Here is a 135,605-nt window from a genome sequence, read left to right on the forward strand (position 1 = left end):
AATACGTGTCACACGTCAGAGGTTTATATACAGCTGCTGAGCATACAGTACCACATAGCTACACCCTTATAACGGGACAGTATTATACAGGATAGGGTTAGATACTAAGCTCAAGAAACTGTCAGAGTTAGATACACAGCTCAGCAGACAGTATCACACGGGATAGGATTAGATACACAGCTCAGCAGACAGTATCACACGGGATAGGATTAGATACACAGCTCAGCAGACAGTATCACACGGGATAGGATTAGATACACAGCTCAGCAGACAGTATCACACAGGATAGGATTAGATACACAGCTCAGCAGACAGTATCACACGGGATAGGATTAGATACACAGCTCAGCAGACAGTATCACACGGGATAGGATTAGATACACAGCTCAGCAGACAGTAGCACACGGGATAGGATTAGATACACAGCTCAGCAGACAGTATCACACAGAATAGGATTAGATACACAGCTCAGCAGACAGTATCACACGGTATAGGATTAGATACACAACTCATCAGACTGTATCACACAGAATAGGATTAGATACACAGCTCAGCAGACAGTATCACAGAGGAAAGGATTAGATACACAGATCAGCAAACAGTATCACACAGGAGAGGATTAGATACACAGCTCAGCAGACAGTATCACACAGGAGAGGATTAGATACACAGCTCGGCAGAAAGTATCACACAGGATGGGATTAGATACACACCTCGGCAGTCAGTATCACGCAGAATAGGATTAGATACACAGCTCAGCAGACAGTATCACACGGGATAGGATTAGATACACAGCTCAGCAGACAGTATCACACAGGGTAGGATTAGATACACAGCTCAGCAGACAGTATCACACAGGATAGGATTAGATAGATAGCTCAGCAGACAGTATCACACAGAATAGGATTAGATACACAGCTCAGCAGACAGTATCACACGGGATAGGATTAGATACACAACTCATCAGACTGTATCACGCAGGATTGGATTAGATACATGGCTCTGCAGATAGTATCACACAGAATAGGATTAGACACACAGCTCAGCAGACAGTATCACAGAGGAAAGGATTAGATACACAGATCAGCAAACAGTGTCACACGGAATAGGATTAGATACACAGCTCGGCAGAAAGTATCACACAGGATGGGATTATATACACACCTCGGCAGTCAGTATCACGCAGAATAGGATTAGATACACAGCTCAGCAGACAGTATCACGCAGAATAGGATTAGATACACAGCTCGGCAGATAGAGTGATGGCTGAGGTGTAGGGGATGTATAGAGAGAGCTGAGGGTGCATGTTCCCAGTAGGGATTGGTGGGGTCGCAGCACCCGCTATGTTATACTGACACTTTCCCTGTACGCAGATAAAGAGCAGACGTGGTGATTCTCCTAATTATTGATAAAATGATGGGAGATGCGGGTGGGGTCCGCAGGAGACAGGGGGACACTGGTGATTGCTGCCTCCATCATCATCTTAATGTAGTGATTCCTGAAGCCGTGGATATAAATAGCCCCCAGTGTCCCATAGGAGGAGATTACTGAACCTCATCATGACTTAATGCTGCGCGGTGACGTGACCCGCGCTTGTCATAGGGTCATCATGAAGGTAAATGGGATTAGGACGGAGATCAGGAGCTTTACTGTATATGAGAGCCATCAGCCATACGGGATCAAGCAGTTTACATCCATTACTGTAATAGGAGCCGAACACCCCCCTCCCCCCAACAGTGATCTAAGATGTGATTAATACAGCTGCATGTATGTGTGTGTCTTACTGTATTATGAGTGTATGCATGTATGTGAGTATTACTGTATGTACGAGTGTATTCATGTATGTATGTGTGTGTATTACTGTATGTACGAGTGTATGCATGTATGTATGTGTGTGTCTTACTGTATTATGAGTGTATGCATGTATGTGTGTGTATTACTGTGTGAGTGTATGCATGTATGTGTGTATTACTGTATGAGTGTATGCACGTATGTTCGAGTATTGGTGTATGTATGAGTCTATGTATGTATGTGTATTACTGTATGTATAAGTACATGCATGTATGTATGTGTGTGTATTACTGTATGTATGAGTGTATGCAGGTAGAGCTGTCACTTTAAAATAGCTCTGTGCACAGTAAGTCCAGGGCTGTCTGGGACTGCAGGAAGATACTTGGAGTCATCTCTGGTGATGGCCTGAGGGCCCACAGAAAGGGCTCTGAGTGCCACCTCTGGCACCAGTTCCATAGGTTAGCCATCACTGGTCTATGAGGATGAGGAGGTGACACAAGAGCTTACAGTCTATGAAGATGAGGAGGTGACACAAGAGCTTACAGTCTATGAGGATGAGCGGGTGACACAAGAGCTTACAGTCTATGAGGATGAGCGGGTGACACAAGAGCTTACAGTCTATGAGGATGAGGGGGTGACACAAGAGCTTACAGTCTATGAGGATGAGGGGGTGACACAAGAGCTTACAGTCTACGAGGATGAGGGGGTGACACAAGAGCTTACAGTCTATGAGGATGAGGGGTGTGACACAAGAGCTTACAGTCTATGAGGATGAGGGGTGACACAAGAGCTTACAGTCTATGAGGATGAGAAGGTGACACAAGAGCTTACAGTCTATGAGGATGAGAAGGTGACACAAGAGCTTACAGTCTATGAGGATGAGGGGTGACACAAGAGCTTACAGTCTATGAGGATGAGGGGGTGACACAAGAGCTTACAGTCTATGAGGATGAGGGGGACACAAGAGCTTACAGTCTATGAGGATGATGGGGTGACACAAGAGCTTACAGTCTATGAGGATGAGGGGGTGACACAAGAGCTTACATTCTATGAGGATGAGGGGTGACACAAGAGCTTACAGTCTATGAGGATGAGGGGGTGACACAAGAGCTTACAGTCCATGAGCACAAGAGGTATAAGAGCTTGTATAATGGTCCAGCCATTTTTTATAAGGGGATGGAATAAAACAATTTAATAATTTAAAAAGCTGCTGCTTGAACCAGCCATCAGCCGCCATCTTATATACTAAGTCCATAGTCCATGGAACTGCAGAGAAGCATTTTCCTGATAACAGACAGGAGGAGTACCCAGAATTGGTTTATAAAGAGTTAAAAATGCATGCAGTTATTGCGTTTGATAGACCTGCCTAAATAAATGAGTTTTAAGAGAACGTTTGAAACATTGGGGGTTGGGTATTAGTGTAGACCGAGATAGGGTATTCCAGAGAATTGGTGCAGCTCTAGAGAAGTACTGGATAGTATAAATACAATATAAATTTCGGCCATTCTTTTCCAGTGCTTTATTCCTCTCAATGGAGGAGGTACACTACTGAGCATGTACATAAAGTGCAGCCCCATTTATCTCAACTAAGAGCCTGAAACGGGTGCACAACCTCCATCTGATCAGCCACATGGGGTCTGTGAAGTCTTAGGCTGCGGTCTGCACCCTAGTTAAAGTCGGGATAAGGACACAGAGTAGAGTGGCCCCAGGAGCAGAAGAGGACCTAAGAGAGGTAAGTTCTTGTCAGCGTTGTACTGTTCCCAGGTCCTCTTGTCCTTTCCTGGCACAGCTCTGCTCTGGGTCCTAACACCAGCACGTACAACCAGCGCAGGACATGGAGGAGAGAAGAAGCTGCAGTGTGGAGCCGGGAGCCAGGAAAGGAGAGGACTGACTTATTTATGTCTGCTCTGGGGTCTCCATTATTATTATTATCTGCTCTGGGGTCTCCACCATTGTTGTCTGCTCTCAATGCAAGGTGTTTGTAAAGGTGCAGAGTAACTGCCCCATGTAAGAGCAGCTCTAGGCAAGGAGATACATGAGGCGACTTGGCTGCTGGGTAATATAATAATAATAATGAGAGGATTTTCCTTACCCTGCCCTCTACGGATAAGGGTAGGACAATATGCTTGGCCTTTGTTCACACTGTTCTTGAGGTGACAATTTTTTTTTGCCTTTTTGCTTCTCATTTTTAAAAATAAATGAAAAATCTTGGCTTATGGGCGGTGACATAAAAGCTCAGCGCGAGTTCATTAGTGTGAGAAGCCGAATGAATAATGGAGAGCCCCCCGCAGAGCCCCCATACTGACCTGTTACAGAACAATGGCCCTGCCCCTCACTAATAAGCGCAGCAGCCTTGGAATAACACGGTGCAAAACATTAGACAACCCTGAAGGATAATAGAGTCCTGGGCCCAGTGGAGATACAGGGAGTGATACAGCCAGTACAAGGGAGGGGGGATACAGCCAGGACAAGGGAGGGGGGATACAGCCAGTACAAGGGAGGGGGGATACAGCCAGGACAAGGGAGGAGGGATACAGCCAGGACAAGGGAGGGGGGATACAGCCAGTACAAGGGAGGGGGGATACAGCCAGGACAAGGGAGGGGGGATACAGCCTGGACAAGGGAGGGGGGATACAGCCTGGACAAGGGAGGGGGGTACAGCCTGGACAAGGGAGAGATACAGCCTGGACAAGGGAGGGGGGATACAGCCTGGACAAGGGAGGGGGGATACAGCCAGTACAAGGGAGGGGGGATACAGCCAGGACAAGTGAGGGGGGTACAGCCTGGACAAGGGAGGGGGGATACAGCCAGTACAAGGGAGGGGGGATACAGCCTGGACAAGGGAGGGGAGATACAGCCAGTACAAGGGAGGGGGGATACAGCCTGGACAAGTGAGGGGGGTACAGCCTGGACAAGGGAGGGGGGATACAGCCTGGACAAGGGAGGGGGGATACAGCCTGGCAAGGGAGGGGGGATACAGCCAGGACAAGGGAGGGGGGAAACAGCCAGGACAAGAGAGGGGGGATACAGCCAGGACAAGGGAGGGGGGATACAGCCAGGACAAGGGAGGGGGGATACAGCCTGGACAAGGGAGGGGGATACAGCCTGGACAAGGGAGAGATACAGCGAGGACAAGGGAGGGGGGATACAGCCAGGACAAGGGAGGGGGGATACAGCCTGGACAAGGGAGGGGGGATACAGCCTGGACAAGGGAGGGGGGTACAGCCTGGACAAGGGAGAGATACAGCCTGGACAAGGGAGGGGGGATACAGCCTGGACAAGGGAGGGGGGATACAGCCAGTACAAGGGAGGGGGGATACAGCCAGGACAAGTGAGGGGGGTACAGCCTGGACAAGGGAGGGGGGATACAGCCAGTACAAGGGAGGGGGGATACAGCCTGGACAAGTGAGGGGGGTACAGCCTGGACAAGGGAGGGGGGATACAGCCTGGACAAGGGAGGGGGGATACAGCCTGGCAAGGGAGGGGGGATACAGCCAGGACAAGGGAGGGGGGAAACAGCCAGGACAAGAGAGGGGGGATACAGCCAGGACAAGGGAGGGGGGATACAGCCAGGACAAGGGAGGGGGGATACAGCCAGGACAAGGGAGGGGGGATACAGCCTGGACAAGGGAGGGGGATACAGCCTGGACAAGGGAGAGATACAGCGAGGACAAGGGAGAGATACAGCGAGGACAAGGGAGGGGGGATACAGCCAGTACAAGGGAGGGGGGATACAGCCAAGACAAGGGAGGGGGGGATACAGCCAGGACAAGGGAGGGGATACAGCCAGGTCAAGGGAGGGGATACAGCCAGGTCAAGGGAGGGGGGATACAGCCAGGACAAGGGAGGGGGGATACAGCCAGGACAAGGGAGGGGGGATACAGCCTGGACAAGGGAGGGGGATACAGCCTGGACAAGGGAGGGGGGATACAGCCTGGACAAGGGAGAGATACAGCGAGGACAAGGGAGGGGGGATACAGCCAGTACAAGGGAGGGGGGATACAGCCAGGACAAGGGAGGGGGGATACAGCCTGGACAAGGGAGGGGGGGATACAGCCTGGACAAGGGAGGGGGGATACAGCCAGGACAAGGGAGGGGGGATACAGCCTGGACAAGGGAGGGGGGATAGAGCCAGGACAAGGGAGGGGGGATAGAGCCAGGACAAGGGAGGGGGGATAGAGCCAGGACAAGGGAGGGGGGATACAGCCAGGACAAGGGAGGGGGATACAGCCAGGACAAGGGAGGGGATAGAGCCAGGTCAAGGGAGGGGGGATACAGCCAGGACAAGAGAGGGGGGATACAGCCAGGACAAGGGAGGGGATAGAGCCAGGTCAAGGGAGGGGGGATACAGCCAGGACAAGGGAGGGGGGGGATACAGCCAGGACAAGGGAGGGGGGATACAGCCAGGACAAGGGAGGGGGTACCGCCAGGACAAGGGAGGGGATACAGCCAGGTCAAGGGAGGGGGGATACAGCCAGGACAAGGGAGGGGGTACCGCCAGGACAAGGGAGAGGATACAGCCAGGACAAGGGAGGGGATACAGCCAGGACAAGGGAGGGGGGATACAGCCAGGACAAGGGAGGGGATACAGCCAGGTCAAGGGAGGGGGGATACAGCCTGGACAAGGGAGGGGGGATAGAGCCAGGACAAGGGAGGGGGGATAGAGCCAGGACAAGGGAGGGGGGATAGAGCCAGGACAAGGGAGGGGGGATACAGCCAGGACAAGGGAGGGGGGATACAGCCAGGACAAGGGAGGGGATACAGCCAGGTCAAGGGAGGGGGGGATACAGCCAGGACAAGGGAGGGGAGATACAGCCAGGACAAGGGAGGGGAGATACAGCCAGGACAAGGGAGGGAATAGAGCCAGGACAAGGGAGGGGATACAGCCAGGACAAGGGAGGGGGTACCGCCAGGACAAGGGAGGGGGGATACAGCCAGGACAAGGGAGGGGGGATACAGCCAGGACAAGGGAGGGGGGATACAGCCAGGACAAGGGAGGGGGGATACAGCCAGGACAAGGGAGGGGATAGAGCCAGGTCAAGGGAGGAGATACAGCCAGGACAAGGGAGGGGGGATACAGCCAGGTCAAGGGAGGGGGGATACAGCCTGGACAAGGGAGGGGGGATACAGCCAGGACAAGGGAGGGGGGATACAGCCAGGACAAGGGAGGGGGGATACAGCCAGGACAAAGGAGGGGGGATACAGCCTGGACAAGGGAGGGGGGATACAGCCAGGACAAGGGGAGGGGGGGATACAGCCAAGACAAGGGGAGGGGGGATACAGCCAGGACAAGGGGAGGGGGGGATACAGCCAGGACAAGGGGAGGGGGGGATACAGCCAAGACAAGGGGAGGGGGGATACAGCCAGGACAAGGGAGGGGGGATACAGCCAAGACAAGGGGAGGGGGGGATACCGCCAGGACAAGGGAGGGGGGATACAGCCAAGACAAGGGGAGGGGGGATACAGCCAAGACAAGGGGAGGGGGGATACAGCCAAGACAAGGGGAGGGGGGATACAGCCAGGACAAGGGAGGGGGGATACAGCCAGGACAAGGGGAGGGGGGATACAGCCAAGACAAGGGGAGGGGGGATACAGCCAGGACAAGGAAGGGGGGATAAAGCCTGGACAAGGGGAGGGGGGATACAGCCAGGACAAGGGGAGGGGGGATACAGCCAGGACAAGGGGAGGGGGGATACAGCCAGGACAAGGGGAGGGGGGATACAGCCAGGACAAGGAAGGGGGATAAAGCCTGGACAAGGGGAGGGGGGATACAGCCAAGACAAGGGGAGGGGGGATACAGCCAGGACAAGGAGAGGGGGGATACAGCCAGGACAAGGGGAGGGGGGATACAGCCAGGACAAGGGAGGGGGGATACAGCCAGGACAAGGGAGGGGATACAGCATTGATTTTCCTCTGTACATGTATGCTGCGATGTTACCACTCCACCCAAGGGATGAGGTGACTGGTCGGGAGTTTGCTCCTCTCATTTCTGTAATATTATTTTTGGGGGTTTATCTGCACTACTGATGTTCATGGTTCTATTATGTTCTCCCCTGAGGAGGAGGTTTGCTGTTTGTACGTTGTTATGTTTTTAAAAAAAAATTGAAAATAAAGTCTAAAGGAAATGTTTAACAGAAGATCTGTGACAATGTTACATTTTGTACATCCTCATCCTCAGAACACAACGTAGCAATGAATAAGCGCCATGCTGGAGGCTGCTCCATCCATTAGGATAAATCAGACTCCATGCTGTGAGCGTGACACCCGGGATCAACACATCTGATCAGCATCAATACAGAGGACAGCAACCAACATACCGCCAAGTAACCAGTGATACCCGTACACTACATATCACATCAGTGATCTCATGTGTAGCCCAAACAACATCAACAGTACTGCTAGAAGAGACTCTGCCCTCCCTGCACCGCCGTGCTAGATATATTTTTGTACATAGGGGGCAGTATTATAGTAGTTATATCCTTGTACATAGGGGGCAGTATTATAGTAGTTATATCCTTGTACATAGGGGGCAGTATTATAGTAGTTATATTCTTGTACATAGGGAGTAGTATTATAGTAGTTATATTCTTGTACATAGGGGGCAGTATTATAGTAGTTATATTCCTGTACATAGGGGGCAGTATTATAGTAGTTATATTCTTGTACATAGGGGGCAGTATTATAGTAGTTATATTCTTGTACATAGGGGGCAGTATTATAGTAGTTATATTCTTGTACATAGGGAGCAGTATTATAGTAGTTATATTCCTGTACATAGAGGGCAGTATTATAGTAGTTATATTCTTGTACATAGGGGACAGTATTATAGTAGTTATATTCTTGTACATAGGGGCAGTATTATAGTAGTTATATTCTTGTACATAGGGGGCAGTATTATAGTAGTTATATTCTTGTACATAGGGGACAGTATTATAGTAGTTATATTCTTGTACATAGGGGGCAGTATTATAGTAGTTATATTCCTGTACATAGGGGGCAGTGTTATAGTAGTTATATTCCTGTACATAGGGGGCAGTATTATAGTAGTTATATTCCTGTACATAGGGGGGTAGTATTATAGTAGTTATATTCTTGTACATAGGGGGCAGTATTATAGTAGTTATATTCTTGTACATAGGGGGCAGTATTATAGTAGTTATATTCCTGTACATAGGGGGCAGTATTATAGTAGTTATATTCCTGTACATAGGGGGCAGTATTATAGTAGTTATATTCCTGTACATAGGGGGCAGTATTATAGTAGTAATATTCTTGTACATAGGGAGCAGTATTATAGTAGTTATATTCCTGTACATAGGGGGGTAGTATTATAGTAGTTATATTCTTGTACATAGGGGGCAGTATTATAGTAGTTATTTTCTTGTACATAGGGGGGTAGTATTATAGTAGTTATATTCTTGTACATAGGGGGGTAGTATTATAGTAGTTATATTCTTGTACATAGGGGGCAGTATTATAGTAGTTATATTCCTGTACATAGGGGGGTAGTATTATAGTAGTTATATTCTTGTACATAGGGGGCAGTATTATAGTAGTTATATTCTTGTACATAGGGGGCAGTATTATAGTAGTTATATTCTTGTACACAGGGGGCAGTATTATAGTAGTTATATTCTTGTACATAGGGGGCAGTATTATAGTGGTTATTTTTTTGTACATAGGGGGCAGTATTATAGTAGTTATATTCTTTTACATAGGGGGCAGTATTATAGTAGTTATATTCTTGTACATAGGGGGCAGTATTATAGTAGTTATATTCTTGTACATAGGGGGCAGTATTATAGTAGTTATATTCTTGTACATAGGGGCAGTATTATAGTAGTTATATTCTTGTACATAGGGGCAGTATTATAGTAGTTATATTCTTGTACATAGGGGGCAGTATTATAGTAGTTATATTCTTGTACATAGGGGGCAGTATTATAGTAGTTATATTCTTGTACATAGGGGGCAGTATTATAGTAGTTATATTTGCACCTGGTGTAGTAGTCCAGTTACCAATAAGTATAGTCCCATCTGATCTATTTATTTTAGTGGTATATTGGAGGATTTGTTTCTGCTGCAGTATTTCTCTATTTATTACATAGATAATACTGCATGTGATGGATGTTTTGGAGCCTTGTGTATGCAGGATGTGGATATTACATTGCATTGTGTCCTGGAGCTGGGGGAAGCCATGCACTAGTAAAGAGGATGATGATTCCAATGAGACTTTCCGGTGTCTGGTAAGTATCCCCCTCCCTCCTCAGGCTCTGCCCCTCCACCCCCTCCCTCTCTCCAGCTGCCTGCGTCATTGCCCCCAGCAGGTGACGTTGCAGACGGGGAGGGAGCTGTCCACAGTACATAGTGCTGAAACTGCAGCCGCAGGAACTGGCAGCACCGTGCCTAATGCTAAGCCCAGCTCTGCCACCCAGAGTCCCTGCTTCCCAAGCCTCATACTGGAATATCAGCACTCCCATCATCCTGGAGAAGACTCGCCCCTGCCTATGGTGAGATCACAAGACTGAGCCCTTCCGCAAGAATTCTTCCTCGTCAATCCCAGGGAGGTAGCAACAGCAGCAGCGGAGTCTTCAGCAAATTACACCTCAGCATCAGCAGAGCTGGGCAGCCCTGGCACCACAGCGAGGGAGCGCCCTGGACATGGTGGCATGCCATGCCAACACAAGAGCGCACAATCAGCAGGGATGATCCTGAGCTGGATGGGGGCATCCTGTTCCCTGGCATTGAGGTGGGGTAGTGGCACAGTCTATGCAGTATGATTGCCCGCTATTAGGAATGGATGAGACACATTAGAATTTTCTTCCCCTTCTTCTACAACCTCTTGTTTTCTAGCAGACCTTAGGGTGGTGCAAGCAGATGTCCTCCAGTCTAGAAAACTGTTAAGCAATTTCCCCATTTTTGGTTCAAAGCAGATTCCAGGATGTTACAGAAACCCCTTTTATTCCTCGTTTGGATACGAAGTGAAAGTTGATGAAGTTGCTTTTTGATAATTGATAATTTTTTAAGTTTTTCTGTCTACTTTTTACAATTCTCCATGGGATTAGGGCTTTTGGTTAAGAAGTCATCACCTTTTTCTAGCACCCCACATTTTCTACCAGCGCCCCCTATTGTTAGACCGCCCCCCTCTTCCAGGAAGGGAAGCACAATCCGGTGAGCACAATCCTACAAGGTAACATCAGAGCACACTTCAGGCCTCTGACCTGGGTCTGGCACTTTTCCCCCTTATATTTGGAGTGAAAAGCCTGCACATGTTCTTGAGAACCGTCCTGCTTTTATGGTGCTGTGGATTATTGGGTCCAAGACAGATGTTGCGCCATCAGGGTCTCCTCAAGTGCCGATGCCGCATGCTTTTCAATGACTTGAAGGTCTTATTACTCCGGCGCCCTCCGCAGACGCATAGTTTGCCCATGAACAGTACAGAATGTGAGGTGGGCGCCGGAGGTGGCCTGGCGGCCAACAACAACACATTGACAGCATTGGGGCGATCCTGGAGGGTGCCTGCGGGTGGGACAACTCCTGCAGAAGAGGACTGGTGTTATCCAGCTATGGCCCCTGGACTCCAGCACCAGCCCATGTCCATGGTCAGCAGCACCTCCTCAGATGAGTTCTGCAAAGCAAAGGCGGAGGATAGATTCTCTCTGGGCAGCCTGGATAGTGGCATGAGGACCCCTCTATGCAGGATCTGCTTCCAAGGACCTGAACAGGTAAGTCCTTATTTGATGTGCACTCTGCTTGTTGTCCTTAACCTGGTTCCAAATCTCAACCTCAAGTGGTTTTAGGAAGCAAATCTGTGTAGATAAACCTTTGGCTGTTGTATTTGATATTAGATATACTGGACGCCCACTGGTACCAGATCCTGAATGAGTACGTGTTACCTTGTCTGACACTATGATGACCACAATTTTGGTTTAACTCAAGAGGAAAACTGAAAGGTCGGAATAGTTTGCAATTTTTTGGAACACAAAAAAAGTTTGTTATTGGTCTAGTTGGACTCTAGTTGTGTATGAAAGGTTAGTAGTAAAGAATATTAAGGGATATATTTCCCTGTTGAATTGTGGTAGATTCATCTGATGAGGTCAGGGATCGGACCTTTGCCCTTGTCCCTCTATTTCCGATGTGACCTCCGGGGACACGGTTTAACTTGAGTTGTTCTCCATTTGCTCCATTGCCCACATTCACCTGTTATTGACTTCCCTCCTCCACTAGAACCACAACAAGAGGCATTGGACCCAAGAGTCATTCCACCCTATTTGGGAAAAGGGTCTGACTAGTTCGCTAAAAACATCCTATCTAGTAGTGAGAACCACCCTCAGAATTGGTGTTATTGTCCCTGGCCAGTTCACTATAAATAAAGCTATATAGTTGCACAACGTATTGCATCAATTCCTTACAGTCCTTCTCTGCTTGCCCTCAGTGACTGGAACATCCTTGTTTACAATCCAAAATCTGTCCTGACCCAGTTCTGCTGCTTACACCAGGGTCCTACAACCGTGTGGACAGAAGCGGTTCCATTCACTGACATGACAGTGATATTATTGAATGAGTTGCTGAAATCCTGAATGTATTAGAACATTATATAACAGAGAAATACATTTTAACAACACTGACACATTTATTTAATAGATCTACACCTACTAATATTTCCCGTGTTTCCGCTGTATATTATTTCTCCTTTCTGTCAGTAAATACACACATTTCTATTCCCATATGGCACATTCTAAAAACCTTTCCTATTGGTTACAATGTATCATTGCAGACAATAACCATGAGCTCACATTTCCACAATAGCTTTAAAAATTCCTCATGTGAACATCATTCTGTAAGTTAATTGGGTTTGTCCTAGGCTTCTTTGTTATCTCTAATCCATATGATATGGGATAACAAAGCTTATGGGTGTGGGTTCAACCAATGATCAGGAGACTGAGGGTCCCATCTATCCCATGGAAAGGGAATAATGGGTCATTTTTGGACAACCCCTTTATGTGCTCTTTAAAGCATTTTTGGTTAAAAACAAGGGCATTGGAAGCTAAAAGAAGAGCAGATCCTACCAGACGGGGCCCGCGCACCAGTATGTCCCTCATCTTTGGGGTAGATTTCCTTAAAAAGGGAACATGTCACCAGGGACCTCATTTTCACTTAAAACTACTAAGGTTACAGAAGCCCATGACACCTGCAGTGCAAAAATGCCTCTCTGGCTTTTATAGGCATTTGCATTTCAATATAAATGTGCGTAATAATTTGCCTTGCACCATGACAGAATCCTCTGTGTAGTCCCAGGGGTTGGGCTTTGGTTTGGATGCATTTAAAAAAATCAACATGTGACTTGTCTGTGTTACTCATTGCTCAGCCCCCACCTTTGTGCTCCTGTACAGCCCCTCCCTCCTGCAACTTCTCGGAGGCCACAGCCTGGTGAGCTGACATCAATGGGAGGAGCTGTACAGGAGCACAAAGGTGGGGGCTGAGAGCTGAGGAGTCTGCAGCACAGACAAGTCACATGTTGTTTTTTGAAATGCATCCACACCAAAGCCCTACCCCAGGGACTACACAGAGGTAAGTTATAACAATTATATTGTACTGCAAATGCTTAGAAAAGAAAGAAAGGCAGATATGCAATGCAGGTGTAATGGACTTCTGTAACCTGTCCTTAGTGAAAACGAGGTCCCTGGTGTCAGGTTCCCTTTACAGTCAGTATTTTTACACCTCTTCTATGTTCTGGACTGGCTCCTACCCCTATTACTCCTCGCTCCATGTCAACAGCCCCTGGACACTACACAGGCTTGTGTACTCCTCTACTGCTGTACATTCTGCAGAGGAGGGCAAAGTAGACAATTGGAGACAGGATTCCTCCACAACCAACCGGTTCATTCCCCTCCATGGACCTTCTGTCTGCCATAGCAAAACACCACCACTCTGCTCTCCTCCTTCTTGCCTTTGACACTGTTGACCATTCAGTCCTGCTGCAGACACTATGTTCCCTTAGCCGGCTCTCCCCTTATACCTCTACAACTGGATGTTCGTGTCTATCACTATCACACCTCTTCTTCTAGAACCCCCCAGAACCCCCACCCCCCACAATAAAACATTGGATATGGATTTCAATACCACTCCTATGCAGATGAAATGCAGATCTATATTTCTGGTCCAGATATATCCTCTTTTCTAGGATTCCAGAGTGTCTACATCCTGGAATTCTATATTCTATCCTATATCCAGCCATATCCTCCTCTTCCCTTCCTGTTTTCTATTAACACTAATAAAATCAAACTAATTTTTCCTCCACCTAACATTTCCCTCCCACCAGACCTCACCGTCACAATTCATGGCTCCAGACTCTCCCCGGTCCCAGTATTCCACTGCCTCTCCTCTCTGCTGCCGACTCCTCTCTGTTGCCCGGCTCATCCCTCTGTCTCCTGGCTTCTCCTCTCTTCTGCCCGGCTCATCCCTCTGTCTCCTGGCTTCTCCTCTGCCTCTCCTCTCTGCTGCCCGGCTCATCCCTCTGTCTCCTGGCTTATCCTCTGCCTCTCCTCTCTGGTGCCCGGCTCATCCCTCTGTCTCCTGGCTTCTCCTCTGCTTCTCCTCTCTGCTGCCGACTCCTCTCTCTGTCTCCTGGCTTCTCCTCTGCCTCTCCTCTCTTTTGCCCGGCTCATCTCTCTGTCTCCTGGCTTCTCCTCTGCCTCTCCTCTCTTTTGCCCGGCTCATCCCTCTGTCTCCTGGCTTCTCCTCTGCCTCTCCTCTCTTCTGCCCGGCTCATCCCTCTGTCTCCTGGCTTTTCCTCTGATTCTCCTCTCTGCTGCCCGGCTCATCCCTCTGTCTCCTGGCTTCTCCTCTGCCTCTCCTCTCTGCTGCCCGGCTCATCCCTCTGTCTCCTGGCTTCTCCTCTGCCTCTCCTCTTTGCTGCCCGGCTCATCCCTCTGTCTCCTGGCTTCTCCTCTGCTTCTCCTCTCTGCTGCCCAGCTCATTCCTCTGCCTCCTGGCTTCTCCTCTGCCGCTCCTCTCTGCTGCCCGGCTCATCCCTCTGCCTCCTGGCTTCTCCTCTGCTTCTCCTCTCTGCTGTCTGGCTCATCTATATGTCTCCTGGCTTCTCCTCTGCCTCTCCTCTCTGCTGCCCGGCTCATCCCTCTGTCTCCTGGCTTCTCCTCTGCCTCTCCTCTCTGCTGCCCGGCTCATCCCTCTGTCTCCTGGCTTCTCCTCTGCTTCTCCTCTCTGCTGCCCGGCTCATCCCTCTGTCTCCTGGCTTCTCCTCTGCTTCTCCTCTCTGCTGCCCGGCTCATCCCTCTGTCTCCTGGCTTCTCCTCTGCTTCTCCTCTCTGCTGCCCGGCTCATCCCTCTGTCTCCTGGCTTCTCCTCTGCCTCTCCTCTCTGCTGCCCGGCTCATCCCTCTGTCTCCTGGCTTCTCCTCTGCCTCTCCTCTCTGCTGCCCGGCTCATCCCTCTATCTCCTGGCTTCTCCTCTGCCTCTCCTCTCTGCTGCCCGGCTCATCCCTCTGTCTCCTGGCTTCTCCTCTGCCTCTCCTCTCTGCTGCCCGGCTCATCCCTCTGTCTCCTGGCTTCTCCTCTGCTTCTCCTCTCTGCTGCCCGGCTCATCCCTCTGTCTCCTGGCTTCTCCTCTGCCTCTCCTCTCTGCTGCCCGGCTCATCCCTCTGTCTCCTGGCTTCTCCTCTGCCTCTCCTCTCTGCTGCCCGGCTCATCCCTCTGTCTCCTGGCTTCTCCTCTGCCTCTCCTCTCTGCTGCCCGGCTCATCCCTCTGTCTCCTGCCTTCTCCTCTGCTTCTCCTCTCTGCTGCCCGGCTCATCCCTCTGTCTCCTGGCTTCTCCTCTGCCTCTCCTCTCTGCTGCCCGGCTCATCCCTCTGTCTCCTGGCTTCTCCTCTGCTTCTCCTCTCTGCTGCCCGGCTCATCCCTCTGTCTCCTGGCTTCTCCTCTGCCTCTCCTCTCTGCTGCCCGGCTCATCCCTCTGTCTCCTGGCTTCTCCTCTGCCTCTCCTCTCTGCTGCCCGGCTCATCTATATGTCTCCTGGCTTCTCCTCTGCCTCTCCTCTCTGCTGCCCGGCTCACTCCTCTGCCTCTCTGCCAGTCTTTCCACTGGTTACCCATTGTACAAAAATTCTATTTAAAATACTAACCATGACCTTTAAAGCCATCTATAACCTGTCCCCTCCATACACCTCTGCCGTAATCAGCCAATACCGGCCCACATATAATCTCAGTTCCTTACAGGACCTTCAGCTTCTCCCTTTTACCATCCACTCCTCTCACAACCATCTTCAGGACATCTTCTGCGCTTCCCCCATAAGTATAATGTATGTGAACCCCTTACTGAATAGACAGCACCTCCTACAGACAGTATAGATATTTGCACAACTATTTGAAACTAGTAAGATTTTTTTTTTCATACTGTGGTGTAGGACTTCCCCATGTTAGAGAGGATTGTCTGCACTGATACATTGTAACAACCCGCTGACTTGTTGGACCAGGTCAGGGAACATTTTTTGCCTCTTTTGCAACTATAGAAAGTTTCATTTACTGACAGAAAATGGAAATGTAAAAGAAACTACTTGGGACATAGCGACATGCGGTGGCTGACTTTCAATCTCAGTGATTTGCAGCCCTTCGGCCGCTCTATTATCTGGTAACCTAATAAATCTGTGCAATATAGGAAAAGATTGTACAGAAAGAAGAGCCATGATGCATCTCCATGTGGCTATACCCTTCAAGGGCTTGTCCAAAGTTTTATTGTTACCCCCCTAACAATCTAATCAATGGTGGTCTGATTGCTGGGACCCCCACCAGTCATTCCTTCTAATTGATGGATCCATTCAATATCAGTTATCACTTATCCTCAGAGATAACAATCTGATCGGTGAGGGTCTGACTGATCCTGTTTCCACTAAAGGATACAGCGGCAGCTCTCCAGCGCTCTCTTCCATCATCTATAGGAGAGAGGCTCTTAGCTATTAGACGGAGCCGCGGTGCTGGCAAAGTACACATGTGGCTGCTACAAATAGTAGATGTTGGGGGGAGCTGAAGGTCGGACCCTCACACAATCTGATACTGATGACCTGATTGATGAGTAGACAACTGTCAACAACCTAATCCTGGAGACACCACTTTCTTATTTTCCCTCTATCCAGATTCTGTGCTGCTAGGGAAGTGGTAAGTGAGACGACCCACCTGGAAATCTTCTCCTATGTTATAGAATAACACCTTCTAGATGGGGTGTCAAAGGAGTGTGAACGCACTTGTCATGCAGCCCCCCCTCCCCCACGGTCTATCGAATTTTATAGCAGTGTCCTATAGGATGAAAGCCTCATATTCTGATCCTGGGACATGATCATTACATAGTACAGGACTCATGAAGCAACTGCTTAATGCAGGACATACTAGGAAAGCTAAGGATGGAATCTTAGAATGGAACAATCAGTTATGGACACTATGGGGGTCCGAATCGCTATTTTTCGTCGGGTTTCCCAAAAATTGCCATTTTGCGCCGTATTGCCCCTGTTTTTATGTGCACGTGATCGGATTGTGGTGCATCGGCGCCGGCATGCATGCGACGGAAATTCGGAAAAAAAACGCTGAATTTATCCTAGGTCCACACCTCCACATCCCCCGGTAAATATCACAGCCAAGACCGGCGCACAGTGAGTTTGTCTCTGCATTTCAGCCTTTCCAGCACAGAGGATTTATTTGCACTTTTGTGCTCTCATCATTATATACCCTCGGGCTGGACTGTCTGACAGCTATTTTGCTTACATCTTTTTCACTCACAGACGCATGCTCGGCGTTTACTTTCATTGTTTTGGTGGGATGGTTTTGTGAGGCCTAGGTCTGGTTTAACCCGACATTATCAGGTGCCGGGCACCAGTGGATTTTGTATATATGGGTGCACTAGGGTGCATTCCCTTTTAAATGATTTTATGATAGTCTTGTCTTGTTGATGTTTGTCCTTTGTCCAAATAATTTCAATAAAGTATTCTTTGTTCATTAGCTACTCTACACATGTTGTTTGCGCTTTTTCTAAAAAACGCTGAATTAACGCTGCACCCAGGATAGGAAGGCAAACTCCGGCAGACTTCCAGCGACACCTGGTGGACATCAACACCTGGTGAATCGCCGGAAGACCCGAATGCTTGACGGAGAACGCACCGCTGGACCGGGTAAGTAAATCTGCCCCTATGGGGCTCATTTACTAAGGGTCCGTCAGACGCATTTTCGTCCGGTTTACAGACGATTTCAGTTTTGCATCAAATTGCTCCGGGATTTTGGTGCACGCAATCGGATTCTGGCTTATCGGCGCCGGCTTGCACACGACAGAAATCGCGGGCGTGGCCGTCGGGCAACCCGTCGGATTCGGACAACACGCAAGATTTAACATTTAGAATTTTGTTGCAAGACACGCACTTACAAGCACCGGGAAGAAGAAGGTGAACTCTGGTGAACCTCGGAGCTGAAGCAACGGATGCAGGAACTCGGACGCACGATCTTAGTGAATTCGGCAGACCCAAATCCGGACAACGCACCACGGGATCGCGACAGGACCGGGTAAGTAAATCTGTCCCTATGACAGTTCTGCCTGGTTGGTTCTTGTTGTCCGACGCTATGAATTCTAGAACTACTTACAATATCTGCTCTGATGTGTCGATAAGAAATAAAGCGTCCGAAATAAATAAGTGAAGACCTGTGCAAGCCATCGGAATAAATATTTCATGGCATGTAGATCGCGGGCAGCAGAGACTCCAGAAGATTTCATGGTTTTGTTAATAACCTCTGAGCTGCTGCAAATTGAGAGGAGCTGAGAGACATCCTGACGGCGGCGGTGTAACTACAAGTCCCATCATGGCCACACTGCTGACCACTGGAGGAGGATGTATGGTTCCACAAATCCTACAGAACTTTTTCATTAAAACAAAGCATTGTATTATGCTCAGAATCTTATAGGATGAACTGGAGAGATGTGTAAGCAGACTTTTGTGTATGTTGTTAGTATCGGCAGGACTGTGATATATGGACTTATTTTCCAGGATTGTAGCTTCTCCAGCTGCAATGATGGTGTGTCCTCACACTTCTGTGCACTCTGCAGCCGGAGTTAGGTATGGTCCCTGAAAAGATGTGTGATCATATTTTTGTGTATCTTGTTGTAGCAGCAGGCCAGGGTCTGGAGCAGGCAGGGCGGCTATGGAGAAGGCAAAGGTCTGTTGAAGGTGAGTTGCTTGCACAGGCAAGGGTCTGGAGCAGGTGAAGGTCTAGAGAAGGAGAGAGTATGGAGTAGAGGAGGACCTGGTGAGGTGCTGAATCAGGGGAAGGTCTTGAGCAGGCGGGGGTTTGGACCAGCGAGCGTCTGGAACAGAGAAGGGTCTGTAGCAGGTGGGAGTATGGAGCAGGTGAGGGTCTTGGAGCAGGTGAGTGTCTTGGAGCAGGTGAGGGTCTTGGAGCAGGAGAGGGTCTGGAGCAGGAGAGGGTCTGGAGCAGGAGAGGGTCTGGAGCAGGAGAGGGTCTGAAGCAGGTGAGGGTCTGGAGCAGGTGAGGGTCTGGAGCAGGTGAGGGTCTGGAGCAGGTGAGGGTCTGGAGCAGGTGAGGGTCTTGAGCAGGTGAGGGTCTGGAGCAGGTGAGAGTATGGAGCAGGTGAGGGTCTCGAGCAGGTGAGGGTCTTGAGCAGGTGAGGGTCTTGAGCAGGTGAGGGTCTTGAGCAGGTGGGGGTCTGGAGCAGGTAAGAGGCTGGAGCAGGAGAGGACCTTGAGCAGGAGAGGGTCTGGAGCAGGAGAGGGTCTGGAGCAGGAGAGGGTCTTGAGCAGGTGAGGGTCTGGAGCAGGTGAGGGTCTGGAGCAGGTTAGGGTCCGGAGCAGGATAGGGTCTTGAGCAGGTGAGGGTCTGGATCATGTGAGAGTGTGGAGCAGGTAAGAGTTTGGAGCAGAAGAGGGCCTGGAGCAGGAGAGGGCCTGGAGCAGGAGAGGGCCTGGAGCAGGAGAGGGCCTGGAGCAGGAGAGGGCCTGGAGCAGGAGAGGGTCTGGAGCAGGAGAGGGTCTGGAGCAGATGAGGGTCTGCATGCTGCAGCCATGTTCTCTATGCTACAGTGCAGCATGCCGTGTATTAAGATGACTCACTCAGAACAGCAGCAATTAAATTGCCATCGCCGAGGAACATTCGGAGAAATCGGGAATGTGGAAATATCGCTCCGCGCTTTACAGAATAAACGTCTTTTAATAATTAAAGGAAATGATGAAACATAATTAAATTATTTATATTGTAATCAAAATACTAACAATCGAGCTGCGTCTTCACAGGTTCACACTCTTGTGTTGTTGTCGGGGATCCATTCATATGGCTGTTACATTACCGGCCTATAGGGCTGGGGGTCTCATGATCCCCTACTACTAGCCCCTATTATATCAAATGTCATGATGGCAGCATGGGGCGGAGAGCCAGGCCTCGAATGGTGGCTGCCATTACATCACAGGCAGTTCTAATCTATCAATCACCGCACTCCAAAATGCAGAACTGTTCTGTTTACAGGAACATATGAGGGCTTGTTTTTTTGCAGGACGAACTGCACTTCCTAATGGCACTACTTAATATTCCATGCAATGTTCTGGGAAGCCCCAAACCCTCTCCAACAACCAAACACTGTACATGTACATTGCTTAGAGTTAAGAGGAGGAAAGAAGCGGAAAAAAAAGGAGGGTAAAAAAAAGGAAGAAAGATGAAAGCCGGAAGGAAGGAATTGAAAAGTGAACGGTAAAAAAGGAGGAAAAGGAAGAAGAGAGGAAAGGAAACAGAAGTACATGGAAGGATTAAAATAGGGAAAGAATTTGAGAAAAAAATAGGAAAAGAATTTGAGAAAAAAAGCAAGGGAGATGAAAGGATGATAAAAACAGGGAAAGATGGAGTAAAGGTAAGAAAATAGGTAAATTCTACCTAGCCAGTCCATGACACAGGGATTGCAGGGCCCGCACCAAGCTCCCACCGACCTGCATCCGCACCAAGCTCCCACCCTGCATCTGCACCACACTCCCGCCCAACCTGTGCATGCACCACTAACTTCCACCCGACCTGTGCCCACACCACCTGTGCCCATGCCAAGCTCCTGTCTGACCTGCTCCAGCACCAAGCTCCCGCCTGACGTGTATCCGCACCAAGCTTCCACCTCACCTGCATCTCCACCAAGCTCCCGCCCCACGTGCATCTTCACCGGGCTCTTGCCCCACCTGCATCCACACTAAGCTCCCGCCCGACCTAAATCTCCACCAAGCTCCCACCTGATCTGCATCCGCACCAACCCCAGACCGACCTGCAGCCAGCGAAGCTCCCCCCCTGTGACCGCATCAGCTCCTGCCCGACCAGCATCCGCAATAAGCTTCCGCCCCAGTTGCATCCACAACAAGCTCCCGCCCCAGTTGCATCCACAACAAGCTCCCGCCCCACCTGCATCCGCACCAAACTCCAGTAAACACAATAATCAGAGCTGTGTGTTATAATGAGTCGCGCACCTCTGTGTCCATGGTCAGATTTCAGATCACTAGTAGTAAACATAGAAGCTTCCATAGAATGACAGAAAGCAGAGATCTTGAAAATTGTGGAGAATTAAAACAGAAAATATATTGGAAAATTGTATAATGCCCCTTCCCCCTTCCCAGCCGTAACACTCCCAAAGTGAAGCTGGCGGGGATGGGGAGATTTATGTGGCATAATGAATCTCCTCCATTGTGCTGGAGGATTGTGCTACATTGTTACTTTATTATGATTATTATTCTACTGTTACTACTATTGTACTAGTGTTACTATTTCACTTTTGGATACTATAAATATAGGAATATAAGTTACCTTCCCGGCCCTGCCCCATTAGATGTTCCTTTACAGGGGTGCAAAGGTGGTGGTCACACCCTAGAAGCCTTTGGGGAATACTGCATCTCAGTACGGCCCAAACCAAATGTTTTTCTTTATTTACTTGCTGACTTTTTACAAAATTTCTTACTTATTTTTGGGTGCACAAGTTGCATAAGTATAACTGTACATAGGTTGTGGTCCTTGCTGGTCTTGTGAATGGTGACAGTGACAGCGTCTCTCTGTTTACTACGGCTCAGTGTGACAACAAGTGATGACCCAGGATGCATTGCTGTGTGCTGTCTCCGCCAGGACCCTGTAATCCATTTAATTCTCCCTATTTATATCTATTCCAACGCCTGCCCTCTGCACCGACGAGATATCAGCCTGTTCAATAGCTGCGCCGCTCTGCTCTGTGTCGCTCTCTATCCTCTTTTGGATCCCAAACACGGCTATGATAGCTTCTCCTAATCTCCTTTTCTTCTGGGCTAAACATGTCCACAGCGTCTAATCCCTCCTCATAGCGTCCGCTGCTCTCCAAGAGGTAATTCTCCTGTTATAAGCAGCAGCAAGCCCTCCCCCGGGACTCACAGGGTTCAGTGCATTGATGGAGTCATTGGGAATACAGTCACTGGGGGTTACTCCTTGGGGCAGTTCTATGTCTGTTTTTGGAGCTTTGCTGCCCATCACATTCATTACAGTGTGGCCCTTTAATAAATGCTCTTAGGCTCTAATTGCAGTCTAGGTTTTTTTTTTCAATAACTCCCAGCACATCCACCAGCAGGGACTGGAGTGACTAGGTGACATTAGGTGTAATATTCCCAGGTCATGAATCTGGCTGTGCATGGCACTGCCGTACCACTAGTTCTCTGTTTATGACAGATTAATGAAGTGGTGGAAATATTCCTGTGCGACTTTTTAGCAGTTAAAAGTCCCTAAAAACTATGCAGCGCTCATATATACTGGATAGGAGTAGTAGTACTGTGCTGTGTCCATATATACAGGATAAGAGTAGTAGTACTGTGCTGTGTCCATATATACAGGATAAGAGTAGTAGTACTGTGCTGTGCTCATATATACAGGATAGGAGTAGTAGTACTGTGCTGTGCCCATATATACAGGATAGGAGTAGTAGTACTGTGCTGTGCCCATATATACTGGATAGGAGTAGTAGTGCCGTGGTGTGCTCATATATACAGGATAGGAGTAGTAGTACTGTGCTGTGTCCATATATACAGGATAAGAGTAGTAGTACTGTGCTGTGTCCATATATACAGGATAAGAGTAGTAGTACTGTGCTGTGCTCATATATACAGGATAGGAGTAGTAGTACTGTGCTGTGCCCATATATACAGGATTGGAGTAGTAGTACTGTGCTGTGCTCATATATACAGGACAGGAGTAGTAGTACTGTGCTGTGCCCATATATACAGGATAAGAGTAGTAGTACTGTGCTGTGCTCATATATACAGGACAGGAGTAGTAGTACTGTGCTGTGCCCATATATACAGGATAGAAGTAGTAGTACTGTGTTGTGCCCATATATACAGGATAGGAGTAGTAGTACTGTACTGTGCTCCTATATACAGGACAGGAGTAGTAGTACTGTGCTGTGTCCATATATATACAGGATAGGAGTAGTAGTACTGTGCTGTGCTCATATATACAGGATAGGAGGAGTAGTACTGTGCAGTGCCCATATATACAGGATAGGAGTGGTAGTACTGTGCTGTACCCATATATACAGGATAGGAGTAGTAGTACTGTGCTGTGCTCATATATACAGGATATGAGTAGTAGTACTTTGCTGTACCCATTGTAGGAGATTAGCTCCGGGGATCGTCGTCTCCTAAGCAGACGACCAGCACACACAGGGAATTCACACAATGTGAGTAAGGTTAAGACTGGCCTCAGCCAGCTTTATTTGGCAGTACACAAACTCAAAACATAAAAATAATACCTAAGCCTCTCCGGCACTAACTACACATCGAGGTTCCCTACCTCACCAGGTGCTGGCCTACTGCCAGCCACCCCAAAAACACAGTGACAGTTTACTGCCACCGCTCCACAGGCCTTTGCCGTAGCCTGTCTCTTCCACAGGGTGGAGACCAGTGTGAAGTCTGCCCCATGTATTAGTGCAGCCCCTCCAGCTGAAAACTAATCAACTTAATTAGACAGACCCAACTTTTCCAGGTCTGTCTTCTACTCAGCTTTTCATAAGGCAAAATGCACATTTTATGCCCAAAAGCTTCTCTAGTGGCAGCCACCCTGCCACACCATATATACAGGATAGGAGTAGTAGTACTGGGCTGTACCCATAGATACAGGATAGGAGTAGTAGTACTGGGCTGTACCCATATATAAAGGATAGGAGTAGTAGTACTGTGCTATGCCCATATATACAGGATAGGAGTAGTAGTACTGTGCTGTGCCCATATATACAGGATAGGAGCAGTAGTACTGTGCTGTGCTCATATATACAGATTAGGAGTAGTAGTACTGTGCTGTGCACATATATACAGGATAGGAGTAGTAGTACTGTGCTGTGCTCATATATACAGATTAGGAGTAGTAGTACTGTGCTGTGCTCATATATACAGATTAGGAGTAGTAGTACTGTGCTGTGCTCATATATACATAATAGGAGTAGTAGTACTGTGCTGTACCCATATATACAGGATAGGAGTAGTAGTACTGGGCCGTGCTCATATATACAGGATAGGAGTAGTAGTATTGTGCTGTGCCCATATATACAGGATAGGAGCAGTAGTACTGTGCTGTGCTCATATATACAGATTAGGAGTAGTAGTACTGTGCTGTGCACATATATACAGGATAGGAGTAGTAGTACTGTGCTGTGCTCATATATACAGATTAGGAGTAGTAGTACTGTGCTGTGCTCATATATACAGATTAGGAGTAGTAGTACTGTGCTGTGCTCATATATACATAATAGGAGTAGTAGTACTGTGCTGTACCCATATATACAGGATAGGAGTAGTAGTACTGTGTTGTGTCCATATATACATGATAGGGGTAGTAGTACTGTGCTGTGCCCATGTATACAGGATAGGAGTAGTAGTACTGTGCTATGCCCATATACAGGATAGGAGTAGTAGTAATGTGCTTTGCCCATATACAGGATAGGAGTAGTAGTACTGTGCTGTGCCCATATACAGGATAGAAGTAGTAGTACTGTGCTGTGCCCATACATACAGGATATGAGTAGTAGTACTGTGTTGTGTCCATATATACATGATAGTGGTAGTAGTACTGTGCTGTGCCCATGTATACAGGATAGGAGTAGTAGTACTGTGCTGTGCCCATATACAGAATAGGAGTAGTAGTAATGTGCTTTGCCCATATACAGGATAGGAGTAGTAGTACTGTGCTGTGCCCATATATACAGGATAGGAGTAGTAGTACTGTGCTCATATATACAGGATAGGAGTAGTAGTACTGTGCTGTGCCCATATATACAGGATAGGAGTAGTAGTACTGTGCTCATATATACAGGATAGGAGTAGTAGTACTGTGCTGTGCCCATATATACAGGATAGGAGTAGTAGTACTGTGCTGTGCCCATATATACAGGATAGGAGTAGTAGTACTGTGCTGTGCCCATATATACAGGATAGGAGTAGTAGTAATGTGCTATTAGTGCAGTAGTAGTAGTACTAGCAATCAGAGATCTTGTAATGGTGAGAAGTGAAGATATTCTGGTAGCTGAAGAAGTGACAAGTGCTGGTGTTGTGGACGTGGCTGCCCTCCTGATGCTGTCGCATTATCTTCGGCTTTCTCCCCTGGAGAAGGTGCAAGCGTCTGCTTTCCAGCCAGATAATCTGCACTAATGAATCATCCGTAATCTGAGGTCACACACAGTGCAGGGATTCTAGTCTGAGGTCTAAAACATCTGGATCCAGGGCAGTGGCAGTGGCTACCAGAAGTGAGCGGAGGTGAGTGCAGGGACCCCCAGGAACATATCTGCTACAGGGTCCCCATCTACTATCTGCACATTTAGCAACCAGGCTGCAGGGAATTTTGGGCACTGCCACATATGGCTACACCTCTAAGAATGAGCTAAAATCTGCTGCTCTACAATCCGCATGAGAAAGAAAGGGGATTGCACCTGACAGTATTAGTTTAGGGACATTGGGGCTCATTTACTAAGGGTCCGAATTGCGCATTTTCGTCGGGTTTCCCGAATATTTCCGATTTGCGCCGAATTTTGGCATATGCGATCGGATTGTGGCGCATCAGCGTCGGCTTTCACACGACGAGGGGCGTGGCCGTCGGAAAACCCAACGGATTCGGAAAAACTGTGGAATTTTAAAAAATATTGTTTCGCAAGATCAGCACTCACATACACCGGGACGAAGAAGGTGAACTCTGGCGGACTTCAGCGCAGCAGAGACACCTGCTGAATCCCGGCAGACCCGAATCCTTGACGGAGAACGCGCGTGGGATCGCGAATGGACCAGGTAAGTAAATGAGCCCCATTGTCTAATTGATCGAGACTTCTCTGCAGGGAGATCACCAGGTAGCTACCTCTTGGTCCTCGTGCAGTTGATGGTCATCCAAAAGATGTCAGGCAGAGCGTTTTTCTTGTATACTTTTTGTATAGGAAGTGTCCATGGGGTGTGTAGTTATTGTACGTGGAGTGTCCATGGGTTGTGTAGTTATTGTATAGGGAGCGTTCATGGGGTGCGTAGTTATTATATAGGGAGCGTTCATGGGGTGCGTAGTTATTGTATAGGGAGTGTCCATGGGGTGTGTAGTTATTATATAGGGAGTGTCCATGGGGTGTGTAGTTATTATATAGGGAGTGTTCATGGGGTGCATAGTTATTGTATGTGGAGTGTCCATGGGTTGTGGAGTTATTGTATAGGGAGCGTTCATGGGGTGCGTAGTTATTGTATGTGGAGTGTCCATGGGGTGCGTAGTTATTGTATGTGGAGTGTCCATGGGTTGTGGAGTTATTGTATGTGGAGTGTTCATGGGGTGTGTAGATATTATATGTGGAGTGTCCATGGGGTGCATAGTTATTGTATAGGGAATGTTCATGGGGTGTGTAGATATTATATAGGGAGTGTTCATGGTGTGTGTAGTTATTGTATGTGGAGTGTTCATGGTGTGTGTAGTTATTGTATGTGGAGTGTTCATGGGGTGTGTAGTTATTATATGTGGAGTGTCCATGTGGTGTGTAGTTATTGTATGTGGAGTGTTCATGGTGTGTGTAGTTATTGTATGTGGAGTGTTCATGGTGTGTGTAGTTATTGTATGTGGAGTGTTCATGGTGTGTGTAGTTATTGTATGTGGAGTGTTCATGGGGTGTGTAGATATTGTATGTGGAGTGTCCATGGGAGTGTGTAGTTATTATATAGGGAGTGTCCATGGTGTGTGTAGTTATTGTATGTGGAGTGTCCATGGGAGTGTGTAGTTATTATATAGGGAGTGTCCATGGTGTGTGTAGTTATTGTATGTGGAGTGTCCATGGGGTGTGTAGTTATTGTATGTGGAGTGTTCATGGGGTGCGTAGTTATTGTATGTGGAGTGTCTGTGTTCCTATTTATTACACCAGACCAACTTTGCGGTGTCACATAAGGAAGTAGTTGTGTGTAGTGCCTGTACATGCAGGATGAGAGTTCTGTGCATTGTCCTTATATGTAGGACGAGTCCTGTACTGTGCCACTTAATGCTGGTTGTAGTTCTGTGTTCATATATGTAGGATAACATAAGTAAAAGAGTAGTAGTCATTTGCTGTGTGCATATATGCAGGATAAAAGAAACAACACAGCGGAGGGCTGAAAACTATTTTAGTGTCAATATCAAACTTTGTGAGTGGTTTTGCCGGCTGCTGAAAACGCCCTTATTTTAATCTCCTACTGCCCCGGGGTGTTTAGTAAGTGTATACACAAAGTGAGTGTATGAGTGCACATGGTGACGTGTAAGGAGTGGGAATTTAGTGATGTGAGTGTGTACTAAGTGTGTAGTGTAATATAACTGCAGCGCAAAACTAAACAAAGGCAGAAACATCAACCTAAGAAGACGCCACCAGCGACAATATACCGTAAAAAAGCAAAAGACAAAGGGTCTAAGTTCGTGTGTCGTATAAAGTCCACACATCCAAAAATACATGAACTAAAGGACAAAAGAGAAGAAGATGTGTATATGAAACAAACGATAACTTTATTAGATTATACAATGATTAAAAACATCTAAAAAAGCAATAAAAGCTAAACATACTACAAAAAATCCTGCTCTCAGGGTGTAGTATACATATATATCTATATAGACGGTGATATGCTTGTTCGGCTCCAGAAACAACATATCTGTGTTGGTCAATATTATCCCATATAGTGGTGGTGGAGCGAAGGAAGCGTTAATACCAAATAGTTATACAACAGTAATAATACAATACAGATATGATATTACCGTCATGTGAAGGGTCAAAATAACCCAATTGAGAGACAGGAAGAGGAACCCCACGCGTTCCGCCTGATAAACAGGCTTCCCCAGGGGATCTGCCAAGGCGAAGAACACGTTGCTAATTGCATAGAACTAAACACCATGGGGCACATTTACTTACCCGCTCCAGTTGCGATCCCGCGGCGCGTTTTCTGACGAGGATTTGGGTCTGCCGGGATTCACTAAGGTCGTGCACAAGATATCGAGCACTGTTGTTGCTGCGCTGTGGTCCGTCGGAGTTCACTTTCTTCTTCCCGGTGCATGTGAGTGCTTGATCTTGCGACACAAATTGCTTTTTAAATTCCACAGTTTTTCCGAATCCGTCGGGTTGTCTGAAGGCCACGCCCCACGATTTCTGTCGCGTGAAAGCCGGCACCGATCGCCAAAATCCCGGGGCAATTTGCCGCAAATCGGAAATATTCGGGAAACCCGACGAAAGTGCGTCCGACGGACCCTTAGTAAATGAGCCCCCTTGTGTTTTTAAATGAATTAATAAGGAACTAAATATTTTGGCAGTTTGGGATTCCCCTTGTATCTGGTGTACATCATTACTCACTGGGTGTATTTCCCTGGGAAGTAGTTGTGTTTGCAGGTGAGAGGCTCCTGTAGTTTTGCGGTGGAGATCAGCTGCACAGTCAGGAGACGCCGCTTATCCCTCTTAGCTCAGTCGTACAGCACAGAACACTCCTCCCCGGGAGGCCCAGGACATTGTGATAATTAAAGCTCGGGGGTTATTTTCCTTCTCAGTGTTTTGTCTTGTTCCAGCATTTCAGAGATTTTCGCGAGAGTTATAAGAGCAGAGCGTGTGCCGGGCCTCTCAATATGAGACATAAAAAATTTATCAGCGTCGCCTTAAAACCCTCTACCATCAGCAGAATGTGCTAAAAGGAGGTGACTGACGCTTCCCGGAAAGTCCATGGAAAAGAGAACCCAACACTAGGACACTTTCCCTTTAAATGTCCAAACTGCACCATCTATGATACCATGATGGTCAGTACTAACTAACGGCAAGGAGCCCATATGACACCCTAACCCCTATATCCAGAATTCCATGGCATTAGAGCTCTACTGTGTTCTCCATTTAGTTTGGCAAAGGTTGGTAAAGTAAAGGGGACTCCTCAGGCCTAAATCGCCAGCACACATTGCCCGAGATGTGTTCTGTACGAGTCTCTCCACAGAAGAAGAACCAAAAAAACCATGGCTGAGCCTATGCTTACAGACTCTAGGCCTCAGCCTCTGGAAAGTTCTGGGGAGCTAGTCAATAAGGCAGCCTGCATAAACATCAGGGGATAATAACAATAACACAATTAGAATACATAATTAATGCACAGTTGGTGCTGTGGAATTACTAGGGAACAAGCTTGGAAAAAATGGGTTAAACTCCTTAGAAAGATTGGATTTGTGGGTTATCAGTATGGTGATTCGTCAAGATGTCATTGCAACATCCGCCACCGGGGCCTAGCCTTTTCTTTGGGCCTGGAGGCAGCCGGGGCCCAGAATACCGGAGTGCCTGGGGGTTGCAGCGTTGGGCGCGTTGATGTCACGGTGCTTGGTATGGGGACCGGAGGGCTGTCCTACAGCCTGGCAGGTCCACAGCAGGTGGTGTGTGCAAGATATATGGAGGGAGAGGCTGTGGTACTGGATCTCCCTGGAGCAACCCCTGAGTGTCTGTAAGATATGCCCCTGGGTAATGGACGGGGAGCCCGTGGCGCTGACAGCCGTATCCAGGAATCAGACGGAGGCAACGTTGTGCAAAATAACTCATGGTTCTTTATTGAACAACAGCAGGCAACTGCCAAATGATCTCACAGCAGAACTGGTACTGGAGTGGTCATGGAGAGTGATCCTCAGGAATTGGTTCACCAGCCTGGTCGTAGATCCAGGCTGGGATGGAGCTGTGTCCAGTTGTGGAAGCTGCAGTTTTCAGTGTTCTGACTCTGGTCCTAGGATTAGCTAAATGTCATCACTGATGGTGGACTGACACTGTCTCTCTTCACTCTATCTCTGTGTACTGGAATCAGACAAAGGGTGATGGTACACGTGGCATTTTTAACACGTTTTTGGCCCTTTTTAAGCAGTCCGTTAAAAAATGCATCCGTTTTTTGACACGTTTGACCAATTATCTTAATTCAAACTGGTCTAAAAACGCATTGCTTAAAACGGATGGACTGCTTAAAAATGGGCCAAAAACGCATTCAAAATGCCAGGTGTGCCATCACCCTAAAACCTCAGAGGATCTGCTCTCTAGGGAGAGCTGGTGGTAAAAGACCTTTGGTCTAAGGAGCTAGCCCCTCCCTGTCCAGGGGTTTTATTCTCCTGGTCATGTGGTAGCACCTCTCCAATCACACTCCAGTGTACATGATGAAACACAATTGGCTGATAACTCACACCCAAATTAACCATTGCCTTTCCGAGCAGAATCTACAGTTGTTAATTACCCGAGTCTTCCTGCATTCCCCCTTAATGAGTTGATCAGACTCACTAGATGGGTCCTAACAGGTAGAGGGCCTTATTCGCAACTGTCCCCTTGCCTATACATTGTCAGGGGTGTTGCACCTTGTTACTGTAATTATTTAGTACTGTATGTTGGTTTTACCACATCAAGACATGGCACTTTTTTTTAGGACAATAGCAAACTGTTTTGCGGTATTAATTAGGTACGGTATATATACATTTCTGAGCGTTTTGTTGGCTACTTTATACTGGTATTTGGCCATACAGTATTATTTCAGTACTATAATATGGTATTATTTGTGCACTGTATTATTATTGTACTGTTCCGCACTGTTCTTACCCTAATTTCCAAAAAATATTGGGGCAGATTTACTTACCCGGTCCATTCGTGATCCAGCGGCGCGTTCTCTGTGAAGGATTCGGGTCTTCCAGCGATTCACTAAGGTAGTGTGCCCGATGTCCACTAGGTGTCGCTGCTGCGCTGAAGTCCGTCGGAGTTCACCAAGCTATCCTGGGTGCAGGTAAGCGCGTGTCAAGCGACACTTTTTTTTTAAAAAATACAGCGGGTTTTCCGAATCCGTCTGGTTTTCTTACGGCCACGCCCCCGATTTCCGTCGCGTGCATGTAGGCGCAGATGCGCCACAATCCGATCGCGTGCCCCAAAAACCTGGGGCAATTCAAGGAAAATCGGCGCAAAACGGTGAAATTCGGGTAACCCAACGGAAAAACGTGATTCAGGCCCTCAGTAAATGACCCCCATTGTGTCTCAGATCCTCCCCAGATACAATTTACCTGGACCGTTGCAAATGTAACAAACTCTCAGCGGTGGTTTGTATCAAGTCTATAGAAATTTCTAGCCTCTGCAAGTCTGATTCACTGACAGCAAGCAGAGAGATGTTGATAGTTTATTAGAAAGTTTTAGAAACTTTTTCTTCTGCTCCTGTGAAGTGAAGGACAGACGTCGCAGCCCCAAATCCGGAGAATGAATGTGTAATTACCAGAGAGCGTCTTCTCCACGTGGAGACATCACCATCTGCCGCCGCCTGTTCCTGAGCCATTTGCTCTGCTGATAGCGGAATAACACGTAAACAGTTCTCTAACCTCAAGGGGCTGTGGATCTCGGGTTATGTATGTCCTTTAAGAGTCCAATCGGGAGCTGCTGATGCATGGTGTCTGAAAGGGACAGTGCAGGGCATCTTCATTGTTATACATTAAATGCAATCTATTGTTCTCTGTTATCAGTTTTTTCAGGGGTATCCTACAGGGATATGCATGTGTTTTGCTTCTATGCGTTACTGTAGCATCTGTAATTGATACTTCCATTGTTACAGAATTGTCCCCAGTATTTGTTGAAGGAATATATAGACCCCCAGTCCTCCACAGCTCTGTACATGACCCCTCTATGACTCCCTTTGTATCCTGCAGGGGGAGCTGCTGAGTCCATGCCGCTGTGATGGGTCAGTACGTTGCACGCATCAGCCCTGTCTGATCAAGTGGATAAGTGAGCGCGGGTCCTGGAGCTGTGAGCTGTGTTATTACAAGTACCACGTCATCGCCATAAATACAAAGAACCCACTTCAGGTAAAGGTAAGTGATCCTGACCCAAAGACCGGAGATGTCATTCATTGTTGTCTCAGTGCTGGAGGCTGGAGACTGGCTGCTATCTTGTCTCCCATACACTGCAAATGGAGAGCGGAAGGAAATGTCACATCAGCAGGATCCTATAGGACATTATATATGGGACTGGCCTGTATGATGGGATAAAGCACTTGGGGTGAGATAGAAACATATTTTTATCTCCAGCAGCCTCTGTCTGCACCTGTCTCTCTCCTATGATTAGCAGAATCCTATAGGACATTATAGGGAAGCACCGGGGGCGTAACTACAGCAGTAGCAGCCACAATGGGGCCCGCAGTGTCAGGGGGTCCCATCATCAGACCTGACACACTAAAGAATGGAGGATGTATATATAACATATATGTGATGTATATATGCTGTATGTGGTGTATGTGTATTATGTGTGTATATATTCTGTACCTGTGATATGTATATACTGTACATGGTGTATGGTGTGTGTATATATGCTGTATCTGTGTTGTGCATATGCTGTGTATGGTGTATGTGTACATACACTGTGTACATATAAGCTGTATGTGTGTGTATATGCTCTGTATGTGTGTGCGCATGATCAAATAAATGTGTGAATGTAACTTGCATGTGTGACTATAAGTGGGATGGGGGCCCCATTCAGATGTCTTCTATGGGGCCCTGCCTCTCCTAGTTACAGCCCCCGAAATACTGACCCCCGAAATGTGATTAAACCACTTAGGGAAAGATAGAAACTTATGATTATCTCCAGCCGCCTCTGTCCATAGAACCATCAGCAGGATCATTTAGGACATTATAGAGAAGACCTATACTGGTGAAAATAAAGCACTTGGGGTGAGATAGAAGCCCTCCTCTGCCTCTGATCTGTGTCTCGGTGCATGATCACTCCTCTCCCTCCTCTCTCCATACACTTTCATGTAATCTTACACCTCGGTGAGCTCACTCTCAGCTCTGATAAGACGGATTCAGCAGAGTTTGAGTAGGAGGAAGAGCAGGAATGGAGCTGGATGTGTTTTTGTTTCCTGATTCTGGTGTTTTCTCTGCTCTTCAGCCGCGTCTCCTTCTCTTTCCAGTGGCAAGCCATCTCCCTGACGGTCATTGAGAAGGTGCAGATAGCAGCGGCCATCCTGGGCTCCCTCTTCCTCATCGCCAGCATCTCCTGGCTCATCTGGTCAACGTTCAGTCCCTCAGCAAAGTGGCAGCGTCAGGACCTGCTCTTCCAGATCTGCTACGGGATGTACGGCTTCATGGACATTGTGTGTATAGGTGAGCAGCACCAGCGGCCCCCAAACACATTGGGGGTCATTTACTAAGGGCCCGATTCGCATTTTCCCGACGTGTTACCCGAATATTTCCAATTTGCGCCGATTGTACCTGAATTGCCCCGGGATTTTGGCGCACGCGATCGGATTGTGGCGCATCGGCGCTGGCATGCACGCGACGAAAATCAGGGGGCGTGGCCGAACGAAAACCCGACGGATTCGGAAAAACCGCCGCATTTAAGAAAAAAATGTGTTGCGAAAATTACACTTACCTTCACCAGGTAAAGGCCGGTGAATTTCAGGGCATTCCGGCGCGCCTCCGGGGAACTTCAGCGCAGCAGCACCACCTGGTGGACGGCGGAGGAACTCCCTTAGTGAATCCCGGCCGGACCCGAATCCACCGCAGAGAACGAGCCGCTGGATCGCGAACGGACCGGGTAAGTAAATCTGCCCCATTATACTTTAGACACATTGGGGCAGATTTACTTACCCGGTCCATTCGCGATCCAGCATCGTGTTCTCTGCGCTGGATTTGGGTCCGGCCGGGATTCACTAAGGCAGTTCCTCCACCGTCCACCAGGTGGCGCTGCTGCGCTGAAGTACCCCGGAACGCACTGGAATGCACCGAGCCGGGCTGAGTTAAGGTAAGTGCAATTTTCGCAACACATTTTTTTTTAAATGCGGCGGTTTTTCCAAATCCTGTTTTCGTTTGGCCACGCCCCCGATTTCCGTCGCGTGCATGCCGGCGCCGATGTGCCACAATCTGATCGCGTGCGGCAAAATCCCGGGGCAATTCAGGGAAAATCAGTGCAAATCGAAAATATTCGGGTAACACGTCGGAAAACCCGAATCGGGCCCTTAGTAAATGACCCACATTGGGGCTTATTTACTAAGGGTAATGGATCACACTTTTGTCAGACTGTTTGCTGTTTTCGGGATTTGTGCAGCTTTGACAGGTATTTAACAGGTGTCTGCACTGGGGTTGTGTCGCACGCAATCGGATTGTGACGAGGCTGCGCTGGTTTTCATGCAACACAAATCGGGGGGAGGGGGAGGACAGTCCGACTGATTCGGACTGAGCGCAGGGTCTAAAGGGGTTTTCCCATTTCAGCAAATTAATGTTATTGTATGCATTATAAAAAGTTATAAAATTTTCCAATATACCGTATATACTCGAGTATAAGCCGACCAGAGTATAAGCCGAGGTATCTAATTTTACCACCAAAAACTGGGAAAACCTATTGACTCGAGTATAAGCCGAGGGTGGGAAATGCATTGGTCACAGACCACCCCCCCAGTATATAGCCAGCAAACCCCCTGTAGTAGACAGCCAGCCCAGCCTGCCCCCAGTAGTATACAGCTTGCCCCCAGTAGTATACAGCCTGCCCCCAGTAGTATACAGCTTGCCCCCAGTAGTATACAGCACTGCCCCCAGTAGTATACAGCCTGCCCCCAGTAGTATACAGCACAGCCCCCAGTAGTATACAGCACTGCCCCCAGTAGTATACAGCACAGCCCCCAGTAGTGTACAGCCTGCCCCCAGTAGTATACAGCACAGCCCCCAGTAGTGTACAGCACTGCCCCCAGTAGTATACAGCCTGCCCCCAGTAGTATACAGCACAGCCCCCAGTAGTATACAGCACAGCCCCCAGTAGTGTACAGCACAGCCCCCAGTAGTATACAGCACAGCCCCCAGTAGTATACAGCACAGCCCCCAGTAGTATACAGCCTGCCCCCAGTAGTATACAGCACAGCCCCCAGTAGTATACAGCCAGTCCCCAGTAGTATACAGCACAGCCCCCAGTAGTATACAGCACAGCCCCCAGTAGTATACAGCACAGCCCCCAGTAGTGTACAGCCCTGCCCCCAGTAGTATACAGCCTGCCCCCAGTAGTATACAGCACAGCCCCCAGTAGTATACAGCACTGCCCCAGTAGTATACAGCACAGCCCCCAGTAGTATACAGCCTGCCCCCAGTAGTATACAGCACAGCCCCCAGTAGTATACAGCACTGCCCCAGTAGTATACAGCCTGCCCCCAGTAGTATACAGCCTGCCCCCAGTAGTATACAGCACAGCCCCCAGTAGTGTACAGCACAGCCCCCAGTAGTATACAGCACAGCCCCCAGTAGTATACAGCACAGCCCCCAGTAGTATACAGCACAGCCCCCAGTAGTATACAGCACAGCCCCCAGTAGTGTACAGCACAGCCCCCAGTAGTATACAGCACAGCCCCCAGTAGTATACAGCACAGCCCCCAGTAGTATACAGCACAGCCCCCAGTAGTATACAGCACAGCCCACAGTAGTATACAGCACAGCCCCCAGTAGTATACAGCACTGCCCCAGTAGTATACAGCCTGCCCCCAGTAGTATACAGCCTGCCCCCAGTAGTATACAGCACAGCCCCCAGTAGTGTACAGCACAGCCCCCAGTAGTATACAGCACAGCCCCCAGTAGTATACAGCACAGCCCCCAGCATTAAAAGAAAAAAAGGGTGAGTATATAAGTTTATTATTTTTTAAGTATTTTTTACTGTTATAGAATAGATTGACTCGTGTATAAGCCGAGGGGAAGATTTTCAGCACATTTTTTGTGCTGAAAAACTCGGCTTATACACGAGTATATACGGTACTTTCTGTATCAATTCCTCACGGTTTTCTAGATCTCTGCTTGCTGTCATTATATAGAAAACTTCTATGTTAATTTGAGTGGACAGAAATGTGACCATGGTCACACAGGTGCACAGCTCGCTAGTATCACAGAGAGTAATCAGAGCCGTGTGATATAACGAGCAGTGCACCTGTGTGACCATGGTCAGATTTCTGTCCACTCAAAGTAAGGCCGCGGTCACACGATCCGCTAGGCGTCCGTTCCTAATGCGATGCTAACGCACAGGGGAGGGTCCTCTGCCCGAACGCACATGCGTTACCAGGGAAACGCATGTGATCGGCTTATCAATCGCATGCGTTTCCCTGGTAACACATGTGCGTTCGGCCTGAGGACCGCCCCCTGTGCGCTAGTGTCGCGTTAGGAACGGACGCCTAGCGGATCGTGTGACCGCGGCTAGGGTTACATTGTATTTCCACTACATCTAAAACGCAATGTAACCTCAGCATGTGATCACGGCTGAAGCCAGTGGAATGCGGCAAAAACGCAACGCACAATGCGATGCAACGGATTGCGGGAATGCGCCCTGAGGCTTCTATAGAATGACAGCAAGCAGAGATCTAGAAAACCGTGAGGAATTGATACAGAAAGTATATTGGAAGTTTGTATAACTTTTTATAATACATACAATAACATTAAAGGGAAAACCCCTTTAACTAAAGTGTCGCAAAACAATGCACTTACATACACCAGGAAAAAGACGGTGAACTCCAGCGCAAGATCTTGTGTGACTCGGGTTTCTTAAAGAGGTTGCCCCAGAGCGTTCCTAGTCCATTGACTATGGGAGCGCTGCACCCAGCTACATCCATCAGTCCCATAGAGAGGAAACAGAGAGGCAGGGAGCATGCTTTACCTGCTGCTCCATTCAGGTGAGGGAACAGAACCCTGTTTTCCAGGGGATAGGGGATAACATTAATTCTTAGACCAGATTGAACACGGTTAGAAAAACGTATCTGCTTCCTTCCAGAAATTGCGCCACACCTGTGCCTGGGCTGTGTTTAGTATTACAAGTCAGTTCAGTTGCAGTCAATGTGGCATAGTCACCATTACTCACATACATGAAGTGCCCCAGGTACGGGCAAAGTCACATTACTTCTATCACATGAGGTGCCCCAGGTATGGGCATAGTCACATGACTCGTATACAGGAGGTGCCCCAGGTACGGGCATAGTCACATGACTCGTATACAGGAGGTGCCCCAGGTACGGGCATAGTCACATTACTTCTATCACATGAGGTGCCCCAGGTACGGGCAAAGTCACATGACTCGTATACAGGAGGTGCCCCAGGTACGGGCATAGTCACATGATTCGTATACAGGAGGTGCCCCAGGTACGGGCATAGTCACATGACTCGTATACAGGAGGTGCCCCAGGTACGGGCATAGTCACATGACTCGTATACAGGAGGTGCCCCAGGTATTGGCATAGTCACATGATTCACAGACAGGAGGTGCCCCAGGTGCGGGCATAGTCACATGACTCGTATACAGGAGGTGCCCCAGGTACGGGCATAGTTACATGACTCGTATACAGGAGGTGCCCCAGGTACGGGCATAGTCACATGACTCGTATACAGGAGGTGCCCCAGGTACGGGCATAGTCACATGACTCTTATACAGGAGGTGCCCCAGGTACGGGCATAGTCACATGACTCGTATACAGGAGGTGCCCCAGGTACGGGCATAGTCACATGACTCGTATACAGGAGGTGCCCCAGGTACGGGCATAGTCACATGACTCTTATACAGGAGGTGCCCCAGGTACGGGCAAAGTCACATGACTCGTATACAGGAGGTGCCCCAGGTACGGGCATAGTCACATGACTCGTATACAGGAGGTGCCCCAGGTACGGGCATAGTCACATGACTCGTATACAGGAGGTGCCCCAGGTACGGGCATAGTCACATGACTCTTATACAGGAGGTGCCCCAGGTACGGGCATAGTCACATGACTCTTATACAGGAGGTGCCCCAGGTACGGGCATAGTCACATGACTCTTATACAGGAGGTGCCCCAGGTACGGGCATAGTCACATGACTCGTATACAGGAGGTGCCCCAGGTACGGGCATAGTCACATGACTCGTATACAGGAGGTGCCCCAGGTACGGGCATAGTCACATGACTCGTATACAGGAGGTGCCCCAGGTACGGGCATAGTCACATGACTCTTATACAGGAGGTGCCCCAGGTACGGGCATAGTCACATGACTCGTATACAGGAGGTGCCCCAGGTACGGGCATAGTCACATGACTCTTATACAGGAGGTGCCCCAGGTACGGGCATAGTCACATGACTCGTATACAGGAGGTGCCCCAGGTATGGGCATAGTCACATGACTCGTATACAGGAGGTGCCCCAGGTATGGGCATAGTCACATGACTCGTATACAGGAGGTGCCCCAGGTATGGGCATAGTCACATGACTCACATACAGGAGGTGCCCCAGGTATGGGCATAGTCACATGACTCGTATACAGGAGGTGCCCCAGGTATGGGCATAGTTAAATGACTACAGGAGGAGTCCGCATAGCCACATGACTCATGGGCCAAGTAGTTAGCCTCAGCGCCCTCGCCCTGCTTTGTCCAGATGTTTTTGCTGTAATTATTTCAGCGTCTGACGAGTCGCTGCCATCAGTGGTTGCCATGCTACCATTGTTCCTGGTCTGCGGTGTCTAGACAGAGCGCAGCGCCTGTGCCAGGCCAGGGACTCGTCAGCGCTTTGTTAATGAGTTTTTAATGATCAGCAGTAAAGCTCCATCCATCGCACTCGCCTCACGCTCAATGCCCAACCATGAAATGATCATAAAACCAACTCTGCTACAGGTGTCCTGCAGGAGTCACTGCTCCCGAAGCTGGTGAGAGTCATGTGTGACATGTGTGCATACTGTGCTCTCATTACAGGTACAATGTACCCCCTCATCACATCATGTGTCATCACAGAAGGACCCTGTAGGTACTGGATACCTAGTGAGGTCACCATCACCAGGAGGTACTGGATAACTAGTGAGGTCACCATCACCTGGAGGTACTGGATACCTAGTGAGGTCACCATCACCTGGAGGTACTGGATACCTAGTGAGGTCATCATCACCTGGAGGTACTGGATACCTAGTGAGGTCACCATCACCTGGAGGTACTGGATACCTAGTGAGGTCACCATCACCTGGAGGTACTGGATACCTAGTGAGGTCACCATCACCTGGAGGTACTGGATACCTAGTGAGGTCACCATCACCTGGAGGTACTGGATACCTAGTGAGGTCACCATCACCTGGAGGTACTGGATAACTAGTGAGGTCACCATCACCTGGAGGTACTGGATACCTAGTGAGGTCACCATCACCTGGAGGTACTGGATACCTAGTGAGGTCACCATCACCTGGAGGTACTGGATACCTAGTGAGGTCACCATCACCTGGAGGTACTGGATAACTAGTGAGGTCACCATCACCTGGAGGTACTGGATAACTAGTGAGGTCACCATCACCTGGAGGTACTGGATACCTAGTGAGGTCACCATCACCTGGAGGTACTGGATACCTAGTGAGGTCACCATCACCTGGAGGTACTGGATAACTAGTGAGGTCACCATCACCTGGAGGTACTGGATAACTAGTGAGGTCACCATCACCTGGAGGTACTGGATACCTAGTGAGATCTTCATCACCTGGAGGTACTGGATACCTAGTGAGGTCACCATCACCTGGAGGTACTGGATATCTAATGAGATCTTCATCACCTGGAGGTACTGGATACCTAGTGAGATCATCATCACCTGGAGGTACTGGATACCTAGTGAGATCATCATCACCTGGAGGTACTGGATACCTAGTGAGATCATCATCACCTGGAGGTACTGGATACCTAGTGAGGTCACCAACACCTGGAGGTACTGGATACCTAGTGAGGTCACCAACACCTGGAGGTACTGGATACCTAGTGAGATCATCATCACCTGGAGGTACTGGATACCTAGTGAGATCATCATCACCTGGAGGTACTGGATACCTAGTGAGATCTTCATCACCTGGATGTACTGGATACCTAGTGAGGTCATCATCACCTGGAGCCACTGGATACCTAGTGAGATCTTCATCACCTGGAGGTACTGGATACCTAGTGAGATCTTCATCACCTGGAGGTACTGGATACCTAGTGAGATCTTCATCACCTGGAGGTACTGGATACCTAGTGAGATCTTCATCACCTGGAGGTACTGGATACCTAGTGAGATCTTCATCACCTGGAGGTACTGGATACCTAGTGAGGTCAACATCATCTGGAGGTACTGGATACCTAGTGAGATCTTCATCACCTGCAGGTACTGGATACCTAGTGAGATCTTCATCACCTGGAGGTACTGGATACCTAGTGAGATCTTCATCACCTGGTGGTACTGGATACCTAGTGAGATCTTCATCACCTGCAGGTACTGGATACCTAGTGAGATCTTCATCACCTGGAGATACTGGATACCTAGTTAGATCTTCATTACCTGGAGATACTGGATACCTAGTGAGATCTTCATCACCTGGAGGTACTGGATACCTAGTGAGGTCATTATCATCTGGAGGTACTGGATACCTAGTGAGATCTTCATCACCTGGAGGTACTGGATACCTAGTGAGATCTTCATCACCTGGAGATATTGGATACCTAGTTAGATCTTCATTACCTGGAGATACTGGATACCTAGTGAGATCTTCATCACCTGGAGGTACTGGATACCTAGTGAGGTCATTATCATCTGCAGGTACTGGATACCTAGTGAGATCTTCATCACCTGGAGGTACTGGATACCTAGCGAGGTCATCATCACCTAGAGATACTGGATACCTAGTTAGATCTTCATTACCCGGAGACACTGGATACCTAGTGAGATCTTCATCACCTGGAGGTACTGGATACCTAGTGAGGTCATTATCATCTGGAGGTACTGGATACCTAGTGAGATCTTCATCACCTGGAGGTACTGGATACCTAGTGAGGTCATCATCACCTGGAGATACTGGATACCTAGTGAGATCTTCATCACCTGGAGGTACTGGATACCTAGTGAGGTCAACATCATCTGGAGGTACTGGATACCTAGTGAGGTCATCATCACCTGGAGATACTGGATACCTAGTTAGATCTTCATCACCTGGAGGTATTGAATACCTAGTGAGATCTTCATCACCTGGAGGTATTGAATACCTAGTGAGATCTTCATCACCTGCAGGTACTGGATACCTAGTGAGATCTTGATCACCTGGAGCTACTGGATACCTAGTGAGATCTTGATCACCTGGCGGTACTGGATACCTAGTGAGATCATCATCACTTGGAGATACTGGATACCTAGTGAGGTCATCATCACTTGGAGATACTGGATACCTAGTGAGGTCATCATCACCTGGAGATAGTGGATACCTAGTGAGATCTTCATCACCTGGAGGTACTGGATACCTAGTGAGATCTTGATCACCTGGAGCTACTGGATACCTAGTGAGATCTTCATCACCTGGAGATACTGGATACCTAGTGAGATCTTCATCACCTGGAGCTACTGGATACCTAGTGAGATTTTCATCACCTGGAGGTACTGGATACCTAGTGAGATCTTGATCACCTGGAGGTACTGGATACCTAGTGAGATCTTGATCACCTGGAGCTACTGGATACCTAGTGAGGTCATCATCACCTGGAGATACTGGATACCTAGTTAGATCTTCATTACCTGGAGATACTGGATACCTAGTGAGATCTTCATCACCTGGAGGTACTGGATACCTAGTGAGATCTTCATCACCTGGAGGTACTGGATACCTGGTGAAGTCTCCATCACCAAAAGGTACTAGATACCTGGTGAAGTCTCCATCACCTAAAAGTACTGGATACCTAGTGAGATCTTCATCACCTTGAGGTACTGGATACCTAGTGAGGTCATCATCACCTGGAGGTACTGGATACCTAGTGAGGTCATCATCACCTGGAGATACTGGATACCTAGTGAGGTCATCATCACCTGGAGCCACTGGATACCTAGTGAGATCATCATCACCTGGAGGTACTGGATACCTAGTGAGATCTTCATCACCTGGAGGTACTGGATACCTAGTGAGATCTTCATCACCTGGAGGTACTGGATACCTAGTGAGGTCACCATCACCTGGAGGTACTGGATATCTAGTGAGATCTTCATCACCTGGAGGTACTGGATACCTAGTGAGATCATCATCACCTGGAGGTACTGGATACCTAGTGAGATCATCATCACCTGGAGGTACTGGATACCTAGTGAGATCTTCATCACCTGGAGGTACTGGATACCCAGTGAGATCTTCATCACCTGCAGGTACTGGATACCTAGTGAGGTCATCATCACCTGGAGATAGTGGATACCTAGTGAGATCTTCATCACCTGGAGGTACTGGATACCTGGTGAAGTCTCCATCACCAAAAGGTACTAGATACCTGGTGAAGTCTCCATCACCTAAAAGTACTGGATACCTAGTGAGATCTTCATCACCTTGAGGTACTGGATACCTAGTGAGGTCATCATCACCTGGAGGTACTGGATACCTAGTGAGGTCATCATCACCTGGAGATACTGGATACCTAGTGAGGTCATCATCACCTGGAGCCACTGGATACCTAGTGAGATCATCATCACCTGGAGGTACTGGATACCTAGTGAGATCTTCATCACCTGGAGGTACTGGATACCTAGTGAGATCTTCATCACCTGGAGGTACTGGATACCTAGTGAGGTCAACATCATCTGGAGGTACTGGATACCTAGTGAGATCTTCATCACCTGCAGGTACTGGATACCTAGTGAGATCTTCATCACCTGGAGGTACTGGATACCTAGTGAGGTCATCATCACCTGGAGATAGTGGATACCTAGTGAGATCTTCATCACCTGGAGGTACTGGATACCTAGTGAGATCTTGATCACCTGGAGCTACTGGATACCTAGTGAGATCTTCATCACCTGGAGATACTGGATACCTAGTGAGATCTTCATCACCTGGAGCTACTGGATACCTAGTTAGATCTTCATTACCTGGAGATACTGGATACCTAGTGAGATCTTCATCACCTGGAGGTACTGGATACCTAGTGAGATCTTCATCACCTGGAGGTACTGGATACCTAGTGAGATCTTCATCACCTGGAGGTACTGGATTCCTGGTGAAGTCTCCATCACCAAAAGGTACTAGATACCTGGTGAAGTCTCCATCACCTAAAAGTACTGGATACCTAGTGAGATCTTCATCACCTTGAGGTACTGGATACCTAGTGAGGTCATCATCACCTGGAGATACTGGATACCTAGTGAGGTCATCATCACCTGGAGATACTGGATACCTAGTGAGGTCATCATCACCTGGAGCCACTGGATACCTAGTGAGATCATCATCACCTGGAGGTACCGGACACCTAGTGAAATCTTCATCACCTGGAGGTACCGGATACCTGGTGAAGTCTCCATCACCTAAAAGTACTGGATACCTGGTGAGGTCATCATCACCTGGAGATACTGGATACTTAGTGAGGTCATCATCACCTGGAGATACTGGATACCTAGTGAGGTCATCATCACCTGGAGATACTGGATACCTAGTGAGGTCATCATCACCTGGAGGTACTGGATACCTAGTGAGGTCATCATCACCTGGAGGTACTGGATACTTAGTGAGATCATCATCACCTGGAGTTACTGGATACCTGGTGAGATCTTCATCACCTGGAGGTACTGGATACCTGGTGAGATCATCATCACCTGGAGGTACTGGATACCTAGTGAGATCTTCATCACCTGGAGCTACTGTATACCTAGTTAGATCTTCATTACCTGGAGATACTGGATACCTAGTGAGATCTTCATCACCTGGAGGTACTGGATACCTAGTGAGATCTTCATCACCTGGAGATACTGGATACCTAGTGAGGTCATCATCACCTGGAGCCACTGGATACCTAGTGAGATCATCATCACCTGGAGGTACCGGACACCTAGTGAAATCTTCATCACCTGGAGGTACCGGATACCTGGTGAAGTCTCCATCACCTAAAAGTACTGGATACCTGGTGAGGTCATCATCACCTGGAGATACTGGATACTTAGTGAGGTCATCATCACCTGGAGATACTGGATACCTAGTGAGGTCATCATCACCTGGAGATACTGGATACCTAGTGAGGTCATCATCACCTGGAGGTACTGGATACCTAGTGAGGTCATCATCACCTGGAGGTACTGGATACTTAGTGAGATCATCATCACCTGGAGTTACTGGATACCTAGTGAGATCTTCATCACCTGGAGGTACTGGATACCTAGTGAGATCTTCATCACCTGGAGCTACTGTATACCTAGTTAGATCTTCATTACCTGGAGATACTGGATACCTAGTGAGATCTTCATCACCTGGAGGTACTGGATACCTAGTGAGATCTTCATCACCTGGAGGTACTGGATACCTAGTGAGATCTTCATCACCTGGAGGTACTGGATACCTGGTGAAGTCTCCATCACCAAAAGGTACTAGATACCTGGTGAAGTCTCCATCACCTAAAAGTACTGGATACCTAGTGAGATCTTCATCACCTTGAGGTACTGGATACCTAGTGAGGTCATCATCACCTGGAGATACTGGATACCTAGTGAGGTCATCATCACCTGGAGATACTGGATACCTAGTGAGGTCATCATCACCTGGAGCCACTGGATACCTAGTGAGATCATCATCACCTGGAGGTACCGGACACCTAGTGAAATCTTCATCACCTGGAGGTACCGGATACCTGGTGAAGTCTCCATCACCTAAAAGTACTGGATACCTGGTGAGGTCATCATCACCTGGAGATACTGGATACTTAGTGAGGTCATCATCACCTGGAGATACTGGATACCTAGTGAGGTCATCATCACCTGGAGATACTGGATACCTAGTGAGGTCATCATCACCTGGAGATACTGGATACCTAGTGAGATCTTCATCACCTGGAGGTACTGGATACCTAGTGAGATCATCATCACCTGGATGTTCTGGATACTTGGTGAGGTCACCATCACCTGAATCTTCTGGACACCTAGTGAGGTCACTATCACCTGGTTGTACTTGATACCTTGTGAGGTCACCATCACCCAGATGTTCTGGATACCTAGTGAGATCATCATCACCTGGATGTACTGGATACCTAGTGAGGTCAGCATCACCCAGATGATCTGGATGCCTATTGAGGTCTCCATCAACTGGTCGCACTGGATTCCTAGTAAGGTCACCATCACCTGGATGTACCGGATACCTATCGAGGTCACCATCATCTGCATGTAGTGGATAAAATGGAGGTCACCATCATCTGGATGTACTGGATTCCTAGTGAGGTCACCACCATCTGGATGTTCTGGATACCTATTGAGGTCACCATCAACTGGTCACACTGGATTCCAAGTGAGGTCACCATCATCTGGATGTACCAGATACCTATCGAGGTCACCATCATCTGCATGTAGTGGATAAAATGGAGGTGACCTTCATCTGGATGTTCTGGATATCTAGTAAGGTCACCATCACCTGGATGTTCTGGATATCTAGTGAGGTCACCATCACCTGGATGAACTAGATACCTGGTGGCTGACTGTGATCCCCTCCCCTTCCTCACTGACCTGACTACACAGCTACACAGAGTCAGGAAGCAGACTACAGAACTGTTAACCCTTTCCCTTCCTCCCTGATTTAACTACTGAACATTATAAAGATGGCAGCTTTATAAGGGGCAATAATAATTGGACCAGACAACAACAGTAGGGGTGCAGGACCGAGAAGGGAGACACATAAACACAGATCAGGAGGGAGAAGCACAGATCCATCAGTGTTTCTGTGTCTCCCTTCTCGGTCCTGCACGCCTACTATTGTTGTCTGGTCCCATTATTATAAAGCTGCCGTCTTTCTAATGATAAAATTCTAAATGATAAAATGGTCTCAATGTTCAGTTTCCCCGACGACCCTCAGACCGTCCTCCCTGGACTGAAATGCGTCGTCTTACGTTCTCCGCTTTGCGTCCTGCTTCCCTTTCTCTGAGAAGATGTAGAGCGGAATAGTTCACATTCGTCACCACGTGCCCCGAGCTGTAATAATTTCTCTTCCGAAAATAGGCAGCGGCTACGGAGCGGCGCTATTCTGGCTGCCACTCGGAAGCCCCTGCAGCCGCTTAATGTCTTCACTAGTAAATGAGACAGAAAGTGTCATAAAAATCCTCACAAATCTTATGAATCTGCTTTGTATTTTACGTCATCCCATCTGCATGAGAAAGGAGACAGCAGGAGGCGCAGCCATTACTCATCCGAATGATGCCCCCCCATCCATCGGAATTTAATGATGCCGCGTTTCGGGTTGGCGAGGAGGTTTCTTTATGCCAGGGGGGAGATGCTGCCATCTTCACGTTAACGGGACGTGACAATGAACGAGGTCTTTGCACCAATCAGAGGCCGACGCGTTTTATGGGGGATTTTTTTAAGGATTTTATAGCAGGTTGTGGGGGATTAATAGACGCCACGCGCTGACATTACATCAGACACAGTTACCATGCAAATGAATAAGCGATCGCCAGGTTGTAATGTTCACTGCCGGGTGGCGTCCAGGCTCGTCATGCGCTATGGCCGCCACTACCACTCTCATTATGTAGATTGCAGTCTTCCCCAGGCCCGGCCTCGCCATCCCCTGATCCCGACAGATGGTAACAACAATTATTTACTGGAGGCTGATCATGGGCAGGAGGAAATGCGGAATACCGGAGACTGTATCACACATGATGGCTTAGATACAACAGCTGATAAGACAGTATCTAACATGGTTTGCTGAGATACGACGCAGAACACTATATCACGAATGGTAGGCTTAGATACAACAGCCGAACAGACTGTATCACATGTAGTAGGCTTCTGATGCGACAGTATCTCACATAATATGCTGAGATACAAACCACATATATTAGGCTTAGATGTAACAGCCAGATAGACTGTATCACACATGATAAACTTAGATACAACAGCTGAGAAGACAGTATCTCACATGATATCCTGAGATACAATCCAGGACAGGCTTAGATACACCAGCGGAGCAGACAATCCCACAGGACAGGCTTAGATACACCAGCGGAGCAGACAATCCCACAGGACAGGCTTAGATACACCAGCGGAGCAGACAATCCAACTGGACAGGCTTAGATACATGTTGTATAAATACCGTAATTAATTGTTGTCACTGATCACCCCCATCATTTCTGGGGGACCGTGTGGAGGATGTAGATACACTGCACTTTCTTATCTTTCTACATTCTGGAACATTTCCTGTTGTCTCCCATATAGCGGCGCAGTTGTCCTGATACGTCCCCATGAGTCACCTGCAGTCTCCAAAGAAGACCCCCCTTCACCTGATTACACTGCAACAGCTTCCAGACATACACATAGTGACGGCTCTGGGCAGCGCCTCTTATGGGGATCTCCTGTATATAATGATATATGTACAGCCGGTATAACCTGGGGATCTCCTGTATATAATGATATATGTACAGCTGGTATAACCTGGAGATCTCCTGTATATAATGACATATGTACAACTGGTATAACCTGGGGATCTCCTGTATATAATGATATATGTACAGCTGGTATAACCTGGGGATCTCCTGTATATAATGATATATGTACAGCCGGTATAACCTGGGGATCTCCTGTATATAATGATATATGTACAGCCGGTATAACCTGGGGATCTCCTGTATATAATGATATATGTACAGCTGGTATAACCTGGGGATCTCCTGTATATAATGATATATGTACAGCCGGTATAACCTGGGGATCTCCTGTATATAATGATATATGTACAGCCGGTATAACCTGGGGATCTCCTGTATATAATGATATATGTACAGCCGGTATAACCTGGGGATCTCCTGTATATAATGATACATGTACAGCCGGTATAACCTGGGGATCTCCTGTATATAATGATATATGTACAGCCGGTATAACCTGGGGATCTCCTGTATATAATGATATATGTACAGCCGGTATAACCTGGGGATCTCCTGTATATAATGATACATGTACAGCCGGTATAACCTGGGGATCTCCTGTATATAATGATATATGTACTGCAGGTATAACCTGGGGATCTCCTGTATATAATGATATATGTACAGCTGGTATAACCTGGGGATCTCCTGTATATAATGATATATGTACAGCCGGTATAACCTGGGGATCTCCTGTATATAATGATATATGTACAGCCGGTATAACCTGGGGATCTCCTGTATATAATGATATATGTACAGCTGGTATAACCTGGGGATCTCCTGTATATAATGATATATGTATAGCTGGTATAACCTGGGGATCTCCTGTATATAATGATATATGTACAGCTGGTATAACCTGGGGATCTCCTGTATATAATGATATATGTACAGCTGGTATAACCTGGGGATCTCCTGTATATAATGATATATGTACTGCAGGTATAACCTGGGGATCTCCTGTATATAATGATATATGTACAGCTGGTATAACCTGGGCATCTCCTGTATATAATGATATATGTACAGCCAGTATAACCTGGGGATCTCCTGTATATAATGATATATGTACAGCTGGTATAACCTGGGGATCTCCTGTATATAATAATATATGTACAGCCGGTATAACCTGGGGATCTCCTGTATATAATGATATATGTACAGCCGGTATAACCTGGGGATCTCCTGTATATAATGATATATGTACAGCCGGTATAACCTGGGGATCTCCTGTATATAATGATATATGTACAGCCGGTATAACCTGGGGATCTCCTGTATATAATGATATATGTACAGCTGGTATAACCTGGGGATCTCCTGTATATAATGATATATGTACTGCAGGTATAACCTGGGGATCTCCTGTATATAATGATATATGTACAGCTGGTATAACCTGGGCATCTCCTGTATATAATGATATATGTACAGCCGGTATAACCTGGGGATCTCCTGTATATAATGATATATGTACAGCTGGTATAACCTGGGGATCTCCTGTATATAATAATATATGTACAGCCGGTATAACCTGGGGATCTCCTGTATATAATGATATATGTACAGCCGGTATAACCTGGGGATCTCCTGTATATAATGATATATGTACAGCTGGTATAACCTGGGGATCTCCTGTATATAATGATATATGTACAGCCGGTATAACCTGGGGATCTCCTGTATATAATGATATATGTACAGCCGGTATAACCTGGGGATCTCCTGTATATAATGATATATGTACAGCCGGTATAACCTGGGGATCTCCTGTATATAATGATATATGTACAGCCGGTGTAACCTGGGGATCTCCTGTATATAATGATATATGTACAGCCGGTATAACCTGGGGATCTCCTGTATATAATGATATATGTACAGCCGGTATAACCTGGGGATCTCCTGTATATAATGATATATGTATAGCCGGTGTAACTTGGGGATCTCCTGTATATAATGATATATGTACAGCCGGTATAACCTGGGGATCTCCTGTATATAATGATATATGTACAGCCGGTATAACCTGGGGATCTCCTGTATATAATAATATATGTACAGCCGGTATAACCTGGGGATCTCCTGTATATAATGATATATGTACAGCTGGTATAACCTGAGGATCTCCTGTATATAATGATATATGTACAGCTGGTATAACCTGGGGATCTCCTGTATATAATGATATATGTACAGCCGGTATAACCTGGGGATCTCCTGTATATAATGATATATGTACAGCTGGTATAACCTGGGGATCTCCTGTATATAAGGATACATGTACAGCTGGTATAACCTGAGGATCTCCTGTATACAATGATATATGTACAGCCGGTATAACCTGGGGATCTGCTGTATATAATGATATATGTACAGCTGGTATAACCTGGGGATCTCCTGTATATAATGATATATGTACAGCCGGTATAACCTGGGGCTCTCCTGTATATAATGATATCTGTACAGCCGGTATAACCTGGGGATCTCCTGTATATAATGATATATGTACAGCCGGTATAACCTGGGGATCTCCTGTATATAATGATATATGTACAGCCGGTATAACCTGGGGATCTCCTGTATATAATGATATATGTATAGCCGGTGTAACTTGGGGATCTCCTGTATATAATGATATATGTACAGCCGGTATAACCTGGGGATCTCCTGTATATAATGATATATGTACAGCCGGTATAACCTGGGGATCTCCTGTATATAATGATATATGTACAGCTGGTATAACCTGGGGATCTCCTGTATATAATGATATATGTACAGCTGGTATAACCTGAGGATCTCCTGTATACAATGATATATGTACAGCCGGTATAACCTGGGGATCTGCTGTATATAATGATATATGTACAGCTGGTATAACCTGGGGATCTCCTGTATATAATGATATATGTACAGCCGGTATAACCTGGGGCTCTCCTGTATATAATGATATCTGTACAGCCGGTATAACCTGGGGATCTCCTGTATATAATGATATATGTACAGCCGGTATAACCTGGAGATCTCCTGTATATAATGATATATGTACAGCTGGTATAACCTGGGGATCTCCTGTATATAATTATATATGTACAGCCGGTATAACCTGGAGATCTCCTGTATATAATGATATATGTACAGCCGGTATAACCTGGGGATCTCCTGTGTATAATGATATATGTACAGCCGGTATAACCTGGGGATCTCCTGTATATAATGATATATGTACAGCTGGTATAACCTGGGGATCTGCTGTATATAATGATATATGTACAGCTGGTATAACCTGGGGATCTCCTGTATATGATGATATATGTACAGCTGGTATAACCGGGGGATCTCCTGTGTATAATGATATATGTACAGCTGGTATAACCTGGGGATCTCCTGTATATAGTGATATATGTACAGCTGGTATAACTTGGGGATCTCCTGTATATAATGATATATGTACAGCCGGTATAACCTAGGGATCTCCTGTATATAATGATATATATACTGCTGGTATAACCTGGGGATCTCCTGTATATAATGATATGTACAGCCGGTATAACCTGGGGATCTCCTGTATATAATGATATATGTACAGCCGGTATAACCTGGGGATCTCCTGTATATAATGATATATGTACAGCCGGTATAACCTGGGGATCTCCTGTATATAGTGATATATGTACAGCTGGTATAACCTGGGGATCTCCTGTATATAATGATATATGTACAGCCGGTGTAACCTGGGGATCTCCTGTGTATAATGATATATGTACAGCTGGTAAAACCTGGGGATCTCCTGTATATAATGATATATGTACAGCTGGTATAACCTGGGGATCTCCTGTATATAGTGATATATGTAGAGCTAGTATAACCTGGGGATCTCCTGTATATAATGATATATGTACAGCCGGTATAACCTGGGGATCTCCTGTATATAATGATATATATACAGCTGGTATAACCTGGGGATCTCCTGTATATAATGATATATATACAGCCGGTATAACCTGGGGATCTCCTGTATATAATGATATATGTACAGCCGGTATAACCTGGGGATCTCCTGTATATAATGATATATGTATAGCCGGTGTAACTTGGGGATCTCCTGTATATAATGATATATGTACAGCCGGTATAACCTGGGGATCTCCTGTATATAATGATATATGTACAGCCGGTATAACCTGGGGATCTCCTGTATATAATGATATATGTACAGCTGGTATAACCTGGGGATCTCCTGTATATAATGATATATGTACAGCTGGTATAACCTGAGGATCTCCTGTATACAATGATATATGTACAGCCGGTATAACCTGGGGATCTGCTGTATATAATGATATATGTACAGCTGGTATAACCTGGGGATCTCCTGTATATAATGATATATATACAGCCGGTATAACCTGGGGATCTCCTGTATATAATGATATATGTACAGCCGGTATAACCTGGGGATCTCCTGTATATAATGATATATGTATAGCCGGTGTAACTTGGGGATCTCCTGTATATAATGATATATGTACAGCCGGTATAACCTGGGGATCTCCTGTATATAATGATATATGTACAGCCGGTATAACCTGGGGCTCTCCTGTATATAATGATATCTGTACAGCCGGTATAACCTGGGGATCTCCTGTATATAATGATATATGTACAGCCGGTATAACCTGGAGATCTCCTGTATATAATGATATATGTACAGCTGGTATAACCTGGGGATCTCCTGTATATAATTATATATGTACAGCCGGTATAACCTGGAGATCTCCTGTATATAATGATATATGTACAGCCGGTATAACCTGGGGATCTCCTGTGTATAATGATATATGTACAGCCGGTATAACCTGGGGATCTCCTGTATATAATGATATATGTACAGCTGGTATAACCTGGGGATCTCCTGTATATAATGATATATGTACAGCTGGTATAACCTGGGGATCTCCTGTATATAATGATATATGTACAGCCGGTATAACCTGGAGATCTCCTGTATATAATGATATATGTACAGCCGGTATAACCTGGGGATCTCCTGTATATAATGATATATGTACAGCCGGTATAACCTGGAGATCTCCTGTATATAATGATATATGTACAGCCGGTATAACCTGGGGATCTCCTGTATATAATGATATATGTACAGCCGGTATAACCTGGGGATCTTCTGTATATAATCATATATGTACAGCTGGTATAACCTGGGGATCTCCTGTATATAATGATATATGTACAGCTGGTATAACCTGGGGATCTCCTGTATATAATAATATATATGTACAGCCGGTATAACCTGGGGATCTCCTGTATATAATGATATATGTACAGCCGGTATAACCTGGAGATCTCCTGTATATAATGATATATGTACAGCCGGTATAACCTGGGGATCTCCTGTATATAATGATATATGTACAGCTGGTATAACCTGGGGATCTTCTGTATATAATCATATATGTACAGCTGGTATAACCTGGGGATCTCCTGTATATAATGATATATGTACAGCCGGTATAACCTGGGGATCTCCTGTATATAATGATATATGTACAGCCGGTATAACCTGGGGATCTTCTGTATATAATGATATATGTACAGCTGGTATAACCTGGGGATCTCCTGTATATAATGATATATGTACAGCTGGTATAACCTGGGGATCTCCTGTATATAATGATATATGTACAGCCGGTATAACCTGGGGATCTCCTGTATATAATGATATATGTACAGCTGGTATAACCTGGGGATCTCCTGTATATAATGATATATGTACAGCCGGTATAACCTGGGGATCTCCTGTATATAATGATATATGTACAGCCGGTATAACCTGGGGATCTCCTGTATATAATGATATATGTACAGCCGGTATAACCTGGGGATCTCCTGTATATAATGATATATGTACAGCCGGTATAACCTGGGGATCTCCTGTATATAATGATATATGTACAGCCGGTATAACCTGGGGATCTCCTGTATATAATGATATATGTACAGCCGGTATAACCTGGGGATCTCCTGTATATAATGATATATGTACAGCTGGTATAACCTGGGGATCTCCTGTATATAATGATGTATGTACAGCTGGTATAACCTGGGGATCTCCTGTATATAATGATATATGTACAGCCGGTATAACCTGGGGATCTCCTGTATATAATGATATATGTACAGCTGGTATAACCTAGGGATCTCCTGTATATAATGATGTATGTACAGCTGGTATAACCTGGGGATCTCCTGTATATAATGATATATGTACAGCTGGTATAACCTCGGGATCTCCTGTATATAATGATATATGTACAGCTGGTATAACCTCGGGATCTCCTGTATATAATGATATATGTACAGCAGGTATAACCTCGGGATCTCCTGTATATAATGATATATGTACAGCCGGTATAACCTGGGGATCTCATGTATATAATGATATATGTACAGCCGGTATAACCTGGGGATCTCCTGTATATAATGATATATGTACAGCTGGTATAACCTGGGGATCTCCTGTATATAATGATATATGTACAGCCGGTATAACCTGGGGATCTCCTGTATATAATGATATATGTACAGCTGGTATAACCTGGGGATCTCCTGTATATAATGATATATGTACAGCCGGTATAACCTGGGGATCTCCTGTATATAATGATATATGTACAGCCGGTATAACCTGGGGATCTCCTGTATATAATGATATATGTACAGCCGGTATAACCTGGGGATCTCCTATACATAATGATATATGTACAGCCGGTATAACCTGGGGATCTCCTGTATATAATGATATATGTACAGCCGGTATAACCTGGGGATCTCCTGTATATAATGATATATGTACAGCCGGTATAACCTGGGGATTTCCTGTATATAATGATATATGTACAGCCGGTATAACCTGGGGATCTCCTGTATATAATGATATATGTACAGCCGGTATAACCTGGGGATCTCCTGTATATAATGATATATGTACAGCCGGTATAACCTGGGGATCTCCTGTATATAATGATATATGTACAGCCGGTATAACCTGGGGATCTCCTGTATATAATGATATATGTACAGCTGGTATAACCTGGGGATCTCCTGTATATAATGATATATGTACAGCATGTATAACCTGGGGATCTCCTGTATATAATGATATATGTACAGCCGGTATAACCTGGGGATCTCCTGTATATAATGATATATGTACAGCTGGTATAACCTGGGGATCTCCTGTATATAATGATATATGTACAGCCGGTATAACCTGGGGATCTCCTGTATATAATGATATATGTACAGCCGGTATAACCTGGGGATCTCCTGTATATAATGATATATGTACAGCTGGTATAACCTGGGGATCTCCTGTATATAATGATATATGTACAGCTGGTATAACCTGGGGATCTCCTGTATATAATGATATATGTACAGCTGGTATAACCTGGGGATCCCCTGTATATAGTGATATATGTACAGCTGGTATAACCTGGGGATCTCCTGTATATAATGATATATGTACAGCTGGTATAACCTGGGGATCTCCTGTATATAATGATATATGTACAGCTGGTATAACCTGGGGATCTCCTGTATATAATGATATATGTACAGCCGGTATAACCTGGGGATCTCCTGTATATAATGATATATGTACAGCCGGTATAACCTGGGGATCTCCTGTATATAATGATATATGTACAGCCGGTATAACCTGGGGATCTCCTGTATATAATGATATATGTACAGCCGGTATAACCTGGGGATCTGCTGTATATAATGATATATGTACAGCCGGTATAACCTGGGGATCTCCTGTATATAATGATATATGTACAGCCGGTATAACCTGGGGATCTCCTGTATATAATGATATATGTACAGCCGGTATAACCTGGGGATCTCCTGTATATAATGATATATGTACAGCCGGTATAACCTGGGGATCTCCTGTATATAATGATATATGTACAGCCGGTATAACCTGGGGATCTCCTGTATATAATGATATATGTACAGCCGGTATAACCTGGGGATCTCCTGTATATAATGATATATGTACAGCCGGTATCACCTGGGGATCTCCTGTATATAATGATATATGTACAGCCGGTATCACCTGGGGATCTCCTGTATATAATGATATATGTACAGCCGGTATCACCTGGGGATCTCCTGTATATAATGATATATGTACAGCCGGTATAACCTGGGGATCTCCTGTATATAATGATATATGTACAGCTGGTATAATCTGGGGATCTCCTGTATATAATGATATATGTACAGCCGGTATAACCTGGGGATCTCCTGTATATAATGATATATGTACAGCAGGTATAACCTGGGGATCTCCTGTATATAATGATATATGTACAGCTGGTATAACCTGGGGATCTCCTGTATATAATGATATATGTACAGCCGGTATAACCTGGGGATCTCCTGTATATAATGATATATGTACAGCCGGTATAGGTTATACATCTCCCTCTGTATACTTGCCATTCACATGCAGAGCATCGCTCCCAGACATTCTGCAGGATCACATCCTGTCCTGCTGCTCTGTGCACAGGGTGAGGGCAGGATGCCAGGACACAAGTCACACTGGTCTCATAAAAGAGCCGCCTCCTGCATGGACTTCAAAGCTGAAGATCGTTCTCCAGCTGCTCAGTGTCTGTGTCCTGCGCCGGATCAAGTGATGCGACTCAAGTTGGCGATGCGACAGATGTTGATAGCTCAATAACAGAGAATCAATGAGGTGGAGGGGTATCTGAGCCCAGGAGCTGGAGCTCAGCAGCAGAACAAAGATCCAGAACCCTCCACTTATATTACATCTTCCATTAAATCCTTACTACAAACAAACAAAAATAAAAGGACTGCAGCCACGTCCAGGGGAGATTGCCTATTGTCACAGTTTAGAAGAACATCGAGAGCTCCCCCTTGTGGAGGCAACAGGTGGCAGAGTTACATCCTGTGGATCTTTTATTTTATATATAAAAATGAAAAACATTACAACAATAAACATAAATCAAGCCATAACTTCTGGCAAAATAAACCAAAATAATAATAATAACGAAACAATAATATAAACTAAAAGAGACTTACGAAAATCTCCTGGCCCAGCCACACACACACCACACAGTCAGCATTATAAAACAAAACCTTCACACAGTCCCACCACACAATTTTTTTTTAGTTATTTATTAGGAGAAAAAAAAATTAATTAACTAAACAATACACAGCGAAAAAGACATAAACAGGAAAAAAAAAACAACAACAAAAAACCATTAAATATAACTAACTAAATCCCACGCCCATCACCCTCCCACCCAGACACTGGACTAACATCCAAAGTTTGTGTTATATAGTCCAGACCAGTGCCCAGGATCGTACAGTCCAAGTCCCGTCCACCCCCTCCCAACCTAACACCCTAACACCAAAACCCCAAAACCAACCAACCTATATACACAAATACTATAAAAATCTATATAAAACAATTGACTATAACACACATCAAATCCCTAAACAAATCAATACCACATAAAGCCCAGGTCCGGCGCCAGCAGCCCCTACATCACTACATGCCCAGAACACAAAACAAAAATCTACTGTGCAGCATCAGCCCAACACCAGGAGAGGAGATGACAGACTAAGGGACACTAAAGGAGAACCCCCTCCAAAGCAGAGAGGCCCTCCCCGTGCCCAGCCTCTCATACTCCAGAGAGCGCACCTTCACCAGGTCACCCAGAATGTTCCTAACCACCTCATCCACCGGGAGGATTTTACGCTGCGTCGACACTAAACACCGTGCGTTCCACGTGTGGTACCTGACCACTAGACTGACTAGGAATAACGTGCAGCGGTCCCGGCCACCCAGGCCTCTGAATGCTCCATAGGCCCACTCCGCATAGGAGAGACCGGCCAACCCGGGCCAATGGATGGAAGCGCCCACCCGGTTGTACACCTCTGTGTTAAAGGGGCACTGAAGCAGGAAGTGGTCCATGCTCTCCAGCAGGCCACCGCACTCCTCCCGGGGACAACCCCTTTCCTCAGAGCTCCTACACTTCAGATTGTCCCTCACACACAGCTTTCCATGGAAGCAGCGCCAAGTCACGTCCCAAAACTTCAAGGGGATCCTGATGGAATTCAATAAACTCAAACCCACCCCCAGATCCTGACTTGGGCAATCCCTGAGGGCCAGAGGCCTCTGGAAACAGGAGCCTTTTGTTGAGGAGTTTCCTTGACATGGACCTGATCTCCCACATTCCCAGACCCCACCGGCGAATCACCTTAGCGTAAGCCGGAAGATGCCCATGCGGTGTGCGGAGATCCTTCACTTGTCCTCCTGTCTCCCATTCCTGGAAGAAAGGCCTAAACCATCTCCTGCAGGAGTATACCCACGGAGGAGCCCTCTCTTTCCAGAGGTTGGCGATATTGATCTTAAGAAAGGTATTCACTAGGAACACCACAGGGTTGACCATACACAACCCTCCTTGTCTCCTCGTGCGGTAAGTAACCTCCCTCTTAATTAGGTTCAGCCTATTCCCCCATAACAGCTGGAAGAACAGACTGTAGACCCGAGTCCAGAGGGGTTCTGGCAAGATGCATACGCTACCAGGGCGAGCCCTTCAATCGCCCGGCTGACTTCCTCTTCACTGATCATCTCTGTCAAAACATCAAGAGAGGGGTCTACTCCTGGCTCAGGGACAGTTTCAGCCAGGAAAGCCGACATCACATCCCGATCTAGATCCTTCCTGCCCAAGAGGTGTGAGTAGAAGGATCTGACGACCTCCAGAATCCCTGATCTGGACCTTTTCAGGGACCCCGTACTGTCAACCAGTCCTGTGACAACTTTACCACTCACTTTTAGTTACTGTAAGGGACGGGCGAGCGGTATTTTCCGTAATCCCTCTCAAAAACCAAAGATGCGTGTCTATCGTACTGACACCTCTTCAGCAAAGACTTCACTCTGGAGATGTCCTCACGACTACCTCCAGTCGAGACGAGATGCTCGAGTTTCCTCCTCAGGCCCTGATACAGGCGGTACCTGTTGTCTTACCTCTGTTTCATCTAGGAGAGACAAATTGAGCTTCCAATAGCCTCTTCCCATCCGGGGGGTCTCTGTAAAATTCAAAGAAAGCTAAATTAGACAGTGGTCGGAGAACTCCACCTCAACAACAGAAACTGGTAAAGAAATGGCTTCCTCCTTTAAATAAAACCTGTCTATTCTAGACCTGCAGCTACCCCTATAATAGGTGAACCCCGCGTGGCCTGGGGTGTGCCGGATGTGGACATCCACCAGGCGAGCCTCACTAGCTATGCTATTAAGAGCGACGCTATCATAAGTCAGCTTGTCTCTGGAACCTCCCCTATCCTGGGACCTCGTGACAGCATTGAAGTCCCCTCCAAAGACCACCTGCCGACTTGTAAAAAGGTAGGGCTTGATCCTCATAAAGAGACACTTCCTGTCCCACTTGGACTGGGGACCATAGATGTTAATTAGTCGAAGTTCTTGTCCCTTCATGAGGACATCCAGGATCAGGCACCTCCCCATTTCTAACTCAATAACTCGTCGGCATTCTACCGGTGCGGTAAAAAGGACCGCCACTCCGCTATACGGCTCGGCCGCAAGAGACCAATAGGAAGGCCCGTGTCTCCATTCCCTCTTAGCTTTAAACACGGCCGCCAAATCTGGCAGCCTGGTCTCCTGCAAAAATAAAATGTCGGCTTCAACGCGGCCGAGAAAATCAAAGGCCGCAAATCTAGCCGCATCAGACTTAATGCTGGCGACATTAATGGACGCCAGTGTCAACGGAGTGGGTGCCGCCATCATGAGTGATTGAGTTAGACGGCTTTTTTCTTACTATTTCCCTTCCCCCGACTCTCCTCTGAGGATGATCCCCTTTCTCTTTTCCCTTTAGAATTGGGGCAACTTCTTTTCAAAGAAATCGAGGTGTCCATGTTATTACTGGCCCCCAAGGTCCCACCCGGACCACCCTCTCCTTCGTCCTTGTCTCCTGACTCTGAGTCAGTCTCCCACTATGAGGACTTGTCCGACGAAGGATGAATATATCCCGATATCCTGCATGTGTCACTTGCCCGCTGAGGTCCGCCGGAGTTCGCCCTCTTCTTCCGGTGCATGTAAGTGCTTTGTCTTGTGACACAATTTGAATTTTAAATCCCACGTTTAGTCCGAATCAGTCGGGTTGTCTGACGGCCACGCCCCCGATTAGTGTCGCGCGACAGCCGTCGGATATTACAATAGTGCGGTCCCCAGACCCTTAGTGAATGAGCCCCATTGTGTTGGTGTTCTGTAGGGGAATTTGGGCATTATAAGGAGGACACAGCTCAGATCCAGGGTCTGGATCTCTCAGTTGCAGCACCAGAACTTGTATGTATGTGCACAGCAGCGATTGTGAGCTCCTGTGACCAGGGGCTGGTGTCAGTGCTGCCTCCTCACAGCAGAGATGGGACCTGATTCCTTCACATCATGTTATCTCCACCATCATCTGCTGTGTCACGTCCCCTCATCAGGCTCCTCACACAGCCAGGAGGCACCGTGGTCCTGACATAACCAGAGACTCCACCATAGATCTAATAGAGGACACAATGCTGGAGGCCAAGGGGAGAAGACAGGAAGAAGCTATAGATGAGATCAATGGATAGAGATAGACAGATGCTATATATGAGATAGATGGATCTCTGATACTCCCCATGTCTTATCTCAGGATATAAGATTCTCCTGTGATATTTGCATTGTGTGACCCCGGGAAATGTTTGTTGTGGAATTTCTGAATTTATAGGAACGTACATTTATTTTCTAAGCTGAGGAGGAGCTCGGCTCATACATCTCATCTCCTCTGTACTTACCTCCAGTCCTGAGGGGTTATGCACCTACTATCACTCCTTCTACCTTCACGCCTATAGTTATACCCTTCTTATCACCAGAAATACTTAGACTGGGGACATGATACACCCAATATCTGTAAGGATGACCAGATTATCATAAGAGGGAAGAGATCCCCACATTCTGATTAGGAGCCTAATACAGTGTAATCAGAGAGTCCAGGAAGATGTTCTGATGCCTCACAGCGACAACCCAATGTGAAATCATACTAAATAGGGGCAGTATTATAGTAGCTATATTCTTGTACATAGGGGGCAGTATTATAGTAGTTATATTCCTGTACATAGGGGGCAGTATTATAGTAGTTATATTCTTGTACATAGGGGGCAGTATTATAGTAGTTATATTCTTGTACATAGGGGGTAGTATTATAGTAGTTATATTCTTGTACATAGGGGGCAGTATTATAGTAGTTATATTCTTGTACATAGGGAGCAGTATTATAGTAGTTATATTCTTGTACATAGGGAGCAGTATTATAGTAGTTATATTCCTGTACATAGGGGGCAGTATTATAGTAGCTATATTCTTGTACATAGGGAGCAGTATTATAGTAGTTATATTCCTGTACATAGGGGGCAGTATTATAGTAGTTATATTCTTGTACATAGGGGGCAGTAATATAGTAGTTATATTCTTGTACATAGGGGGCAGTAATATAGTAGTTATATTCTTGTACATAGGGGGCAGTAATATAGTAGTTATATTCCTGTACATAGGGGGCAGTATTATAGTAGTTATATTCTTGTACATAGGGGGCAGTATTATAGTAGTTATATTCCTGTACATAGGGGGCAGTATTATAGTAGTTATATTCCTGTACATAGGGGGGCAGTATTATAGTAGTTATATTCTTGTACATAGGGGGCAGTATTATAGTAGTTATATTCTTGTACATAGGGGGCAGTATTATAGTAGTTATATTCTTGTACATAGGGAGCAGTATTATAGTAGTGATATTCTTGTACATAGGGGGCAATATTATAGTAGTTATATTCTTGTACATAGGGGGCAGTATTATAGTAGTTATATTCTTGTACATAGGGGGCAGTATTTTAGTAGTTATATTCTTGTACATAGGGGGCAGTATTATAGTAGTTATATTCTTGTACATAGGGGGCAGTATTATAGTAGTTATATTCCTGTACATAGGGAGCAGTATTATAGTAGTTATATTCTTGTACATAGGGGGCAGTATTATAGTAGTTATATTCTTGTACATAGGGGGCAGTATTATAGTAGTTATATTCTTGTACATAGGTGGCAGTATTATAGTAGTTATATTCTTGTACATAGGGGTCAGTATTATAGTAGTTATATTCTTGTACATAGGGGGCAGTATTATAGTAGTTATATTCTTGTACATAGGGGGCAGTATTATAGTAGTTATATTCTTGTACATAGGTGGCAGTATTATAGTAGTTATATTCTTGTACATAGGGGTCAGTATTATAGTAGTTATATTCTTGTACATAGGGGGCAGTAGTATATAGGTATTAATTTGTACATAGGGGGCAGTATTATAGTAGTTATATTCTTGTACATATGGGGCAGTATTATAGTAGTTATATTCCTGTACATAGAGGGCTGTATTATAGTAGTTATAGTCTTGTACATAGGAGGCAGTATTATAGTAGTTATATTCTTGTACACAGGGGGCAGTATTATAGTAGTTATATTCCTGTACATAGGGGGCAGTATTATAGTAGTTATATTCTTGTACATAGGGGGCAGTATTATAGTAGTTATATTCTTGTACATAGGGGCAGTATTATAGTAGTTATATTCTTGTACATAGGGGACAGTATTATCGTAGTTATATTCCTGTACATTGGGGCAGTATTATAGTAGTTATATTCCTGTACATAGGGGGCAGTATTATAGTAGTTATATTTGTGTACATAGGGGGCAGTATTATAGTAGTTATATTCCTGTACATAGGGGCAGTATTATAGTAGTTATATTCTTGTACATAGGGGGCAGTATTATAGTAGTTATATTTGTGTACATAGGGGGCAGTATTATAGTAGTTATATTCTTGTACATAGGAGGCAGTATTATAGTAGTTATATTCTTGTACACAGGGGGCAGTATTATAGTAGTTATATTCCTGTACATAGGGGGCAGTATTATAGTAGTTATATTCTTGTACATAGGGGGCAGTATTATAGTAGTTATATTCTTGTACATAGGGGGCAGTATTATAGTAGTTATATTCTTGTACATAGGGGGCAGTATAATAGTAGTTATATACTTGTACATAGGGGGCAGTATTATAGTAGTTATATTCTTGTACATATGGGGCAGTATTATAGTAGTTATATTCTTGTACATAGGGGGCAGTATTTTAGTAGTTATATTCTTGTACATAGGGGGCAGTATTATAGTAGTTATATTTGTGTACATAGGGGGCAGTATTATAGTAGTTATATTCCTGTACATAGGGGCAGTATTATAGTAGTTATATTCTTGTACATAGGGGGCAGTATTATAGTAGTTATATTTGTGTACATAGGGGGCAGTATTATAGTAGTTATATTCTTGTACATAGGAGGCAGTATTATAGTAGTTATATTCTTGTACACAGGGGGCAGTATTATAGTAGTTATATTCCTGTACATAGGGGGCAGTATTATAGTAGTTATATTCTTGTACATAGGGGGCAGTATTATAGTAGTTATATTCTTGTACATAGGGGGCAGTATTATAGTAGTTATATTCTTGTACATAGGGGGCAGTATAATAGTAGTTATATACTTGTACATAGGGGGCAGTATTATAGTAGTTATATTCTTGTACATAGGGGGCAGTATTATAGTAGTTATATTCTTGTACATAGGGGGCAGTATTTTAGTAGTTATATTCTTGTACATAGGGGGCAGTATTATAGTAGTTATATTCTTGTACATAGGGGGCAGTATTATAGTAGTTATATTCCTGTACATAGGGAGCAGTATTATAGTAGTTATATTCTTGTACATAGGGGGCAGTATTATAGTAGTTATATTCTTGTACATAGGGGGCAGTATTATAGTAGTTATATTCTTGTACATAGGTGGCAGTATTATAGTAGTTATATTCTTGTACATAGGGGTCAGTATTATAGTAGTTATATTCTTGTACATAGGGGGCAGTATTATAGTAGTTATATTCTTGTACATAGGGGGCAGTATTATAGTAGTTATATTCTTGTACATAGGTGGCAGTATTATAGTAGTTATATTCTTGTACATAGGGGTCAGTATTATAGTAGTTATATTCTTGTACATAGGGGGCAGTAGTATATAGGTATTAATTTGTACATAGGGGGCAGTATTATAGTAGTTATATTCTTGTACATATGGGGCAGTATTATAGTAGTTATATTCCTGTACATAGAGGGCTGTATTATAGTAGTTATAGTCTTGTACATAGGGGCAGTATTATAGTAGTTATATTCTTGTACATAGGGGCAGTATTATAGTAGTTATATTCTTGTACATAGGGGCAGTATTATAGTAGTTATATTCTTGTACATAGGGGACAGTATTATCGTAGTTATATTCCTGTACATTGGGGCAGTATTATAGTAGTTATATTCCTGTACATAGGGGGCAGTATTATAGTAGTTATATTTGTGTACATAGGGGGCAGTATTATAGTAGTTATATTCCTGTACATAGGGGCAGTATTATAGTAGTTATATTCTTGTACATAGGGGGCAGTATTATAGTAGTTATATTTGTGTACATAGGGGGCAGTATTATAGTAGTTATATTCTTGTACATAGGAGGCAGTATTATAGTAGTTATATTCTTGTACACAGGGGGCAGTATTATAGTAGTTATATTCCTGTACATAGGGGGCAGTATTATAGTAGTTATATTCTTGTACATAGGGGGCAGTATTATAGTAGTTATATTCTTGTACATAGGGGGCAGTATTATAGTAGTTATATTCTTGTACATAGGGGGCAGTATTATAGTAGTTATATACTTGTACATAGGGGGCAGTATTATAGTAGTTATATTCTTGTACATATGGGGCAGTATTATAGTGGTTATATTCCTGTACATAGGGGGCAGTATTATATATTTATGACCATATTTCTGCTTTATTCCAGGACTAATCATACATGAGGGTCCCTCCGTGTATCGGATATTTAAGCGGTGGCAGGCTGTGAACCAACAATGGAAAGTTCTAAACTATGACAAGTCTAAAGATCTGGAAGACCAGAAATTAGGAAGTAGCCAACGCACAAACCAGCGCACTTCATCGCAGACTAATAACTCCACCACTACCACGTCGGGCACAGCCAATAATTCGGGCCCCGGGGACAGCGGGGGGCATGGGGGGGCCACGTCTGACCATCACTGTGCTTACACCTTATTCCACATCCTCAGTCATCTCAGACCACACGAACAGCGGAGCCACACGAGTAGTAGCAGAGAGTTTGTCATGAGAGTGACCACCGTCTGAGGCGACCCGCAGGCCTTATCTGGGAGGTTTGTGCCTTGTCTTGAAGTATCAGCTCCTCAGTGAACCCTTCTCGGAGGCAGAAGGTGTCAGAGGTCACGGAGCTGATGTGCCGGTCCAGTATGGTCCGCGGTTTATCCGGAAGTGCAATATAGAACCTTGTTCTGATTACAGACCTAGTATCGTGACTATTGCACCCATCTGATCTGGAGAAATCCATGCGGGACGCCCCATGCAGCGTCCACCATCCATCACGTCCTGTCTGCGGCTGAGACGACCCACTGTTACGAAGTCTCTGCTCGGTTCTAAGCAGAATTACAGCTAAAGCACAAAGTTGTTTTCTGTTACATGGTTTTTTTTATATGAATAGACTGTAAGATTCTGTCTATTTCCATGTGCAGCTCAGAATCAATGTGCTGCAGGGAAAGCCACAACTATTCTGTGTTTTTATGTTTTCATTGGAAAGACTTATATATAAATTTGGGTTCTTTTTGCCACTTTAACTATTTACCCCTTATTCCTTATCCTAACTATTGGGTGCACAATTTACTACCCCCAGAATGATGCTAAAGCAAAATACTTAAGATTTCATTATATTGGGTTAAAGGGAACCTGTCAGCAGGTGTGACTATACAGACTACTCGCAGTGTTATGTTTTGTCCCTAGTAAGATTTGCAATCAGTCCTCTGTGCATGTTACTAGTAGCAGCAGGACTGTAATATATGGATTTCTATTGCAGTGTTGTAGTTTCTCCGAGTGCACTGGGGGTGTGTCCTCACACTGCTGGGCTCTGTGCTCCCTTCAGGCAGTGTTATGTATTGTCCCTTGAGACATGTCTAATCCGACCTCTATGTATGTTGTAAGTAGCAGCAAAATTCTGATATAAGGATTTATATCCAAGATTGCACTGGGGTAGTGTCCTCACACTGCTGTGTTCTGTGCTCTCTGCAGGCAGTCTTTGGCACTGTTCCTGGAGAGATGTGGAATGAGACCTTTGTGTTTTGTTAGTAGCAGCAGGACTGTGAAATATGGATTTACATTCCAGGATTATAGCTTATCCAATTGCACTGGGGGTGCATCTTCACACTGCTGTGTTCTGTGCTCTCTGTAGGCAATGTTTGGCATTGTCCCTGGAGATATGTGTAATGAGGCTTTTGTGTTTGTTGTTAGTAGCAGCAGAACTGTGATATATGGATTTACATTCCAGGATTATAGCTTATCCAATTGCACTGGGGGGAAGGTGTCCTCACACTGCTGTGCTCTGTTCTCTCTGTATTGAACCACTTCTCAGCTCCTTCCCTCTTCTATGAGTAAAAGCTGTAGCCGGATTCTAATATTACAGTCGTCATTCAAACCAGACTATAGGACTGTGAAAATCCAAAGCTCAGGGCGCCAAAGACACAACCCCAGAGCACTTGGAGAAGCTGCAATCCTGGAATATAAATCCATATATCACAGTCCTGCTGCTACTAACCACAAACACAAAGGTCTGATTACACATCTCTGAAGGGACAATACACTGGGTGCAGAGAGCACAGGGCACAGCAGTGTGAGAACACCCCTTTTTTCCAGTGCTCTTGGAGAAGCTGCAATCCGGGAATATAAATCCATATATCACAGTCCTGCTGCTACTAACCACAAACACAAAGGTCTGATTACACATCTTATCAGGGGCATTACATAACGCTGGCTGCAGTCTGCATGGGCACACCTGCTGACAGGTTCCCTTTAAATGGCCTCTTTGACTTCATTATTAGAGACTTTTCAGTTTACTTCTCTTAATTTCCCTATTTTTGAAATTTTTGGTCCGTTATCTTGAGAATTTGCGATCAGAGGCAATAATTATGTAAATCTCTTTTTATTATTTCCCTGATTTCTCCATTATTTATAGAATCTGTCTTCATACCTGTAAGAGTTTGTGAACCTCCTGCCCCGTCCTCCGTACAGGTTGCCTCTCAGCGTCAGGCTGCAGCAGGTAAAGCCCGTACAATCCTGTGCATCCACATGTATGTGTCCTGCCTGTTCCTCCTCCTGTCTCCTGGTCGTCGGAGGTGACAGATAATTCTTCATCCTCTTCTGTTCTTGTAATAAACAAGTATTTCTAGAACAATCCATCTCCCTACAATCTGATAGAAAGGCGGAAGAATCAATCCCTGTTCTGGAAGGAAATGGAATGTTGGCAGAATTTAGGAGTTTGTCACCCAAAATCAATGTATCCTTTTGTTTCTACCAAAAGTTTCTATTTTAAAGAGAGATAATTAACCCCCGGCATCCCATTACTAGAGCCGATGACTCTGATGTGTAATGTAAGATACAACATACATCTCAGTGACAGGAATTGGTGATTTTTATCCTTCTTCTCCCCTTTATGTATAGAAGTGACGCTCAGTGTCAGGCTGCAGCGGGTAAAGCCCTAACAATTATGTATGAGAATGGATTTCCTTCAGTTCTAGAACAGATTAATACATCATCTCCATTCAGTTCATTATTATAGTAACTGATGGCCGCCCACACATCACAGCATTGACTCAACCGTAGTCTGATGTCACTTGTAGGTCGTCCACATGGCGAAAGCATCAATGTCATAATTCACCACATCCATGACATCAGCACAATCACAAGAACTGATGATGTCATACTTAATAGCATCCATGACATCTGCACAATCACAAGAACTGATGATGTCATACTTAATAGCATCCATGACATCAGCACAATCACAAAAACTGATGATGTCATACTTCACAGCATCCATGACATCAGCACAATCACAAGAACTGATGATGTCATACTTCACAGCATCCATGACATCAGCACAATCACAAGAACTGATGATGTCATACTTCACAGCATCCATGACATCAGCACAATCACTAGAACTGATGATGTCATACTTCACAGCATCCATGACATCAGCACAATCACAAGAACTGATGATGTCATACTTCACCGCATCCACAAGATCCGCACAATCACTAGAACTGATGATGTCATACTTAATAGCATCCATGACATCAGCACAATCACTAGAACTGATGATGTCATACTTCACTGCATCCATGACATCTGCACAATCACAAGAACTGATGATGTCATACTTCACAGCATCCATGACATCAGCACAATCACAAGAACTGATGATGTCATACTTCACCGCATCCATGACATCAGCACAATCTCTAGAGCACAAAATGAACTGGATCATCAATAGTTATGAAGAGAGCGCACCCCTCTCCCTCCCCCCTGTATAAAGTCATTGGGGGAAGAGATAAGAACCGATTCACTTTATATAAGAGGCGGAGTAAAATTCTGGTATCCACCCCCTTAAATGGACGCACATTGTTCATACATCAGAGCACAATGGCCCAGATTTATCACCTCGTGCACTCTGTGCCATGTGCAGTGTCCTCCCCCCAGATTACTGAATACTGGCGCAGGGTCTTGGATCTGCTCCCCCTGCACTGCTCCAGAAGTGTGCACGGTCCGAATCAGCACCTTTAGGTGATATCTTTTCTGTCTTGTCGGACACAGAGCAGCCGTGACACAAAACTGGCGCAGACACTTAATAAATACATAAACAAGATCCAAAGAGGTTCTGTACAGCGCAAAGTCACCAGAAAACTGGCGCAGACACTTAATAAATACATAAACAAGATCCAAAGAGGTTCTGTACAGCGCAAAGTCACCAGAAAACTGGCGCAGACACTTAATAAATACAGGTACCATGATCTTTCCAGTACAAAGTCAGACAGAAAACTGTACAAACTGCTTGTACAGGTATTTAAGAAGTGTCTGATACACATTTGTGGCTCGGCTGCACTATTCTTCATACCACACATATTTCTGCAGAATTGTCGGACAGATTTGTGTCACACGCCCCATGTTAAAAGGGCACCAAAAAAGTGGTGCCCTCTGTTGGGGCAGGTCAGGGGGCACCAGATTCATGAAGAAAGTGCACAAGAAATCCTGAATCCCCCTCCCCTTCATATTACACAGGTAACTGCACATAGTACACACTGAACATAGTACACACTGCACATAGTACACATTGCACATAGTACACACTACACATAGTACACAGGACACTGCACATAGTACACACTGCACATAGTACACACTGCACATAGTACACACTGCACATAGTACACATTGCACATAGTACACACTACACATAGTACACAGGACACTGCACATAGTACACACTGCACATAGTACACACTGCACATAGTACACCCTGCACACAGTACACACTGCACATAGTACACATTGCACATAGTACACACTGCACACAGTACACACTGCCCATAGTACACCCTGCACATGGTACACCCCCTGCACATAGTACACCCTGCACATAGTATACACTACACACTGCACACAGTACACACTGCACACAGTACACACTGCACATAGTACACACTGCACACAGTACACACTGCACATAGTACAAACTACATAGGACACAGCACATAGAACACACCCTGCTCAAAGTACACACTGCACATAGTACACAGGACACTGCACAAAGTACACACTGCACATAGTACACACTGCACATAGTACACACTGCACACAGTACACACTGCACATAGTACACCCTGCACACAGTACACACTGCACACAGTACACACTGCACACAGTACACACTGCACATAGTACAAACTACACAGGACACAGCACATAGAACACACCCTGCTCAAAGTACACACTGCACATAGTACACACTGCACATAGTACACCCTGCACACAGTACACCCTGCACACAGTACACACTGCACATAGTACAAACTACACAGGACACAGCACATAGAACACAGGACACTGCACAAAGTACACACTGCACATAGTACACACTGCACTTAGTACACACACTGCACATAGTACACCCCCTTCACACAGTACACACTGCACTGCGCATACTACACACTGCACACAGTACACACCCTGTACATAGTACACACCCTGCACATAGTACACACCCTGCACACTACAAAGGCACTGCCTATGTGCTAGTCTCCTCCAATGAGGAATGGACACATTCCAGGAGCCCCTTGATCCCTCCACCCCCCCTGCGCCCCCTTATGTGATGACCTGTTACACATGGAAGGCCTAAGCTACAACGATATCGAAAATAAATTTACAGAAATCTTGTAGTGCAGGGTCAGCCGTTTAGTGCATCGAGATGCGACCTGCCAAAATTTTACTGCCATGAAAAATTTGCACCAATGTTGACAAAATTGCAAACAAATCCTTCAAATATTTGAAAAAAGTTTTTTATTTTTACTGTTATGAGGTTTTTTTTGGTTTATTCCGGACAATAAGAAATCTCCTGCTGCCCGGGTCCAATAAAAACATCCTTAAAAACTCTACATTTTGGAAAGTTCATTGATGTACATTCTGGTCCATGTTGTCATGTTCTGTTTTGTTGGGCGCAGGTTGAACATACTGGGGCTCATTTACTAAGGGTCCGAATCGTCGGGTTTCCCGACGTTTTCCGATTTCCCCTGAATTGCCCGGGATTTTGACGCACGCGATCGGATTGTGGCGCATCGGCACCGGCTTTCACGCGGCAGAAATCAGGGGCATGGCCGTCAGATAACCCGTAGGATTCGGAAAAAACACGGAATTTAAAAAAGAATTTGTGTCGCAAGATCAGCACTTACATGCACCGAGGAGAAGCAGGTGAACTCCGGCGGACCTCAGCGCAGCAGCGACACCTGCTGGATATCGGGCGCATGATCTTAGTGAATCCCGGCAGAACCCGAATCCACGTCGGAGAACGTCCTTTTCTAGACCTTTTCTAGACCAAATGGCGTTTAAACCACAGCTCTAGAACAGCAAACTGCATCTTCTAGATAGCTGGTCTTCAGGCAACGTCCAGTCAAGCTGAGGGTTCTCGTTTCACAACAGCTGAAGATTGTTAAATATGATTGATTCTAGAATGATTCAAGACGTTCTAGATTCAATCGTCTCCTGGAGTATGAAACCATTTCTCATCCTCATGCCTATTCCAGTTCTGCTTTAGAACATCCTTTCTGGAGAGACTGTCACATCGCTGTCCATATCTTCTGGACTTGGTGTCTTCCGATGGTTCCTGGATATGACCTGTAAATTTCCATCTGCTGAGAAAGTAATAAATGAAATCCACATCTCTCCAGAACATCTTCATAGAGACGTTGCCCAACATCCAGAAAACATCATGATGGAGGTAGGTGGCCAGATGGCAAATGGACCTCAGACTCGTAGAAGTTTCGTCCTGTCTCCACCAGATGGATGATGTCAATTATCATGTTCATACTTTCGTATCTCTCAGGCAGTGGTGACAATCCAGAACCGGATGTTCATAATATTCTGGATTTGTAGCTAATAAGGAGAGAGATGAGAGAGATGTGGGACACTAGGGCCCGCAGCAGCTCTAGGACCCATAGCAGCACTAGGACCCATAGCAGCACTAGGACCCATAGCAGCACTAGGGCCAGCAGCAGCAATAGGACCCGCAGCAGCAATAGGACCCGCAGCAGCACTAGGACCCGCAGCAGCACTAGGACCCATAGCAGCACTAGGGCCAGCAGCAGCAATAGGACCCATAGCAGCACTAGGACCCATAGCAGCACTAGGGCCAGCAGCAGCAATAGGACCCGCAGCAGCAATAGGACCCGCAGCAGCACTAGGACCCGCAGCAGCACTAGGACCCATAGCAGCACTAGGACCCGCAGCAGCACTAGGACCCATAGCAGCACTAGGGCCAGCAGCAGCAATAGGACCCATAGCAGCACTAGGACCCATAGCAGTACTAGGGCCAGCAGCAGCAATAGGACCCGCAGCAGCAATAGGACCCGCAGCAGCACTAGGACCCGCAGCAGCACTAGGACCCATAGCAGCACTAGGGCCAGCAGCAGCAATAGGACCCATAGCAGCACTAGGGCCAGCAGCAGCAATAGGACCCGCAGCAGCAATAGGACCCGCAGCAGCACTAGGACCCGCAGCAGCACTAGGACCCATAGCAGCACTAGGGCCAGCAGCAGCAATAGGACCCATAGCAGCACTAGGACCCATAGCAGCACTAGGGCCAGCAGCAGCAATAGGACCCATAGCAGCACTAGGACCCATAGCAGCACTAGGGCCAGCAGCAGCAATAGGACCCGCAGCAGCAATAGGACCTGCAGCAGCTCTAGGACCCATAGCAGCACTAGGACCTCCACAGCCAAAATTTGCTCTGCGGATACAAGAACTCTCCCTGACCCCATCCCCCGCTGCTTAAAGGAAAAAAGGAGCCAAGTGTTTCCAGCAACAACTTATTAATAGAAACCTCCACATGAAAGAGAAAACTCCAAAATTTACATAAAACACATAGAATCTTCTCAGAGAGCAAAAAAGTCGAACAATAAATTGCAAAGATAAATCAATGAAAAAGGTTTATGTCCCAACTCCTTAAATTAACAACTATCTCAAAAGGACATTAAAATTCATAAATTTTATTAAGGTATTTTAAAAAAGTGGAGCTGCCTACAATCATATTGTTATATAGGGCCACATAAACTGGACAAACATACACTTATTGTAGTGTACCCTCCAACACATTAAACATTCCTGTATGCTAGATGGTTGAGCTGCATTGTACAGTTATGCATCACTCAACCCACTCGCCAGTGTGATACTGAGTGTTGGAGGCGATTCATCTACAATAATAAATGGTGCTAGACCCGCGTACTCGGCATAAGCTCAGTTCGCATATGAGGGTCTGCACCTATTCTGACCATACGTCAATTGATGCCTGACGCGTTTCCCCGCTATGTATATTGAGATAGCGGTTCATCAGAGGACTATTACGATGGTGATCCCCTATCCTGCATCTGTCTTAACTAGCCTTCGGCATTGATATCAGCTTGCTAGCTAACTTAAAGTACAGTGGGATCGGTCACGCTAGTATGGTGACATACGCCGGCGTTTGTTTGGCCGCGCGTGATGCCGGCGTCCCGGGCTATTTGAAGATTAAGCACCGCCCACCAAGAGGAGGGAGGAGGGGGCGGTTCCCAGGGTGCTTGACGTCACCGGACACTCCCCACAACAATCGATGGGATCCTCCGCACGTCACAGATCGGGGACCCAATCAGGGACCACAGGGTTCGAACGTGGGGGTACCCATACCGATCCCAGGGAGCGTGACAACCAATGCATTCCTACAGGTAAAGTATCCTACCACCTCCTCATGAATTCGCTACATCGCGATAAAGTTTCTTGAGGTACTTGATCGCGGTCCCTAATGAACCCTCAACATATACTGCATTTGTGGGTTGGATGAAACGGAGGTGTAAACATAATGAGGGGAAATGTACAGAGGTAAACAGAGTCACATACAAATCACAAAGGTCCCAGAGGTATGTCACTGGTAGGAGGTAATCAGATGTCAGAATATTATTTACAACATTTGACGAGAATTGAATGAGCAAAGTGTTTATTTACATACAGTGTTTGCAATCATTAGATTACAAAGTCCTTTGATTACATAGAGTGAACAGGAACCCCCATATAACTTAATGACAAAGTTGATGGTGTAATACCCGGACCTGCTTGGTCACAACTTGTCATCAGGCAAAACATGTATGAGTAAATATTGGGGGATTATGGTCCTCTATGTCTAAATGAAACAGGCATAGGCGATATGTTCATTAAGCCCATCCGGTTGGACTGTCCCGAGGTCGAAGATCCATCTCGATTCCCGTTGGGATAACTTCCTTTCAAAGTCTCCCCCTCTGGGTGAGGGCTCCACCACCTCAATGATCTGAAACCGCAGGATTTTATGGTTTCCTTCATGACATTCCCAGATATGTCTCGAGACGGACGTATCTCTCTTATTCTTGACATCGTTAATGTGCTCCCTAAACCTCCTTCTCGCTTCACGGGTTGTTTGCCCAACATACTGGATCTGGCACAGACACGTGAGTAGATACACCACTCCTTTCGTTGTACAGTTGGAGAACTGTTTCATATAGAAAGTCCTCCCTGTTCTAGTACTCTGAAAGGTGTTACCGGTGCGGATATACTGACATGACTTGCATCCACTGCACCGAAACGTCCCTTTGGGCTTATCTGGGAGCCAGGTGCTTAGTCCTGTCAGGGGTTTTAAATGGCTCTGAACCACACTATCCCCTATATTCTGACCCCTTCTATATGTGATAGAGGGGAACGTGTCAATGGTGTCAGCGATGTCCTTGTCCATCCTCAGGATGTTCCAATTGTTGCGTAGAATCCTTTTCACTTCATCCTGGCATCCATCATATGTCCCTATGATCCTCATTTTCTGTTGTCCAACATCAGATCTCTTCTTGGGGACCAGTAGTTCGTGTCTCCTCTGGTTCAGGGCGTAATGATGGGCTTGTCTCAGGACATCAGATGGATAGCCCTGGAGGAAACGTTTCTGGAGGTCCCTTGAGGCTTCGAGATATTGATTCATGGCAGAGCAGTTCCTGCGAACCCTCAAATATTGGCCTTTTGGGATTCCTCTCTTGAGGGGTGTCGGATGCCAGCTCTGCCACCTCAAAAGGCTATTAGAAGCTGTAGGCTTCCTGAATAGTTGGGTCTCCAGATTCCCAGAGTCTTTAAGTAGAATCTTGATGTCCAGAAATGCTATCTCTTTGGGGTTAATCTCGTATGTGAAAAAAAGACCCAGATCGTTTATGTTCAAATGGGCCACAAACTCAACAAAGAGATCCACCGGTCCATTCCATAGAATAAGGACATCATCAATGAACCTCAGCCATAAAATTACGGCCGAGGTCCACTTGTCCATCTCCTCCTGGAAAACAACTTCTCTCTCCCACCAGCCCAGGTAGAGGTTTGCAAATGTGGGAGCACATGGGCTCCCCATTGCAACCCCCCTGAGCTGGTGGAAGAATTTCCCCTCAAAGAGGAAATAGTTCCTCGTCAATACAAAGTCGAGAAGTCTCATAACGAATTCGTTATGGGACTTAAAATGTAGTCCTCTGGTTTTAAGGAAGTCATGTACAGCATTGCATCCCTTATGATGGGGGATAGAGCTGTAGAGGGCTTCCACGTCCAGACTGGCCAGAAATGATCCAGATGGAAGCGTGAGATCCTCAATCTTCCTGAGAACATCCATAGTATCCCTCACATAGGAAGGGAGGGATACTACAAACGGACGCAACACTGTGTCAAGGTACACACTGGCATTCTGTGTCAGGCTGTTGATGCCTGAGACAATAGGCCTCCCTTTTAGGGGAGAAGTCCCCTTATGTACCTTGGGGAGGGAGTAGAAGGTGGCCGTGCTGGATTTTTGTGAACACATGAAGTCAAACTCATTCTTCGATATGAGTCTTTCACTCAGTGCCTGATTAAGGATGGATGTAAGTTCCTGTCTAAACACATCTGTTGGATTGACTGACAGTTTTCTATAGCATTGTTGGTCACTCAGGATCTTCATACACATGTCCACATATTGATCTCTATCCAGCACGACCACATTCCCCCCTTTATCTGATGGCTTAATCACAATTGCCGATTCATTTTTGAGCTGAGTGAGCGCCTCTTGTTCATCCCTCGTAAGGTTGTATCGAGGGGAGGATGGATTAATCAGATTTTTAAGTTGGTAAGTAACCACTTCCAAAAATACGTCAATGGGTGAACAATCTCCTACAGGGGCTGATTTTATTGATTTGGGTTTATGTTCAGTAAAGGGACCCTCACCCGGGGTTCTTTCAGACTCTTGTAACAGGGCTGTCAGATTATCAAAATCTGGTATGTCCGCTTCATCTAATCCCAGTTCCTCGCATCTCTTTTTGTCATAGAGTTTGAAAAACTTTTTCCATTTCAAACGACGACAGAACAGGTTAATATCTTTGACCCATTCAAATGCATCATATCTTGGAACTGGGACAAATGACAGTCCCTTCATTAGAACCTTTTCCTCAAATTGTGATAGTTCCCTTTTGGATAGATTTATAATGTGCATATCTGTGGTTGGGGGGTCCGGATTACCGGTTGGATCCCTATATCCTAGGTTTTTTGCTGGTCCTTTTTTCCTCGTAAGAGGTATTCCGTGATTTGGGGACCCTGGGATAAAAAACCTTCCCTCTCAGAGGTCGCTCCTGGAGGGTTTGTGTTCCCCCTACCACCCCTACCACCTCTTCCTCTTCTAGTTCCTCTACCTCTAGATGCTTTGGGACTTTTTGACTGTCTTCTCTTCTCCTTTGGGTCCCGAGATTGTGAACCCTCAGAGTCAGATTGATCGTATTCAGAGGAAGATTGACCCGTTTCTGTCCCTCCCTGAGCAGGGCCCAGAACAAAAAGACTAAAATCATCACCCGAGTCTCACTAAAATGAGAAATCTACCTAATTATATAAGGAGAACTACAATCTGTACTGATCCTGAGTCACATCCAGTATTATACTCCAGAGCTGCACTCACTATTCAGGTACAATGCATAACACTGGCTGCAGAGAGCACAGAGCACAGCAGTGTGAGGTCTGATTACATATCTCTCTAGGGACAGTATATAACACTGGTTGCAGGGAGCACAGAGCACAGCAGTGTAAGGTCTGATTACACATCACTCCAGGTACAGTATATAACACTGGCTGCAGAGAGCACAGAGCACAGCAGTGTGAGGTCTGATTACACATCTATCCTGGGACAATACATAACACTGGCTGCAGAGAGCACAGCAGTGTGAGGTCTGATTACACATCTCTCCAGGGACAATACATAACACTGGCTGCAGAGAGCACAGAGCACAGCAGTGTGAGGTCTGATTACACATCTCTCCAGGGACAATACATAAGACTGGTTGCAGAGAGCACAGAGCACAGCAGTGTGAGGTCTGATTACACATCTCTCCAGGGACAATAGGTAACACTGGCTGCAGAGAGCACAGAGCGCAGAAGTGTGAGGTCTGATCACACATCTCTCCGGGGACAATACATAAGACTGGCTGCAGAGAGCACAGAGCACAGCAGTGTGAGGTCTGATTACACATCTCTCCAAGGACAATACATACCACTGGCTGCATAGAGCACAGAGCACAGCAGTGCGAGGTCTGATAACATATCGCTCAAGGGACAACACATAACACTGGCTTCAGAAAACACAAAGCACAGCAGTGTGAGGACACACCCTCAGTGTCCTTGGAGAAGCTACAATCAAGGAATATAAAGCCATATATCACAGTCCTGCTTCTACTAACAACATTCACAAAGGTCTGGTTAAACATCTCCCCAGGAACAATACATAACGCTGGGAAGTCCGTATGGTCACACCTGCTGACAGGTTCCCTTTTAGTACATGAGATGCCATAAGATCCTGAGATTTGTGGTTTTACTCTGGTGATAATGAGGATGAATGTGGAGAAGGCAGTGACAGACGCGTCGGGTCGATGGAATAAACAGCCATTGCGGCCGAGGTAAAGCTCTTTGTCAATTACCGTGTTAATAAGTTCCTGGAAACGCTGGAGCGAGCGGCGGGAGAAGATCTACCGGATTGTTTGCTCCTTAATGGGGACGGGGCCATTACAATGAAAGTGGAGAACATCAGCGCCTGTGATGTATGTGCACGAGGGGTTAATGCAGTCAGGATGTGACAGTAACGAGCGTCAGGTCATCAGCATTAAAAATGAGTCATTAATCGCTAATGAACTCGTTTACTATAATCCTGAACCCCTCCCTCACAAGTCACCGAGAATACACAGGGATACAGGGAACACGCGGATATCAGGAGTCTATAGACCCCCCCATAGGATGACCATGTAGCTGCATCACTGCCGGATCGGGGAGATCAAAGGTCGTCAGGAAAGTCTCCATTAAGGGATGAGTAGTGCCAAAGCCAATCAGAGTCACGGATCGTACAGATCAGTCTACAGACATTGCTTACAGTCTCACGTAACTCTGTGCAGACCAGGGAGGCAGTGTCTTCTATAGCAGAGAGAACCTCCTGCCCACGTCTGTCCATGAAGCTCCAGTGTCATATATGTATGTATGTATAGGGGGCAGGAGACGCCCAGGAGATGGAAAATCACAAGCCTCTCGCACAACGCTGACATCTCCTACCATGTCTGGCAGTCTCAGTATCATAAATCCTCTCCCCTCTCTCTACACTGAGATTTATGATACTCCATGCGTCACTGCTGGGATTGTATTCGGCAGGTGATGAGCGGCGCCGGGTTTTCTCCACAGCTTAGAATTAACACCAAAAAGTCCAATCTTCATCTCATCAGAGCAGAGAATCTTATTCCTCATAGTCTGGATGTGTTTTGCACTGTATGCGGCTTTCATATGTCTTAAACCGAGGAGAAGCTTCCAGACTCTGCCATAAAGCCCTGACTACAGGAGGCTGCAGTGATAGGTGACTCCCATCTCCCTTCTTCATCTCTGGGGCTCAGCCACAGTGATCCCAGGGTCGTCTTTACTTCTCACCAAGGCTTTTCTCCCACCATTGCTTGGTTTGGCTGGACGGCTGGTCCAGGAAGAGTTGCGGTTGTCCCAATCTTCTTCCATGTAAGGATTATGGAGGCCACTGTGCTCTTAGGAACCTTGAGTCCTGCAGAAATTATTTTGTATCTTTGGCCAGATCTGTGCCTTACCACAATTCTGTGTCTCAGCTCATTGGGCAGTTCCTTAGACCTCATGATTCTCATGTGCTCTGACCTGCACTGTGAGGTCTTATATAGACTTGTGTGCGCCTTTCCTAATCAGGTCCAATCAGTTTAATTAAATACAACTGGACTCCAATGACGGAGTAGAACCAACTCAAGGAGGATCAGAAGGAAATTGACAACATGTGAGTTCTATATAAGTGTCACAGCAAAGGGTCTCAATACTTATAATCATGTGATATTTCAGTTTTCCTTGTTTAATAAATTAGCAAAAATATCTACATTTTTGTATTTTTCTGTGGAGCTGGGGTCAGAGGGCACATTAATGAGCATTAATGAAATTACCAATGAAACAAAAAGTAAAACATTTTATGGGGTCTGAATACTTTCCGCACCCTTTGTGAGCCATCATGGTAGTAGAGACATGAGCCGATGTATCTAAGCTGCAGTGTTAGATCTCTTGTAGATACACTTGTATATATATATATGTATTTTGGATAACTTTGAGCCTATTCCCCTGTAGAGCAGCAGTGAGGGATTACGGTGAGACTTGTAGGTTCTGGGATCCATCCTATAATCAGACAAGTTTCTTCTATGGGGACTGGAGGCTATAGAACGTATATACCTTGTCCTGGTCTCCTGTATACTGGGTGGGGGAGGGACATAACGACTCGTTACATTGTGTCACCTCTCACTTCCACGTGACACATGATTTACTTGTCCAGTTAATTACTATTGAGCTGATCACAGACACTCAGAGGACGAGGATGTAATAAATGATGGAGATTTGTAACATAATAAACTTCAGTCAGAGGAGAGGACGATGGACTGATGGATCCTCTGCCCTTAAGGTTAATTGTATGTAAAATGACTGTACAAGGACCTGGAATTAGAAGCCTCGGGGGCCTCTATGTTACTGTTCTGGTGACTTCTGATCAATAAGCCCCATTATTGCTGCCGAGGGGGAATCCAGGGATAACAATGTGTAACACAAGGTCTTCACTGTCTGAGCCATTTACTGTCCAAATACAACTACAAAATAATGGCATGCAGGACAATCCCGCCACATAGTGCACCTCACCTGAGCCTTATTATATAGGATGTGGGGGGCTACTCAAATGGGGGGCAGACACCTTGTAGGCCACCAGGAGGCACCTTCTCTATCGCCTCCCGTTACCCCTCTGCAAACCTCACATAGTCCTGACATTCAGAATACAGACATGGCTGCAGAGCATCACTCCTGGTGGCCTCTAACTCTTTACCTACAAACCCTAGATCCTAGAGTCCTGCATGCTAAAAGGATCCCGAACAATGATGGGTGGAGCCCCCAAGATGTGCTACAATGTGGTGGCTGTATATACAGTATGTAGTAATCTTCTGAGCTCCCCCTAGTGGTGGCTGTATATACAGTATGTAGTAATCTCCTGAGCTCCTCCTAGTGGTGGCTGTATATACAGTATGTAGTAACCTCCTGAGCTCCCCCTAGTGGTGGTTGTTTATACAGTAAGTAGTAATCTCCTGAGCTCCCCCTAGTGGTGGCTATGTATACAGTATGTAGTAATCTCCTGAGCTCCCACTAGTGGTGGTTGTATATACAGTATGTAGTAATCTCATGAGCTCCCCTAGTGGTGATTGTATATACAGTATGTAGTAATCTCCTGAGCTCCCCATAGTGGTGGCTGTATATACAGTACATAGTAATCTCCTGAGCTCCCCCTAGTGGTGGCTGTATATACAGTATATACAGTAGTGATCTCCTGAGCTCCCCCTAGTGGTGACTGTGTATACAGTATGTAGTAATCTCCTGAGCTCCCTCTAGTGGTGGCTGTATATACAGTATGTAGTAATCTCCTGAGCTCCCCCTAGTGGTGATTGTATATACAGTATGTAGTAATCTCCTGAGCTCCCCATAGTGGTGGCTGTATATACAGTACATAGTAATCTCCTGAGCTCCCCCTAGTGGTGACTGTATATACAGTATGTAGTAATCTCCTGAGCTCCGCATAGTGGTGGCTGTATATACAGTATGTAGTAATCTCCTGATCTCCCCCTAGTGGTAATGTATATACAGTATGTAGTAATCTCCTGAGCTCCCCCTAGTGGTGACTGTGTATACAGTATGTAGTAATCTCCTGAGCTCCCTCTAGTGGTGGCTGTATATACAGTATGTAGTAATCTCCTGCGCTCCCCCTAGTGGTGACTGTGTATACAGTATGTAGTAATCTCCTGAGCTCCCTCTAGTGGTAGCTGTATATACAGTATGTAGTGATCTCCTGAGCTCCCCCTAGTGGTGGCTGTATATACAGTACATAGTAATCTCCTGAGCTCCCCCTAGTGGTGGCTGTATATACAGTATGTAGTGATCTCCTGAGCTCCCCCTAGTGGTGACTGTGTATACAGTATGTAGTAATCTCCTGAGCTCCCTCTAGTGGTGGCTGTATATACAGTACATAGTAATCTCCTGAGCTCCCCCTAGTGGTGGCTGTATATACAGTATGTAGTGATCTCCTGAGCTCCCCCTAGTGGTGGCTGTATATACAGTACATAGTAATCTCCTGAGCTCCCCCTAGTGGTGGCTGTATATACAGTATGTAGTGATCTCCTGAGCTCCCCCTAGTGGTGACTGTGTATACAGTATGTAGTAATCTCCTGAGCTCCCTCTAGTGGTGGCTGTATATACAGTATGTAGTAATCTCCTGAGCTCCCCCTAGTGGTGATTGTATATACAGTATGTAGTAATCTCCTGAGCTCCCCATAGTGGTGGCTGTATATACAGTACATAGTAATCTCCTGAGCTCCCCCTAGTGGTGACTGTATATACAGTAAGTAGTAATCTCCTGAGCTCCCCATAGTGGTGGCTGTATATACAGTATGTAGTAATCTCCTGAGCTCCCCCTAGTGGTGGCTGTATATACAGTACATAGTAATCTCCTGAGCTCCCCCTAGTGGTGACTGTATATACAGTATGTAGTAATCTCCTGAGCTCCCCCTAGTGGTGACTGTATATACAGTATGTAGTAATCTCCTGAGCTCCCCCTAGTGGTGACTGTATATACAGTATGTAGTAATCTCATGAGCTCCCACAAGTGGTGGATGTATATACAGTATGTAGTAATCTCCTGAGCTCCCTCTAGTGGTGGTTGTATATACAGTGTACATTAATTATGTAACTTTATGTCTATGTGGCAATGTGATTAGTCTGCTCACTTGTATCTTGTACATTGGGCCTCGGAGCCGTCTTGTCACAGATTATTCTGGTCCCAGAGATATAAAGAGGTTGTTTGTGATTGTGTTTTGGGCTGATCTACGGTCATAAATTTCAATGACGTCCTTACAACGAGTATAAATTGGATTTCTCCTCACTTCGGCTCAGATATATCCACACGCGCTGCGCACACGGAGCAGATTTATACGACGCGCATCCAGTAAACTCTCTTATTTAACGCGATTTATGATCTTCATTCGAAACGTAAATTACACAGACAGAAAATACACAACCCAGACGAAGATGCATCCGGAGAAGAAGATAAATCCTGACACTGAGGGGTTACAGCTTCTGCTAATATACTGGTCTGGAGGGGAGGAAGGAAAATGAAGCCTTAAAGGGGAACATGAACCCGAAATAAAAGGAAGAAAACTGGAGGCAAATACAAGATTCTAAACCTGCAACTTCGGCAGTTTTCTTAACTTTTTGTTTCCAGCTGTTTTAGCTGAAAGTAAAGTCTTATCTATAAATGCATTTCTATTATTCCCCCTGCTGGGATCTCTCAATGAATGAAGCGTCTGTATCTAACATAAGAGTAAATGGAGAAGCCATAAACGTGTAATCTGCTTCTCCATTTATATAAGAGATACAATAATTTCTTATTATTCCAGTCATTGTTGTGCTACCAGCACTTGTAAGCTAACCTAAAATCTCCTCCTTAAATAAAATTATGGCTTAAAGGGATATTCCAGTCCTATCATGCTACATGTGCAACACCCCTGCCAATGCAAGGGTGAAATCTTGTGTTGTGAAACTAATTCCCTCTCCGTGCTGTAGAGATTCTAAGGAGCCTGATCAACACACTAGGGGTCCCAAGGGCTAGATAATGGGAATGCAGATGGTCATTTTCTGCCTGATATAACGCGCTGACACTTCACAAGGGGAGAATTTAAAACAACTTGTGGCTGGGAAGTTCCAGGTCAGTCCTGGAGGTATTTTGAGTACAGAGATTGAAGGAAGCACAGGGGGTCTGTGGCACGCTGCCCTGACACCTTGGCCTATGAGAGAACACCAGGTCCAAGCAGACATCCACCCTCAGGAGTCTGATCTACTTGCTGAAGCTGCCGTATCTGTATCCAACCAGCCATCTCTATTTAGCTGATGTTTGCTGCTATTGTTGCTGTTGCCAAGTTCCAATAAATGACTCTGTGCCAGGCTGTTTACAACTAGGGTGCCCCATCCTCCATCACCAGGGATCCCTATCTACACATCTGGGTTGACCCAGGGAGAAAACCTACATCTTCAGCTTCTCCCTCCATTTCTTGCACTTTCCACCTGTCGGAGACCTGCAATGCTGTGACGAAGCCTCCTTCCCCTAGTACTCAGCACCGTGACCACCGACCTAGGCGAGCTCCTCAGCCATTCAGGTACCCAGGACTCCCGCTTCCCCAAGCCACGAAAAAGAATAGGCCCCCAGTGAGGGATGTTGCACATGCTGATTGCTGAGGGTCACTTCCACCTCCATATGAATGTATTGTCCAATCAGCAATCTCGGACATCGTGATTGGTGGAATGGAGGGTCAGGTGCTGGAGGGCCGTGTGGTGGCAGGTAGTGAAAGATCAGGTGGTGGAGCGTAGGGGGCCGAGTGGTGGCAGGTAGTGAAGGGCCCTCCCGGCCGGGTAGTGGTGGAGGGCTGGGTGGTGGAAAGCTAAGTGGTGGTGGAGGGATGGGTGGTGGTGGTATTGGAGGGCCGGGTGGTGGTGGAGGGCCGGGTAGTAGTGGAGGGCCGGGTGGTGGTGGTATTGGAGGGCCCAGGTGGTGGTGCTGGAGGGCAAGGTGGTGGTGGAGTGATGGGTGGGGGTGGTATTGGAGGGACCAGGTGGTAGTGGTGGAGGGATGGGTGGTGGTGGTATTGGAGGGCTCGGGTGGTGGTGGTGGAGGGACGGATGGTGGTGGAGGGCCGGGTGGTGGTGGAGGGCTGGGTGGTGGTAAAGGAATGGGTGGTATTGGAGGGCCCAGGTGGTGGTGCTGGAGGGATGAGTGGTGGTGGAGGGATGGGTGGTGGTGGTATTGGAGGGCCCGGGTGGTGGTGGTGGAGGGACGGATGGTGGTGGAGGGCCGGATGGTGGGCCTGGTGGTGGTGGAGGGCCGGGTAGTGGTGGAGGGCTGGGTGGTGGTAAAGGGATGGGTGGTATTGGAGGGCCCAGGTGGTGGTGCTGGAGGGCCGGGTGGTGCTGGAGGGATGAGTGGTGGTGGAGGGATGGGTGTTGGTGGTATTGGAGGGCCCAGGTGGTGGTGCTGGATGGCCCGGGTGGTGCTGGAGGGATGAGTGGTGGTGGAGGGATGGGTGGTGGTGGTATTGGAGGGCCCGGGTGGTGGTGGTGGAGGGATGGGTGGTGTTGGTGGGCTGGTTGGTGGTAGTGGAGGGCTGGTTGGTGGTGGAGGGCTGGTTGGTGGTGGAGGGCCAGGTGGTGGTGGAGGGACAGGTGGTGGTGGAGGGCCGGGTGGTGGTGAAGGGACAGGTAGTGGTGGTGTCGGCTAGTGGAAGGCCAGTTGGCCCCATTATAGGAAATCTACAGTGAGGAATCTACTATCAGAAGTAGATCTGATAGTAGATTCCTCCTGCTGCCTCTTCCCTAATCTGTAATTTAATAATCCTGGAACATAACTTGTTACAAACTTTAATTTAGTAATAAGTAAAGTAACTGCAGAGGCTACTGGGGTGTGTACTAGCTTGGCCGGGCACCGGGAGCTGAGGTTACTCCACCCCACAGTAGCTTCTACAACTCATTTACAAATCACTAAAATAAAGTTTTTAACAAGTTAGTTTTTGTTCCAGGATTATCAAATTACAGATTAGGGCAGAGGCAGCAAGAGGAATCTACCATCTGACTTCTGATAGTAGATTCCTCATGGTAGGTTTCCTTTAATATAGATGTAATTCCAGATGACCTGGTAATAAGTTGCCCTCTGCATGTGTATCAGTACATTGGGGGCCACCTATGTCTCCCATGGCAGTGCCTATAGTTGTGCCCGTGCAGTGTTGCATGAATCAGACAAGACTCATTACAAAAACAGCAAAGAAATAAGACGCTGCGAGAAATGATTAGATGTGTCAATGCGGCCATGATGGATTCATGTGCCCGATGCAGCGGAATGATGAGCCGGTTCTGTTACAGGCCCAGATGAGTAATCAGCGGCTCCACGGGCATCGATAGGCGGGATAAAAGCCATCGGCTTATTCACATTGACAATGCACATAGATCACTGACATGTGATAAATATCTGGCCGTCTCCATGGCTTGTTAAAGGGCCGGCGCTCAAATCAACACAGCAGGTTTATTAAAGAGGATTTATAATCTGTAATCTGGCGCTGACATAATACATCACCTCATCGTTACTCAGGAAGAAGAGACACAAGGACTAAAAGGGACCCTCCGAGGCTCATAATGAGGACCCCCCCTCACACAACAAGCAAACGGAAAGAACATACTCTGATACTTTTATATTTTATATCTCTATGTACTGTATATTAATTATATAAATACTGTAACGATTTGTCATCATGAAATTAACAGGAGTTCTAAAAAAGAAATTGGGGCACATTTACTAAGGGTCCGCAGCCGCGAATCCGTCGGGTTTTTCCCGAATATTTCCGCTTTGCGCTGTATTTCACGGGATTGTGGCGCACGTGATCGATTTTTGGCGCCGTCTTTCGCGCGACAGAAATCGGGGGCCGTGGCCACCGGCCAACACGAAGGATTCGGAAAAACCACAGAATTTAAAAAGCCATTTGTGTCGCAAGATCAAGCACTCACATACACCAGAAAAAAGCAGGTGAACTCCAGCGGACCTCGGCGCAGCAGCGACACCTGGTGAATATCGGCGCACGGACCTTAGTGAATCCCGGCAGAACCCGAATCAGCGGCGGAGAACGCACCGCTGGATCGCGACTGGACCAGGTAAGTAAATGTGCCCCAATGAATCCAAGATTAGAGCGTTATTCTAGGTTATGTCAACGCTGATCTCTAGTGATGGATAGGCTGTATTCTCAGTGATAGCACCGCTGCTATCTAGTGATGGATAGGCTGTATTCTCAGTGATGACACCGCTGATCTCTAGTGATGGATAGGCTGTATTCTCAGTGATGTCACCGCTGCGCTCTAGTGATAGGCTGTATTCTCAGTGATGGCACCGCTGCTCTCTAGTGATGGATAGGCTGTATTCTCAGTGATGGCACCGCTGCTCTCTAGTGATGGATAGGCTGTATTCTCAGTGATGGCACCGCTGCTCTCTAGTGATGGATAGGCTGTATTCTCAGTGATAGTACCGCTGCTCTCTAGTGATGGATAGGCTGTATTCTCAGTGATGGCACCGCTGCTCTCTAGTGATGGATGGGCTGTATTCTCAGTGATGGCACCGCTGCTCTCTAGTGATGGATAGGCTGTATAGTCAGTGATGTCACCGCTGCTCTCTAGTGATGGATAGGCTGTATTCTCAGTGATGGCACCGCTGCTCTCTAGTGATGGATAGGCTGTATTCTCAGTGATGGCACTGCTGCTCACTAGTGATGGATAGGCTGTATTCTAAGTTATGTCACCGCTGCTCTCTAGTGATGGATAGGCTGTATTCTAAGTTATGTCACCGCTGCTCTCTAGTGAGTGATTGGCTGTATTCTCAGTGATGGCACCGCTGCTCTCTAGTGAGTGATTGGCTGTATTCTCAGTGATAGCACCGCTGCTCTCTAGTGATGGATAGGCTGTATTCTCAGTGATGGCACCGCTGCTCTCTAGTGATGGATAGGCTGTATTCTCAGTGATAGCACCGCTGCTCTCTAGTGATGGATAGGCTGTATTCTCAGTGATGGTACCGCTGCTCTCTAGTGATGGATAGGCTGTATTCTCAGTGATAGCACCGCTGCTCTCTAGTGATGGATAGGCGGTATTCTCAGTGATGGCACCGCTGCGCTCTAGTGATAGGCTGTATTCTCAGTGATGGCACCGCTGCTCTCTAGTGATGGATAGGCTGTATTCTCAGTGATGGCACCGCTGCTCTCTAGTGATGGATAGGCTGTATTCTCAGTGATGGCACCGCTGCTCTCTAGTGATGGATAGGCTGTATTCTCAGTGATGGCACCGCTGCTCTCTAGTGATGGATAGGCTGTATTCTCAGTGATGTCACCGCTGCTCTCTAGTGATGGATAGGCTGTATTCTCAGTGATGGCACCGCTGCTCTCGAGTGATGGATAGGCTGTATTCTCAGTGATGGCACCGCTGCTCTCTAGTGATGGATAGGCTGTATTCTCAGTGATGTCACCGCTGCTCTCTAGTGATGGATAGGCTGTATTCTCAGTGATGGCACCGCTGCTCTCGAGTGATGGATAGGCTGTATTCTCAGTGATGGCACCGCTGCTCTCTAGTGATGGATAGGCTGTATTCTCAGTGATGGCACCGCTGCTCTCTAGTGATGGATAGGCTGTACTCTCAGTGATGACACTGCTGCTCTCTAGTGATGGATAGGCTGTATTCTCAGTGATGGCACCGCTGCTCTCTAGTGATGGATAGGCTGTATTCTCAGTGATGGCACCGCTGCTCTCTAGTGATGGATAGGATGTATTCTCAGTGATGGCACCGCTGCTCTCTAGTGATGGATAGGCTGTATTCTCAGTGATGACACCGCTGCTCTCTAGTGATGGATAGGCTGTATTCTCAGTGATGGCACCGCTGATCTCTAGTGATGGATAGGCTGTATTCTCAGTGATGGCACCGATGCTCTCTAGTGATGGATAGGCTGTATTCTCAGTGATGGTACCGATGCTCTCTAGTGATAAATAGGCTGTATTCTCAGTGATAGCACCGCTGCTCTCTAGTGATGGATAGGCTGTATTCTCAGTGATGGCACCGCTGCTGTCTAGTGATGGATAGGCTGTATTCTCAGTGATGTCACCGCTGCGCTCTAGTGATAGGCTGTATTCTCAGTGATGGCACCGCTGCTCTCTAGTGATGGATAGGCTGTATTCTCAGTGATAGTACCGCTGCTCTCTAGTGATGGATAGGCTGTATTCTCAATGATGGCACCGCTGCTCTCTAGTGATGGATGGGCTGTATTCTCAGTGATGGCACCGCTGCTCTCTAGTGATGGATAGGCTGTATAGTCAGTGATGTCACCGCTGCTCTCTAGTGATGGATAGGCTGTATTCTCAGTGATGGCACCGCTGCTCTCTAGTGATGGATAGGCTGTATTCTCAGTGATGGCACTGCTGCTCACTAGTGATGGATAGGCTGTATTCTAAGTTATGTCACCGCTGCTCTCTAGTGATGGATAGGCTGTATTCTAAGTTATGTCACCGCTGCTCTCTAGTGAGTGATTGGCTGTATTCTCAGTGATGGCACCGCTGCTCTCTAGTGAGTGATTGGCTGTATTCTCAGTGATGGCACCGCTGCTCTCTAGTGATGGATAGGCTGTATTCTCAGTGATGGCACCGCTGCTCTCGAGTGATGGATAGGCTGTATTCTCAGTGATGTCACCGCTGCTCTCTAGTGACGGATAGGCTGTACTCTCAGTGATGACACTGCTGCTCTCTAGTGATGGATAGGCTGTATTCTCAGTGATGGCACCGCTGCTCTCTAGTGATGGATAGGCTGTATTCTCAGTGATGGCACCGCTGCTCTCTAGTGATGGATAGGATGTATTCTCAGTGATGGCACCGCTGCTCTCTAGTGATGGATAGGCTGTATTCTCAGTGATGACACCGCTGCTCTCTAGTGATGGATAGGCTGTATTCTCAGTGATGGCACCGCTGATCTCTAGTGATGGATAGGCTGTATTCTCAGTGATGGCACCGCTGCTCTCTAGTGATGGATAGGCTCTATTCTCAGTGATGGCACTGCTGCTCTCTAGTGATGGATAGGCTGTATTCTCAGTGATGTCACCGCTGCTCTCTAGTGATTGATAGGCTGTATTCTCAGTGATGGTACCGATGCTCTCTAGTGATGGATAGGCTGTATTCTCAGTGATGGCACCGCTGCTGTCTAGTGATGGATAGGCTGTATTCTCAGTGATGGTACCGCTGCTCTCTAGTGATGGATAGGCTGTATTCTCAGTGATAGCACCGCTGCTCTCTAGTGATGGATAGGCTGTACTCTCAGTGATGACACTGCTGCTCTCTAGTGATGGATAGGCTGTATTCTCAGTGATGGCACCGCTGCTCTCTAGTGATGGATAGGCTGTATTCTCAGTGATGGCACCGCTGCTCTCTAGTGATGGATAGGATGTATTCTCAGTGATGGCACCGCTGCTCTCTAGTGATGGATAGGCTGTATTCTCAGTGATGGCACCGCTGCTCTCTAGTGATGGATAGGCTGTATTCTCAGTGATGGCACTGCTGCTCACTAGTGATGGATAGGCTGTATTCTAAGTTATGTCACCGCTGCTCTCTAGTGATGGATAGGCTGTATTCTAAGTTATGTCACCGCTGCTCTCTAGTGAGTGATTGGCTGTATTCTCAGTGATGGCACCGCTGCTCTCTAGTGAGTGATTGGCTGTATTCTCAGTGATGGCACCGCTGCTCTCTAGTGATGGATAGGCTGTATTCTCAGTGATGGCACCGCTGCTCTCGAGTGATGGATAGGCTGTATTCTCAGTGATGTCACCGCTGCTCTCTAGTGACGGATAGGCTGTACTCTCAGTGATGACACTGCTGCTCTCTAGTGATGGATAGGCTGTATTCTCAGTGATGGCACCGCTGCTCTCTAGTGATGGATAGGCTGTATTCTCAGTGATGGCACCGCTGCTCTCTAGTGATGGATAGGATGTATTCTCAGTGATGGCACCGCTGCTCTCTAGTGATGGATAGGCTGTATTCTCAGTGATGACACCGCTGCTCTCTAGTGATGGATAGGCTGTATTCTCAGTGATGGCACCGCTGATCTCTAGTGATGGATAGGCTGTATTCTCAGTGATGGCACCGCTGCTCTCTAGTGATGGATAGGCTCTATTCTCAGTGATGGCACTGCTGCTCTCTAGTGATGGATAGGCTGTATTCTCAGTGATGTCACCGCTGCTCTCTAGTGATTGATAGGCTGTATTCTCAGTGATGGTACCGATGCTCTCTAGTGATGGATAGGCTGTATTCTCAGTGATGGCACCGCTGCTGTCTAGTGATGGATAGGCTGTATTCTCAGTGATGGTACCGCTGCTCTCTAGTGATGGATAGGCTGTATTCTCAGTGATAGCACCGCTGCTCTCTAGTGATGGATAGGCGGTATTCTCAGTGATGGCACCGCTGCGCTCTAGTGATAGGCTGTATTCTCAGTGATGGCACCGCTGCTCTCTAGTGATGGATAGGCTGTACTCTCAGTGATGACACTGCTGCTCTCTAGTGATGGATAGGCTGTATTCTCAGTGATGGCACCGCTGCTCTCTAGTGATGGATAGGCTGTATTCTCAGTGATGGCACCGCTGCTCTCTAGTGATGGATAGGATGTATTCTCAGTGATGGCACCGCTGCTCTCTAGTGATGGATAGGCTGTATTCTCAGTGATGACACCGCTGCTCTCTAGTGATGGATAGGCTGTATTCTCAGTGATGGCACCGCTGATCTCTAGTGATGGATAGGCTGTATTCTCAGTGATGGCACCGATGCTCTCTAGTGATGGATAGGCTGTATTCTCAGTGATGGTACCGATGCTCTCTAGTGATGGATAGGCTGTATTCTCAGTGATAGCACCGCTGCTCTCTAGTGATGGATAGGCTGTATTCTCAGTGATGGCACCGCTGCTGTCTAGTGATGGATAGGCTGTATTCTCAGTGATGTCACCGCTGCGCTCTAGTGATAGGCTGTATTCTCAGTGATGGCACCGCTGCTCTCTAGTGATGGATAGGCTGTATTCTCAGTGATAGTACCGCTGCTCTCTAGTGATGGATAGGCTGTATTCTCAGTGATGGCACCGCTGCTCTCTAGTGATGGATGGGCTGTATTCTCAGTGATGGCACCGCTGCTCTCTAGTGATGGATAGGCTGTATAGTCAGTGATGTCACCGCTGCTCTCTAGTGATGGATAGGCTGTATTCTCAGTGATGGCACCGCTGCTCTCTAGTGATGGATAGGCTGTATTCTCAGTGATGGCACTGCTGCTCACTAGTGATGGATAGGCTGTATTCTAAGTTATGTCACCGCTGCTCTCTAGTGATGGATAGGCTGTATTCTAAGTTATGTCACCGCTGCTCTCTAGTGAGTGATTGGCTGTATTCTCAGTGATGGCACCGCTGCTCTCTAGTGAGTGATTGGCTGTATTCTCAGTGATGGTACCGCTGCTCTCTAGTGATGGATAGGCTGTATTCTCAGTGATGGCACCGCTGCTCTCTAGTGATGGATAGGCTGTATTCTCAGTGATAGCACCGCTGCTCTCTAGTGATGGATAGGCTGTATTCTCAGTGATGGCACCGCTGCTGTCTAGTGATGGATAGGCTGTATTCTCAGTGATGGTACCGCTGCTCTCTAGTGATGGATAGGCTGTATTCTCAGTGATAGCACCGCTGCTCTCTAGTGATGGATAGGCGGTATTCTCAGTGATGGCACCGCTGCGCTCTAGTGATAGGCTGTATTCTCAGTGATGGCACCGCTGCTCTCTAGTGATGGATAGGCTGTATTCTCAGTGATGGCACCGCTGCTCTCTAGTGATGGATAGGCTGTATTCTCAGTGATGGCACCGCTGCTCTCTAGTGATGGATAGGCTGTATTCTCAGTGATGGCACCGCTGCTCTCGAGTGATGGATAGGCTGTATTCTTAGTGATGTCACCGCTGCCCTCTAGTGACGGATAGGCTGTACTCTCAGTGATGACACTGCTGCTCTCTAGTGATGGATAGGCTGTATTCTCAGTGATGGCACCGCTGCTCTCTAGTGATGGATAGGCTGTATTCTCAGTGATGGCACCGCTGCTCTCTAGTGATGGATAGGATGTATTCTCAGTGATGGCACCGCTGCTGTCTAGTGATGGATAGGCTGTATTCTCAGTGATGGTACCGCTGCTCTCTAGTGATGGATAGGCTGTATTCTCAGTGATAGCACCGCTGCTCTCTAGTGATGGATAGGCGGTATTCTCAGTGATGGCACCGCTGCGCTCTAGTGATAGGCTGTATTCTCAGTGATGGCACCGCTGCGCTCTAGTGATAGGCTGTATTCTCAGTGATGGCACCGCTGCTCTCTAGTGATGGATAGGCTGTATTCTCAGTGATGGCACCGCTGCTCTCTAGTGATGGATAGGCTGTATTCTCAGTGATGGCACCGCTGCTCTCTAGTGATGGATAGGCTGTATTCTCAGTGATGGCACCGCTGCTCTCGAGTGATGGATAGGCTGTATTCTCAGTGATGTCACCGCTGCTCTCTAGTGACGGATAGGCTGTACTCTCAGTGATGACACTGCTGCTCTCTAGTGATGGATAGGCTGTATTCTCAGTGATGGCACCGCTGCTCTCTAGTGATGGATAGGCTGTATTCTCAGTGATGGCACCGCTGCTCTCTAGTGATGGATAGGATGTATTCTCAGTGATGGCACCGCTGCTGTCTAGTGATGGATAGGCTGTATTCTCAGTGATGGTACCGCTGCTCTCTAGTGATGGATAGGCTGTATTCTCAGTGATAGCACCGCTGCTCTCTAGTGATGGATAGGCGGTATTCTCAGTGATGGCACCGCTGCGCTCTAGTGATAGGCTGTATTCTCAGTGATGGCACCGCTGCTCTCTAGTGATGGATAGGCTGTATTCTCAGTGATGGCACCGCTGCTCTCTAGTGATGGATAGGCTGTATTCTCAGTGATGGCACCGCTGCTCTCTAGTGATGGATAGGCTGTATTCTCAGTGATGGCACCGCTGCTCTCGAGTGATGGATAGGCTGTATTCTCAGTGATGTCACCGCTGCTCTCTAGTGACGGATAGGCTGTACTCTCAGTGATGACACTGCTGCTCTCTAGTGATGGATAGGCTGTATTCTCAGTGATGGCACCGCTGCTCTCTAGTGATGGATAGGCTGTATTCTCAGTGATGGCACCGCTGCTCTCTAGTGATGGATAGGATGTATTCTCAGTGATGGCACCGCTGCTCTCTAGTGATGGATAGGCTGTATTCTCAGTGATGACACCGCTGCTCTCTAGTGATGGATAGGCTGTATTCTCAGTGATGGCACCGCTGCTCTCTAGTGATGGATAGGCTGTATTCTCAGTGATGGCACCGCTGCTCTCTAGTGATGGATAGGCTGTATTCTCAGTGATGGCACCGCTGCTCTCGAGTGATGGATAGGCTGTATTCTCAGTGATGTCACCGCTGCCCTCTAGTGACGGATAGGCTGTACTCTCAGTGATGACACTGCTGCTCTCTAGTGATGGATAGGCTGTATTCTCAGTGATGGCACCGCTGCTCTCTAGTGATGGATAGGCTGTATTCTCAGTGATGGCACCGCTGCTCTCTAGTGATGGATAGGATGTATTCTCAGTGATGGCACCGCTGCTGTCTAGTGATGGATAGGCTGTATTCTCAGTGATGGTACCGCTGCTCTCTAGTGATGGATAGGCTGTATTCTCAGTGATAGCACCGCTGCTCTCTAGTGATGGATAGGCGGTATTCTCAGTGATGGCACCGCTGCGCTCTAGTGATAGGCTGTATTCTCAGTGATGGCACCGCTGCGCTCTAGTGATAGGCTGTATTCTCAGTGATGGCACCGCTGCTCTCTAGTGATGGATAGGCTGTATTCTCAGTGATGGCACCGCTGCTCTCTAGTGATGGATAGGCTGTATTCTCAGTGATGGCACCGCTGCTCTCTAGTGATGGATAGGCTGTATTCTCAGTGATGGCACCGCTGCTCTCGAGTGATGGATAGGCTGTATTCTCAGTGATGTCACCGCTGCTCTCTAGTGACGGATAGGCTGTACTCTCAGTGATGACACTGCTGCTCTCTAGTGATGGATAGGCTGTATTCTCAGTGATGGCACCGCTGCTCTCTAGTGATGGATAGGCTGTATTCTCAGTGATGGCACCGCTGCTCTCTAGTGATGGATAGGATGTATTCTCAGTGATGGCACCGCTGCTGTCTAGTGATGGATAGGCTGTATTCTCAGTGATGGTACCGCTGCTCTCTAGTGATGGATAGGCTGTATTCTCAGTGATAGCACCGCTGCTCTCTAGTGATGGATAGGCGGTATTCTCAGTGATGGCACCGCTGCGCTCTAGTGATAGGCTGTATTCTCAGTGATGGCACCGCTGCTCTCTAGTGATGGATAGGCTGTATTCTCAGTGATGGCACCGCTGCTCTCTAGTGATGGATAGGCTGTATTCTCAGTGATGGCACCGCTGCTCTCTAGTGATGGATAGGCTGTATTCTCAGTGATGGCACCGCTGCTCTCGAGTGATGGATAGGCTGTATTCTCAGTGATGTCACCGCTGCTCTCTAGTGACGGATAGGCTGTACTCTCAGTGATGACACTGCTGCTCTCTAGTGATGGATAGGCTGTATTCTCAGTGATGGCACCGCTGCTCTCTAGTGATGGATAGGCTGTATTCTCAGTGATGGCACCGCTGCTCTCTAGTGATGGATAGGATGTATTCTCAGTGATGGCACCGCTGCTCTCTAGTGATGGATAGGCTGTATTCTCAGTGATGACACCGCTGCTCTCTAGTGATGGATAGGCTGTATTCTCAGTGATGGCACCGCTGCTCTCTAGTGATGGATAGGCTGTATTCTCAGTGATGGCACCGCTGCTCTCTAGTGATGGATAGGCTGTATTCTCAGTGATGTCACCGCTGCTCTCTAGTGATTGATAGGCTGTATTCTCAGTGATGGTACCGATGCTCTCTAGTGATGGATAGGCTGTATTCTCAGTGATGGCACCGCTGCTCTCTAGTGATGGATAGGCTGTATTCTCAGTGATGGCACCGCTGCTCTCTAGCGATGTATGCTGGGAACATGGGGTCCAGAGCACATCGGGAGTCCCTTCATCATACTGCATGTCTAATAGTTGGCAGAAATGTATTGAAATGGAGAGAAGCCCAACAATTGGGCGTAGCAGGTGTATCAGGGGGCCCCAGCATCTGGGGTATTGTATGTATCTATGTATTTGATGTATGTGTGTACATGTGATGTGTATATGTTGTATGTCTGTATATGATGCCTGGGTGTATAGTGCACTGTACGTATGTGTGTATATAGTGTGTATACACTGTGTGTGATTGTATCTTACATGTGAGTATAAAAAAATGGAAGAGGGAAGATGGGCCCCATTTAGACCCTGCTATGGGCCCCAGCCTCTCCCACTGCCCTGCTCTCGGTGGCAAATTTTGGCTGCTGGTAGATTTTGAGTGGTCTTTGATACTGGTGACAGTCTCGCGGGTTCTCTCTCAGCGTTAGGGGGCAGAGGGTGACTCTGTGGTAAGACAGGATATCCCCCTATCCGGCAGTCTAGGGGCTGCTGTACACTTCTGCCCCCAGTGTAATACAGCAGCCCTCCAGCCACATGCTGGGACTTGTAGTGTGCGACGGATGATCTATCGGAGAGATTTTATAACCTGATTATAGGATTCGCCGCTTCATCCTGCAGTAAATAAGCCGCCCCTCGCTGCCTCCGCAGTTGCATCTCCGAGTTGATGTCGGTTCTCACCCCGGGCCATTTCCTGGATGATTCATAGGTTCTGTCTATCTGCCTCACGTCTCCCCTGCCCCCAATCATCGCTGACAGGAGTCAGGGCCACGTGTCCCTGCCGGGAACAGCAGCAGAGAGGAAGGTAATAGTCGCCATGTAACCTCTCCCGTCTATGAAGGATGTGATGGAGAAGAAATGAAGGGGAGGAGGGGGTCATCCAATTATAATAACAGGTTCAACATACAGACAATGGTAAATAACAAGAGAGAAAAACATTTCCCAGAGTTCCATCATTTGCTGTAGCAGTAACAATACTGCATGACAGGAATGACCCCCCCAGTGGTGGTGTATAATCTGTATGTAGTGAGCTCCTCCTAGTGGTGGTGTATAATCTGTATGTAGTGATCTCCTCCCAGTGGTGGTGTATAATCTGTATGTAGTGATCTCCCCCTAGTGGTGGTGTATAATGTGTATGTAGTGAGCTCCTCCTAGTGGTGGTGTATAATCTGTATGTAGTGAGCTCCTCCTAGTGGTGGTGTATAATCTGTATGTACTGATCTCCCCCTAGTGGTGGTGTATAATCTGTATGTAGTGAGCTCCCCCTAGTGGTGGCGTATAATCTGTATGTACTGATCTCCCCCTAGTGGTGTTGTATAATCTGTATGTAGTGAGCTCCTCCTAGTGGTGGTGTATAATCTGTATGTACTGATCTCCCCCTAGTGGTGGTGTATAATCTGTATGTACTGATCTCCCCCTAGTGGTGGTGTATAATCTGTATGTAGTGATCTCCCCCTAGTAGTGGTGTATAATCTGTATATAGTGAGCTCCCCCTAGTGGTGGCTGTAAAATCTGTATGTAGTGAGCTCCTCCTAGTGGTGGTGTATAATCTGTATGTACTGATCTCCCCCTAGTGGTGGTGTATAATCTGTATGTAGTGAGCTCCTCCTAGTGGTGGTGTATAATCTGTATGTAGTGAGCTCCCCCTAGTGGTGGTGTATAATCTGTATGTAGTGATCTCCCCCTAGTGGTGGTGTATAATCTGTATGTAGTTATCTCCCCCTAGTGGTGGTGTATAATCTGTATGTAGTTATCTCCCCCTAGTGGTGGTGTGTGGTGTATAATCTGTATCTAGTGATCTCCCCCTAGTGGTGGTGTATAATCTGTATGTAGTGATCTCCCCCTAGTGGTGGTGTATAATCTGTATGTAGTGATCTCTCCTTAGTGGTGGTGTATAATCTGTATGTAGTGAGCTCCCCCTAGTGGTGGCTGTAAAATCTGTATGTAGTGAGCTCCTCCTAGTGGTGGTGTATAATCTGTATGTACTGATCTCCCCCTAGTGGTGTTGTATAATCTGTATGTAGTGAGCTCCTCCTAGTGGTGGTGTATAATCTGTATGTACTGATCTCCCCCTAGTGGTGGTGTATAATCTGTATGTAGTGATCTCCCCCTAGTGGTGGTCTATAATCTGTATGTAGTGAGCTCCCCCTAGTGGTGGCTGTAAAATCTGTATGTAGTGAGCTCCCCCTAGTGGTGGTGTATAATCTGTATGTAGTGAGCTCCTCCTAGTGGTGGTGTATAATCTGTATGTAGTGAGCTCCCCCTAGTGGTGGTGTATAATCTGTATGTAGTGATCTCCCCCTAGTGGTGGTGTATAATCTGTATGTAGTGAGCTCCTCCTAGTGGTGGTGTATAATCTGTATGTAGTGATCTCCCCCTAGTGGTGGTGTGTGGTGTATAATCTGTATCTAGTGATCTCCCCCTAGTGGTGGTGTATAATCTGTATGTAGTGATCTCCCCCTAGTGGTGGTGTATAATCTGTATGCAGTGATCTCTCCCTAGTGGTGGTGTATAATCTGTATGTAGTGATCTCCCCCTAGTGGTGGTGTATAATCTGTATGTAGTGATCTCTCCCTAGTGGTGGTGTATAATCTGTATGTAGTGATATCCCCCTAGTGGTGGTGTATAATCTGTATGTAGTGAGCTCCTCCTAGTGGTGGTGTATAATCTGTATGTAGTGAGCTCCCCCTAGTGGTGGTGTATAATCTGTATGTAGTGAGCTCCTCCTAGTGGTAGCTGTATAATCTGTATGTAGTGAGCTCCCCCTAGTGGTGGTGTATAATCTGTATGTAATGAGCTCCCCCTAGTGATGGTGTATAATTTGTATGTACTGATCTCCCCCTAGTGGTGGTGTATAATCTGTACGTTGTGAGCTCCCCCTAGTGGTGGTGTATAATCTGTACGTTGTGAGCTCCCCCTAGTGGTGGTGTATAATCTGTATGTAGTGATCTCCCCCTAGTGGTGGTGTATAATCTGTATGTAGTGAGCTCCTCCTAGTGGTAGCTGTATAATCTGTATGTAGTGAGCTCCCCCTAGTGGTGGTGTATAATCTGTATGTAATGAGCTCCCCCTAGTGATGGTGTATAATTTGTATGTACTGTTCTCCCCCTAGTGGTGGTGTATAATCTGTACGTTGTGAGCTCCCCCTAGTGGTGGTGTATAATCTGTACGTTGTGAGCTCCCCCAAGTGGTGGTGTATAATCTGTATGTAGTGAGCTCCCCCTAGTGGTGGTGTATAATCTGTATGTACTGATCTCCCCCTAGTGGTGGTGTATAATCTGTATGTAGTGAGCTCCCCCTAGTGGTGGTTTATAATCTGTATGTAGTGAGCTCCTCCTAGTGGTGGTGTATAATCTGTATGTAGTGAGCTCCCCCTAGTGGTGGTGTATAATCTGTATGTAGTGATCTCCCCCTAGTGGTGGTGTGTGGTGTATAATCTGTATCTAGTGATCTCCCCCTAGTGGTGGTGTATAATCTGTATGTAGTGATCTCCCCCTAGTGGTGGTGTATAATCTGTATGTAGTGAGCTCCCCCTAGTGGTGGTGTATAATCTGTATGTAGTGATCTCTCCCTAGTGGTGGTGTATAATCTGTATGTAGTGATCTCCCCCTAGTGGTGGTGTATAATCTGTATGTAGTGATCTCCCCCTAGTGGTGGTGTATAATCTGTATGTAGTGAGCTCCTCCTAGTGGTGGTGTATAATCTGTATGTAGTGAGCTCCCCCAGTGGTGGTGTATAATCTGTATGTAGTGAGCTCCTCCTAGTGGTGGTGTATAATCTGTATGTAGTGAGCTCCTCCTAGTGGTGGTGTATAATCTGTATGTAGTGAGCTCCTCCTAGTGGTGGTGTATAATCTGCATGTAGTGGTCTCCTCCAAGTGGTGGTGTATAATCTGTATGTAGTGAGCTCCTCCTAGTGGTAGCTGTATAATCTGTATGTAGTGAGCTCCCCCTAGTGGTGGTGTATAATCTGTATGTAGTGAGCTCCCCCTAGTGGTGGTGTATAATCTGTATGTAGTGAGCTCCCCCTAGTGGTGGTGTATAATCTGTATGTAGTGTGCTCCCCCTAGTGGTGGTGTATAATCTGTATGTAGTGATCTCCCCCTAGTGGTGGTGTATAATCTGTATGTAGTGAGCTTCCCTTAGTGGTAGCTGTATAATCTGTATGTAGTGAGCTCCCCCTAGTGGTGGTGTATAATCTGTATGTAGTGAGCTCCCCCTAGTGGTGGTGTATAACCTGTATGTAGTGAGCTCCCCCTAGTGGTGGTGTATAATGTGTATGTAGTGATCTCCCCCTAGTGGTGGTGTATAATCTGTATGCAGTGATCTCCTCCTAGTGGTGGTGTATAATCTGTATGTAGTGAGCTCCCCCTAGTTGTGGTGTATAATCTGTATGTAGTGATCTCCTCCTAGTGGTGGTGTATAATCTGTATGTAGTAATCTCCCCCTAGTGGTGGTGTATAATCTGTATGTAGTGAGCTCCCCCTAGTGGTGGTGTATAATCTGTATGTAGTAATCTCCCCCTAGTGGTGGTGTATAATCTGTATGTAGTGAGCTCCCCCTAGTGGTGGTGTATATTCTGTTTGTAGTGAGCTCCCCCTAGTGGTGGTGTATAATCTGTATGTAGTGATCTCCCCCTAGTGGTGGTGTATAATCTGTATGTAGTGAGCTCCCCCTAGTGGTGGTGTATAATCTGTATGTAGTGAGCTCCCCCTAGTGGTGGTGTATAATATGTATGTAGTGATCTCCTCCTAGTGGTGGTGTATAATCTGTATGTAGTAATCTCCCCCTAGTGGTGGTGTATAATCTGTATGTAGTGAGCTCCCCCTAGTGGTGGTGTATATTCTGTTTGTAGTAATCTCTCCCTAGTGGTGGTGTATAATCTGTATGTAGTGATCTCCCCCTAGTGGTGATGTATAATCTGTATGTAGTGAGCTCCCCCTAGTGGTGGTGTATAATCTGTATGTAGTGATCTCCCCCTAGTGGTGGTGTATGATCTGTATGTAGTGACCTCACCCTAGTGGTGGTATATAATCTGTATGTAGTGATCTCCTCCTAGTGGTGGTGTATAATCTGTATGTACTGAGCTCCCCCTAGTGGTGGTGTATAATCTGTATGTAGTGAGCTCCCCCTAGTGGTGGTGTATATTCTGTTTGTAGTGAGCTCCCCCTATTGGTGGCTTTTATAATCATATACCAATGAAGTGAAGAAAATGGCTGACAACAGAGAGTAATAGATAGTATCCCCCTGTGGTACAGTGCAGTATTTACTGTCCTGCGCCTCCATCTGTCTCGTGCTCCTGGCAGACGCGCTCATTCACTTGCAGTAAGTGTTCCCTGTGGCGCCATCCTCCGCTCTCCGCCTGGCTGCTCCATCCGCGCTTTATTTGCAGCTCTCCAAGGAGAGGCGCCGCAGCAGCTGGACCAGCACACCCCACCCTCAGCTGCTGTATCTAAGCCTTCTGTGAGTGTTACTGCCTGCTAAACTGTGTATCTAATCCTCTCCTGTGTGATACTGTCTGCTGAGCTGTGTATCTAATCCTCTCCTGTGTGATACTGCCTGCTGAGCTGTGTCTCTAATCCTCTCCTGGGTGATACTGTCTGCTAAACTGTGTATCTAATCCTTTGATGTGTGATAGTCTGCTGAGCCATGTATCTAATCCTTTGATGTGTGATACAGTCTACTGAGCCATGTATCTAATCCTCTCCTGTGTGATACAGTCTGCTGAGCCATGTATCTAATCCTCTCCTGAGTGATACAGTCTGCTCACACATTTGGATTATCAGTGATTTATTTCATCTCACTGTACTAGAAAAATCAAGAAAAATAATCAAAAAAGACACAAAACTGGACCTTAACTAAGCAGAAAACATAGGGGGGGCGTCACATCCAGAGCAGCAGCTCCACATCGACTCCCTGCATCAGCGAGGCATGATATAAGTCTCTGAACTATGCTGCAAGGCATGAAGAATTGTGAACGCAGCTCTGGCTGTGACTGGAGAAGGGAATTGGTCAGTAATGAAGATTTGTCATATACAGCAACAGGGAGGATGGAACTGGGGGCAACAACAGATAAAAGCCCCCAACACCTTCTCCTAAGTGCTAAGAACTGCACCGAGGCACAAAAACCATCAGCCAACGACCCGGGGGAGGAAGGACCCGAAATATCTTCTCATCCGCTACAGACAACCCCGAGGAAGAAGAAATCCATCATATCATATCCAACTGCAGAGGAGAGAACACAGATACATCCCATATTATACCCCAGAGCTGCACTCACTATTCTGCTGCTGGTGCAGTCACTGTGTACATACATGACATTACTTATCCTGTACTGATCCTGAGTTACATCCTGTATTATACTCCAGAGCTGCACTCACTATTCTGCTGCTGGTGCAGTCACTGTGTACATACATGACATTACTTATCCTGTACTGATCCTGAGTTACATCCTGTATTATACCCCAGAGCTGCACTCACTATTCTGCTACTGGTGGGGTTACTGTGTACATACATGAAATTACTTATCCTGTACTGATCCTGAGTTACATCCTGTATTATACCCCAGAGCTGCACTCACTATTCTGCTGCTGGTGCAGTCACTGTGTACATACATGACATTACTTATCCTGTACTGATCCTGAGTTACATCCTGTATTATACCCCAGAGCTGCACTCACTATTCTGCTGCTGGTGCAGTCACTGTACATACATGACATTACTTATCCTGTACTGATCCTGAGTTACATCCTGTATTATACCCCAGAGCTGCACTCACTATTCTGCTGCTGGTGCAGTCACTATGTACATACATGACATTACGTATCCTGTTCTGATCCTGAGATACATCCCATATTATACCCCAGAGCTGCACTCACTATTCTGCTGCTGGTGCAGTCACTGTGTACATACATGACATTACTTATCCTGTACTGATCCTGAGTTACATCCTGTATTATACTCCAGAGCTGCACTCACTATTCTGCTGCTGGTGCAGTCACTGTGTACATACATGACATTACTTATCCTGTACTGATCCTGAGTTACATCATGTATTATACCCCAGAGCTGCACTCACTATTCTGCTGCTGGTGCAGTCACTGTGTACATACATGACATTACTTATCCTGTACTGATCCTGAGTTACATCCTGTATTATACTCCAGATCTGCACTCACTATTCTGCTGCTGGTGCAGTCACTGTGTACATACATGACATTACTTATCCTGTACTGATCCTGAGTTACATCCTGTATTATACTCCAGAGCTGCACTCACTATTCTGTTGCTGGTGCAGTCACCGTGTACATACATGACATTACTTATCCTGTACTGATCCTGAGTTACACCCTGTATTATACTCCAGAGCTGCACTCACTATTCTGCTGGTGCAGTCACTGTGTACATACATGACATTACTTATCCTGTACTGATCCTGAGTTACATCCTGTATTATACTCCAGAGCTGCACTCACTATTCTGCTGCTGGTGCAGTCACTGTGTACATACATGCCATTACTTATCCTGTACTGATCCTGAGTTACATCCAGTATTATACTCCAGAGCTGCACTCACTATTCTGCTGCTGGTGCAGTCACTGTGTACATACATGACATTACTTATCCTGTACTGATCCTGAGTTACATCCTGTATTATACCCCAGAGCTGCACTCACTATTCTGCTGCTGGAGCAGTCACTGTGTACATACATGACATTACTTATCCTGTACTGATCCTGAGTTACATCCTGTATTATACCCCAGAGCTGCACTCACTATTCTGCTGCTGGTGCAGTCACTGTGTACATACATGACATTACTTATCCTGTACTGATCCTGAGTTACATCCTGTATTATACTCCAGAGCTGCACTCACTATTCTGCTGCTGGTGCAGTCACTGTGTACATACATGACATTACTTATCCTGTACTGATCCTGAGTTACATCCTGTATTATACTCCAGAGCTGCACTCACTATTCTGCTCCTGGTGCAGTCACCATTATTCTCATATTCCAATCCCAAACTTACCAGATCATCCACATCTCCCCCCTCATCTGTCATGGACGTTTCCTCCTCTTTCTCTTCACTTGGAGCCAAGAACTGTAGAGAGATGATGATGATGTGATTAAAGGGGCGGTGCAGTAGATAATGACTAGTAGCCCCCCCTCCTCATGCTTTTTTCTTCTTTGTTGGGTTTCTCTGTTTGCAGGGTGTATACAACTCATGGTGGGGGAGACCTGTGATTAGCGCTCGGTCACATTATCTGCGTCTGGTACCTGTTTGGCCTCGTCCTGCGTCACTGCACTGTTTGCGGCTTCATCTCTGGTTATCAGGGAGACGCCATCTACAAGATGATGAAGTGAAACACAGATGACGCCAATGAATAATGGTGGTTAACAGGAAAGGGGTGTGACTTAAAAAGGAGGGTGTGGCTTATCAGAAAATTAGGAGGCCCCCCCCCCATGTGAAACTTCCCTGATGTGACCACCCAGTCATTCTTCCAGGGGGTGGTCTTTTTACAGAGGGCAGGTGTGTATAATACGATAAGGGGGAGCGATGCCCATACAAGTCTCCTGTAGAGGATCCCCCCTTATACTGTGCTCCCCCCAGCCTGGGGGCTCATACAATGTGGAAGAAACCGATACATTGTATCAGTGCATGTAAAATGCATCAGACAGGAGCCTTTTCCCTAGACTGAGAACAACTGTAACAAATCCTCAGCAGTGACAAGGTTAGGACTTGTACATGTTTCTCCCACTGGACTTGTGTTTCCAGTTGCTGACAGCAAGCAGAGATCTTGAAACTGGTGAAGAACTGAAACGCAAAGTCCAATAGAAAGATCTCTAGATCTTTAAATAATTCAAATTCTAAATTTCATGACTGTAACTGTGGATGAGCGAATTGTCCTGACCACAGGGAGTTAAAGGAATTGGCACAAGATTTAAAGGGGCTGTCCCATGTTCAATTGTGTTCCCCTTATCCACAGGATAGGGAATATGAATCTGAACTCTTGGGAGTCTGGCCCCCAGACGGAGAGTCTGGCACCCGCTTGGTCCTGGTTGGACAAGATCCATCAGTAACTGGTCAGACCCCAAACTTACCCTGCACCACGATTTCCCAGAATTCCTTGAACACGTTCCCCGCTGTCCTCTCTTTCAGGGAATGAAGAAAAACATTGAAGTCTTGTGCATGAGACAACTGCAGATGTAAAAATAATGTAGAGGATGAGCCCTGCTCGCCATGAAAGAGCTGATAACAGAGAACAACAGAGGCAGCGCCTACCCGCACGGCTTCAGCCCGAAAACACTTGATACAGTCCATGCTCTTCATGTAATACTGGGCCTGGTGGATGTCCAGACACTCATAGATGCGGTTTATCAATTGTTTACTCACTACAGACGGAAACAGTCAGCAAGAGAAGCGGAGCGGGGAGAGTAGTAGTTATTTAGATAGAATTACTAATGTACAGATACATGTTATACGTCATTGTATCATTAACCACAATGCTGCAGGATGCTCCAGCATCAACACCATGGAGATTGTTATATAGAGATATCATCATGGGGGAAGACACTTTGTACGCACAGCAAACTTCCTGTCCAGCATCCAGCACATAAGTATCTGAGCACTTACCGTCCTGGAAGTTTGCAGTTTTCTGTCGGACTAAAGCCCGGAAGTCGTCTGCGGGGTTCACACTTCCCACCTGAAACAGAGTCACATGATGGGTGACATGGCAAAGGACAAGTGGGACCGCTGGGCGGTCTCATCTGTGGGGAAGCAGTAAGGGATGCGCCTAGCAAAGGGGGGATTGGAGGATGATGGCGGGAGCCTGGTGTAGAGAGGGGATAGTTCTAGCAAAAGACACCGTCACCCCGTGCCCAGCACCCGGACCCCAGTGTGTCTGTACCTTATAAAGAAGAGAAAACATCCAGACTAGGATCTGGACCATGTACTCATGGGCGGAGCCCTGTTCCCCTGTGTCCGTCGGTGGGGCCCCCTGCCCTATCCTCATGGGTGGGGGCCCCCTGCCCTACCCTCGTGAGAAACCCTGAGACTTACAGAGGTGACGCTGCCATCAGCCAGCACCGAGACGCTGAAATCCTCCTCCTCCGTCTTCCGCCTCTTAGACTCCGGCTCCAGGTTACTGCAAAAAAATATATACGGTAAATTATACAAGAGATTTGTCCTGGTACCACTGTAAACAACATTCCATGTATGTAATTTTCCCAAGAATATAACTATTATAATACTGCCCCCTATGTACAGGAATATAACTACTATAATACTGCCCCCTATGTACAGGAATATAACTACTATAATACTGCCCCCTATGTACAAGAATATAACTACTATAATACTGCCTCCTATGTACAGGAATATAACTACTATAATACTGCCCCCTATGTACAAGAATATAACTACTATAATACTGCCTCCTATGTACAGGAATATAACTACTATAATACTGCCCCCTATGTACAGGAATATAACTACTATAATACTGCCCCCTATGTACAGGAATATAACTACTATAATACTGCCCCCTATGTACAAGAATATAACTACTATAATACTGCCCCCTATGTACAAGAATATAACTACTATAATACTGCCCCCTATGTACAGGAATATAACTACTATAATACTGCCCCCTATGTACAAGAATATAACTACTATAATACTGCCCCCTATGTACAAGAATATAACTACTATTATACTGCCCCTATGTACAGGAATATAACTACTATAATACTGCCCCCTATGTACAGGAATATAACTACTATAATACTGCCCCCTATGTACAAGAATATAACTACTATAATACTGCCCCCTATGTACAAGAATATAACTACTATTATACTGCCCCTATGTACAGGAATATAACTACTATAATACTGCCCCCTATGTACAGGAATATAACTACTATAATACTGCCCCCTATGTACAAGAATATAACTACTATAATACTGCCCCCTATGTACAAGAATATAACTACTATTATACTGCCCCTATGTACAGGAATATAACTACTATAATACTGCCCCTATGCACAAGAATATAACCACTATAATACTGCCCCCTATGTACAAGAATATAACTACTATAATACTGCCCCCTATGTACAAGACTATAACTACTATAATACTGTCCCCTATGTACAAGAATATAACTACTATGATACTGCCCCCTATGTACAAGGATATAAGTACTATAATACTGCTCCTATGTAAAAGAATATAACTACTATAATACTGCCCCCTATGTACAAGGATATAACTACTATAATACTGCTCCTATGTAAAAGAACATAACTACTATAATACAGCCCCCTATGTACAAGAATATAACTACTATAATACTGCCCCCTATGTACAGGAATATAACTACTATAATACTGCCCCCTATGTACAGGAATAAAACTACTATAATACTGCCCCCTATGTACAAGAATATAACTACTATAATACTGCCCCCTATGTACAAGAATATAACTACTATTATACTGCCCCTATGTACAGGAATATAACTACTATAATACTGCCCCTATGTACAAGAATATAACTACTATAATACTGACCCCTATGTACAGGAATATAACTACTATAATACTGCCCCCTATGTACAAGAATATAACTACTATAATACTGCCCCCTAACTACTATAATACTGCCCCTATGTACAAGAATATAACTACTATAATACTGCCCCCTATGTACAAGACTATAACTACTATAATACTGTCCCCTATGTACAAGAATATAACTACTATGATACTGCCCCCTATGTACAAGGATATAACTACTATAATACTGCTCCTATGTAAAAGAATATAACTACTATAATACTGCCCCCTATGTACAAGGATATAACTACTATAATACTGCTCCTATGTAAAAGAACATAACTACTACAATACTGCCCCCTATGTACAAGAATATAACTACTATAATACTGCCCCCTATGTACAAGAATATAACTACTATAATACTGCCCCCTATGTACAGGAATATAACTACTATAATACTGCCCCCTATGTACAAGAATATAACTACTATAATACTGCCCCCTATGTACAGGAATATAACTACTATAATACTGCCCCGTATGTACAAGAATATAACTACTATAATACTGCCCCTATGTAAAGGAATATAACTACTATAATACTGTCCCCTATGTACAAGAATATAACTACTATAATACTGCCCCCTATGTAAAGGAATATAACTACTATAATACTGCTCCCTATGTACAAGAATATAACTACTATAATACTGACCCCTATGTACAGGAATATAACTACTATAATACTGCCCCCTATGTACAAGAATATAACTACTATAATACTGCCCCCTATGTACAGGAATGTAACTACTATAATACTGTCCCCTATGTACAAGAATATAACTACTATAATACTGCCCCCTATGTACAAGAATATAACTACTATAATACTGCCCCCTATGTACAAGAATATAACTGCTATAATATTGCCCACTATGTACAAGAATATAACTACTATAATACTGCCCCCTATGTACAAGAATATAACTACTATAATACTGCCCCCTGTGTACAAGAATATAACTACTATAATACTGCCCCCTGTGTACAAGAATATAACTACTATAATACTGCTCCCTATGTACAAGAATATAACTACTATAATACTGCTCCCTATGTACAAGAATATAACTACTATAATACTGCCCCCTATGTACAAGAATATAACTACTATAATACTGCCCCCTATGTACAAGTATATAACTACTATAATACTGCCCCCTATGTACAGGAATATAACTACTATAATACTGCCCCCTATGTACAAGAATATAACTACTATAATACTGCCCCCTGTGTACAAGAATATAACTACTATAATACTGCTCCCTAAGTACAAGAATATAACTACTATAATACTGCTCCCTATGTACAAGAATATAACTACTATAATACTGCCCCCTATGTACAAGAATATAACTACTATAATACTGCCCCCTATGTACAGGAATATAACTACTATAATACTGCCCCCTATGTACAGGAATATAACTACTATAATACTGCCCCCTATGTACAAGAATATAACTACTATAATACTGCCCCCTGTGTACAAGAATATAACAACTATAATACTGCCCCCTATGTACAGGAATATAACTACTATTATACTGCCCCCTACGTACAAGAATATAACTACTATAATACTGCCCCCTATGTACAAGAATATAACTACTATAATACTGCCCCCTATGTACAGGAATATAACTACTATAATACTGCCCCCTATGTACAGGAATATAACTACTATAATACTGCTCCCTATGTACAAGAATATAACTACTATAATACTGCCCCCTATGTACAAGTATATAACTACTATAATACTGCCCCCTATGTACAAGAATATAACTACTATAATACTGTCCCCTATGTACAAGAATATAACTACTATAATACTGCCCCCTATGTACAAGTATATAACTACTATAATACTGCCCCCTATGTACAAGAATATAACTACTATAATACTGCCCCCTATGTACAGGAATATAACTACTATAATACTGCCCCCTATGTACAGGAATATAACTACTATAATACTGCTCCCTATGTACAAGAATATAACTACTATAATACTGCCCCCTATGTACTAGTATATAACTACTATAATACTGCCCCCTATGTACAAGTATATAACTACTATAACACTGCCACCTATGTTGAGAACACGGGAAATCCGGACCAGTGTCTTTCAGGGGATTCCGTGCACCTGACCGCTTGGCACCTGGAAACAATATAAACTCCCACGGTGAGCCGTTCCCCTTGTTTTGCTTCTGCTCTTTTCTTCACTTGATAACTACTATAATACTGCCCCTATGTACAAGAATATAACTACTATAATACTGTCCCCTATGTACAAGACTATAACTACTATAATACTGCCCCCTATGTACAAGAATATAACTACTATAATACTGTCCCCTATGTACAAGGATATAACTACTATAATACTGCCCCCTATGTACAAGAATATAACTACTTTAATACTGCCTCCTATGTACAAGAATATAACTACTATAATACTGCCCCCTATGTACAAGAAAATAACTACTATAATACTTCCCCCTATGTACAGGAATATAACTACTATAATACTGCCCCGTATGTACAAGAATATAACTACTATAATACTGCCCCCTATGTACAAGAAAATAACTACTATAATACTTCCCCCTATGTACAGGAATATAAACTACTATAATACTGCCCCCTATGTACAGGAATATAACTACTATAATACTGTCCCCTATGTACAAGAATATAACTACTATAATACTGCCCCCTATGTACAGGAATATAACTACTATAATACTGCTCCCTATGTACAAGAATATAACTACTATAATACTGACCCCTATGTACAAGAATATAACTACTATAATACTGCCCCCTATGTACAAGAATATAACTACTATAATACTGCCCCCTATGTACAAGAATATAACTGCTATAATACTGCCCCCTATGTACAAGAATATAACTACTATAATACTGCCCCCTATGTACAAGAATATAACTACTATAATACTGCCCCCTATGTACAAGAATATAACTACTATAATACTGACCCCTATGTACAGGAATATAACTCCTATAATACTACCCCCTATGTACAAGAATATAACTACTATAATACTGCCCCCTATGTACAGGAATGTAATTACTATAATACTGTCCCCTATGTACAAGAATATAACTACTATAATACTGCCCCCTATGTACAAGAATATAACTACTATAATACTGCCCCCTATGTACAAGAATATAACTGCTATAATACTGCCCCCTATGTACAAGAATATAACTACTATAATACTGCCCCCTATGTACAAGAATATAACTACTATAATACTGCCCCCTATGTACAGGAATATAACTACTATAATACTGCCCCCTATGTACAGGAATATAACTACTATAATACTGCTCCCTATGTACAAGAATATAACTACTATAATACTGCCCCCTATGTACAAGTATATAACTACTATAATACTGCCCCCTATGTACAAGAATATAACTACTATAATACTGTCCCCTATGTACAAGAATATAACTACTATAATACTGCCCCCTATGTACAAGTATATAACTACTATAATACTGCCCCCTATGTACAAGAATATAACTACTATAATACTGCCCCCTATGTACAGGAATATAACTACTATAATACTGCCCCCTATGTACAGGAATATAACTACTATAATACTGCTCCCTATGTACAAGAATATAACTACTATAATACTGCCCCCTATGTACTAGTATATAACTACTATAATACTGCCCCCTATGTACAAGTATATAACTACTATAACACTGCCACCTATGTTGAGAACACGGGAAATCCGGACCAGTGTCTTTCAGGGGATTCCGTGCACCTGACCGCTTGGCACCTGGAAACAATATAAACTCCCACGGTGAGCCGTTCCCCTTGTTTTGCTTCTGCTCTTTTCTTCACTTGATAACTACTATAATACTGCCCCTATGTACAAGAATATAACTACTATAATACTGTCCCCTATGTACAAGACTATAACTACTATAATACTGCCCCCTATGTACAAGAATATAACTACTATAATACTGTCCCCTATGTACAAGGATATAACTACTATAATACTGCCCCCTATGTACAAGAATATAACTACTTTAATACTGCCTCCTATGTACAAGAATATAACTACTATAATACTGCCCCCTATGTACAGGAATATAACTACTATAATACTGCTCCCTATGTACAGGAATATAACTACTATAAGACTGCCCCCTATGTACAAGAATATAACTACTATAATACTGCCCCCTATGTACAGGAATATAACTACTATAATACTGCCCCCTATGTACAAGAATATAACTACTATAATACTGCTCCCTATGTACAAGAATATAACTACTATAATACTGCCCCCTATGTACAGGAATATAACTACTATAATACTGCCCCCTATGTACAGGAATATAACTACTATAATACTGCTCCCTATGTACAAGAATATAACTACTATAATACTGCCCCTATGTACAAGAATATAACTACTATAATACTGCTCCCTATGTACAAGAATATAACTACTATAATACTGCTCCCTATGTACAAGAATATAACTACTATAATACTGCCCCCTATGTACAGGAATATAACTACTATAATACTGCCCCTATGTACAAGAATATAACTACTATAATACTGCCCCTATGTACAAGACTATAACTACTATAATACTGCCCCTATGTACAAGAATATAACTACTATAATACTGCCCCTATGTACAAGAATATAACTACTATAATACTGCCCCTATGTACAAGAATATAACTAATATAATACTGCCCCCTATGTACAGGAATATAACTACTATAATACTGCCCCTATGTACAGGAATATAACTACTATAATACTGCCCCCTATGTACAGGAATATAACTACTATAACACTGCCCCCTATGTACAATAATATAACTACTATAATACTGCTCCCTATGTACAAGAATATAACTACTATAATACTGCCCCTATGTACAGGAATATAACTACTATAACACTGCCCCCTATGTACAATAATATAACTACTATAATACTGCTCCCTATGTACAAGAATATAACTACTATAATACTGCCCCCTATGTACAAGAATATAACTACTATAATACTGCCCCCTATGTACAAGAATATAACTACAATAATACTTCCCCCTATGTACAGGAATATAACTACTATAATACTGCCCCTAAGTACAAGAATATAACTACTATAATACTGCCCCCTATGTACAGGAATATAACTACTATAATACTGCCCCCTATGTACAAGAATATAACTACTATAATACTGCCCCCTATGTACAAGAATATAACTACTATAATACTGCCCCCTATGTACAAGAATATAACTACTATAATACTGCCCCCTATGTACAAGAATATAACTACTATAATACTGCCCCCTATGTACAAGAATATAACTACTATAATACTGCCCCCTATGTACAAGAATATAACTACTATAATACTGCCCCTAAGTACAAGAATATAACTACTATAATACTGCCTCCTATGTACAAGAATATAACTACTATAATACTGCCCCCTATGTACAAGAATATAACTACTATAATACTGCCCCCTATGTACAAGAATATAACTACTATAATACTGCCCCCTATGTACAAGAATATAACTACTATAATACTGCCCCCTATGTACAATAATATAACTACTATAATACTGCCCCCTATGTACAGGAATATAACTACTATAATACTGCCCCTATGTACAAGAATATAACTACTATAATACTGCCCCCTATGTACAAGAATATAACTACTATAATACTGCCCCTATGTACAAGAATATAACTACTATAATACTGCCCCCTATGTACAAGAATATAACTACTATAATACTGCCCCCTATGTACAATAATATAACTACTATAATACTGCCCCCTATGTACAGGAATATAACTACTATAATACTGCCCCTATGTACAAGAATATAACTACTATAATACTGCCCCCTATGTACAAGAATATAACTACTATAATACTGCCCCTATGTACAAGAATATAACTACTATAATACTGCCCCCTATGTACAAGAATATAACTACTATAATACTGCCCCCTATGTACAAGAATATAACTACTATAATACTGCCCCCTATGTACAGGAATATAACTACACCCCTTCCTGTGTGACCTGTATATAATCTTCCCCCTGGTGGTCTCTATCCTCTGTGACCGCGCAGTAGTCTGGGAGGGGGGAGGGGGCGCTCATCAGACAGGAAAAGGCTTCTCTTTTGTGCTCCAGAGCAGAAATCAATAATTTGCAATCAGCTAATCGCGTGGCTTGTCAGGGTGCGCGGCTGTAATCACACAGGGAAAGCTGCAAACGAGAAATCCGGCCGCTGTATAACGGACAGGCCAGTCCTCGGAGAGAGATGGGGATTAACCCATTGACTGCCAGGGCGCCTCTCATCTGCCAGTTACTGCAGGAGACAGACGTCAATGAGACAGAGCGGCGAGTGCAGCAGTCACACTCAGGTAATTGGTCTGCGACATTCACACAAGTGGCGGCTTATTACACACCCGCTCGCCCGCCGTCAAATGAAAGATTAACAGCGGCCGCAAAATGCCAGGAGCAATCATCTGCAGCGAGGACCAGGGCTCTAGGTCCAGTGTGATAAAAGGGATCTGACATGTTACTCACTGCCAGTTTCGCAACATTTCCCATCCTGGGAAAGCTGGGTGACAGGGATCACCCTATATGGGAAAGAAATGGTTAGTCCTATAGCTATGTGTTATCCCCCCAGGCACAGGATGGTGTCTCATTGGTCTGGGGTTGGAGCAATGGGACGAGGAGTCCTAATCTCTTTACTTAAAGGGGTTGTCCGGTGGTGTGAAAATTTTACTTGATTGGAAATTCTCCTTAGTTTGTAAAGAAAAGTAGCTCTTAGTTACAATGTTACTTCTACGTTGTACCCAGCAGTGGCCTCCAACCACCGGGCCGGGGTCAGAAAATACAGATACTCATCATTTTCTGTTCCACTGAGTCAGCAGGAATCTTCTCCCCGGGGCTTCCCGGCAGAGGGATCTATACGCTCTGCCCCATCACACATTAAGCCGCAACAAGGTCCCTACCTGATGACATCATAGCGAGCGCGTGGGCAGAGTGTGTACCTCTGCCAGGAAGCCGGAGGTAAGAACAGGGGTTACTATTATGGTCAATGGGCTGCAGCAACATCAGCACAGTCATTGGTCTGAACATGGGCAGGTCTCCCATAGGCCAGATCCGCTGTCATTCAGGTGGAAGGGGCGGGACATCCTCTGTGACTATAATAAATCATGTGAATAGCGATCAACGCCCTCCAGCGAGTCCCTTCCTTCTGACGCCGCTGTAGTGGGGAAACATGTCGGGAGGACTTGCAGAACTGTATGGTAAAACGCGGCAGAGTGACTGAGGCTGTGTTCACACCCTTCGTTTTTTAGATGCAATTTTCAATGTCCTAACCAGGAGTGGTGTGAAAATATTCGGAGGAGCAGCGTCTCTCAATGATCTGTTCTCTCCCATTATCATCCACAGCTGCTTTTGTCTTTTTCTTTTACTGCATCAGAAAAACTGAACGTGTGAACGCGCCCTTAGTAGGCAGCGAGTTTTATTGCTAGATCGCAACTTTCTATAGATCCTCTACTAGCCTGCTGTGTTATAGGGGTTATCAGTGCACAATAAGTCCCCTTTCACACCATGACAGACAGCATGCGGCCGGAGTGCATTGTGCGTGGTACAGCTAGTACAACCATGCAGACGTGTGAGAGGGGCCTTACAGCTCCTCACCTCTGTTACTGAGCTGCCGATCCCTTAGTGGATCTAAATAAAAGATCTCATCTGAGATTTATCTCCAGCTCTCAGAGACACAGGATCCTCGTACTTTTAACGGATTGGGCCGCCCCCCCCCCCCCCCCCCCAATTAGTCTTATTCCCTATTATGTGTTTTAATAAACCCCTTACACTTACTGCTCTGATCTGCTATGAAGGCGATTACAGTGTCATCACCTGGGGTTGGTATTTCAGGGCCCATCACTATAACAGGAGGTTCGGGGGCTCCTGTGAGTGGTGCCTTATAAGGTAATTGGGGGCCCCTTTCCTGTGCTCGCTGAAGGTCCCTCTAGTGGAGGATCATCTGACACTCACTGGAGAAGCCAATAACATCAGACAGAGGATAGGACAACGTTGTGTAGAATCACAGGCCTCCATTCAAGTGAAATTGATGAATATGTGATCCGTTTTTTAATCATTTGGACAATCCCTTTAACTAGGTTCCTGCACTTAATACAATAAACCAGTAATTCTAGAAGCGGCTCTCCCCTGGCTGCAGATACTCTACTCCAACAAGGCCGGAGACCTCCCCTTTAATCTCAGATCTGATCATCCAGATTACAGGCAGAGCTGCAGCTGGATAGTTGTGGGTTCTGGATTAGGTGTAAGGTAAATTATATAGCGCCCCCTAGAGGGTGTGAGAGGCAATACTCACGCGTCAGGAAAGACGTGCTGCGCTGTCACCTGCTCCTTCATCTTGCTGGACTCCTGCAGCGGGAAGCAGCTCTTCACCTTGTCCAGAGCGGCCCGACAGCGCGTCTCCACCGGTCCGGGGGTCCGCAGAATCTCCAGGAGGTGGCGCTCTATGGCGGGGAGGGGGTCCTCAGGGTGGAAGGCCTTGTGCTGAAGGCACTGGCAGGGAGAAGACACAGAAGAAACACACATTACTGTACAGAACAAGACACTGCAATCACTTCATCACATGAGATTATATCTATCCATATCTCTCCCATGTCTATATCTATATCATATATATCTCTATGTATATCATGTCTATGTGGGATGGGGAATATGGGATGGGGACAGGATGATGGGGTACAGGGGGGTCCATGGTATCTCCCTATCTAGGTCATATCTATCTCTCGTCCATCTGAGATCCACCAGCTTATTCTCTCCCCCATCATCTGTCTGCTCAGGTATGGGCTGCAGCCACTCGGATACAATGTGAACAGTGACTGAAGGATCTGCATCTACAACCTAGTGACAAAGGTGCCCTGGGAAAGCTGGGTGTCACTTGTCTGCCTGGTAATATAGGGGTTAATCCTGCAGCTGGGATGATCTAGCACCCAGAAGCCACACATGAGATGTGATCACACACATGGCCTTGACAGAGCAGAGTAATGTCAGGAGGATTCCTCCTCTATAAGATGACGGACGCGTCTCTGAATCATCCCTCGTCTACCAGAAACACGGCAGCAGTGTCGACAATAAGAGGGTCCTGTGGACCCTCTGTGTCACGCAGCTGGTTTGGACATGAGACCCTCCTAAAAGTGCTATCTAAAGAGTCCTCCCTGATCTTAACCCTTTAACCCCATACAGTGATCTGGACTTGCTGCAGGGAGACCACCAGGTCACTACCTCTTGGAGAAGTCTTGATGTAGGAGACCATCGGCCTAGAGCTGAGATATACCGGGAAGGAAGAGACTGGGGATGAGCCGACATGAGGGAAAAGCGAGTGCAAAAACCATCAGGGTCCTGAGTACTGAGTGTGGACACAATTATGGGTGTGCACTTGCCTTGACAAGAAGTAGCAACAGCAGATCTGGGTAACCTATGGGCCAGAGGAAAGATGGATGCATGCAGGGCTGAACGAATATCCATGGAAGCTGCTAGGACCCCACAACCACCTTGGAGCCCCTTCTCTGCTCTTTACACAATCATGGAGTTAAATAATTAGACATAACTTATCTGCAGCTTCCACTAGGGGGAGCTCAGGAGCCGTGCAGATCAGGGAACACCAGCATCAGATCACAAAGGGTGCAAAGAGTCCGAGCCCCCAGTAATCAGATACTGAAAAGCAAAGGCTATCAATATATAGCAGTGGAGAACAGTCCACCTGCACCTCCATTCTCTCACTTCCCAGCATGCAATGCACAGCCATCGCAGAACGTATATGGATTAGAGTGGAATATTTTACCTGGAATAATCTTTGAAATTGAGGATTAGGGATTTTGCTTGGTTTGAATAAATCTTCAATCCCTTCATCATCTTCCTGAACCAAACTCATGTTATCGATCAGAGAGTCCACAGCCGAGAGCTGAGCGTCTGCCAGAAACATGGAAGATGAGAGCAGCACAAAACCACAAGACATCAGCAGATAAGTCGCAACCTACCTGACGGCTTAAACTTCTTGTTATTACTGAGGGATGAGAAGAGATACTGACGGAGATCCTCCATATACGGGAGCTGCACATATACCAGGCACTGGAAGGAGAGGAAGAGTCTGTCACATTGTGTCAGCGCAGCGAGGAGCTCACCCAGATACAACCAAACTGAGTCACTGTATTATACTCCAGAGCTGCACTCACTATTCTGCTGGTGCAGTCACTGTGTACATACATGACATTACTTATCCTGTACTGATCCTGAGTTACATCCTGTATTATACTCCAGAGCTGCACTCACTATTCTGCTGCCGGTTCAGTCACTGTGTACATACATGACATTACTTATCCTGTACTGATCCTGAGTTACATCCTGTATTATATCCCAGAGCTGCACTCACTATTCTGCTGCTGGTGCAGTCACTGTGTACATACATGACATTACTTATCCTGTACTGATCCTGAGTTACATCCTGTATTATATCCCAGAGCTGCACTCACTATTCTGCTGCTGGTGCAGTCACTGTGTACATACATGACATTACTTATCCTGTACTGATCCTGAGTTACATCCTGTATTATATCCCAGAGCTGCACTCACTATTCTGCTGCTGGTGCAGTCACTGTGTACATACATGACATTACTTATCCTGTACTGATCCTGAGTTACATCCTGTATTATACTCCAGAGCTGCACTCACTATTCTGCTGGTGCAGTCACTGTGTACATACATGACATTACTTATCCTGTACTGATCCTGAATTACATCCTGTATTATACTCCAGAGCTGCACTCACTATTCTGCTGGTGCAGTCACTGTGTACATACATGACATTACTTATCCTGTACTGATCCTGAGTTACATCCTGTATTATACTCCAGAGCTGCACTCACTATTCTGCTGCTGGTGAAATCACTGTGTACATACATGACATTACTTATCCTGCACTGATCCCGAGTGACATCCTGTATTATACTCCAGAGCTGCACTCACTATTCTGCTGCTGGTGCAGTCACTGTGTACATACATGACATTACTTATCCTGTACTGATACTGAGTTACATCCTGTATTATACCCCAGAGCTGCACTCACTATTCTGCTGCTGGTGCAGTCACTGTGTACATACATGACATTACTTATCCTGTACTGATCCTGAGTTACATCCTGTATTATACCCCAGAGCTACACTCACTATTCTGCTGCTGGTGCAGTCACTGTGTACATACATGACATTACTTATCCTGTACTGATCCTGAGTTACATCCTGCATTATACCCCAGAGCTGCACTCACTATTCTGCTGCTGGTGCAGTCACTGTGTACATACATGACATTACTTATCCTGTACTGATCCTGAGTTACATCCTATATTATACCCCAGAGCTGCACTCACTATTCTGCTGCTGGTGCAGTCACTGTGTACATACATGACATTACTTATCCTGTACTGATCCTGAGTTACATCCTATATTATACCCCAGAGCTGCACTCACTATTCTGCTGCTGGTGCAGTCACTGTGTACATACATGACATTACTTATCCTGTACTGATCCTGAGTTACATCCTGTATTATACCCCAGAGCTACACTCACTATTCTGCTGCTGGTGCAGTCACTGTGTACATACATGACATTACTTATCCTGTACTGATCCTGAGTTACATCCTGTATTATACCCCAGAGCTGCACTCACTATTCTGCTGCTGGTGCAGTCACTGTGTACATACATGACATTACTTATCCTGTACTGATCCTGAGTTACATCCTATATTGTACCCCAGAGCTGCACTCACTATTCTGCTGCTGGTGCAGTCACTGTGTACATACATGACATTACTGATCCTGTACTGATCCTGAGTTACACCCTGTATTATACCCCAGAGCTACACTCACTATTCTGCTGCTGGTGCAGTCACTGTGTACATACATGACATTACTTATCCTGTACTGATCCTGAGTTACATCCTGTATTATACTCCAGAGCTGCTCTCACTATTCTGCTGGTGCAGTCAGTGTACATACATGACATTACTTATCCTGTACTGATCCTGAGTTACATCCTGTATTATACTCCAGAGCTGCACTCACTATTCTGCTGCTGGTGCAGTCACTGTGTACATACATGACATTACTTATCCTGTACTGATCCTGAGTTACATCCTGTATTATACTCCAGAGCTGCACTCACTATTCTGCTGCTGGTGCAGTCACTGTGTACATACATGACATTACTTATCCTGTACTGATCCTGAGTTACATCCTGTATTATACCCCAGAGCTGCACTCACTATTCTGCTGCTGGTGCAGTCACTGTGTACATACATGACATTACTTATCCTGTACTGATCCTGAGTTACATCCTGTATTATACCCCAGAGCTGCACTCACTATTCTGCTGCTGGTGCAGTCACTGTGTACATACATGACATTACTTATCCTGTACTGATCCTGAGTTACATCCTGTATTATACTCCAGAGCTGCACTCACTATTCTGCTGCTGGTGCAGTCACTGTGTACATACATGACATTACTTATCCTGTACTGATCCTGAGTTACATCCTGTATTATACTCCAGAGCTGCACTCACTATTCTGCTGTTGTAGTCACTGTGTTGATCTATAATAAAAATGAGATACCTCGTACTTCTCCTTGATGTGAGGGAATGCCACTCCAACCTGAGGATTTGCCAGTTTGTTGTAGGCGTACCGCACAATGGCGACCATTTCCATGTCGTTGAGTGCATGGATCAACGCAGACAGAGCGATGGCCGCAGACTGGAAGATATAAGAAAACATTATGGGGAGGCTCAGGCTACTCCTCCCATCACTCTCCTGCGCCATCAGCTGCTCTCCTGTATTATTCTAGGAGAACTAGTAGGATTTAGGGGCCTGAACAACTCACTTCATCCTCCTTTGGTGCAAAGATTTTCAGGACTTGATTGCCCATAAAATGTGTCCTCTCGATCTGAAATAAAAATCACAGAAATTTAATTATCAAATATTGTTCAGATGAATCTGCAATTTACAATGCAGTAACTGAAGTATCCAGCTAAGAACCTGCTGCAGAGAGCACAGAGCACAGCAGTGTGAGGACACATCCCAGTGCACTTCTGGAATATAAATCATTATATCACAGTCCTGCTGCTACTAACATAGACAAGGGTCTAATTACACATCTCTCCAGGGATTATACCTATCACAGGCTGTAGATAGCACAGAGCACAGCAGTGTGAGGCATTGATTTCACACCTAGAATATGACGGTATCAGACTTGCCTGCGAAGCTTTAGTGAACCCCAGAACAGAGAAGCATTTGGATTCGGTTTTGTATTTCATCTGGTCTTGATCCACTTTTGAGAACGGGATGATGTCACTTCCGTAACGGAAACCTGTTTGGGAGGCGAAAGGGTAAAACGTTACAGACCGCCAAGGGGATGTCACCCCCCAACTACTACCCCCAGCATTCCATTACCGCTGTAGAGTCATGGGATGGAATCCACTACCCCAGACGGGAGCAATCAGGGTGACTAATTGAAGTACACACCCCCTTGTACCATATCACAATGCAGTACCCCCCCCCCTTTTACTGTATCACAAGTTATACAACAGTCCTGCATCCATCTGGTTGTGTGTATGGCCCTTTAAAGTTGAGGTGTCACCCTACATACTGACTTTATAATTCAAGTTCCCAACCATTGGGATCCCCAGAAATCAGGTAACCCTATTCCTGCAATGTGCCCCATATTGAATCAATGTCTGCCCTGCAGGATTAGCCAAGGGTCAAGGAGGCCCCCTCTGCCCTATAACATATAGGACTTAAGGGGACTGCTATCCTATATACCTGGTCATTGGGGTCCTAGAGGTGAGACACTTACTTCCAAGTCAAATACTGGCACAGCCCCTTTAATGATAACCCCATGTGACTGCTCACAGCAGGAGCTTTGTGTCAGTATCACCCACATCCCCCTGCACCTTGTATGGTGTCGTCTTTCTGGATTTCGGTTTCCTCGTCATTATTTAGGCAGAAAACCGTCTCCTTCTGGACGTCGTCTTTTCGCAGTGTTCTGGCGTCCACATTGGACCAACTCTTCTTCACTTTCTCCTCCGTGACCTAAGAGCCAATAATGGGTTAAAGTTCTGCATCTTTCTTATAGGCCGCAAGGTTCCTCTACCGGATCCCTGCTTGCTGTCAGTGAAAGAAAACATTCTTATTGTAAACCTATATAGACCGCACACATCTCACAGCTGAGGGTTTGTTACAGCTGCAGGAGGACAGACAATCCTTATGAGAATAATTGGCCTTCTTGTCCAAAGAGTTTGTTACAATGTATCGGTGCAGGTAAAATGTATAAATCTGGAGTCCGGGTTATTTATCTCCCAGAAAATTGCTCAAACTGGATACGATTGTAGCAAATAAATATTAGGACAAGTATCTGGATCTATAAAAAAAAAAAAGCATCTAGGACAGTAAATGTGGTGAACTACAACTCCCAGCATGGCACCTACACCTATGGCTCCAGCTGGTCTAGAATTGATGTACGTTGAGACTAAGGGATTGGCTCAGCAGTGATAGGGACAATGTACATGATGTCATCACTTCCGGACGGTGAAGTGGATCCTTCCCGGATGAGAGGCGCCGGGGATGTTGGGCAGCCGATTGTCTCCTGGGACCTGTCAGTGGCTTGGATACATTTGGATACTTACAGCCTTGTACCCCACGATGCGTATGGAGATGGTTGACCCTATGGTCAGCGTACACTGCCACGGCATAGGTCTCCGCTCAATCTTCTTGAACATGGAGAGTTTCTCTAGACTGTCCCTGGAGCCCAATATAAGAAACAGAAAAACATCACTAACCACAAGTCACCCCACCACAACAGCTCTGCTCCTCCCATGCTCTACACTGCAGCTCTGCTCCCCCCTCCATGCTCCACACTGCAGCTCTGCTTCCCCCTCCATGCTCCACACTGCAGCTCTGTTCCCCCCTCTATGCTTCACACTGCAGCTCTGCTTCCCCCTCCATGCTCCACACTGAAGCACTGCTCCCCCCTCCATGCTCCACACTGAAGCACTGCTCCCCCCTCCATGCTCCACACTGAAGCACTGCTCCCCCCTCCATGCTCCACACTGAAGCACTGCTCCCCCCTCCATGCTCCACACTGAAGCACTGCTCCCCCCTCCATGCTCCACACTGAAGCACTGCTCCCCCCTCCATGCTCCACACTGAAGCACTGCTCCCCCCTCCATGCTCCACACTGAAGCACTGCTCCCCCCTCCATGCGCCACACTGAAGCACTGCTCCCTCCTCCATGCGCCACACTGAAGCACTGCTCCCCCCTCCATGCGCCACACTGAAGCACTGCTCCCCCCTCCATGCGCCACACTAAAGCACTGCTCCCCCCTCCATGCTCCATACTGAAGCACTGCTCTCCCCTCCATGCTCCACACTGAAGCACTGCTCCCCCCTCCATGCTCCACACTGCAGCACTGCTCCCCCCTCCATGCTCCACACTGCAGCACTGCTCCCCCCTACATGCTCTACACTGCAGCTCTGCTCCCTCTTCCATGCTCTACACTGCAGCTCTGCTTCCCCCTCCATGCTCCACACTGAAGCACTGCTCCCCCCCTCCATGCTCCACACTGCAGCACTGCTCCCCCCTCCATGCTAAACACTGCAGCAATGCTCCCCCCTCCATGCTCTACACTGCAGCTCTGCTCCCACCTGCATGCTCTACCCTGCAGGTCTGCTCCCACCTGCATGCTCTACCCTGCAGCTCTGCTCCCCCCCTCCATGCTCTACACTGCAGCTCTGCGTCACTGACTATAATGTGTAATTACCTGAATGAGTAAACCTCGTCCAGGCCATCTTCACCTTCCAGGGAGAACATGATCTTCCTCACCATCTTCACTCCCTCTTTCTGTTGGTCGGAGAGACCTTTCCCAGGGCCGCGCCTCTGCCCCTCGTCCCCTCTACCCCCGTCATCTGCTCTGTCCTCATCTTCATCTATGGGGAAGGGCAAACTGTGGCGACACGTAAATATCCGTGTGATGGATCATCCGCCATCAGTGATCAAATGGGTGCCAGCGATGGGCCATACACAGGATGAGGTCAAGGGACGTGGCAAATGTGGCAGGGGTGGGGGGTGGAACAAGAGGAAACCGACTAATCGAGAGAATGGGGGTCCCGTGCCCATCTGCTGAGGCCCAGTACGTCCTCATGCTAAATGTCAGTGAATAAAAACTGTGCGCACAATAAGCATTACAGTCGGGCCGCATCCTTCCAGAGACAGCGCCACACTCGTCCACAGTTTGCACCTGGTATTGCATCCCCATTAACTTTAATGAAGCCGAAATACCGGGAAAACCCATAGACGGGGGGGGGGGGGGAGAAGGCGGACAGAACTTTCTGGTCCAAATAAGATCTCTTCTCACCCATGTGCTGGGGTTGTTACAATGTATCAGTAATAGAAGAATAGGAAAGTTTTCATTCACTGACAGAAAGCTGAGGAAAGACCAAGTCATTTCAAAAGTGACGGAATTTCCCGTTATATGCTGATAAAGCGGCGTGTTGTGCTGGGACGTGTAGTTCCCCGGATACCTACAAGAACTGCAGGGTGATGCCGGCCTTCTTCAGGTTGGCGATGATGATCTCCAGCTGGTCCTGGGTGAAGGGGCTGCTCAGATCCGACAGAACCGCGATGTGCAGCTTATCGTACTTCTTCCCTCTAACAAAAAGGAGTAAGATGAGAGATCAGATCAGGGGAGGGGAGGCCCCAGGGGCTACACACCCCCTGCCATGTACCCAGCTTTCCCAGACCCCTGACTAGTGTGTGGTGAGTAATGGAGCAGGTACTTACAGCGTCTCCTTCTGGAGAATATCCATACAGACGATCAGAGCGTCCAGGACTGGGGAGCGGGATAAGGAAACATGGAGGCAGCAGAGAAGGCAGCTCCTGGATGTTTGGAGATATCATCACATAGAACCTGGGGAAGGTTATAGGACCCTACAGGACCCAGGAGAGGAACAGAACCCTAAATAGCCCAGAGGTGAGAAGGGACAGAACAGAACCCAGGAGCGACTAAGTAGGAACAGACAAAAACCAAAAGGAGGTAGAAGACTGGACCCCAGGAATTACAGGCCTAATAGGGATTCTCTGCCTCCGTTCCTTGGGGGCACCTGACCGCTGCCCGCTCCCGCGGGGCACCTGACCTCTGCCCGGGGGCACCTGACCTCTGCCCGGGGGCACCTGACCTCTGCCCGGGGGCACCTGACCTCTGCAGAGCTGCGGGCTGCTGGGCCTGGCACAACCTTGAAGGATACAGTCGGCCTGCTGGACGCCGGGCTGGATAACATTCTGGATCTCATCCAGAAGCTGGAAGTCAGGAAGCATGAGATGGCGCTGCACCGTGATGTTCTGGTACTGGTCCCGGGCCGCCAGGGCGTTGTCTGTGCCATCAGTACCAAACAACACAACCGCAATCTCATCCTTAGATTCTGCAAAGACCTGGAAGAAGAGGAAGATGCTGATCCCCAGAGACGCAGAACCATCACAGGCTTCGTGTACAGTTTACATATGACCTGGTCCAACATGTCTCACAGCTGAGGATCTGTTACTATTGCATCCAGGTTGAATATATATATATATATATATGTGAGAACCACAGCAGCAGCACAAATATTCTTTTTTTCCTGATAGTTTGTTACAATGTATCAGTGCAGGAAGTGTGTTAATCATGAATGAAGGATGTTTAGAGGGGGAGTCCCAACATGTTATCCCCAATATGGGCCAACAGCTAGAACCAGAACCATCAAGATAACATGTCTTGCGAAATGATTAGAGCAGCAGAGTAGATGCCTCCCTCTTCTCACCTGTGTTTGGACCCATCTGTATGTTAATTATAGATGATAATAAAAGCATCCAAGTTCAGCAAACCCTCAGCTGTGAGAGGAATCTTAGGCCGAGCAGTTTGGGCTCCGGCTCCTTATCCTTCTCCACCCATTACCTGTCTCTGTACAAACAGCGTCAGGACTTTCTTCGCCTCCTGGAATGGCGTCTCCTCGCCCTGCTGGGAGTGACTCATAGCGAGTCCCACGTCCATGCACAGCACGATGGCGGTCTGCGAAGAGAGTGCTGCGTCACAATGGCTTCCCAGAATGCACCGGGAATCTTACACCAATCACGTTGTATCTGGATCAGCGATGGCTGGGGGAGGCCCAGGGGGTCATTTATCAAACTTTTTTTCATTTTGTTTCTCTGTTTTGCAAAATTAAAATAATAATCTTGAAAATCCAGATTTGGATTGTGAAAAAGTTGCAATTTTTTGCTGCAAATAACCTCCACGTCCGAGAAGACGAAGACAAAGGGAGATGGTAACATTTGAGACTTTTGTGGTACGATTCAGACCCACAGGCCTAACTTATAAATCTGAGATAAATCAACCCCAAGACCTTTAGAAACTTATGATAAACGTCACGTTACGTCAATAAATGCATTTACTGCAAAAAAAAAAAAAAAACGCCAGCAATGTGAAAATGTTTCTAATAACCCAAAAGAACAAGTAGTATAGCGCCACCTAGTGGCCAGAATCAAGAACTGCACAGATATGGATAACACTAGAGAACAGCAGCGCCATCTAGTGGAGGAAAACAGGAAGTGCAGCAGGGGGCTCTGCCTGGACATGTCACATCTGTAACGTATCCCCACAACTCCCGGCACATCCAGAGCCCAAAACACAATCCTGCGTCTAACACCAAACTATTATCAATAATAGTTTAGAAATTATTAGTTTACAAGCGTTTATAAAGACACAGTGTGAAGAGAGCACTTTATTATTGTACAGATACGAGCTCTGCCTCGCACACAGGACGCGACCCCAGGAGCTCAGACACTGACACCGGATCCGGCAGCCGCTATTACCGCCAATCATACCTTCCCTGCCCGCGCCATGGCGCTTCAATATCTGGTGTTCCGGTTGCCTCCAGCAGCAAAATCCTTCCCCCCGAACACACAGAACCAGAGCAAAGGTTCCGCATCAGGAAGAACGTGAACAACAGCGACACCTAAAGGCCAGAACAGGGAACTATCACTATAATACGTCACAAATAAGGATAAGTAATATCATGTATATACACAGTGACTGCCCCAGCAGCAGAATAGTGAGTGCAGCTCTGGAGTATAATGCAGGATGTAACTCAGGATCAGTACAGGATAAGTAATGTCATGTATGTACACAGTGACTGCACCAGCAGAATAGTGAGTGCAGCTCTGGGGTATAATACAGGATGTAACTCAGGACCAGTACAGGATAAGTAATGTCATGTATGTACACAGTGACTGCACCAGCAGCAGAATAGTGAGTGCAGCTCTGGAGTATAATACAGGATGTAACTCAGGATCAGTACAGGATAAGTAATGTCATGTATGTACAGTGACTGCACCAGCAGCAGAATAGTGAGTGCAGCTCTGGAGTATAATACAGGATGTAACTCAGGATCAGTACAGGATAAGTAATGTCATGTATGTACACAGTGACTGCACCAGTAGCAGAATAGTGAGTGCAGCTCTGGGGTATAATACAGGATGTAACTCAGGATCAGTACAGGATAAGTAATGTCATGTATGTACACAGTGACTGCACCAGCAGCAGAATAGTGAGTGCAGCTCCATGGATCTATTCCTCCATATATTCCTGTCTGCTCCCAGGACCCAAGGGCGACTATGTCCTAAGCAATGACACATTGTACTATCTATTACTCTCTGTTATCAGCCATTACATCCCAGGGAGAGGAGACTGTACTGGGGGGATACAATCTATTACTCTCTGTTATCAGCTATTTCATCCTGTGGAGAGAAGACTATACAGGGGGGATACAATCTATTACTCTCTGTTATCAGCCATTTCATCCTGGGGAGAGGAGACTGTACAGGGGGGATACAATCTATTACTCTCTGTTATCAGCCATTACATCCCCAGAAGAGGAGACTGTACAGGGGGATACAATCTAATACTCTCTGTTATCAGCCATTTCATCCTGGGGAGAGGAGACTGTATCCCTCCTGTACAATCTATTACTCTCTGTTATCAGCCATTTCATCCCGGGGAGTGGATACTGTATAGGGGGATACAATCTGTTACTCTCTGTAATCAGCCATTTCATCCTGGGGAGAGGAGACTGTACAGGGGGGATACAATCTATTACTTTCTGTTATCAGCCATTTCATCTCGGAGAGAGGAGACTGTACAGGGGGATACAATCTATTACTCTCTGTTATCAGCCATTACATCCCGGGGAGAGGAGACTATACAGGGGGATACAATCTATTACTCTCTGTTATCAGCCATTTCATCCTGGGGAGAGGAGACTGTACAGAGGGGATACAATCTATTACTCTCTGTTATCAGCCATTTCATCCTGGGGAGAGGAGACTGTAAAGGGGGATACAATATATTACATTATGGAATGGCTCATGGTCAGGAAAAGAAAGGAAAAACCAACACCAGACCCTTCTGTCACTGGTGGTACAATCCTTTTAACTATAGGTAGGGGGCACTCGGATCCGATTTCCCGGATCTTGCGTCCTCCCAGTCTGGTGATTACAGTGATCTCAGTGACAGGGACCGGCTCTCCGTCTGACCTACTTCCATGGAAAGAGATTTAACCCCTTGTGTCAGCATGGAGTACAGAATCATTTCCACTGCAGGGCTGATGTACCAAAGCTTATCCTTTGTGATGGATCTAAGGCGCAGTTCACACCTCTGTTCATGGTGTCTGTCATTAAATGATGTTATTTGTAGTGGCAAAAACAACTCTTGCTGCAGCATTATTTTCGCTGTTATATATAACAGAACATGTATCTAAATCCATCACGTGGTACATAATCTGATAAACCAATGTATCTCACCCTTTGATATGAAATTTTGTTTTCCGAGCAGATGATGAACAGATGCTGAACGACCCTCTCCTGTGTGATACTGCCTGCAGCGCTTGAGGTTATACATGTATGCTGTGTGATACAATCTGCACCTATGGGGTATCTAAGCTGGTACTATGTGATCGAGCCTGCAGAGATGTATATCTACACCTGTCCTGTGTGATACTGTCGGCTAAACCAATGTATCTAAGCCTATTGTGTGTTACACAGTCTGAAAATTCTGAGCCGCTGATGCAGATACTTTTTTTTGGGCCATTCTATGTGATACATTCTGCGTTGTATGTAATGTATCTAATTCTGTCCTTAGTGATGAAATCTGAAGAATTTACATACCTAGTTCTATCCAGTGTGATACAGTCTGCAGAGCTGGTGTATCTAAGCATATCCTGTGTGATACAATTTCTGAGTTGATAGATTTAAAGGGAACCTACCACCACGGATCTAGCAATAAAGGTAGATTGGGTGGTAGGTGCATCTATAGGACGTGGGGATAGGCCTTTTAAGGGCTAATCCTCACGTCCCCACAATTTTTAAATAACTTTTATTCCCCTAATATGTAAATTTTCTAAAGAGGCTACTGGGGCGTGGAGTAGCCGGAGCTGAGGCTACACGGCGCGGCCTGCTGTTCTGCACATGCCGAAGATTTTTGGTAGGAGGAACAAGGAGGCTACTGGGGCGTGGAGTATCCGTGCCGTATAGCCTCAGCTCCGGCTACTCCATGCCCCAGTAGCCGCTTTAGAAAATTTACATATTAGGGGAATAAAAGTTATTAAAAAATTGCGGGGACGTAAGGATTAGCCCTTAAAAGGTCTATCCCCACATCCTATAGATCCACCTGATCTACCTTTATAGGTAGATTCGTGGTGGTAGGTTCCCTTTAAACATTAAAGCCGTTTGATCTAAATTTGTAACATTGTAGAAAATTAAAGAATAACACAAATATTTATAAAAGAAAGTGACAGTAAAGCCTCTCGTCCCCCATCAAGCAATAATAAAGGTCACCTAAGGACAGGAATCCCGACACCATGACCTGACCACAGGGTGAAGCTTCTTCCTAATGAGTTGTGTATTAGTGTCTGTGTCTGGAATAGATCCGTAAATTAAGCCAAGAACATCCTACAAATATTACGACAACAGCTGAGGCAGGACACATAGGCAGCCAATGCTGCAGACCTTAAAGGGATCCTGTCAGTAGACTGCAGCTGGTGTTATGTATTGTCCAACACGGTGAAAAAACATAAGAATTAAAACCTAACTTTTAATATACCGGCTGATAAAATTACACTTATTTAAACATTAAACACAACAATGAAATGTATGGACCATCTCCAGCCAATGTGGCGGCACTTTGACCTAGGACCACTGTCCACGTGCGCGGCGGTACTGTACAGTGGGGAGATTATCGTTCCCCATCTGGACAATGCATTTATATTCCCCTGATGACAGGTCCTGAGCTTTTACAGGACCCAGTAACGCGTCGGGTACTACTTAGGGCCTACTAGGGTGGTCCTAGGATTAGGGTCACTCTGGGACCGCCCTTGTCAGGACGGGAGCTACATATTTTGGGGTCAGGGAAAGGTATGGATAGGGACTACTAGGTGCAGTGTCGTCAACTGTTCCTGACCCGGTGGATCCCGTGTCATACTCTCCTGACCGACATCCCCCACCCGCACACAAACCCCGCCCCCCCTCCGTGAACTAGTAAGAACTTTCCGTATTATATGGTTATTTGAGTTCAGTCTGTTGCCAGGTTCAAGTAGGTACTTACCTGTTGGTAATCCTACATGTGTGGGGAAGTGTACTTCATTGGCTGGAGATGGTCCATATATTTCATTGTTGTGTTTAATGTTTAAATAAGTGTAATTTTATCAGCCGGTATATTAAAAGTTGGGTTTTAATTCTTATGTTTTTTCACCCTGTGTTGAATTGTTTAAGTATTATTGGTGGAAGCTGAGGTCCTCGGACACTTCCAGGGGACACTTGCTACACTCTTTGGCAAAAGTAATTACTAATTTTGCGTGTTTTCTGTTATGTATTGTCCCTGGCGAGAAGTGTATATATATTGGTCGCCTTTCCAATATCACCATATGAGTTCTCTTTCTCCCATTTTTCTCTGCTATTCCTTCAAGGAAATTCTCATAGCCGCCCCCGCAATGAGATGCCAACAAAAACAATAATCTCAGTTCTTACCTCACCCAGTGATCCCACGGCTTCCTCTTCTTTTTGGCATGTCTATCCGTGCACTGTAGCTGCGCACATTGTATCATGCGCTGATGACATCGTTAGTGTGCTAAGGCACTGCAGATAGAAGCCCATCTGCCTGCACCGCATGCAATTGAATCACTCACCACTGATGGGACCCACAGAGTGCAGGCCCAGGTCAATCGCTGGGCCCGGTCGCAGACGTACCAGACGTACCCCAGAGCTGCACTCACTATTCTGCTGCTGGTGCAGTCACTGTGTACATACATGACATTACTTATCCTGTACTGATCCTGCGTTACATCCTGTATTATACTCCAGAGCTGCACTCACTATTCTGCTACTGGTGCAGTCACTGTGTACATACATGACATTACTTATCCTGTACTGATCCTGAGTTACATCCTGTAGATCTTTTATTTTATATAAAAGTAAAAAACATAACAATACAAACAAAACATAACATACAATATATACAATATCTTACTTGCTGGTCCAGCCCCATTCACACCTAGTAAAAACAATAACTTAAAATACACCGAAATGAATGAACACCAAATACCACAACCCCCACCCAACTGATTATCACAACCTAAACCAAACCAATAAACAAAGACAAGCCACACCACAAATAAAACATAAATGAATATAAATATACATAAACCCACCCCAAACCCTCTAATAACAAACCACCCCACACAGATCACATCCCACACCCATTTTTTTTTTTTTTTTTTTTTTTTAAATATATAATAACAAATACACATAACACTACACTACACTAAACTAAATCCCTCGCCCGCACCCTCCCCTTCCCCCCAGACACTGGTCTAACGTCCAAAGTTTGCGTTAAGTAGTCCAGACCAGTGCCCAGGGTCATAGAGTCCAAGGTCAACGTAAATCCCACCACCATCACCCCCCTCCCAACCTAACACTATGTCCCGAACCCCACTATATACAATATATACAGTATATACAACACAACATAAAGAAAACAGAATACAAATAAAATCTCAAAATCTCAACAACATCAATCAAAACCACATAAAGCCCAAGTTCGGTGCCTGCAAGCCCAACATCACTATAACCTCAGAACACAAAACAAAAATCTACAGTGCAGCATCAGCCCCAACACCAGGAGCGGAGATGACAGACTAAGGGACACTAAAGGAGAACCCCCTCCAAAGGAGAGAGGCCCTCCCCGTGCCCAGCCTCTCATACTCCAGAGAGCGCACCTTCACCAGGTCACCCAGAATGTTCCTAACCACCTCATCCACCGGGAGGATTTTACGCTGCGTCGATACTAAACACCGTGCGTTCCACGTGTGGTACCTGACCACTAGACTGACTAGGAATAACGTGCATCGGTCCCGGCCACCCAGGCCTCTGAATGCTCCATAGGCCCACTCCGCATAGGAGAGACCGGCCAACCCGAGCCAATGGATGGAAGCGCCCACCCGGTTGTACACCTCTGTGTTAAAGGGGCACTGAAGCAGGAAGTGGTCCATGCTCTCCAGCAGGCCACCGCACTCCTCCCGGGGACAACCCCTTTCCTCAGAGCTCCTACACTTCAGATTGTCCCTCACACACAGCTTTCCATGGAAGCAGCGCCAAGTCACGTCCCAAAACTTCAAGGGGATCCTGATGGAATTCAATAAACTCAAACCCACCCCAAGATCCCGACTTGGGCAATCCCTGAGGGCCAGAGGCTTCTGGAAATGGGTCAACAGAACCCTTTTGTCAAGGACTTTCCTCGACATGGTCCTGATCTCCCACATTCCCAGACCCCACCGGCGAATCACCTTCAGAACCGGGGTAGCGTAAGCCGGAAGATGCCCATGCGGTGTACGGAGATCCTTCACTCGCCCTCCTGTCTCCCATTCCTGGAAGAAAGGCCGAAACCATCCCCTGCAGGAGTATACCCACGGAGGAGCCCTCTCTTTCCAGAGGTTTGCGATATTGATCTTAAGAAAGGTATTCACTAGGAACACCACAGGGTTGACCATACACAACCCTCCTTGTCTCCTCGTGCGGTAAGTAACCTCCCTCTTGATTAGGTTCAGCCCATTCCCCCATAACAGCTGGAAGAACAGACTGTACACTCGAGTCCAGAGGGGTTCCGGCAACATGCACACACTGCCCAGATAAATCAGCAACGGGAGCAGGTAAGTTTTAATCAGGTTAACCCTTTCTCTGAGGGTCAAAGACCAACCCTTCCACTGGTCCACCCTCTGAGCGGCGATCTTAAGCCTGCCGTCCCAGTTTTGCATGGGGTAATCCCCCTGGCCAAATTCGATGCCGAGAACTTTGGCGGAGTCCTGGGGCCCTGGAAGAGTGTCCGGGAGATCAAAGCCTGGATCCCCCTCTCCCAGCCAGAGACTCTCACACTTATCCCGGTTGATCTTGGACCCAGAAGCATCTGAGTAGCGGTCAACCTCTGACATCACCCATTGCGCCTCCCCTCCCGAGGACACGAAAACGGTGACATCATCGGCATACGCTACCACTCTAAGAGTGGCTTCCGGTGCTGCCCGATCCATTCCGACTCCCACCAACGGCCCACGATCAACCCTCCTAAGGAATGGGTCAATCGCGAACACGTATAAAAGTGGGCTCAGAGGACAACCCTGGCGAACACCAGACCCGACCTCAAAAGAGCGGCCAATCCAACCGTTCACAAGCGGGAAACTCTCTGCCCCTGCGTACAAAACTTTCAGCCAATTGACAAACTCCCCCGGCAGGCCATACCTCAGAAGGACAGACCAGAGGTACTCGTGGTTAACCCGATCAAACGTTTTTGCCTGATCCAAGGACAGCAAGTACCCCTTCCAGTTACCAGCCCTGCCCTGCTCCACTGCCTCCCGAACACAGAGCACAGCACTAAATGTACTGCGGCCTGGAACAGAGCAGTGCTGGGTCTCCGAAAGGAGCCGGGGTGCAAACTGCACCAGCCGATTAAACAGCACCTTTGCCAAAACCTTTCTGTCCGTATTGAGAAGCGCTATGGGACGCCAGTTCTCAACACGAGATCGGTCCTTACCCTTTGACAGGATGATCAGGGCAGACCTCCTCATTGACTTCGGCAGAGCGCCCGAGGAAAGACACTCATTATATACCTCAGTCAAGAGGGGAACCAAGGCGTCCTTAAAGGTCTTATAAAACTCAGATGTTAAGCCATCCGGACCCGGCGATTTCTTGAGGGCAAGCCCTTCAATCGCCCGGCTGACTTCCTCTTCACTGATCATCTCTGTCAAAATATCAAGGGAGGGGTCTACTCCTGGCTCAGGGACAGTTTCAGCCAGGAAAGCCGACATCACATCCCGATCTAGATCCTTCCTGCCCAAGAGGTGTGAGTAGAAGGATCTGACGACCTCCAGAATCCCTGATCTGGACCTTTTCAGGGATCCTGTACTGTCAACCAGTCCTGTGACAACTTTACCATTCACTGACATCTTGCAGTTCCTGTAAGGGTCGGGCGAGCGGTATTTCCCGTAATCCCTCTCAAAAACCAAAGATGCGTGTCTATCGTACTGACACCTCTTCAGCAAGGATTTCACTCTGGAGATGTCTTCACGACTACCTCCAGTCGAGACGAGATGCTCGAGTTTCCTCCTCAAGCCCTGATACAGACGGTACCTGTCCAGGCTCCTGAGGCTCGAGAGCTGGCGGAAGAATCTCGCCACCCTTTTCTTGAGCATCTCCCACCACTCTGACTTACTGCTACAAAGGCCCAGCAAAGGTACCTGGCTCTGAAGAAAGTCCTCAAAGGATTGTCTTATCTCTGCTTCTTCCAGGAGAGACGAATTGAGCTTCCAGTAGCCTCTTCCCATCCGGGGGGTCTCTGTAACATTCAGAGAAAACAAAATTAAACAGTGGTCGGAGAACTCCACCTCAACAACGGACACTGCTGAAGAAATGGCTTCCTCCTTTAAATAAAACCTGTCTATTCTAGACCTGCAGCTACCCCTATAATAGGTGAACCCCGCGTGGCCTGGGGTGTGCCGGATGTGGACATCCACCAGGCGAACCTCACTGGCTATGCTATTAAGAGCGACGCTATCATAAGTCAGCTTGTCTCTGGAACCTCCCCTATCCTGGGACCTCGTGACAGCATTGAAGTCCCCTCCAAAGACCACCTGCCGACTTGTAAAAAGGTAGGGCTTGATCCTCATAAAGAGACACTTCCTGTCCCACTTGGACTGGGGACCATAGATGTTAATAAGACGAAGTTCTTGTCCCTTCATGAGGACATCCAGGATCAGGCACCTCCCCATTTCTAACTCAATAACTCGTCGGCATTCTACCGGTGCGGTAAAAAGGACCGCCACTCCGCTATACGGCTCGGCCGCAAGAGACCAATAGGAAGGCCCGTGTCTCCATTCCCTCTTAGCTTTAAACACGGCCGCCAAATCTGGCAGCCTGGTCTCCTGCAAAAATAAAATGTCGGCTTCAACACGGCCGAGAAAATCAAAGGCCGCAAATCTAGCCGCATCAGACTTAATGCTGGCGACATTAATGGACGCCAGCGTCAACGGAGTGGGTGCCGCCATCATGAGTGATTGAGTTAGACGGCTTTCTTTTTACCCATCTTACCACCACCCTCGGGAAATGAACACCCCCTTTTTAGACATATTGTGGTGTCCATCTCCCGCACCTCTGATGCTTCAGGGGCAGATTCAGGACCTGCCCCCTCATCCTCGTCTCCAGACTCTGGGCCAGTCTCCCCTCCTGAGGACCCTGATTCCCCAGGGGGAGACTCGGCACCCCCTGCAAGCTCCGCCACCTCTGGCCCTTCACCCTCAGCCCCTCCATCGGCAGGAGAGGCTCCATCCAGGGCCAGGAATCGATTTGAAAGTTCGACCAGCGGGGGGTTGGTTGCACCTTCCTTGGGTACCTTAGTCAGGGAGGGAGAAGATCTTACACCTCCCTTCTTTTTACCCTTTTTCTTCTTTTTGGCGCCACGCTTACGCTTTTCCTCTAGCCACGCCCTATTATCCTCGTCCATACTCTCATAATGGGAGGAGTCTGAGGACGTGGCACCTTCCTCTCTCTCGATCCTCCTGACCTCCTCATCCAGTACATCATCCCCTGGGGCCTCAGCGACAGGTGTGGTCTCCAGGAGAGCGCCAGAGGTTGTCCGAGTAGCCCGAGACTCCCCCCGCTCTCTCTCCTGTTGACGCTTCTCTAGACGCCTTAGCTGGGCAGGCATCTTTTTCCTGTCTTTCTTCCCTGGCCCCTCCATTCCTCCGCCTTTGCCAGTCCCCTCCCCAGCAGATTCAGCCTCATGGCTTTCATCCGCTGAGGCTGAGCCTGCATTAGCGAAGGAAAGAGGACAACGACTGTACGGGTGACCGAGATCACCACACAGGTTACACCTAATCTGCCCTGTACAGGATGCAGCGAGATGGCCGACACCCCCACACAACGCACACTTCTGCACGGTGCAGTTTGCGCTGAAATGTGTGGGGTCACCGCACCTGTGACACAGCTTAGGCTGCCCCCGGTAGAAGATCAGGATCCGATCCCTCCCCAGGAAGGCTGATGAAGGGATGTGGGCGACTGAGTTACCTGAACGCCTCAACTTCACCATGAAGGTCCAGGCCCCTGACCAGATACCATACTCATCACGATTTTTCTCGGGTAATCCTAGCACCTCTCCATAACGATTCATCCAGGTCATGATGTCAAAGCAAGATAGTGATTCGTTACGGGTAAGAACGGTCACTTTCTTGAGTTCGCTCTGGCGGGACACTGCTTGCACAGCAAAGTCCCGCCACTCGGGCTCGTTGTATCTCAGCTCATAGTTGGACCAGAAGAGCTCAAGCCCCTCCGGCCGAACAAAGCTGACATCAAACTCA

The 135,605-nt window shown here is 46.3% G+C and overlaps 2 protein-coding genes across 2 annotated transcripts; one reads left to right on the forward strand and one right to left on the reverse strand.

The window, feature by feature from the left end:
• The first annotated feature begins 10,085 nt into the window (after window positions 1–10,085).
• On the forward strand, window positions 10,086–70,428 carry MARCHF4 (membrane associated ring-CH-type finger 4). Its single transcript, XM_072121998.1, has 4 exons — window positions 10,086–11,516; window positions 31,974–32,135; window positions 33,230–33,422; window positions 64,707–70,428. Exons 1-4 carry the CDS (start codon window positions 11,061–11,063, stop codon window positions 65,060–65,062), a joined length of 1,167 nt encoding a protein of 388 aa, XP_071978099.1. The 5' UTR covers window positions 10,086–11,060; the 3' UTR covers window positions 65,063–70,428.
• A 30,179-nt stretch (window positions 70,429–100,607) lies between these two features.
• Window positions 100,608–125,689, reverse strand: XRCC5 (X-ray repair cross complementing 5). Its single transcript, XM_072121999.1, has 21 exons — window positions 125,542–125,689; window positions 124,616–124,729; window positions 123,933–124,116; window positions 123,469–123,517; window positions 123,214–123,336; window positions 122,450–122,632; window positions 121,316–121,430; window positions 120,584–120,722; window positions 119,888–120,000; window positions 119,515–119,577; window positions 119,250–119,387; window positions 116,620–116,710; window positions 116,424–116,551; window positions 114,942–115,138; window positions 104,895–104,979; window positions 104,469–104,538; window positions 104,118–104,227; window positions 103,937–104,033; window positions 103,112–103,179; window positions 102,864–102,935; window positions 100,608–101,059 (listed from the first exon to the last, which is right to left on the reverse strand). Exons 1-21 carry the CDS (start codon window positions 125,557–125,559, stop codon window positions 101,045–101,047), a joined length of 2,172 nt encoding a protein of 723 aa, XP_071978100.1. The 5' UTR covers window positions 125,560–125,689; the 3' UTR covers window positions 100,608–101,044.
• Between the last annotated feature and the right edge of the window lie 9,916 nt (window positions 125,690–135,605).

This window comes from Engystomops pustulosus, chromosome 8, assembly GCF_040894005.1.
Source record: "Engystomops pustulosus chromosome 8, aEngPut4.maternal, whole genome shotgun sequence".
Taxonomy (NCBI): Eukaryota; Metazoa; Chordata; class Amphibia; order Anura; family Leptodactylidae; genus Engystomops; species Engystomops pustulosus.

Bases quoted from the DNA above. Each gene is read 5' to 3' on its own strand.
- MARCHF4 (XM_072121998.1), top strand. From the start codon at position 11,061: ATGTTCTTGAGAACCGTCCTGCTTTTATGGTGCTGTGGATTATTGGGT. The intron at 11,517-31,973 runs GTAAGTCCTTAT...TGTATCCTGCAG, and splicing joins GCTTCCAAGGACCTGAACAG to GGGGAGCTGCTGAGTCCATG. The intron at 32,136-33,229 runs GTAAGTGATCCT...TTCTCTTTCCAG, and splicing joins AGAACCCACTTCAGGTAAAG to TGGCAAGCCATCTCCCTGAC.
- XRCC5 (XM_072121999.1), bottom strand. The intron at 116,552-116,619 runs GTAGGTTGCGAC...TGTTTCTGGCAG, and splicing joins CAAGAAGTTTAAGCCGTCAG to ACGCTCAGCTCTCGGCTGTG. The intron at 115,139-116,423 runs GTAAAATATTCC...TCTCCCTGCCAG, and splicing joins AATTTCAAAGATTATTCCAG to TGCCTTCAGCACAAGGCCTT.